Here is a 130,915-nt window from a genome sequence, read left to right on the forward strand (position 1 = left end):
TTAAATCTCCATTCACTCCTACCTGCGTGTGAGCACCTGCATACAAGCTATTACCAGTGCAACTTCAACCAATTACTTATCGATCTCAAGTTTTCTTATTGTCCTCTTCACCACCTCCCTACGGACTCTGTCAAAGGCCTTCTGGAAATCAACAAAAACAAAGGACAAATCCATTTTCTTTCCTATATATTTTTGCTGAAGCTGTCGAACAATGAATATGACTTTAGTGGTCCCTTTTCATGGCAAAATCCAAACTGCATCCCATCAATATGCACTTTTTGTCTACATACTTTCTAGAACTATCTCCACTACCTTCATTATCTGGTCCAAAAGTTATATGCCTCTTTCTGAGGCATCATCCTTCCCCTTACACACATTTACAATCACACTCTTCAGCCAATCATCTGGGACAACACTCTAATATATCATCGTATTTATTCTGTAACTAACCTCACTCCTATACCTCCTTGGGACTTGAGCATTTCAGTTGTCAACCCAGACAAACCAGCCGCCTTCTCCACCTGCATCCTTCCTATTGCCCAGCTCACAGTCGTTGCATCAATCAATTAATGGCCAAGGGCCAAACACTTGATGTGCTGACTCCAAACCTTCCCTATTCCAGTCCAACTCCTCACTGAACAACCGGTTATAATTCTTTCTCCAGGCATCTTTATTATCCCCACTGTTCACCATTACCTTTCATAATTTTTCACACACTGCATACCTATGATATCTCTGTTTTCCCTCTTCATCTGATTTGCCACCTTAAACAAAATGCACTTCCTTCCCACACGACTTATGTTGTCCAGTTAAAGTCTCCGAGACTCAGATTTTTTTTTAAATATATTTTCTAGCCCTAAACTTGGCAACCAAGTATTGCTTTTTGTTACCATCCCTTTTCCATTCCCAGAAAAGCCTTCTTTTCTCCTTAACTACAGCTTCTACACCCTCATCCCACCACCAAGTTACATTATGCCTTGAGGGGGGAGGGCTTGTCCATCTTCACACTGAAGCAGTGTCTCTTGGAATAACTTTCAATAAGTAGGTACAGTTTTTTCCATTGTTACATGCTAGCTGCAGAGAACAGTGCTATTCTTGCCAATGCTGACCTATAACACATATAGTCTTTGAAGTTTTCTTATTAAGGCTAAAAAACAGACTGTTAAATCACAAATAAACATAAACTATGGCTGTGAACACCATGAGAGTGAAATATGATCTCTAATTAAAGATACTGACGAACCGGTATATGTTATTGAATATATTATTCATAGTCCATGTGAGTGATTTTTGATATTAACTGTCATGGCTAGTCATTATATCACTGAGACAGAACCACAGAATGAACATAGGTGAAATTATATCATGACAGACGGGGAAATATAGCAGATATATTTTTTTTTATCAGACTTCAAGGCCAAACAAATTTACACCAATGTTGTAGTTGTAACTATGTGTTGTAGACATGTGGTGAAACATCTCGTTCAGTAGTTGAGCAATCACCTCGCCAGGTGGTGGTGCCACAGGGCTGAAAACTGGTAAATGTTTCATTGGTTTTCAGAAAGGGTAGGAAAGTTTTAACAGAAAAGTGTAAACCAGGTAGTTTCACTTTAGTTGTATGAAAATGCTCAGTCAGTTATTGAGAGATAGAAGGATGTTACACCTTGAATCCCTGAGACTAATTAAGAGTAACCAACATTGCCTCTGAAGGGGAAATAACGTTGAGTGATCTGCTTGAACGTCTCGTGTTCATAACGACTTTTACTTAAGTTTCCAAGTTATTTGCCAAGGTATTAAAAAAATAACCGGCTGAGGAAGGAGTTTCGAAACTACCGGTAAATTACATAACTGGAATAACAAACTGGCTACCAGAGAGGATACTGAAAAGCGGTAGATGTTTTATTTTCTCATTGGATGATCTTCAGCAGTGGAATTCCATAGGTCTCAGCCTTTAATTATATTGTATATTATTTGAATTGGGGAAGTGAGATGGGCATAAGGTTAAGCAATACGGTATCTAAATTTGATATTATGGTTAAGTGGAAATGCAGTCTTCTAAAATGACGGCATATTAACCCTCTGCCTGCTGGCAGACTTTGGACCCTCATGGTGCCGTTGTGTCGGCCAATTTTCATCTTTTTTTTTTTTTTTTTGCTAGATAGGTTAGAAATGATGTGAAAACATAGAGAACAACCATAAAAGTTCTCACAGAAATCACTTAGGTCGATTTTGAGGTTGATTCTCCCTGAGCAGGCGGCTGAAAACTTCGGAGTAATGCCTGCAGACTTCACCGCCCGCAGCAGGCACAGAGCGAGAGGAGGCAGAAGCTCTGCATTTTCTTCATTGGTAATTATGCTATTCGAGCCATGGACACTCTTGTTGGGTATACAGATGATATAGGAAGTGTCCCTGGGCATAGTTATGTACGATGACGCATTATGACAAGTGAGTGACTAAGTTGGATTGTCCATAATATAATGTTCGTAATAGTTCTTGTTTTACGTTTCTGAGGCAGGAAGTCTGTGTCCACACGTATTATACTGTAAATTATATTTGTTTTCCACATAACTTGTAATTCTTTTCATAGTGTATGCATTCTTGGTGTTTTTCTCGTACACTCAACACACTGCCATTCTCTTTTCTCGCATGGCAAGACATTCATGCTGTGTCCTTCACTTAGTATATTTTTTCTCTCACAACACCCACACACACACACACACACACACACACATAACTTATTTTACTTCACTTACTATTATAATATCAATAACACTAGTTTCTTAGCATATTACACTTAATTATGAGGTAATTATCATTACATATTATTTACAGTTATATACATTTTACTTGCATCTATCATTGCACACACCACATGGTTCAGAAGTGGAGTAGGGTGTGGTATTCTCTGAACCAGGGTGTAAGGCACAGCCCCACATACTACTCCACACACTGATAATGCATATCCTTTCACTGTTTTCTGGACCGTATTGTGTTGTGTTGGCACACATGACACCTGAGTTGGGGATTAATCTTCGCATCTGGCACCGTCACTACTACTCTGGGAAATGACGTTTGGTGAGGTGAAGGGGATTTTCCCCATCAACTGAATGTTTTCTTGGGGCATGATCACGGCCATGGGTGCCAGCTCCCTTATGAAGTCCTCAAAAGTGTCGCTGGATTCTGTGGTGTGGGCGTGGAGGAGGTGAGCATTCAAAACTTTTACATCCAGCAGGTGAAAGAAGAGTGTCTTGTACTGCTTTACTGTGGGCGTGGCACACTCGATGCTTGATATCATTGCATCTAACTGGTCTACCTGACGCATACTGATATTGTAATCAGTCACAGCCTCAGACTCCAGATATGCACAAGTTTTTCACTGTGGTAATAAATGGTTTTGGTAATATGCATCGGGGGGGATGAACTGTTGAAAGGAGGTTTACCTCGCGGTTGTGGTGCTAGGTAGTGGCGAGGATGTTATTAGCTTGATAAAACACTGCCTCCTTCCCTTCCAGTTTCCTGCCCACCTGTACCATGTGCTGCTTGGTTTTCTTCACTGTACTGCAGATGCCAGTCTCTTGCTGCTGCAAATATCGAGCAAGAAAAGGGCTCGTGTACCAGTTGTTCAGGTACAGGATGTGCCCATGATGAAGGTATGGCTGCATTATTGTTTTCACAGCCGCACCAGACAAAATGATAGTCCTATCCTCTGTAATTTCTGCCTGTGCACCGGTGTACAGGACTATGTCCTGCACATACTTGGTCCTGCAGTCAAACATGACGAAAATTTTTAACTCAAAGTGGTGTCTTCTGCTTGGGATATATTGCCTGAAGGCAAGTTCCCCCCTCCATAACACGAGACTCTCGTCTATGACCGGGTCTCTGTAAGGAGAGAGAGAGGATGAGAATCATGCCCTCTTGTGATCAAACACTAGGCGAATTCAGCACATCCTGTCGGTGTTGCTTACTTTGCTGGGGTCCTCATTGTCATAAAAATGGAGCCGGCTGAGAATGTACTGGAATCTGTTTCTCCCCATAACTCTTCCAAAGAAAGCTGTTGACATAAGGGGGTCCACAGTCCAGTATGAAGGAAACTGATTCTTTTTTATCAGCCCCATCAATAGAACTAATGCCAAGAACAGGTACATCTCGTCGACAGATATGTTGACATCAAACAGTCGGCTATGGGGTGTTTGTGGGGCTGTGCCATGGCGGAATGCTGCATACGTGTTTGAAAGTATGCAGATTCTGAGAATCAACTCACTTAATGAAGTTTCTGAAGAAATCTTTCCTCCTAGATGATTGATTCAACTAGGGAACAGTACAGTCTGTCATGTCCCCATGAGTAAACGGTTGGTGAATGGGAACAAAATTGCTCCCATCCTCCCACTCCCACGACACGTCTTCTGCTTTGCCATCTCCACCATCACCACCACCGTCCCTGTCGTCAGGATGGAGAGGAAAACTCAAGGTCACCTGGGGGATATTTCCCTCCTCCTCACCTTCCTCCTGCCTATCACCTTTTTTCCCTATACCTTTCCCTTTTCCTTTCCCTTTCCCCTTTCCTTTCATCCCCACACTACCACTAAGGGAGGAGGAAGCACTAAAATGAGATGGGGAATTTCCATGGGGAAGGTCACGTGTGTTGGAGATGCTGGGCTGAGGTGACTCAGGCCTTTGTGAGATCAGTGGCAGTGCGCTCCTCCTTGTCGCACGTGAGTAAAACAATGCACTACTCACCTTGTATTTTTTAGTTTGTAAATCGTCCCTGGCCTTCGTCCCTTTATTGGGGGTGGCCTACCCAATTCGGTGAGTGTAATAAGCACTAGGTTCCTCCTGATACTCTTCCACACTAGAGGAATCGTATACGATCAAGGGCAATGGGGGGAGGAGGGAAGGGATGGTGGTGGAAGGGCTGCCTAGGAGGACAACAACGTCACCTTCATATATTTCGCCTTCCTGGGGAATAGTACTTCTTCATCACTGCTTGATTCTGAGTCTGGCAAAATGTAATCCCTGTCAGCCACATCGTCATCTAATGGGGAATCACTTTCCCCATCATAAGGCACCTCAAGGAGAGAGTCAATTTTGTGCTGGGCTACGCTGCACCATTATCCTCACTCATTCACTGTCAAAATCAGATTGACTTGGAGCGCTCCCACACGGGCCCAGGTGTGTGGTGATGACTCATACCTGGCAGGTGAGGCCTAGAGAGGTGCAGGAATATCTCCGATGATTTTTTGGCATGTAATCTGAATGTTTGAATATTGACAAATATATCAAATCAAGGACGTAAATGTACGTTGATGGCACTGTCCGCACATATAGGGGCCGACATACATGTATGTCGTTGGCATGGAGCTGGTTAATAATAAATTAAAAATATAACAAATGAGTGGTCTTCCAAGTAGCAACCACTTTTTGTCTTGAGTTATAAATGTTACTTGCTGGAAGTCTTAAAAATATTTCTGAATATGCGAAGATGATAAAAAAAACAACATAAAAATGTGCATTGCGTCCCACAACAGGAGACAATGAAACCAAGAGGCTCAAAATAAACACTCATAATACCACAGTTATCCCTAAGAAATGTACCTGTACTAATACCATAGCTAGCTCTAAAACTGTTTTCTTAACACTTTTCCTTAGACATCATCATCATCATCTCTCTGGGGTCAAGCTGCGCCTTGCCTACTGATAGTGAGTTATAGACTGGGAAACACACACACACACACACACACACACACACACACACACACACACACACACACACACACACACACACACAACACATCTCAAATACGATGAGGTTCTTGTTTCAGAAAACAAAATGCTCATACACTGGTAAAGAAATAGTTTTACCTCTGTACAGTAGGTTAATCAGACAAGTTTTATAGTTCACAAATATTAGCTGATTTGCACTATTCAGAATTTGTTCAAGGACAGATTACTCAATTAATCTATCTATTCTATCTATATACCTAGGCTGCTTCCCCCAAGGAAAGGGAGGTAGCCGAGACAGGACGACACACTCCCCATTTACTCATCCATTCACACACATTCATTCGCATCTTAGCCCCAAAGGGGAGAACGGACAGATCCTCACCCCACCACACCGCACAAGGGTCAACTGCACAATGCAATCAGTGACAACCGCAGCAGGGCCCGACAGCAGAGCTGGTTTACCCCTGCCACATCATAACAGACCCATCCCCTTACCCGCACCTGACCTGACTAGCTGATCAGACCAAATGCGGGAGAATATCCTCTCAGAGCTGCGTCATCACTTATTCATTCACAATTTCTCTCCATTTATTTCTGTCACGCACCATCATTGAAAACTTAAAACTATGAAAAATGGCTAAGGGAATTGAAATTATCTTTCTTTTAGAAAGTGGGGTAAGAGATAAACTGATGTGTTTCAAAATTGTAAAAGGATTTAACAATGGTGAAAGGTAAATATTGCCGCCAATATCTCCTGAGCATCCCACGGCAGGTAATGGCCTAAAAGTTAGATAATAATACACTCATCTCTGCTACTGATATTAGTCTATTAAAAGGCAGGTCAATCTGTTTAAAGGCAGGATAATTAACCGGTTGTATGCTGGTGCCATTGTATATCTTTTTCACAACTGTCTTAATGTACATGCTGAACTTCAGTAAGATTAACCAGAATAATGTAATGAAGGCTACATGAACCACATTATTTGTGATTTAATTTACTAAAGAAAAAAAAATTAGAAGCATCAGAATCTAAATACACAATTAAGGCATACACATTGTATAAAGTTACCTGAATGTTAAGACAGCAGGAAAATAATTATAATTTTTTGCTTTGCCTCTGCTATGAAAGTTTTCTCGGCTATTTTCTCCCTGTATCGTTAATGGCTAGGCTATTTATGGTGAATGAAGAGTCTTCATGCTGTTAAATTTACTATGTGTCTTTTAGTTCTGTTTATATTATTAATGTTGGACCACCACATAGAACTATAAGGTGTGTGTGGCCTAAGTGCCTATTTATCTTAAAGTAGTTACTAACATTCCACACAGAGCACAAAACTATCTAAAATTATTGTGCTTTGGGTTGGCACAGGACGGTGACCTGATGTTCCTGCTTCTTTTTGTAACACTGTTTACAGAACGTGCACTATTTGCAGTAGCCTAATGTAAATAATTGCTTTTAGTTTCAATACTTTTATTATCAGTCACTAGATTCTTATGCCGCCCAGCACGACTTCTGTAATTCTTGTTAACCATATCCAGATGCGACTGAGGAGGAAGGACTAGTAATCGAAGTTCTGAATGCGATACTTGGAGCTGCAAAGGAACAGGATTATTCCACTGTCTTTATGACAGAGAATTACTCGGTACGAATTTTCTTATTATACTGTAGGTACATTTGATAATGGTCTACTCTACTTTAATGCTTCAATACGAATTTGCAGTCCATTATAATATAAGCTGGAGGATGAGAATTTGCTTTGTTCTAATAAATTACAGTTCAGTGGTGTAAGTGAGGTGGCAGCGCCATGGGGTGTAGCTGTGTTCAAAGTGGCGGCGAGCTGTCAGGACGCTAACGTGACGCACGCACAGCTCACTCAAGTAGTTGGCCAGGCGGGCTTTGTAAGTTAACGTTTAACGTTCACATTTTACTGCTGAGGAGGGTGGACCATTCTTCCGTCATCAAAACTCGCTGCAGATTTGGAATCAGATCCTAGACTTCACAAATGACAGTGAATGACAAAAAAAAAAAAAAAAAAAATGAAGCATTAACACAAAGAACTTTCTATTAACGTTGCTTTGTCACCTGTGTTCATTTGCGCAAAGCAATACCGACGTCTTTAAGAAGGGAGTCCACAATGGTGGAATGAGGGGGGAACAAAATTTACCCAAGAAGAGAGGAGGCGGAATAAACAGACCCACCGGCCATTCCCAGAGGCTTCCCTGCATCCACTCTTTCAATAGCATTTTGGCCGAGACCAGACCACTTTCTAAGTTAAATGTATCGATAGGTTTAACAGAGAATAACCACCACAAGACATCATTCAGTACACTAATACACTTCCTTAAACAAGTATTAGAAGGAGTTACTGGTAACATCCAACAAAGCCCCTTCTGACCCACTGATTTCACTGGCACTGACAACATGGTGTCTCATGAGGGGGACAAAGCAGCCAACCCTCTTTTCACCGCCAAAGACCCCACTGCACTCCCCACTGCCTAGACTGACCAGCCAGACTCCACACCCTCGAAATCATTAGTACATTACAGCACTGTCTGGCAAACCTCATCAAGACTCCAGCATCCAGATAACAGTTGCCTTTGTCACAGCCACAGTGCCTCCTGGGACAGCAGTGGATGATGACGAAAAATTGCAAGAGTGTATCGCTGAGTCAACTCAGAAGACGTACGGGTAAACTAGCCAAGCCGTGGGTTAACTTGCTACTATCTTTTATTGGGAGTGAATGCTAGAGATCGAGCAGCATGGAAAGCAGCCATTAGTTATCCAAAGCCGATGCTTACAAGCGTGTTGGAGCCATAATGAACGAACGAGTGAATGAACTGGGAATAGCATAAGAACAGACATGAAACTGACATGCCACATCCGTCGTGATGGCATTTTATACTGTATCTGTTTGGTAACTAATGATAGTTTATCTTTCATATATGAATGTATATGTACATATGTATTGTATATATACAAATAAGGCTAGATTATAATATCATCCTATTCTTCCAGATAGGTCACCCTTATGTAAATTTGTGCTTAATCCAACGATTTGTGTTTATTCTTTTAGTATTTTAGCAAGAGTTAAATGGCATTTCTTAAGGCACACAAAAGCCGCCTTTACATCAATGCTTGACCATTCCAATTCTATTTACGTCCTCGATCACATACTGTAAGAGGTCCTGTTCTCATTCAGTTACTTGAAGTTAAAAGTGTCATCAACAAGTGGAGATATAATTATAAGGACCCTATTTATCATCTCAGCTAAAAACTGTCCTTAATAGCTGATATTTCTTCTCAGTTGTTGATTCATGGACAACTACCTCCCTCAGAGAGTTTACTCTGTCCATGGATACTCATACCTGGTTTTGTGAATGCCAGAGTTGCCCAGTCATCCCTTCACCACCTGTCAGATTATATTATTGCAACACCATCACATCATACATTCCAAATGTCCTTGAAATTTTAATGTTTTCATTTTTCCTTTTGTTATTTTCTCAGTTGTTTCCCACTTTACTCAACTGGGCTGGATCTTTGTTTGGCAATGTATCCTGATCATAGATTTCTGACGTTTTTCATGCAGAGCTGGACTTTGACGTCAGTATTCATACATTAAAGACTCATTCTTGTAAAATAATGCTCTCTCTCTCTCTCTTTCTCTCTCTCTCTCTCTGCGACTGTGAGTAAATATATATCTGTACACTCACTTGCATATGAATATGTCGTCCTTTTGCAGATAAGGAAAACGTTAAGATCCATAATGGTGGTGGTGGTGAGTGATGACCCAGCCTTCCTTGCCGCCTTCGCCAAGTGGTCTCTCAAGGGCCGCCTCCAGGTGTGGTCGACGAGGTTCCTTGTCCTCACCCGCCTCCCTCTCAACCGCCTCCAACACTTGCGCAGCACCCTGGCAAAGACCAACTCCATGCTTATCATCATAAACCATGAACCTTCTCCGAAGTAAGTCTATTGTAGTACGTACTATTTTGCGTGTTATACTTCTGCATGGTTCTCAAACTGCTGATCATTAATTGCAGCAGGCTCAGAAATGAATGAATATTGTAGCAGGGTGCATTATATATGACTTGATAAGAGCTCTGCCCATGTTACCACCTTGGGTCACAAGCACAACAATCAAATATAAGTGATTTATTGGCTATCATGTTAAGATGTGTGCTGTAGGTTAGCCAGTAAAGTGCAGGTCAATAATTAGGGTTGAAAAGCAGGTGAGTTAGCCTAGTTAGATGGAAAGGTGTGGGTGATATTGCATGAGTGTGGTGGTGGTGTTAGAGGGACACGAGTATGCCCTTTAAAGACGGGAATGATGTGAAGATATAGACTAATGTTTTAAATGTTAACGTTAAGTTTTCTCTTACGCCGTCGATGTTAAGAGTGGTTTTTGAGTAGGAAACTTGAAGCCATCTGACGATGAGATCTCAACACCCGCGTAGCTGGAAAGATTTTCCTCGGCACATAAATTAGCACTTCCATTTCTGATTTGTCGCAAATTCAGGATGTAAAACACAACAAAGCCAGCCAGCCAACCTCACTACTGAAAACATTACCTCTCCGATCTCTTCGCGGGTGGTAAGTGAGCGGAGTGGTAATGTTTTCACTTCAGCTGTAAGGTTGGTTGACTGGCTTTCTGTGTGGGTAAATAAGATATCCTATGAACGGCTTGAGTTGTCAAAGTGAAACTTTCAGGGTATCAAGATATGGCCAAACTCTTGGACGAGTCGGAAAATGGGCACTTGGGATCAAGGTGAAGGTCACCAAAGGTCAACTAGTTGACATTTGGCTAATTTTTGGTGACCTTGACCTTGACCCCGTGTGCCCATTTTCGATCTCGCCCAAGATTTTGGCCATACCTTGATACCCTGAATGTTTCATGTTCGTAACTCAAGCCGTTCATGAGATATCTATCCACACAGAAACAAAGCCAGTCACTCAACCTCACAAGAAAACATTACCACTCCGCTCGCTGTGCAACGCGGGTGGTAAAAAGTGGCATGAATGGAGAGGATTATGCATGACAAGCTGGGATGACGGTGTTGGTGAAACAGGGTGGAGCACACTAACAACAAAAATTAAGCACACATAGCTTCCATGTACCTCATGTCTTAAGACGCATGTGACAGATCTTGATAAATGATTGCACCAAACATCAAAACCTGTATCAGGAAACAAAAAAAGTGAGCATGATTAAAGACAATAATGTATGACATCAAGGATCCACTGAATTATATCTTATATTTCTTGAATGCACTTAACTGTGGACCTAGAGGAAATAGCCACTTTTTACTTGGGGAAAGGCCTAATTTTGTGAGTGTTTGAATATTCTCTCACTTAACCGTACAGCCACATAAGGCAATCGATCTTTCTGTGGGACAAGAGTAGGCAAAAACACAGGCCAAGGAAAGATCCGTTTCTTTACGTATATATAGTGTAGAATACACATGATGAATAATTGTGATGCTTTTGAAACTTGTGGACTATGAGAGTTAACACGAGGAGAATTAAATAGTCTCCGGTGTTAAGACGATTTGGAAAAGGTGCAAGAAGGAGCTCTGCCAAGTGGGTTATTCTTTGAGTGATACTAAAAAGTTCCTAGGCTAGTCCGAGAAGTTGTGTACTACATCACTAGGCATTCCGATGTTAACCTTTTGAATCCCGTAACGTATTATACTGTAGTATTATATTCACACCACCTACAGAAGGTAGTTTAGGAGATTCACATCAGATTGGAGGGCTTATTAACATAAAGAAAATTACCACTGGGCTTTCCATAATTAACCTCTTAAATCCCTTGACGTATTATAGTAGTACACTCACACTACCGCCAGATGGTAACTTAAGAGATACACATCATACTGGAGGGCCTCCAAACATGAAGAAAATCGTCTGATTACAGGAAAAACCCAGTACAAAAAACCCTACAGCATCATTTGGATTAACTGTTCATTATTGCCTACATTCCTTTTCTGATATCTGTGTGCTCAGTATACTAAAAGGACACCTTGAATGGGATGGAAGAAAATAATAAGATAGATTCGATATGCATAAAGGATAAAGTCTTCGGTTCACCCTTTAACTGCAAATTGTCAGAGGATTTAACAATACTCAGGGAAAAGATATACACATCCAAAATGTAAAAAACTATCAAGATTCTTTTGCTAAAGCATAAAAATATATATATCAAAGCTGCAAATAGCTTTTGCTTCTCTTGGGCCAGACACCTTAATCTCGCAAGGGATGAACAGAAACAAATCACCTCCACTTCACCTTTTCATTTGCCGTTTAGCTGCCATCCCTCTAATTCACACACCCCTCTCATATAACTATCCATTCCATCCTCTCCCCCCTTCCAGCTAAGAAGACAAAGTTCTGTTCAGCTTACAGAACCTCACCACAGCCAAAGAATTAATTATTTGTATTTACTTTCGAAGGTGCAGCGTGTTGGTGGAGTTGCCCTACAGCTCGGGAGACTCACAGCCACAGAAGGTTGCCTGGTGGACTCCCTCACGTGGTCTGGCTCCCACCTTCCTCCTCCCACTTTTTCCTGACAAGTTTTACAGGTAAGCGTACTGATTGCGTTCTCTTCATTACTAGGCTTTTTACCTAAATTAGAGAAGAAACTAACGTCAGCCGATTTCAGCAACAACCTTAACCTTTTCAGTACACTGAAGTTTATATTTTATTATACTTTCAAGCAAACTTATTCACCTTAGGGGATCCACTTTGGTGTTAAGAGGTCTGTGAAAAAAGCCATAACTGACCCTTCTATGAGGAACTCAACAAATTTCTCCAGAACAGGATAAATATGCATGGGGATGAGTAAGTGAATAACATAACATAAAACTGGAGGCAAAACTACCATGGACTTGTATAGCGGATAACTGTGAAAAAGGCGCCAATATAAAGAATAAAAGTCGATAATATCATATGATAAGTGGATAAGACACTAAAAACACTAAACAGTAAATCTAACTAAGGATTTTGGGTGCCTCCACAAAGAAGAACGTTCCTCCTCCCACAGCACATCCATCATCTTCAAGCACCTACGAACTGACGGTACAATCCCTCACCAACTGTGTGCTTTGAGCCACCTGGAGATGTCACGAATTCCCGAGATTGTGTATTTATACCAATTCGTGACATTGAACGTTGGTGGGAAGCCACGAACTCTAGTGGAAGACCCACTGTGTATCACTCAGTTTAACCATCCTTGTATGCACTTTGATCGGGATGGTTTTTCAGAATATTCGTCACTGAAGCAAAAGTGACTGTTCTTATGCACGATATTAGTGCTTTGCTGAGTGATTTTATTGCGTGTGTGTATCATTCGCCCTGCCTCTGTGACCATTGAAGTTGGGCCATGCCCACTTCCGGTGAACATGCCTATGTCTTGCGCCCTTGTACCCAGCTTGATTACATCAGTTGGTGTCAGACAGTCACAGGAGTAAGGTGTTGTCTTGCGCAGTGCTGAGATCGAGGTCCCTCGTCGTAGCACCTACAGTCTTCAGCAGTTCAACGATTCCCTGTATCTCCCGACCGAGCTGGTGATCGACTGCAGAAACCTTAGCAGTAAATTGCAGCACCTTAGCAGAGACGCTCAGCCTCTTTGCAGCTAGCTCCGTTTCCTCCACTGACTAGTATTTCCGTTCTTTTTCCTAGGCTTAAGATTAATTAGCTATTTGAATGTGAGTGAATGAGTGTGTTTCCTTTGATATGTGAATTCATTTTGAGATTCTTGTAACGTAAATTTTGGTTGTAATTAATAAATTTGATTGGCTCAATTGGATACATTTATGTGAAGCTACAGAATGTGGTGATTTTTTTTTTTTTGGCATATCCAATAGAGCCAGGATTCCTGGGGCTTGAATGATGAGTGAATGGAAGCGTGGCCCTTTGGACTGGGCAAGTTCGGACTGTCCCGACATTGCTACTCCTCACCCTGCCCTTGGGTGGGAAAGGAGGTCCGGATGATGATGATGATTATGATGATGATGATGATGATTAATAAATTTACAGTTCCTTCCTTTGAGCTTAGTGTGAATGTAGAGTCGTGTTTGATTTCTCCACATTGTGCTTTCTTTAATTTGCTCATCCCCGTTTGCACAAATTTCTTATATTAATCAAAACTGGTATTTAGGCTAGTTCTTTGGTATTAATTTTTAAATCCATTGTGCCAACTAGGAGTTAAGCACCAGGAAGCACTTGTCTCGATTATTATTATTATTATTGACTGTCAAGGGGGCAAGGATCACACTTTCTAAGGGGCCAACAGAATCAACATTTCAGCATTCGTGAGTAGTTAGTCTCTGCTGTGTACCGTTGACAAAGTTTATAAAATTTTTGTCTTTAGAGAATTGGCGAAGTTAGCCAACATAAAGTAATCTTACTAGATTTCACAGGTCAGTTCCTCGTGCCAACTGATAATACTGTATATTAGCATTTTCTTCTTTATTCCACCCCCCCCCCGACATCTGGCTTCCTCACCAGGATATTTTTTTTTATGCTAGGAAGAAGGAACCAAAGGCCATGAGCCCACAATAACTGTTATTACCAACAGAAAAACAAATACAAGAGAGAGCCAAATTCAGCATCCGATAACTTCGAGGTGCCTGAACACAATGCATTTGAAAGACTGGAGATCGTAGGAAGCAGGAAATACAGATAGAGGGCGACCGAAAAGGAACGGGCCGGGCGTGGAAGGTTGAGCGTTAACCACCTCGATGCCTCTCCAGTTCCAGAGTTGACGTGTTGCATAAATGAAGGACTGGGAGTAACGGTTAACCCTTGCATTAGAGAATTGGACAGAAAAGAGATGAGAGTTTGCTGCTAGACGGGTGCTATGCGCCCGTCATTGACGTGGAAGAATGTAAACAGACAGTTCAGAGGAGCAGTGACCATTGAAGTAGCGTTAGAAAAGAGATAAAGATGCAACAGTGCAACAAAGAGACAGAGGTTGAAGGGGGCCAGTAAGAGGAGGAGAGTTAATGAGATGAAAAGCCTTTGACTCCACTGTATGTGGGGAACCTTCCCACACATGCGAGTTGTACTCTAAACAGGGGCGGATAAAACCCGTGTACAGAGTCAACAATTGTGCAGGGGTAAAGAAGGAACGGAGTCGGTTTAGTACACCTAATCTCTTTGAAGCAGATTTTATAAGAGATGTAATATGATCTTTCCAAGATAAGTCCAAAGTGAATGAAACCCCAAGCATGTTCAAGGATGATGCAGGATTAAGCTGAATATTATTAAATATTAGTGGGTACACCTGTTGAAGCTTTTGTTGGGTTAACAGGCATAATAACTGAGTCTTTGATGCATTAAAACAACAAGAATTTTTTACCCCACTTAGAGATATGAGCCAAGTCAGACATTAGGTGTGCCATAGCCTCATCCCTTGTTTGTTGAAGTAAGTGTTGAGATGAACATTGCAGAAACCGATTGGAAAGGTGAAGAGTGGAATCATCAGCGTACGAGTGGAGAGGGCTAAATGTACAGCTTAGAAGGTCACTGATGAATAAAAGGAAGAGAGTTGGTGATAGGACAGAGCCCTCAGGAACACCACTGTTGATAGATTTAGGAGAAAAACGACGGCCGTCTAAGCGGCTATAGAACGACCAGAAAGGAAGCTATGGATGAAGGCACAGATAGAAGGATAGAAACCAAAAGAGGGCAGTTTGGAAATTAAGGATTTATGCCAGACTCGATCAAAAGCCTTTGAGATGTCAAGTGCAATGACAAAGCTTTCGCCAAAGTCCCGAAAGGAGGATGACCAGGTGTTTGAAAGGTAGGTGAGCATATCGCCAGTGGAGCGTCCCTGACGGAAACCATACTGACGATCAGAAACGTTTTGATGGGAAAGCTGCTTTAAAATTTTTCTATTAAGAAATGACTCAAAAATTTTTGAGATACAGGATGTTTAAGCAATTGGACGATAGTTAGAGGGCTGGGAATGGTCACCCTTCTTTGGGACTGGCTGAATGAGAGGAAACTTCCAGCAAGAAGGAAAGGTTCAAGTTGATAGACAAAGGCGAAAGAGTTTGCCTAGGCAGGGTGTAAGCACAGAAGCACAGTTCTTGAAAACAACAGGAGGGACTCCATCAGGCCCATATGCCTTGTTAGTATTGAGGCCTGTGATGGCAGAAAATACATCTGCTGAAGATATCTTAATATCAGCCATGAGGAAGTCTGAAGGGGGAAGTGATGGAGGAATAGCACCGGAATCGTGAAAGGTGGAATTGGAGGAGAAAGTCTGAGCAAAGAGCTCTGCTCTATCAGTAGAAGAAATAGTTACAGAACTATCAGAGTAGAAAAGAGGAGGGAAGAATGATGAGGTAAAGTTGTTAGAAAGGTTTTTGGCGAGGTGCCAGGAGAGGGAAGAATTCGAGTTGGGGAGCTGAGAACATTTAGTACGGATGAAATTATTTTTAGCAGAGTGAAGAACAGACTTATCACGATTCCAGGCAGAAATGTAAAAATGATGTGATTCAGGGGTGGGTTGGCTCTGGTACCTTTTATGAGTATAGGCCCTCTCCTTGTTGCAGGCAGCATTAGAACAAGCGTGATTAAACCAGGGCTTTCTTGCATTAGTCAAAGGATACGAGAAAGGAATGTATGCTTCAATGCCAGAGAGAATAACCTCCGCCATACGCAAGGCATGCTCAGATGGAAACAATAATCATTCCAGGGAAAATCAAAGACGTACTGCCTGAGGGCCTCCCAATCCGCAGCTCCAAAGTGCCACAGACGACGTTTCTTTGGAGGGTCCACAGGCCTAATGGAGTGATAGGACTGGTTAAGGTGATAAGGTTGTGATCAGAGGAGCCCAACGGAGAGAAAAGATTAACAGTGTAAGCAGAAGGAATAGTTGTAAGGAAGAGGTCAAGTATGGTGGAGCTCTCTCCAAGGCGGCCAGGGATAGATACGGGTAAGATGCTGTACAAACTGCTCTAGGTCATTAAGGATAGAAAGATGTAGGCTTGTTCACCAGGTGGATCAGTGAAAGGAGAGGAGAGCCAAAGATGGTGGTGAACATTGAAATCTCCTAGAATGGAGATTTCAGAGAAAGGAGGAATGGATGGAATGTGTTCCATTGTAAAAGTAAGATAGTCGAAGAATTTTTGATAGTCAGTAGAATTAAGGGATAAATAACAGCGCAGATATATTTAGTCAGAGAATGACAGGAAAGCCGAAGCCAGAATGTAGAGAATTCAGAAGAACCAAGTTCAGGAAGACGAGAGCAAGGTTAGTCGTTGCGTATATATACACAACAGCCACCTTTGGCTTTGAAACGAGTATAGAGAAAGTAGGAGGATACAGAGAAGGGTTTACTGTCAGTTGCCTCAGACAGCTGAGTCTCAGAAAAAGAAGGTGAGGTTTAGAGGAGGAGAGGTGGTGCTCAATGGAGTGAAAGTTAGAGGAAAAGCCACAAATGTTACAGAATTGAAGAAGAATTGAGCCAGACAGTGGTTCCAGGCAGCTCAAATCATCACCGGGAGAGGGGCGGAAAATGGGGGCATTTATGGTCCCCTCCCCTGGGGACTCCGAGGCTGTGTGTTATGTAGCCCTGTTTTTTTTTTTTTGAAAAGGGAGTGTAGTGTGTACTGTGCATGTAGTTTTGTGTAAATAGAGAAACTTGTACTGGAGAGCATGCTAAGCTGGACAGCTTATGTTAAATCCCTTGCTAAAAATGCTTCTAAAAAACTGGGACTTATGTACAGAGTTCGTGAGTTCTTCACTGACGAGCTGATGGCCACAATATACGAAAGTCATGTGCGTTCTCAGATCGAATACCGTTCACCACTGTGGAGTGGATGTGGAGCGGTTGCATTGAGGCAGTTGGACAAAATTCAAATTAAAGCCATTAAATTAATCAATAATCCTGCCACATCGCACGACCTTCCTTCGTTATCAGTACTTAGAGATGTTGCTTCTTTAGCACTATTTATCGATATTTTTACCGTAAGTGCTCTAACGAACTGGCTTCAATTGTGCCTCCCCTTCACGTTTTCTCCCGAAATATTCGGGCAGCTGGCAGCGCCCATGAACTCACACTTTCTCCCCAACAATGCAGAAGCACTGCTTATCAAAATTCATTTATCCCCAGAACTACTACTCTCTGGAATTCACTTCCTGAGAGCTGCTTCCCACATACATTTAATCCTTTCGATTTTAAATCCAATTGTTATAAGTATTTTAGATATGGAGGATGCCTTTAGGCACATGGACTTATTTTTTTTCCTTTGTTTTTTCTTCCTCCATTCATTATAAAAAAAAAAAAAATGCTGGCCTATTCTTTGTGTTACTGGGACACTGAAAAAGTTCAGCAAAGGGAGATGGTCAGGAACTAGTCCTGAGGGCTGATGAAACGGGAGCTCCAGCTCTCCCTGTCATCAGCTTTCCATCCACCTTGGGAGTACTGCCCTGCTCGACTGGTGCTACAGTCTACTCCTAGCTTTAAAGTTATTAATAAATTAATAAACTCACTCACTCTTAGCTAGGTATTAGGTATCATTAAAGTTTATAGGCACTGCCTTATTGGTGGTTATTGATTCAGTTCCATTTTTTAAATTTCTTTCTTTACCAGTTTAACTAGATAAAACTGGTCACCACCAGCCTGTGCCTATATTCTTTACTTTCGATTATTAGCATTCCTCTGCGAAACAGCAGTCAGTACGTCAGTCTTTAGTCAACTCAGTCTTGGTTGAATTAACATCATGGCTACAAGTTTATATATACAGGAAGCCAAGGATATGGGGCTTACTAATCCCCAGGAAATTAAAGAGTATGTGCTCTCACAGTGCACTTATGAACAGCAACGTGAGAGTGGTGCCCGTGAAAAGAGTAAAATTCAATGCAAGGAATGCGAGAGAGAACGTGAACAAGAGCGAGAACGTGAACACAAGCGTGCCGAGCGCGAGGCACATGAGAAACATGAGTTTGAGGTGTTGAAGCTCAAGCGAGACTCCTTGGCTTAAGGCACATCTGGTGCAGCTGACCCGAGCTCCACGAGTGCTATCCCAGCACATGTTCTGACAATCCTGCATCTCAAGCTTCCTTCATACAGGGAAGGCAAGTGAACCGAGCCATTCATAGCTCATTTCGAGGACATGGCACAGCTGTACCAGCTGGATAAGGCAGCTAAGCAGCTCCAGTTTCTTAGCTTGTTTGAGGGCCCTGCCCTCGATGTTCTCCACAAAATTCACAGAGACAATCTCACCTATGAGATGATGAAGGCCACACTCATCAAAGCGTAAGGTTTCGTGGCTGACGACTGCTGTTCAGTTCCTCGACCATCTCACTGCCTGCTTAGACGAGTGGATAGAGAAAGATGAGATCCCTCGCACATGAGAGGGGACAATCGACCTTATGCTGCACACACAGCTAGAAAAATCTTGGCCTGCTGAGCTTATGGCTCATCTTAAGATTTGTCAGGTAATGGATGCCAGCCAAATGGTGGAAAAGGCTGATGCATTCTTCACTGCGTATGGGTACCAAATTCGTAAGCAACAGTCCTGGAACAGGAAGGATACTGCCCAGTCTGGGAAGCCATCTCAGACTGAACCCCAGCATCAAGGCCGTTCTCAAAATAATGGCCATGGTCCAGACAAATTGCTGAAGAAGGACCAAGGGCAGAATTTTCAGCAACCTGCTTGGAAGCGGAACAACAAATACCCTAACCAGCAGCAGTATCACCCAGCAATCGACAGCTGGGACAATCCATTTCAGCACCAGCCACAGTGTATCGGAGGCAGGAGGCAAATGCAGCCTTCATTCCCTGACAAGCACACATTGGTGTCGTCCCTAGCAGAACAGGTCCTCCTTCACAAGGAACTAGTCCTCCTCAGACAGTGAGCCCTTCTCCACAGGTAGTCAGCGCTCCAGTTCCCCAGATGGTGAGTATGACCCCTCAGGCATCTAGTCCTCAGGCCCTCACATTCCCAGAGTTGTGCGCTATGTAGCCGGATCAGTGGCTGGCTGCTTCTTCCACAGGCCCTCCCACAGGTAAAAGTGCCTTCCTTGTTCACCCAGGGTTTGTGGGTGGCGTTTCTGTAAAGGTCTTGGGAGTTGCTCTGTCAGGCACTGTCTAGTTTGGCCTGAAGAGTACACAGGTAGACAGATCCAGGCTTAGCTTATTGATGGATCAGTGAGATCATTCCCTGAGGCACGTATCTAGGTGACATCTCCTTTTTACACTTGTTCGACAGATGCAGTTGTCATGCCAGAACCTTTGTTTGACCTTATTATAGGTAACATACCAGGTGCCAGGTATAGTTGTACCATAGTGTCACTACTCACACTTCGGCTGCAGTAACACGAGCCATGGCCAAGGCTACGAACCGTGTCACCCCGGTGACCTTTGCATCGTTGCAGTATTTGATTTGTAGTCAAGATGTCGTCAAAGAACAACAGTCTGACCCGACACTTGCTGCTGTATGGAAGAAGCAAAAGGGTAAAATAATTAAGTATTCACGGGGAGGTCAAGCCAGTTTCCTTTATAAACAAGGACGGCTGTACCGTTAGTAACAAACACCTCAGGATGATGTTCGACTGCAGTTTGTCGTTCCCGCAAAGTATCACCAAGCAGTATTAGAATGGGTCATTGTTCAGCAGCAGGAGGTCACATGGGCAAAAAAAAAAAAAAAAAAAAAAAACAAGGCCTTATCCATGCTTATTCTGGCCAGGAATGGGACAGGAAATAGATAGGCTTGTGCGTTCCTGCAATGTGTGTCGACATACCACCGATCAGGGACATGACCTTCCTGCGCCATTTGAATCCATGCCTATAACCTCTGAGTCATATGAGAGAGAGCGCAATGATGATGTGGTTACAGACCTGATGTCTCGCCCGTTGGCCCCACAGGACACATTATGTCCTGGGCCTGTATATATATATATGTACCATAGATTAAGGGGGAAGTTCAAGAACCCTGCAGAGGCATTCCGAGGCTGTGTCTGAATTACCTTGTGGTGTGTCTCGAGCTGTGGGCCTTTCTGAGGATTCCTGGAGAGTACAGATTATCCACATGAGTGATCACACCCATGATGGATATTAAAATGTGACCTGCCTGAGTTTGCGTAGGGATAGAGATATAGGTTTAACCAGTAAACTGGCTGTTCTGAGAGAGATATGCAATCAAAGGACTAGCACGTTTCCTGGTTAATCATGTAGGTTTAACCAGTAAACTGCCTGTTCTGAGAGATTTATGCAATCAAAGGACTAGCATGTTTCCTGGTTAATAATATAGGTTTAACCAGTAAACTGCCTGTTCTGAGAGATTTATGCAATCCAAGGACTAGCATGTTTCCTAGTTAATAATGTAGATTTAACCAGTAAATTGTCTGTTCTGAGAGATTTATGCAATCCAAAGACTAGCATGTTTCCTGGATAATAATGTAGGTTTAACCAGTAAACTACAAGGGTCCTGAGAGATTTGAGCAATCCTAGGACTATGTTTCCTGGTTCATAATGTACCCAATAAGAGAATAATGGCGCACCTTTTGTAGCATATGGACTGACTACTAGGCAGAGAGAAATTTTAATTTAATACAAATTGTTTGTCACATTGACACTATTGATACTCCACCTTGATTGATTTTGCAGGTACAGTTGGCGGGTATAGCAGTTTTGCCGTGTAGATCAACTGATCGTCTGCCGCATGCTGCCACCTCTTCTTCTCTGCCCTCGTTGTCTCCGTTTACTATTAATTTGTTTATATCATTCTACACGTTGGTATAGTTACACTACAATTGTCACATCTACACCGTGTATTACATACAAAACGCTATATAACAATTAGTTAATGTAAATGTAGCGAACTTTGGCTCAGTTTGACCTGAGTACAGGCATGGGGCGATTACAGGGTATTGTAATCGATTACGAGTAGTTTGCAAACTTCAGATTACGATTACGATTATGATTACAGTAAGAGTAATTGATTACGATTACAATTACATAAGCAGTAATCATGATTACAATCATTATTACATGTACTGTTATGCACTATATAATTATGATCACGTTTCTTTTATGTTTGACACTGATTAAGTAAATAGCTGAAGTTAGTTTTTAAAAGCAAAAACATCGTCCAGTAATATAAAACTGATATTTTCTAGGGATATATATCTTATATGCGAATCATTTTAATAAGAATTGTCCGTAAGGAAGAACATAGAGTTAAGCTCAGCAGAACCTATGGCGACTATTACTCTGGATAACAATATACTGTACAACGCTGTGTCCAGTAAGTTGTTCCTTTATTTTTTCCCAATTTGCAATCCAAATGTGTTTTAATAATTCAAGCACCGAGACTTCTTCACTTCTCCGTAAATTTTTGTTGTAATTAATAAATTTAGAGTTCCTTTCTCTGAGCTTAATGTAAATGTAGAATCGTGTTTGACTTCTCCACATTGTGCTCTAATTTGCTCATCCCAGTTTGCAAAAATTTCTTATATTAATCACAACTGGTATTTAGGCCTGTTCTTTAGTATTAATTCTTTAATCCGTTGTGCCAACCAGGAGTTAAGCACCAGCAAGAACTTGTCTCGATTATTATTATTATTATTGATTGTCAAGGGGGAAAGGATCATACTTTCTCTGAGGCCATCAGTATCAATAATTCAGCATTCGTGAGTAGTTAGTCTCTGCTGTGTACTGTTGACAAAGTTTATAAAATTCTTGTCTTTAGAGAATCGGCAAAGTAAGCCAGTATAAAGTGAAATTTACTAGAATTCACAAGTCAGTTCCTTGTTTCAACTGATATAAATACTGTATATTAGCATTTTATTCTTTATTCCACCCTCCTCCCTGGCAAGATGGCAAGAAAAAATACAATAGACGTCATCATTTTGAACGTGTTATAACGAAGTGGCCAGGAGGTTTAGTAACATAAACTTAAAATCATTAAGGAATGACCATTATATATACTTATGTCACAAAAGACGTATTGCTTCAGCTTAGCAGACTTTTTATTCTTTAAGACCTTTAAGATGTCTTGGTACTATGTTCAACAAACTGGAAGACAAAGTGGTGGAAAAGACGGGATAACGAAGAACTCTTGCGTATAATAATATAAATCCAATTATGAAGAATTTTTTTGCGCAGCCAGAGGTCAGTAGTTCAGATTATATATGTGAGGAATTAGTAAGGGATTCGAAGGGAAATATTAGGACATAAAAACAAACTTCCTTAATAACTCCTGTAACCGATTAGCATAAATCTGAGACATAATTATCAAACTGGTGACAGGATTTTAATGGTAGATAAGGACTTGGTGACATTTGGTTGGACATGACAAATACTGATCCTTTTCCTTAATGTCCCTTGCACAGTCAAACCTTAATTCTAACTCTTCCCCTTCAGATTCGCAACGGGTCCATGTCTGCTGGTGGCTATGGTTCCAGCGTCGGTGTTCAAAACAAAGGTGGTTGATGACCCTGAGGCACCTGGGAGGAAGCGAGTCATCATGTTGAGTCCCAGAGTCACGATGCTGGAAACTGTTTCAGAGGCTATGAACTTCACGTAGGAGATTTGACATGTAATCAAGTGCGTGTGAGCAAGTGTTTAGTGTGATGGTGACCATGCTGTGAGTATGAGTGTATGAGCGTGAGTGTGGGTGTGATCACATGAGTGGAGTTGAGAGTTGAGCTTCGTGGAGGGCGGATGTGTGTTGTGGTGCTCCGCGGAATGGCTTGTAGGAATGCTTACACCTTCAGTGTGAAGTAATACCATTGGAAGTCTGTGATTGGATTTACACCATGGATAAATTACTGGCATCTAAAACGGTAAAACCAGATAATCAGGATAATCAGAGTTGCGGTAAATGTTCTTTGGAAATAGATTCATTGGCCATAAAGTGTGAACATGCAAACGATTCACTCATGTTTCCTGCTCATTGCTGCCTCCGTATGTAGCAGTCAAGTACGGTATGTCATTTCCAGAGTGCAGTATTTTTGTGAGAAAAGTGTTGAGTCAAGTGTTGACAACTATAGTGACCTGATTGGTTGGGTCAAGAACCTGTGGCAGACCACTGACTGACTGAGGGAAACAAGTGACGTCACCACCCAGAGTGACTGTCAGACTAGCGCTGGCAGCGAGGCCCAAGCGGATGCGCACGATAATGGTTCAAAACAGCTGGCCATGGTTATGGATGCCGTGAATGAAATCTGACAGAAGCTAAATCTAATTGCACCTGCCACTGAGTCAGTTAATTCGCAGAAGTGTCTGTATGCTGATATTGTCCACTCTTCTGCACCCGACACCATGCAACAAGTCATTGTGAAACCTAAAGATCCCAGCCAACAACCAAAAAAATCTGCCATCTCTGCAGCTTTGAAAACAGTTCCAATTACAAAGATGTCTGGCAATAGTTCTGATCATTTGAAAATCACTCTACCGCACTTGAAAGCAAAATCCGCTGCATTGGAAGCTCTTAGTACTTCTCAAGATGTCGCTTCATGCCATGAAGTATCACCGGTGAGTAAAATTCTACCGAAAATTACGATTTGTTCGGTCTCATCTGATATTGAAGATAAGGGTATCAAGCAATGTGTAATGTATAAAAACCCCATCGTCTCAGAGCTTATTTCTGCTGGAGAAAAGTCCGAAGTGCTGCTTTCCAAACCATCTAGAGACGGAGATGGACACAAATTGGTTATAGTACATATTACTCCACTTGTTCATGATGTGATAATGCAGACGTCAGCCCTCTACATTGAAACTATGCAATGCCGGGTATATGACCGATACTGGGTCAATAGATGTGGCCACTGCCAGCGCTTTGGACATGTCGCAGCAGTCTGTCACATGCCTGAACCTAGGTGTGGACACTGTGCAGGTACCCATCAGTCATCGTCCTGCCCAGATAGTACTGTTGAGAAATGTTGCAACTGCTTTGCATTATCTCGCACTGATGTGAGTCATAAGGCTTTTAGTACAAAATGTCCCATATTCATTTCAGCTAAGGAACCTATCATAAGGAACACAATGACAGTGTCTGACATAAACCCAAAAAAACTAAATAGAGCTCATATTGATGACGATACTGCTACCGCATGCGATGACAACGGCTCCCTAATGTCGCCGACGGTGATTACAATGACTTGAATGAATCCGAAATTGTACCAGTATTCGATGGTACTGTTTGGCAACATTGCTGGACTCATAACCCATCATGACAAGGCAAAACTCAAGATCCTGAATGAAGAAACTTCTACAGAAAATGCCATTTTGATAGCACTGATGGAATCTCATCTTACCGAATTCCATTTGGACTCAGAGACTCAGCTAAATGGATATACGTGTTATCACACTGATGAAACACAGGGTAGAAGAAAGGGAGGTGTAATTACTTATGTACAAAACATATTTTCAGCATCTGTGGAAGTACTGGCAGCCGGCTCAAACTCATATACAGACTACCATATGCTCTACTTTAAACGATTGGGTCTTGTAGTAATAACGCTATACAGACCACCTGAATGTCCGAGCAACCTATTCATCACATCGTTAGAAGAAATCAAGAATAAGTTGGATACAATAAGTACTTGTTTGCCGAATATAATTTTCACCGGGGATTTTAATTTTCCAACAGTGGATTGGAACTCTGAAAGTGTCATTGGTGGAGGGGCTGCATATCGATTACAAGCCGAATCACCTATACAGTTTGCCAGGAACTTCTGTCTGTAGCAGTTCATTAAAGTACCTACACGGGAAGAAAACATCTTAGACCTCTTCACAAATAATGAGGACATAGTGCTGGAGTATGATGTAACTACCTGGAAGGCCAGCGACCATCGTCTGATCACTGTTAAAACTTCGATAATGAAATATCCGGTTGACAAATCATCAACAGATAGGCAAAGTACTGGTTTCAATGCGCTGAATTTATTCAGCTCTCAGACAAACTGGCCTGCCATTAAAAATGAGCTGAGTCAAGTATGTTGGCATCCATTTGATGGCGATTCCCAACCTGTGGCATTTTATGAGGAGACACTGTGAGTTTCCTTTAACATGTGTGCACGCCACTCACCTAGAAGATGTCTATATACGAAAATCAGTGATATTCCTAGAGATCGACGAATACTAATGAGGACACTTGCTTCAGTATGGAAGAAGTTAAAAACGACGAAAACAGAAAACAATAAACGACTCATAGAAACCAGGCTGGAGAGGATAGACCAGGAACAGAAGGATTCTGTACTCCGACAAACAGCAGTTGGCCAAAATGACTGCAGGTGAGGCAATTAAAACTAATCCGAAATAATTTTATACTTATGTGAAGAGCCAAGCTAAGTTAAAAACTGACGTCATGGCGTTTACTAGTGCAGATGGCAACCTAGAAAGCGAACCGTACATACTGTGTGGGCTCTTCAGTCAACAGTCTGCAAGGGTATGCAGCACACCGATTAGAGCAAAGACTATTGATGATCCAGAATCATTTTTCACTTGTGCCACGCTAGACCATCGAAAATTACGTGACATGCAGTTTATGGAACTTGATATTTTAGCTGCAATTTGGACCATTCGACCCACTGTGGTCTCAGGGCCTGATGAGTTTCCAGCAATTCTTTTGAAAAACTGTGGAAGTGACTTGGCCACTCCACTGCAGATGCTATTTAATAAAGCTTTCCAAACGGGAACTATACCTGAACTTATGAAGAAAACCAGGATCACGCCTATATATATATATATAAGTAAGGTCTACGTTTGGATCCATCTAACTATAGACCTGTTGCGCTTACGTCTCATATAACGAAAATTATGGAGAAAATTATCGTGAAAACTATTACTTCCTACTTGGAGACGAACCATTTAATGAATCCAGGGCAACACGGTTTCCGTGCAGGTCGCTCCTGTCTCTCGCAACTCATCGAACATCATGGAAACTTAATGGCATCGTTAGAAAAGGGATGTAATGTTGACGTAGTGTATTTAGGTTTTGAAAAAGCATTCGATAAGGTTGATCATGGTGTTCTTTTGCACAAAGTAAGGAGCCTCGGAGTCACGAATGGATACACTCGTTTCCTACGAACTGAACTCAGGTTGTGGCTGTCAAAGGTGCTGCTTCTCAGGTAACTGAAGTTGTGAATGGTGTGCCTCAGGAGTCCGTGTTGGGTCCCTTGTTGTTCATGATACACATTGCAGACATCGGCAGTTCGGTTACCCACTCCAGTGTAAGATCATTTGTGGACGACACCAGAATACGGTGCGAGATAACAGATATCAACAGTACAGTGAAATTGCGAGACGATCTCAGTGCCATCTATGCATGGGCAGAAGAGAATAACATGAGTTTCGTTGACAGTAAGTTTGAACTATTACGTTACGGAAACAGTGAGGCAATCAAGAATCAAACCACCTATAAAACACTCAGTTGGGCAGCTACTGAAGAGAAGAAAGTGGTCAGGGATCTCGGAGTTGCCATAACCAGTGATGCAGTGTTTGGGACACACATTGGACAGATGGTGAAATAATGCAGAATGTAGATGGGATGGATTTTACATACATTCACTTGCCAGGATGAATTAACGATGCGTTCACTTTACTGCTCACTGCTTGAATATTGCTGCCAGTTGTGGCATCCATGGAAGCTGAGTGAATCGAAAGCGCTGGAATGTGTACAAAGAACTTTTACGAGTAAAATATACTTTGTGAGAAGTTTCAATTATTGGGATCGACTACAGAAATTGCACTTGTATTCTCTCGAAAGAAGACGTGAAAAGGTATATTATAATTTATACATGGAAAATTATCAATGAGCTTGTACCAAATGTGAACCCAGAGGGTGCTGTCGGCATCACTACCAGGAACAATCCACGTTTGGGTATCATGTGCATGCCACCAAAAGTGAATATCCGTGCAGGCCGATTAACAACTATTCGGCATCACAGCCTGTCAGTGATGGGACCCAGACTTGACAATTGTTTGCCAAGATACCTATGTAATTTGAAAGGCGTCAGCACGGAAATTTTCAATAATCGTCTTGATACATTCTTAAAGACTGTTCTTGATGAACCAAGCTTGGACCACTACAGTGCGGCTGCTGAGAGCAACTGAGTAGACGCTCAGTTGCGCTACCTGAAAATCAACGGGAGGACTATACCGGAGGAGGAGGCAACACCTTGTCCTAGGAGCCTGTAGCTCCTGATCAACCTTCAGGAATTTCATGTGTGTGTGTGTGTGTGTGTGTGTTAAAGTAATGGAATGAATCAGTTATCTCTTTCCTATAGAAATACGTATTTCTTATAGATGATTGTACATGAAAACACCCTCATATCAGCAGGTCGAACTGTTTCAGAAACCTTTAACTTCAACAAAGAATATTAGTGTCATTCATTTTGTGTTCACATTGTGTGTGTGTGTGTGTGTGTGTGTGTGTGTGTGTGTGTGTGTGTGTGTGTGTCTTTAACGTTGACATGGAATCATGTTAAAAAATCATCATCATGATCATTATCATTCTGACCGTAAATGCAGCCAAAGAGGTGAGGTGAAATAGTATTCAGAAACTATTAAACAGTTACCAAAAAAGAACTGTCAAATAAAATGGGCAGTGAAATGAAATATACAAATACTGACATATTCAAACATTTGAATAAAAAATGCATATTTGTTTTTGAAATTTTATTTGTAAACGAGTTTCAGATACATCTGTAAAATAAGCATTATCATGACAACCAAATTGAAAATGTGATGCCACACATTTGGCAAGTGTTTCTTCTTACATACTTCCTCCATCCAATTTGATCCTTTGTCATTTTCTTAGTTTTTTTCAGCTTCCATACATCGTTTTCTTGCTTGGACACCCGCACCCTCTATATTGCTCGAAACACTGAAACAAACATTTATCTACATGCCAGAATCTTGACGCCGAACATTCTGCAAACATGTCCGTAGCAATGTACTGTGACAAATTTCGTGGCAACAGAGTCAGCATGTTCGAAGCTGACATGCTGTTCACAAAGACACATGTCTGTAGCAGTGCTTCCATTATATCGCCGGGAGAAATTCTTTTGCTTCCTGCTACGATTGTGATTTGTCAACAGAAAGCAAAACGTCTTGGCTGATGTTAAGTATGCCCATCATGAAGTGGTAGAAATGGGCAGACACAGTGTAATCAATGATATAATGCATGACAGGTAAGTGACAGTGGGTTATTTAGGATTTTATTTTACGGAAGTTCAGCCTATACTGTAGTACGTGGATTATTTTTGTCCTGCAAGAAACTCTGGGTTTTGAAGCAGACCATGAGCCTCTGTATACGTCGTCCGCACCCTGCATTATTCTCTTTCTCTCTCTCTCTCTCTCTCTCTCTCTCTCTCTCCGCATTTCACTGGAACTGTCCGATCAAAGTATCGCTATTCTTCATGACATTGGCACGATCCACCCACAGTGTCACTGATGGCGGTCCATGTGTCTAATTTCTTAATCTCGTGTTTGGTTTCTGAGTCTGTCAGATCTCAGAACACACGATGAACCTGATAAAGTTTTATTCATCATAACACTTGGTCCTCGGCCCACTTCATGATGCTGAGGCAATCCCCACTCACCATCTGTGGAACTGAGTTAACTATCTAGCCAGCTACATTCATGCCCAGTGCAGAAAGCGTCCATGCCAGGGCTACCAACATGATTCTACACGACGTTATGAACAGGTCCATAAAAATGGTGCTTCAAACATGCATGCGAACTTAATCAAGACAATGTTTCGTACATGTTCAAAGCACATGTGTCAAGCACGGGTATCTGGGCACACATTTACCATAATTGACCTTCATGGTGTTCACCCCTCCTATGACCTTATTATATGAGTGAATGGTGAGTGCCTCTACTAATGTGCAAGGAGACTATTGTGTAAGAAATCTGATGTCAAACTCAGAATCATGAATTGCGAATCAGTGTCCTTATTGTTTAACATTAACGTGTGGGCACACACACACACACACACACACACACACACACACACACACACACACACACACACACACACACACATGGACTTGCAGGTGCGTCTGCACTGTCATTATTGTTATCTATCTATGTCTACAGTATCTCTATTTATCTATATCTATATCTGTATCTATCTATTTATATCTATATCTGTCTATCTATCTATCTATCTATATAACCAGCCAACTGGTTTCCTGTACCCAGGAAACCATTTACTACGCTGGGTGGTAGCCATATAACCGGGGTTTCTGGCAGGGTTAAGTGTACGCCAGATTCCCCTATCCAAAATCACTTAATCATGGCAATCATTTCAGTGAGACTCGGAGGGCCCAACATCTGCCCAGGACCCCAACAAAATGGGCAGATTCGCATGGCCATGTGGACTGTGGGAGGTGTAAATGAGGAGAGCAAGAGGGTGGAAGTGGTGAATGTGTTCAAGAGTGCAAGATATGCCGTGATGGCGTTGTGTGAAACAAGGATGAAAGGGTGTGAAGTGGAGGAGTAGGAGGGTGTGAAATGTGTAAGATCAGGAATGTATGGGCGAGGAAGATGCAAGGAAGGAGTTGCTTTGTTGATGAATGAGGTGTGGCAGAGTGGAATGAGAGACTACAAATGTGTCAGCTCGAGGTGTATGTATGTCAAGTTCAAGTCTGAGAAAGTGAAAGTGGCAGTGATTGTAGCATATGCACCATGTGAGGACAGGAGTGAGAAAGACAGGTTTTGGGATGAGCTGGGTGAAGTAGTGGGAGAAAAGCCCAGGAGCTATAAAGTGATCATGATGGGAGATATGAATGGAAGAGTAGGCACTGGTCCCAAGGATAGGTTGTTATGGAGTACCAGGAGAAAATGATAATGGGAAGCGACTAAAGGATATGTGTCAGGAGAGGAGGTTGTGCATTTGTAACTCGTATTTCAAACACAAAGATGCACATAAATATGCATGGTATAGAGGGAACAGTTATCATGTTGATAGAAGCCTGATTGACTACGTGCTCATAGAGAGGTCGATGATGGGAATGGTTGCTGATACGAAGGCCGTGAGAGGACGATGTGGAGGTCTGTCAGATCATATGATTGTGGTATGCAAGATCAAGCTGAAAGGAGTGAGATGGGTCAGGAGAGAGAGGAGCAGTCAGGGAGAATGACTGAAAGTTGAGTAGCTGAGGATCAAAGATGATTACAGGACCAAAGTAGAGGAGGAGTTTGAATCGTGAACTGGAATGAAATGGATCTGGACAGCCTGTGGAATGTATACAGGTGTTAGGATTGCTTAGTTAGGAATGCTAAAGCGGTGTGTGGTGTAGCAAGAGTAACAACAAAGAAGAAAGGTACGGCATGGTGGCATGAGGAGGTTAAGAGAGTTGTGAAGGAAAAGAGGAAGAAGTGGCTACAGTGGTTACAGGACAGGGGTTCAGTTGAAATAAGAACTTAATATACTGAGAGCAAGAAGCACGTAAAGAGACTGGTGAAGAGGAAAAAGAAGGAGGTAAATGATGATCTAGGAAGAACAATGAATGCGAAAGAAAAATGAATGCAAACTATTCTGAAAATAAGAAGTTATTCTGGAAAGAGGCGTGGAAATGTACAAGTGAAAGTAGAAAGAAATGTGATGGTGTGAAGGATGTAGGTGGTTGGATACTAACCCATGGGAATGAGGTAAGGACCAGATGGAAAGAATATTTTGAAAGCGTAAAGAATGGGAATAAAGAGAGCAGAGCCGCCACGAACATGATTGGTTTTGGGGGTGTGCAGAGAAGGAATGCAGTGCCAGGAGACGTGACACTCTTACAGGTGAAGAATGCTGTGAAGTGGCTGAAAAATGGGAAAGCAACTGGGGTTGATGAGGTATATGCAGAGATGCATAAGTGTAGTGGAAAGAGTGGAATGAAGTGGTTGTTGGAGATATGTAAAAAGGCATGGATGAGTGAAACTGTGCATGCAGAGTGGAAAAAGGCTGTGACTGTACCCCTGTACAAAAATTAAGGTCAGCGATGTGAGTGCAAGAATTATCATGGCATAAGTTTACTGAGTGTGGTAGGGAAGGTATATGGAAGAATTATTATACGGAAAGTAAGAGCGATATCAGAAGTCCTAGTGAGTGATGAACAGGGTGGCTTTAGGAGTGGCAGAGGAAATGTGGATCAAATATTTGCAGTGAGACATATAGCAAAGAACGCTTGTGAGGAGGACCATAAGGCGTTTATGGCATTCATGGATCTGGAAAAAGCATACGGCAAAGTGGACAGAGAACGATTGCGGAAAGATTTGCGCATGTACGATGTAGATGGTAAGCTGCTAGGTGCCATGAAGAGTTGTTATGATGGTAGTGAAGCATGTGTATGGGTTAATGGGCATATAAGTGAATGGTTCACGATTGGTGTGGGCGTGCAACAATGTTGTATGATGTCCCAATGGGTGGGGTGATGAGAGAAGTAAAAACACGAGTACTGGAGAGAGGGATGGCGTTGGCAATGAAAGGTGATGGATGGAATACCTCAAATATGTTGTATGCTGATGATGCAGTACTGCTTGCAAGTACCGGACAAGAACTTTGTAGGCTAGTGCAGTTTTGCTGATGTCTATGAGCATCGTGCCTTGAGATTAAATGTAGAAAAGAGTAAAGTGATGGTTACTGAGAGAGAAGGTGCCTCCCAGTGCGATGTTACAGTGAATGAAGAGAGACTGGAATTGGTGAGAGAGTTCAAATACCTGTGTTCAGTGACAGAAAAGAGAGGATAATGTGCAAAAGAAGTTGAAAGTAGAGTGACACAAAGAAGAGAAGTAGCTGGTGCAATGAAGGCCTTGATAAGAAACAGAGGCTCGAGTGTTGCAGCTGCACGAAGTTTACATGAGGGAATGTTAGTGCCAACTTAAAAATATGGATGTGCGACTACGGTGTGGCATGAACACGAAAATTCAAAGAGTAAGAGCAGTGGAGATGGGACTGCTGAGGAGTGTATGTGGAGTACAGAGGGTGGATAGAATACGAAATAATGTGATTCGTGAAAGATGTGGAGTGAAGAAGTCAGTGGACACCAAAATCGAAGAGAGTGTACTGAGATGGTATGCCACGTGGAGAGAGTGGATAACAATAGAGTGGTGAAAAAAGATATATCCGAGCGAATTTGAAGGAGGGAGGAGGCGAAGTAGGCCAAGGAGAAGGTGGAGAGATATGGTGGATGAGTGTGTGAGGAAGAGAGGTTTGAGAGTCGGTGAGGCATGGGAACTGACAAGAGATCGAGCTGGCTGGATGAATGTTGTGAGGAGAAGTGCATGACCAGGGATTTGGCACCCTTTTTTAAAGTGGCAACGTTCGGATCGACTCAATTGGATACGGTTATGTGAAGCTACGGAACGTGGTGAATGTTTTTTGGTGTATCCGATAGAGCCAGGATTTCGGGGGCTTGAATGATGAGTGAATGGAAGCGTAGCTTATTGGACTGGGCAAATTTGGGCTGCCTGGACATTGCTACTCCTCACTCTGCCCTAGGGTGGGAAAGGGGGTCCAGATGATTTTATATATATATATATATATATATATATATATATATATATATATATATATATATATATATATATATATATATATATATATATATATGTAATTAGTTATATATGTAAAACTATGAAATTAAAGTATTAATGGGGATAGATTCGTTCCCTGTCACAAACTTTTCAGATACGACTATGTGACCCCCGCTGACAAAGCGTGGGGAGTGGAACAGCCTGATGGGTCCTGGACTGGCATGATCGGAATGTCGATGCGGGAAGTAGGTCCTTTTACGTTCTTGTATCATTATGTGTCGGATGTGTATTAAAATACTTTATTTTCTTTGCATTTTGCCTTTTAATCATCTCACTAAAGATCAGCTTGAGTAAACTGGTATTAGAGATGCATATACAGGCTGAAAGATGGATAGATATTTTAAACGACCAGGCACAAAACGGACAAAAAGTCGTCAGATACTGATGTAAAGAAAAGTAGGTATGAATGTTATGTGTGACTGAGGTACTTGACAGTATTGTACTTCAGATACTAATTAACTCTTCATTCCAGGAAGTGGACATCAGCCTTGGCCTCTTCCTCATCACTGCCGCGAGAGCCAAGGTAGTGGACTTCACCTTCCCCGTCGACATCATGTACAACAGAATGATCGTGGGTCGTGGCAAGCCTGAGGTGAACCCCTGGAGCTTCCTACTACCCCTGGGTCCTCGTGTTTGGGCAGCGCTTCTGATGGCTTTGGTGGGGGTCCTTGCAGTAATGACAATATTTCCCTCCTGTTTACAAACCCAGACTCGTCATTGTACAGGGCTAATGGTGAAGGCATCGAGCTGCGTTCGAGTGCTGTTACAACAAGGTAAGACCTTCAGCTTGAACTATGTTATGGTGGAAGTCGTCACTTTTAGGGTAGTATTGCCATCCTACCACCATATGTGATTGTACAGTTATACTGAACTATTGATCAAGGTATCTGGTTACATTCGCTCTGTCTCTTATAGCAAAGTCTTAACAACAATATCTCTTTACTTCCACTATTGCATCAGGGTGTGCCACTTCCGTGTATTAGTTATAACATCTGATTCCCTGCATTATGTTTTGTTTTCATATTACATGGTGGCAGGGATAAGAACAGTTATCATGAATAACTATAATAATTTACACACACACACACACACACACACACACACACACACATATATATATATATATATATATATATATATATATATATATATATATATATATATATATATATATATATATATATATATATATGCAGTAGTGAATTATTATAAACAAATTCTACCTCTATATTATATTACCAAGAATGAGAAAAAACCCACATGAAAACGCACTCGGGATGGTTTCGTAGGTAATATTGGGAGCTATTATTCACACTGTATAGAGTCCTGAGATCAAAATTACAAAGAAACTGCTCGGTATGCTGCAAAGTACCTTAATGAGTTGCAAGGGAGTCTTGATTTATGGTTACTAATCAGCAATGTAGCGGTGGCTCAATTGGTAGAGAGTGGCTTGCAGTCCTAACGGACCCGGGTTCAAATCCCCGCTGGGGCAGGGAACAGTTTAAGGATTTGAATTTCATTAAATCAGGCTTTACTGATCTACCAGGAGACCCGCCGACATGTCGTAAAAATACCCCCGCTAATACCAATGCACCAGTCCTGTATGAGACAGCCCTAGCATGTATTCAATATGGACGGTGGGTGTTAGCGCCGAAGTGGTGATATGTAGAGGTGTACGGTATGTAGGAGGACTGCTGGGCCTTGATAGCAGGCTGTGAAGCCTATGCCCAGAGTCGGACACATAAAAAAAAAAAATAAATGGTGACAAAGTTTGTAGTAAAATATCCATTAAAAAATGTCCAACTGCATTTCCGAAGCAGAGATATAACTTGCTTAAATATTAATGACATATCACGTTGGTTTGTCTGATGCTAACTGTTAATTATTGAAGTACATCATATTGAATATCTGCCCATATACCTAAGCTGCTTCCCCCAAAGACAGGACGACACACTTCCAATTTACTCATCCACACACACACATTCATTCGCATCTTAGCCCCAAGGGAAGAAAGGACAGAGCCTCACCGCACCACACTGTACGAGGATCAACTCCTCAGTGCAATCAGCGACATCAGCACAGGGCCCGACAGCAGAGCTGGTTTACCCCTGCCACATCATGATGGACCCATCCCCTTACTTGCACCTGACCTGATTAGCTGATCAGACCAAATTTGGGAGAATATCCCCTCAGGGATGCATCATCATTAATTCGTTCACAATTTCTCTCCAGTCATTTCTATCACGCCCAGCCACACTTCCTTGCTCAACAGACATCCCTCTCACATCCAACACTCTCTTCACGCTGTCAATCACTCCTATTCGTGGTCTTCGTTTCAGCCTTACATCTCACATTCGAGCCAGTGATCTTTTTCACCAATCGCTCATCATCCCTTCTCTCCGTATGCCCAAACCATCGGAACACTTTCTGCTCATCTCGGTCAACAATCTCCTTAACAACTCCAGTTCTCCTTCGCACTTCATCATTGCTCACTCAATTCATGTGCGTCACTGCACACATACTCCTCAGACACCTCATCTCCATTACATCCAAACTTTTCCTCTCTGCTACACTCACATTCCATGTTTCAGCCTCATATAACGCAGTCGGTACCACAACATCCTCATACAACCTTCTCGTTACATCCATTCTAAGCAAACGACATCTAAACAGTTTTTTCATTTCTCCCAGCACCTTTCCTACTTCATTCATTCTGAACTTCGTTTCTGCACGTATTCCTCCATCCACAGCAACATGTGACTCTAAATACTTAAAACACTCTACCTCCACAAGCAACTCACCATTCAAAACTATATTCATCCCCTTCATACACTTCATCATTTTACTCTTATTCTCATTTACTCTCACTTTCCATCTTTCACACACCCTTCCAAACTCCTGTACCAGCTGTCTCAATCTCTCCTCTGAATCAGCCACCAGTGTAGTATCATCCGCAAACAGCAGCTGATTCAGATTCCTCTCTCGACCGTCATCATTCATCAGACTCAAACCTCCACCTAACACTCTTGCATTCACCTCCCTCACAAGACCATCCATGTAAATAGTAAAGAACCAAGGCGACATCACACATCCCTGCCGCAGCTTCACTCTCACGGGAAACCAGTCACTCACAGTATTTCCGACTCATACACACACTCTACTATTTACATAAAAACTTTTCACCCCTTTTGGCAAACTTACCATCAAGTCTTTACTATCTTAAAACAGTCCATAAAGCCTCCCTATTAATTCAATCAAGCGCTTTCTCTATATCCATGAATGCCCAAAACACATCTTTACCTTTCGCTAAATACTTTTCACACATATGTCTCAGAGCAAGCACCTGATCCACGCATCCTCTCCCTCTCCTAAAGCCACACTGCTCCTCACCAATCACACCCCTGTACCCTCTCTAACTCTCTTAATTAACACTCTACCAAACACCTTCCCTACGACACTCAACAGACTTATACCCCTAAAGCTAGTACATTCATACTTATCACCATTACCTTAATACAACGCAACCACATAAGCATTTGCCCACTCAATTGGTACCATACCTCTCACAAAACACACATTCAACAATCTTACCAACCACTCAACAATAGTCGCTCCACCACCTTTCAGGCATTCCACAGCACACCCATCCATACCTGCAGCTTTCCCTGTTTTCGTGGCCTTTACTTCCTGCTGCACTTCCTCCATCGTGATCAAAGAATGATTCAGCTCTTCCAACACATTTATCCCTTGACTATACATACAAATATTACTATTCTTTATTAGGTTCTTTATTTACTATTCATGACAAACTCCAGCTCTTTAAGGAAAGATGCTGCCGAAGACCATATTGGAAGGGTACATGAAAGCAAAGGAATAGTTTAGTGCATGTATTGGGCAAAAATAATCCTATTAAGTATGAGTACAAACACAGTACGGTATGAAAACTCGATACCACATGAGAGAACTATCAGAGTGAAGTAAGAACTCAGTAATACCTTAATTTGGAATAATTTCATATGCGATTTCAGATGTCAGCCATGTCAGGATATGGTGGATATGGGAGCATGTGGTGTTGGGTGTATGGATGTTGACAACTATGGTGCTGACACGTAGCTATACAGGCAACCTGGTGTCCCTCCTGGCCGTCAGACACATCCCAATGCCCATACAGTCTCTCAGGGACGTGGTCGATAATCCTATTACATTTTTAGTGCAAAAGGGAACTAGTCATGCTCACACTATTCAGGTTAGTACTTATCCCATGAAGGCTTGTATAGTAGCACATAACGTCATTGGACACTGATGTATTTCTTGGCTCTCTCAGTCGACGGACCTGTTATGATTAAGGCCAGACTCGGACATATTCTGAGCTAAATTGTCTGATCATGCAGGCTAAGAGGAACATAGGAAATTAAACATACTCCGCATCAGTGGGTCATGTTCTTTGCAAGCCGTTCCTCAATAGCAGACTTACTGCAGGCGAGAATGAGAGACCATATGCCAACCACAGTCTATATAATATACCGTCATCTCACGCTTGGTTCAAAATTTGGAGCACCCCGCACATGACGTCACAGGATCCCCCAGCCGTCAATTGGCTCAGGTCAGCGGTAGGGAGCAGATGTGTCTCCCCTCAGTCTCTTCTCACTCGTGCGGGAAGCTCAGATGTGCAGAATTTGAGAACATACCATTTTAAATATGGATTAATTTCTGAAGTTAAAGTGGTCAAAATTAGATTTAAAAGTTCACCCCTATCAAAGAAAATTAAAGATTATAAAGTTTTAAAACATGATGAGTGACGTTTGAAGAAAATTATCCAGCCACGGTGTACACCTACGTCCCCATGTTGCTCTATAATGCAAGCCTGCATTTACTTCAAACGTCACTCATCGTCTTACAAAACTTTATAATCAACGTTATTTTTCTTTGACAACGGTTGACTTTTAAAGCTAACTTTGACCTCTTTAGCTTCGGAAATTATTCCACATTTAAACTAGCTGCTTATATTGCAAGATATTTACAAATATATATATATATATATATATATATATATATATATATATATATATATGTATGTGTGTGTGTGTGTGTGTGTGTGTGTGTGTGTGTGTGTGTGTGTGTGTGTGTGTGTTAAATTAAGAAGAACTGTAGATTTACCACGCTTGTTAGTGCTTCATTAACCATTGAGCAGCCTTAATTCAAACGTTTCATGGCTCCAGCCAGCAGAGCTGAGTGAACAGGGTATATTTGTCACACTTTACTTCTAGTTTTCTCTCTATGAGAGGCCTTGTGACGTCATCCTCCTGCCCGTGAGACGACTGTATTTTACTTAGACTGTGATGCCAACAGTGTGAAAAGATTATACGGATTATTCTTCCAGTTTTAATATAAACTTACACAGTTAAGGAATTTATGTCACAGTATGTCTGGTTCTGGGGTAATTGTAGAAAGGCTACATAAATCGCACTTTAAGACGTTCATTCCGTTACTTCCAGACTGTCACGATTGGTGCTATCCAACGAAATAAATACACGATCGTGCACTTTATGTTAAAATATGACCAGTTCTATCCTAGTATAGATGAGCCCTATAAATACAGCCATTAAGACAGTCATTTCGCTACTTTCAGACGGCTAAGAGCGGCGTTTTCCGGGAAATAAATAGTCTGCAGAAGGAAGGAAGATTTCAAACCATCGCCGCCTCTGAGCTGGCGGAGAACCTGGATGTCAAAGTGAGGAGGGGGGACCACACCTTAATAAACTTGGAGGACGTGACCAAGATGATGATGGCACAGGACTTTTCAGTGACAGGTGGGTTACAGAGAGAGAGAGAGAGAGAGAGAGAGAGAGAGAGAGAGAGAGAGAGAGAGAGAGAGAGAGAGAGAGAGTGTGTGTTTTCATCATTAATTTGCCCTTACATTAACATATCTGTATGAGGTGATGGGAGTGTCATGTAACTCAGAACACCCATTCAATGAACTAAGGATTCATCTACACTACAAAAAATGGCTCAGTAGTATCAAGAACAAATGACAAAAAAGGTAATCTTTATCCTATTGCCGTAGAATAAAACATTTGCATTTTCTTTTTTTTTTTTTTAATTATATTTTGGTAGACGTACGACAATTTTCTGGTTTACCTTGACCTGGAAGTATACGTGTGATCCTTGTTATTAATGATTAATAATATGAAACCCATAGTAAAGAAACTGCAGTCAGCATTATTCCGAGACAGTGTTTGGTAGTTTCAGCGTCAGTCCGCCTTGTATTTTGTTGACCATGAATCTATTTTATATCGTCCAGTATTTTACGATAATTTTACTTCATATATCGTCAGATCACTGACAGATATACCGGAAAGGTCGTATAGCGTTTCATGGCACTAATTTTGGCTGTATCTGACTATTTTCTTGGTGTCAACAGGAAAGTGTGACTTCTATCTAGCACGTGAGAAGTTTCTGAACTCTATGACTGCCATGGCTGGGCCTAAGGACAGCCCACTCATCAACGCTGTCAGCCGCAGGTCAGCTATCATACATCAGTTTTAATCCGCTTGATCTAGTAAGTTACTCATGAGGTGATTAGGATCATTCGGCTTTATTAATATTGATGTTTAAAATGTTTATCTGGATGAATAGGTTATCAGGTTACTATTCTGTTTTTACCTTAACTTGGCCTAAAATTGCCATCTCTGCATTTTGAATACGGAATTGTAATTGTTGCGTATCACTAGAATGGGGCTAGTTAAGAAGGTGTAGTTATGCGAACAAAGCTACAAAAGGTCGATTGATTGATTAATTGAATATAATTAAAATCTGGCAGCGCTACTGCCAGGGTCATATGCCGCCGGACAACAAGGTAAAAGACGCCGCAAATAAAAAGTACATTTTCAAAATAAGGTTAATACCAGTTAGTTGGAATAAAACACTGAATATAACAAAAGTGTGAAAGACGAATTACTTATAAAAGTGGAAGAAGGCCCGCCTCCTGAAGAAAATTAAAAACATAAGTAAAATCGCCGGAGGCTCCACCAAGCATCGAGGACAGACAGTAGGCACCATCTGCCCCTCATGCCTAAGGAGGAGTCTCTGACGTAGGTCCCCCAGACTTGGGCACCCGACCAGCAAGTAACTGGCAGTAAGGGGAACAAGGCAATCATCGCAGTACAGTTGAGTCCAGCCACTCATCAGGAACCCATGTGTAAGCTTAGAGTGTCCTATGTGAAGCCTGGCAAAAGCCACCTCCTATCCCCGAGGCATGGAGGGAAGAACCACTGGCACAACCACACTCTGAAAGATTTCTTTTAACTTATTATGAGCAACACCATCCCACTGTCTCTGCCTGCACATACGAAACGCGTACCGCAGGTAAGGTGTTCCATCAGCAGCAGGAAGCGGTTAGTCAGTTGGGGGCTATTATGAAGACGCAGCTTTAGCTAATGTGTCTGCCCTCTCAATTCCCACCACACCAATATGTGAGGGAACCCAACAGAAGTCCACATGACGGCCACGACGGCCAAGAAGAAAAAGCCACTCTAAAATTCATAAAACCAGTGGATGGGATGTATTAAAAGACTCCAGTGCAGAGATAGCAGTATGGGGGTCACTATCAATCACAAAAACAGATTAGGGGAGAGTAAAAATGATTTTGAGAGCACATAAAATCGCAATCAGTTCTGCCAAATACACTGAAGTAATATCAGGAAGGCTACCTCCCCTGCTACTGTAAAGGAAGGAGAGACAACACCAAAGCCTACGCCAGTATCACTCTTAGACTTGTCAGTATAGAGGGGGACAGAACCCTCATGAGTCAAGGCATGTTCTAAAAAGAGAGATAGGGACACCTGAGAGGAAAGTAAGCCCTTTTTTCCAAGAATGGACCTGCAGAATGTCACACGAGGTAGTAGGCAAAAACCCATCCTCGGGGTCCAGTGGGGACAAACTGCCAGTCTCAGAACAGAGAGGGCTAACATAACAGACCAGACCCTGTAACTAATGGGCTTCGGGAAACTAAGACAGGTGTCATAAACATAAGAATGGGAATCCTGAGAGATGATGGAACAAGAAATTGAGTCTGGAATGCGGTAAAGACAGTACCAACACCTCATCATCAGTGACTGTGTAGGATGTGCAAACTACGTCAGAGCTTGGAAGTCAAGCTGACCGAGGCTACAAATAAAATTAACCCGCCGCGTGCTGGCTATTTTTAGCCCTATGGGTTGCCCCAGTGCTGGCCATTTTTCAACCTTTTTTGTCTTTGGATAAAATGATAGATTTTGATGTGGAAACAACGAATTTCGCCATTAAAATGATCACCGAGGCTCGGAAATGGGTTTTATTGAGTCCTGCATATTCGCATAAAGGTATAGCCGCTCTCTCACACTCACCACATACGAGAGAGAAAGCCGTTTGCTATGTAATGTATACTCAGGTATTTATGTTGAGAAGGTATAGCAATGTTCAGTACCCTTTTCTGATAGCTTATTACTTCAGCATCTATCACAGTTTGCTTGTCTTTCTCACTGTGAATGCGTTATCTTACACTTACTTGAAGATAGGTACAACCTGACTTCATTATGTACAATCCGGGCACTTAAAAGAAGTACAACTTGACTTCACTATATAATCCTTACACTTACAAGAAAATATTTACACCTACATTTAACTGAAAATTTTTACAAAATGCCTTCACTATGTACAGCACTGGGTGAGGCACACAGGCAGAGTGAGGCAGAGCGAGCGTGAGGGGTGGAGCGAGTGTATGGCCTTGACACCATCGGAGATGGTAGAGGAAGAGTTACCATACATGCCTGCCAATTTTTACTTGCGGATCTTGAAAAATGCGGTCACAGTGAATTTTTATATTTTAAACTGTTTTAAAACAGCTCTGGCACTGGCTGCGGAATTATGTCAGACTGTTTTAAAACAGCACTGGCACGGGGCGGGTTAACAGCCTGACCCGAAAAGTTGATGTTCTGGAGGAATTCATTTCGAATAATGTCGGACACACTGCAGAGGATAATGTCACTGCTAGGCTAACTGAAGTCCAGGTTGACCATCCTCCTCCCACTGTAGTTACTTCTCCCCCCACTGTACAGAATGAGTTCCAGCCAGTGAGGAATGGTGCAAGGCTTACAAGGAAAAGGAGCATCATTCCAGTAACAACATATAACAAGTTTTAGGTTCTCGCAGAAGTAGAGGAAGAGCCCCACGAGGCACGGGTTGTGGGGGACTCCATCTTCCGTGGTCAGTGTTTGAATTTTGCGACAGTTCATCCTCTAAACGAAAGCATTTTTGTATTCCAGGTGCAGGAGTAGACGACGTAATGGAGGCTGTGGATGATGTTTTAACAATGCGGAAAATGACAGCCTAGTTATCATTCATACAGGTACAAATGATGTCGTACGGCCCCGATCGGAGGAGCTGATAGAGAAGTACCGGAGGATGACTCGACACTGCAAGGAGAAAACTAACAACATCTTAATTTCAGGAATACTCCCAAGGATTGGTACAAGGAATGCCTTCTTCAGTAAAGCATTTAGTATAAATAATAGGGTCAGGTCACACTGCGTGCAGGAAGGAGTTGAGTTCATCGACACATGGAACCAGTTTTAGGAGCAGCGTACACTATTTGCGAATGACGGACTACACTTGAATGCCATTGGTTCTGCCTGTCTCGGTTGTTTGCTTAGTGATGCCATAAGTTTTTTCTGGAGAAAAAACAAGCATAAAGGGAAGCAAACGTAGATGTCATACGATCCGATGAATCAATAAGTAATGGAAGCTTGACACATCGAAAAGGAAAACACATTAAAGCTCTTCTTGTAAATGCAGGTGTCTACGTAATAAATTTTCTGATTTAGAGGCCCTTGTCTTTACTGAAGATTATGACATAATTGGTATAACAGAATCGTGGCTAAATACTGAGCAAATAGATTGTCTAGCAGAGTTTAATTTACCAGGCTATCACATTTTCAGTAGTGAAAGGAAGAATCGAGCAGGGGGTGGTGTGTTGTTATATATTAAATTAGGATATTATCCAGTCGTAATTACCAAACCATGTCTCGAAAACATTGACACTATTATATATTCAACTTAGAAATGAATCTTCTAATAAAATCACACTTGGGTTAATTTATCGTCAACCCGTTCAGCCACTCGACATCGATAATGAAATATACAGTCAAAGTGCTGAAACATCCTGTATGCAAAGCACTGTAAAATTTGGTGATTTTAATTTACCAGTTCGAAAATGGGGAGAAGCACTATCCTCACACACAGGGTTAGACCTATATACAAACGTGCAGGAAAGTTCTTTGTATCAATTTGTAAATTATCCGAGACGTGGAGCTAACATCCTAGATCTTGTCTCAGCCACATCAGAAAATGCAGTGAGTAATGTTCTTGTAGGAGAAGAATTTAGTACAAGTGATCATCGCACAGTTACATTTAACATTAAAATCAGTGAAGACAGTGTCAGGGCCAGTTGCGAGAAAGTGCCTGACTTTAAGAGGACAAAATTCAAGAAATTAAAGTCAGTTGTTGGTGCAGGTAACTGGCATCCTATTGCCGAAACTTTGGATATCAGTGATGCGTGGAATTATTTTACAGAAACTCTCAACAGTGCTGTCAGGTTATGTATCCAATGCGCAACAGAATGCCTGCCAAAAATTCTAAGCCTAAATGGTGGAACTCCTACATTAAACATTGTCTGGAAGCAAAAAATTTTTCATATAAAAATTATAATACCAGAAAGAGTCAAAGTGATAAAAAATACGATGCCTTTCGACGGAAAGCCAAAAAATTTATTAAACGCAGTAAGAAAAACCTTGAGGCACATGTTGCAATTATCAATAAATCAAATCCCAAAGAATTTTTCAGTTACATAAGAAGCAGATAGGTAATAACTCCGACAAGCAGTCCTTTAATCACAGATGACGAAGAGTACACTGATGATGAAACTATGATGGCAAAAATTCTTAATACTTTCTTTGCGTCAGTACCATCATCCACTCACTTGATGTAGTGCTGCCTACTCCTTCCTTAGCCTTTATCTTTCTTTTTCTGTGCCTGCCCTCCTCTCTTCCTATTTCTCCCATATTTCATGTCACTTCTTATTGCTTTTCTTTCCTTTACAGGTGACTTTACATTAAGTGACAAGCCAAATGGTTTCCTGTAAGCCAAGAAACCATTTACAACGCTGGGTGGTAACCATATAACCAAACCATACGTGCTCCCTACGTGTCAACAAGTGGGTTAGTGGAGGGTTAGTGCCCCTCCCCGTAAAACAACTAACTCAAAGTCAAATGGCCACCCCTTACGGGATTATGGCATCTGGCAATAGATAGATAGAAACATACGATCTCTACTGTTTCCCCCAATTCTATAGAAGAGGACAACATAATCACTGACATTACAGTTTGTGATCGAGACGTCCTACTTGCAATTAGCAAATTAAAAGAGATTACAACAACGGGACCGGACAAATTATCTCCACGTGTTTTGAAGGAACTACAGAATGAAATATCAAAGCCCTTATCTGAACTGTTTAACTTATCACTTAAGAGCAGTAAAGTGCCACATGAACGGAAACTTGCTAACGTAACCCCAATATTAAAAAAAGGCAACAATGCACAACCAGAAAACTATCGCCCAATTAGTTTAACGTCGGTGATTTGCAAATTGCTTGAAACTATTATCAGACAAGTTTGTGAAACACTTAGAATCAAACAATCTCATCAAAGATTCTCAACATGGTTTTTGTAATAATCACTCTTGCCTCACGAATCTGTTGGACTTTTTCAATGATATACTGAGCATGTGTGACGACACTAAATCAGTTGATGTTGTTTACCTTGATTTTCAAAAGGCTTTTGACAAGGTTCCACACAAAAGACTCCTTCAAAAGCTAATGACACATGGTTTCAGTGGCAGTGTTCTCGAGTGGGTAGAAGATTGACTCACCGGATGAAAGCAAAGAGTTGTAATAAACGGAAAAGAGTCAGATTGGATAAACGTTACAAGTGGAGAGCCGCAGGGTTCAGTGTTAGGTCCTATTCTTTTCTTAATATATATATATATATATATATATATATATATATATATATATATATATATATATATATATATATATATATATATATATATTGATGAAGGATTATGTTGTAAAAGTTCAAAATTTGCTGACGATACTAAAATAGGTAACAGAGCAGATACAGCACTGCAAAGACAGGCAATTCAGAGGATCTTGATCAACTGTTTAACTGGGCCAAAGTTTGGTGAAAGGATTTCTATATTAACTCGTTAACTGCGCATTCCGTTTTTTTGGAGGTGTCTGTGGTGCGCAGACATAGGGGTAAAATGAAATTTCCCGAAGGCCAAATTTTGTCTTAGGAATTGAGAGAACACATGCAAAAGTATATAGTAACGAAATATTAGCTCAGTATTTACCTTGGTAAAGCCATGGTTGAACATCAAAGTGTCTGATTCCCTATTGGAATGTATTGTTTTCGTTTTGTTTTTCAGTTTCGGTTTCGGTTTTGAAGGCTCAAACATGTTTGCATGGGTCGGCCTTGGTCACCATGGCATTATATTCGAAATTCACTGCGCAGCCAGGGCTGTACTGAGCAGTCACACTCGGAACAGCCCAGGCTGTATAGAGCAGTTAACGGGTTAATAAATGCAAAGTGCTAAACATTGGCAGTAAAAATGTAAGAGCTAGTTATAGCATGAATAATGTCATACTTGATAGGGTAAACCATGAAAATGACTCAGGAGTTATAGTAACAAACGATCTGAAACCAAGCAAACAATGCACAGAAGCTGTGAGAAAAGCCAATAAATAGATTGGATTTGTAGGTAGAGGATGTGAATATAAATCCGATAATATTGTCCTCACTTTGTATAACTCCTTAGTAAGCCCGCACTTGGAGTATTGCGTTCAGTTTTGGTCACTGTATTATAAAAAGGATATGGAAAAGCTTGAAAGAGTGCAACGAATGATGACAAAGATGATACCTAGATTGAGAAATAAACCATACGAGGAACGTTTAGAAGCCTGAATTTATTTACCATAACTAAACGGAAGTTATGAGGAGATCTAATTCAAGTATTTAAAATATTCAAAGGACATGATAACATGGCTGTAGATAAATACTTCACAGTTGATCACCCGAAATATACTAGAGGCAATGGGTATAAAATAATTGGCAAATGATTCCAGTCACATGAAGCTAAGCATTTCTTCTTCAAGAGAGTTGTAAATATATGGAGTAAATTGCCCTCCAATGTAGTAAATTCTAATACAGTACTGACCTTTAAAGGTCGCCTCGATAAGTATTTGTTGGCTAACCCCCAGCTTCATATGTTTATTCCTGAATCAAACACTTGCGTATGTATGATTTATTTTATTTTTCTCGAACCTGGATCAACTTATTGAATGCAAATATAGTATATGCACAGACTAGGATAAGCACAGATAGCCCTGAGTTAACGGTCACTACTCATACTTTCGACCTGTGATGGGCTGTGGATCACTGAGGGTCCCTGTTAGTTAAGTGACCACCATCGGGATTTTTTTTAATGCACCAGGGGTCACTGCTTCAGGAGGTGACTTGTGTGCTTGTCCCGCATGGGAAAGCTCCTAGTCTCAGTGGAATGAAAGGAGCTGGGGCCTGATTGGCTGCTGCCTACCTTAATAGCGCCAGGCAAGGCTACCGCACTACCCCTGAATGTCCACACTGTGCACTGTGCAATGTCCACGCTGTGTCTGCAGACGCCCCGTTAACTCAACGTACCCGTATATGTTGTCATGCGATTATTATTCAATTATTCATTTTACTTTACTGCTTTCTCTTTCAGGTTATTCATACTGGTAGCTTACAGATAAGGTATTATAGAAAGTAATTTTTCCTTTTCAGTCTTTCCTATGAAATTTCCATGTCAGTTTTTCCATGCTGCATGGTGGTTTATCTCACTTTTTCTTACCAGTTTTAACTGGAGGGTTTGGAGGTGGGGGGAGCCTTCTTGTTTTATTATCCCTATCCTTCAGCATGTAGAGTTAGATCTCATAGTCATAGTCTACTCTGTAACAAACAGCCTCGAAAGGGCCATAATGTCTGTTGCTGTTTGCTTTCCATTGTACTCCTTTGTACTGGCGATGTAAATCCAAAGGGAGGACACCACATCCATCAACAAACTCGAAATCGAGGATGACCGGTATTCCCCAGTTGCTAGACGTACATCAGCTTGATGCACAGAAATTAACAACCAGAGCCGGGCATCTGTTGCAGAGGAGTAGACCTCACTCCCATATTCAAGTTTAGGAAGAATAAGAGACCTATGAAAGAGGAGGAGGGTTTGGTGGTCAGCACCCCAAAAGGTATGAGCCTAAACCCTCAAAAGACTCAAAGCATTAAGACAAGCTGCCTTAATAAAGCGAATATGAGGAACCCAGGTTAGTCGTATAACAATATTAGACCCAGAAACAGCATCTCATCCACACAGGATATTCTCCAACCATACCATTCCCCGAAGACGACAAAAATGTATAGCCACTGTCTTTGTTAAAGAAAAATGGAAGCCGTGAGACTGCCTAGTCAGAAATTCTATTTAGATCCAGCTGGAACTTCCGCTCCATCAGAGACAATCGAGATGCAGTGAAGGAAATTGAGAGGTCATCGATGTATAGTGAGCATCGTACATCATCAGGACGTACACTGATTACGCTGTTGAAGGCCACAGCAAAAAAAGAGTAACACCCCCTTGTGGTACGCCATCTTCTAATGCACGGGCATTAGAAAGCACTCCTCCCACTCAGACCCATAAAAAACGGTTAGATAAAACCTGCTGAATAAAATCAGGCAAGTGCCCATGAGAACCAAATTCATAAAGAGAAAGTAAAATGCCATGACGCCAGGCAGTGTCATATGCCTCCTCCAGATCGAAGAAGACTGTGACCTGTTGTTGGTTAGTGGAGAAAGACTGACAGAGAGAAGATTCCAAGGACAGTAGTGCATCGGGGGTAGATCACATTTTTCGAAAACCATACTGGCCAGGGGATAAGAAGTCACCTGTCTCCAAAAACCACGCAAGCCTAACACTGACCATGTTTTCCAGAACTTTACATACACAAGAGGTCAGAGAAGTAGGCCAATAATTCGTTGCCTGTAAGTGGTCCTTACCTAGTTTGGGCATAGGAATAACTACAGCAACACGCCAACAAGCCGGAAACTCACCAAAAAAACAGATCTTATTAAACAATGAAAGCAAAAACGAAAGTGACTCATCAGACAGGTGACGTAAAAAGGTAAAAGTAATATAATCTTAGCCAAGAGAGAAATCATGGAACCGCAACAGAGCCACCCGGAGTTCAGATATAGAAAAGGGATCATTGTAAGACTCCCCCCAAGAAGAGGCAAAACTGAGAACACGAGACTTTAGGCACCTATGGTGTCAAGCTAAAGGTGTATCTACATCCTTCTGTGACACACTGGCAAAATTATGAACATGCAACTCTACAACACTGAAAGGATCAGCCACAGTTTCACCTGCTATACATAAAACAGGAGTGGAGGAAATAGTAAATTTTCCTGAAATTTTCCTTACACAGTTCCAAATTTTAGTGAGGGAACTCCTCGAATTGATGGAGGAAACATAACCCTTGCAGGAAAAATGCCTGGCCTCCTTTAAAACCTGCATCATATGAGCTCATGCCCTTCGACACGTCATCAAATACTGGGGATCCCCATGGTGATCATGAAGTCGAGAGTATGCGACCCTTTTGTCTCTCACTGTGGAACTGCACTAGAGTTCCACCAAGGAGCTGCATGATTAGGAAATTGATCCCTCATTCTTGGAATAGATAAGACGGTTGTGGAGTGCAACACGTCAGTGAAATAAGACACCGTCTCAGTAAGACAGCCAAACTCACTGACATTGTGCAATGGAACTTAATTCCTTGAAAAGTGGCCAGTCAGCCTTGTCCAGAAGCCACCGAGGAAGATGTGTCTGAGGTCCACCTGCACTAGCAGGTAAGAGTAACGGAAAATGGTCATTGCCATACTGGTCTGGCAACACATCCCAGGTAAAGTCTAAAAAAGTATCAGCTGAACATAAGGAAAAATCAATGGCAGTATAAGTTTCAGTCTGGCTATGAAAATAAATCATCCTATTGGAGTGTAAAATGCCCAACTCCTCATCTTCCCCTAAAGAAGCCAGCAAAACACCCCGATGGTTGGCCTCACCGTTACCCCATAGTGGATGGTGACCATTCATATCTCCTAGTAACAGAAAGGGAGAAGGAAGGCCATGAATGAGGCATTCCAGATCTGCCCTTTCAACAGAAACACTAGGAGGAAGATAAAAACTCCAAACTGTATACTGCCGACGTAAAAACATACGAGCAGCAACAGCCTGCAGGGCAGTGGAGATGTCCAGATGACTGTATGGAATATTCTGGTGAAGGAAGATACCAGCACCTCCATTATGACCTTGGTCCAGCACAGGATCAGAATAAAAGGCCTGATAGCCAGAGGACTGGAAGGATGAGGATCACCCACCATGGTCTCCTGGATGCACATGCATAAAGAAGTGAAGAAGTGAATGAAGAAACAAGATGACACAGTTCCTCATAGCTAGCACATACACCCCATCAAGTTCCATTGGATGACAGAACCCACAGTGAAGGGATGAAAATGATTAAGTGCAGGACTGTACACCTCCTGACAAGCAAGCGGGTCTGGATTTATGCTTAGGAATGCCCTTGGAAAGAGACTGCCCAGCACCAGGAACCCGCACCCTATTTCGAACATCCTTGGGCAGACATGAGGACGTGGAAGAGGAAAATTTTACAACACTCTCTCTCTGGAGTGAAATAACACTTGGCTTGGAAATTGACTTGGAGGCCACCTTGGGTGATGTAGGATGGCCAGTGCCAACATCAGAGTCTCCAGAAGTGGAAGGAGTGTCTACAGGATTAGAGTTCTGTGAGGAAGTCATTGTATGTTTCAGAACTGAAGCACCAACGATGTGTCCAACACTATCCTCAGGTGGGGGCCAGACAGCAGACAAACTATCAGCTGCAGCTTCCACCTGGCTAAACCGCTCAGGAACTGCAGCAGAAGGAACAGGAGAGAGGTCGACACAAGGTTCGACAACGGAGACCGAATCATCAGGTGCAGCTTCCACCTGGCTAGACCCCTCAGCAACTGCAGCAGAAGGAACAGGAGAGAGGTCGACAGAAGGTTTGACAATGGAGACCGAATCATCAGGTGCGACTTCCACTTGGCTAGACCCCTCAGCCTCCGAGGCAGAGGGAACAGGAGAGAGGTCGACATAAGGTTCGACAACTGAGACCTTAAGAGGCCGGGCTTCAGGCTCAGAGGACTCTCAGAAGAACCACGATGACATTAGCCAGGTGCAGATGCAGCCCAGGGCACCCTGGACAAGACAGGAGAAGGAGTCACAGCAACTTGTACATCTGCCACCACCACAGAAGTGCACAAACCATCAGCCACAGAAATAGGGGCAGAAACAACCAGTGTAGAGGATGGGCGAACATCAGTCTCACAAAGAGTACTACTCTTGGGGACAGCAACCTGCAAATTGCTAGTCTAAGGAGTGGGCACTGGAATGGGGTGAGGCAGCCTCTGAGACACAGGGCAGTGCACCAACATTCCAGAAAGGAAAGCAGCATAAGTACCTCTGGGCTGGAAAAAGCAAGTCTGGGCTCTCTTCTTAGCTTCAGTGAATGAAACCTTCTCAGTTGTTTGAATAGACAAAATCTCCTTTTCCAGGCAGCAGCGAGGGCCGTTTTTAGAATTTGCAGCGTGAGGACCCCCGCAATGATAGCATTTAAGGGGGTCTGGACAATCACTGGTATGACTTGGTCTGCCACAGGTGACACATGCACTAGGAAGGCCAGCCTCTGCACGGCGGCAGAAACAGCTAACATGGCCATAACCCTGACAACAGAAACACCGCTTTGGGATTGGCACATGTGGCTTCACTGGAACAGACACCAAACGAGTTCCACTGATGCAGGCAAAGTTAACCCATCAAAGGTCAGAAACAAGGTTGGAGTAGGGGTCAGGATACCCTCTATTCTCTTCTGTAGACGCTCAGCTTTGACCATACCAAACTATTGCAGTTCCTCCAACAACCGTGCCTCTGAATATCAGAGTAGATCATGGAAAAATATGACTTCCTTACATCTCTTAAATGTAGAATAGGGGATACTTTTTTTCTTCTTTTTATGTGTCCGACTCTGGGCAAAGGCTTCAGGGCCTATATCTCGGGGACAGTAGCCCATTCCAAGGCCCAGTAGTCCTCCTACACCTGCACATTCACCACTTCTGTGCTAACACCCACCGTCCATATTGAATACATGCTAGGGCTGTCTCATACAGGACTGGTGTATTGGTATTAGCGGGGGTATTTTTATGACGTGTCGGCGGGTCATCTGGTAGATCAGGAAAGTCTGCTTTCTGTGAAATTCAAATCCTCAAACTGTCCTCTGCCTCAGTCGAGATTCGAACCTAGGTCCATCAGGACTGCAGGTCGCCTCTCTACCGATTCAGCCACCGCCTCCTCCAGACTGATTAACCTGCCCCATCCCGACGTTTTCTGGGCAGTGGTACGCCCCAGTCCCGACATTTTTGGACCTTTTTTTTTTTTTTTGCTCAAACATCCGCTTTTGGCGAGAAACATTGAAAATTCATAGAGAAATTGCTCACCTGAGGTTTAAAATACTCGATATAGGTAAGAGTACTTCCTTACCTGACTGGGTTTTCTAACAGGCTGGCACCAAAGAAAACGAGTTCTATGGGAGGGTAACTATTTTATCCACTCATAAACAGTATTTATTTATTTACTTGGTACGAATTTATATGTAGTACAAGAGTATATTGGTTTTCAAACAGTAATATAGGCATTATAAGCATTGTTTCACTCACTAACTCATCACCATTCATGACCTTTTTTTTCCCACATTACCTGATCATCAATTCTGACTGTTTCTTCCTCTAATGCTATGTAAACTTTGTCCTCCACATTGTCATCGATTGGGGAATCACTCTGGCCCTGAATGTCTTTATTGGCCAGGTCACTGGTAACAGGTGAATTGCCGAGACAATGGCGTGCAGGGGGAGGGAGAGGTTATGCGGTGTAAGGCATTGTCCCTGCTTGGCATCTTGTAGAGGAATAGAGGAAGGTGTCCTGTGTATACGTGCCAAAAATCACTAGCGAAATCACTCGCGAAAATTGAAAATTGTGCAAATTAGGGACCTTGCAATGTTGCCGCGTTAATTCACATCGCCGGGACATGAGTGCACATCATGTGCGGACGTTAATTCACGTCGCCGGGACGGCACGGTTTAATAGAGGGAAGAGAGTCATCGGGACCAGAGACGGACGTCAGAGTCATTAGGCGGGAGCTTTCTTCTCAGGAAGACCCCTCAACCAGGATGCTTCCATCCCTTTGTTGAGATGTTAGGTTCCCTCCCACATTCCTCATTTCTTCATTTCAGCAACATTCGCAGCCTTTCCTCTAACTTTTGCTCTGTTGAGCATCACCTCTCCTTCTTTTCCTAACTGAGACTCAGCTCTCTGAGGCAACTGACAACAAATTCTTCTCTGTATCCTCCTACTTACTCTATACTCATTTCAAAGCCAAAGGTGGCTGTTGTGTTTATATAAGCAACGACTTATCTTGCTCTTGTGTTCCTGAACTTGATTCTTCTCAATTCTCTACACTCTGGCTTCGACTTTCCTGTCATTCTCTGACTGAATATATCTGCACTGTTTACTTATCCCCTAACTCAACTGACTGAAAAATTCTTCGACCATCTTACTACTGCGATGGAACACATTCTATCTCCTTTCTCTGAAATCTCCATTCTAGGAGATTTCAGTGTTCACCACCACCTTTGGCTCTCCTCTCTTTTCACTGATCCACCTGGTGAACAAGCCTACATCTTTTCTGTCCTTAATGACCTAAAGCAGCTTGTGCAGCACCCTACCCGTATCCCTAACCACTTGGAGAGAGCTCCAACATACTTGATCTCTTCCTTACAACTAATCCTTCTGCCTACACTGTTAATCTTTCCTCTTTGTTGGGGTCCTCCGAACACAACCTTATTACCTTAACCTGTCCTATCGTTCTGGTACAGCCTGTGGCCCCTCCAAAGAAACATCGACTGTGGCACTTTGAAGCTGCAGATTGGGAGGCCCTCAGCGTATTTCTTCTCTGGAATGATTATTGCTTTCATGGCTGGGAGCCATCTGAGTTTGCCTTGCACATTACTGAGGTTATTCTCTTGGGTATGGAAGCATACATTCCCTTCTAACATCCTTTGACTAATGCAAGAAAGCCTTGGTTGAATCGCGCTTGTTCTAATGCTGTCCACAACAAAGAGAGGGCCTATAAAAGGTACCAGAGCAAACCCACCCCTGAATCACATCTTTTTTATATTTATGCCCAGAATCATGCTGTCTGTTCTTCGCTCTGCTAAAATTAATTTCATTCGTACTAAATGTTCTCAACTCTCCAAATCGAATTTTTCCCACTGCTTCTGACACCTTGCCAAAATCTTTTCTGACAACTTTACCTCATCATCCTTCCATCCTCCTTTCTACTCTGATGGTTCTACAACAATTTCTTGTACTGATATAAGTAGATGTCTTTGCTCAGACTTTCTCCTCCAGTTCCACCTTAGACGATTCTGGTGCTGTTCCTCCATCATTTCCTCACTGTGACATCCTCATGGCTGACATGAAAATTTCTTCAGCTGATGTATATTCTGCCGACACAGGCCTCATTACTAACAAGGCATATGGGCCTGATGGAGTCCCTCCTGTTGTCCTCAAGAACTGTTGCTCTGTGCTTACACCCTGCCTTGGTAAACTCTTTCGCCTTTGTCTATAAAACTTGTACCTTTCCTTCTTGCTGGAAGTTTGCTCATTTAGCCAGTCCCAAAGAAGGGTGACAATTCCCAACCCTGTAAGTATCGTCCAATTGTTTTAACATCCTGTCTCAAAAGTTTTCGAGTCAATTCTTAATAGAAAAATTTATAGCCACACCATTCTTTCTGATCGTCATTATGGGTTCCGTCAGGGACGCTCCACTGGCGATCTTCTCACCTACCTTTCAGACTCCTGGTCATCCTTCTTTCGGGACTTTGGCGAAAGCTTTACCATTACATTTAACATCTCAAAGCTTTCTATCGAGTCTGTCATAACACTGCCCTCTTACGGTTTCTATCCTTCTGTCTGTGCCTTCGTCTACAGCTTCCTTTCTGGTCGTTCTATAGCCGCTGTTGTAGACAGCCCTCTTTCTTCTCCAAGATCTATCAACAGTGATGTTCTTCAGAGCTCTGTCCTATCAGCAACTCTCATCCTTTTATTCATCAATGACCTTCTAAGCTGTACATCTAACCCTGTCCATTCGTGCGCTGATGCCTCCACCCTTCACCTTTCCATTCTGTTCCCGCAACGTCCATCTCAGCAGTGCTATGGCACACTGAATGTTTGACTTGGCTCATATCTCTGACTGGGGTAAAAGTAATCTTGTTGTTTTTAATGCACCAAAGACTCACTTCTTACACCTACTGTATCAACCCAACAAAATCTTCCACAGGAGTACCCACTAATGTTTAATATTCAACTTAATCCTGCATCATCTTTGAAAATGCTTGGGGTTTCATTCACTCAGGATGCATCTTGGAAAAATCATTTTATATCTCTTGTAAAATCTGCTTCAAAGTGATTAGGTGTGCTAAGCCGACTCCATTCCTTCTGTACCCTTGCACAGTTGTTTACTTTATGCACGGGTTTTATTCACCCCTATGGAGAGTACAACTCTCATGTGTGGGGTGGCTCCCCACATACAACTCTTCTGAATAGGATGGAGTCAAAGGCTTTTCGTCTCATTAACTCTCCTCCTCTTACTGGCTCCCTTCAACCTCTGTCTCTTTGCTGCACTGTTGCATCTTTATATCTTTTCTATCGCTACTTCAATGGTCACTGCTCCTCTGAACCCCGTCAGTCCAGTGATGTATGTCCCATGCTCCTCATGGGGAAACACAGGATTAGATGATGATGATGATGAAAGTATATTCAGTCAAGGACTGTCCCCTAGCCGAGGAAGAATTATTCAAGATTGTATCTAACCTATCCTGTTTGAAAAGCCTCCCACCGGCGCTCCCCTGTCCTAGGTACTTCTGTCACCCAACCGGTCCGACAGAAGCTATGCCGGCAAAAGACACAACCCTGCGGGTGGGGCAGCCTTCATCAGGTTCGGGGTGGGACTGAGCCAGATTCAGTCCCAGACAACACTGCGCATTCCTCCACCTCTACAACGGCATGTAGCACCTGTCTAGCAGCAAACTCTCATCTCTTTTCTCTCCAACTCTCTAATGCAAGAATTAACCTTTACTCCTAGTCCTTCATTTATGCAACAGGTCAACTCTGGAACTGTCTCCCTCTGTCTGTATTTCCTGCTAGCTATGATCTCCAGTCTTTCAAACGCAGTGTGTCCAGGCATCTCGAAATGATCGGATCTTGAATTTGTCTCTTTCCTGTATATTGTTTTTCTCTTGGAATGCACAGTTCGTGGGCTTGTAGCCTTTGGTTCCTTCTTCCTAGCATTAAAGAAATGTAGACATTACGATACGGTGCAGATGAAAAATATCAATATCTAGGACTGACTTTCAAGCATAGAATTCCAATATAATATATTTTACATTTGCTGCAGGCATAGACTCGTTTAGGTCAAGCCTCAGAGCCCCACCAACCTGACACGACCGCCTCCCAGTCCCATCTGACAGCTGGGGCAGAGAAGAATAACTGCCAGGGACCTGGAAAGGCACCAGAGTTGCAATAGGTGAGGTGGAGTCCAATGAATGCTGCATCGTCAACATGAGTTTTGTTTTTATTAAAAGAAATCCATTTATACAACAACATAAACTTTATTCCCCCCACCCTTCCATCCGCCATGGAGCCCAACAATGGGAGGTCATATGCCAAGGACAATACAACTGGTATCCCCAGAGGTAGTGGGAAAGGATATGCAGGTAACCACTGGGGAACCCGAACAAGGGTAACTCCATGACAACAGGAGTCACCGGGCCCCCCAGTGCCCATTTGACCCTAGCCAATGCATGACCAGCCGATTGACCTAGTTGGGCCCAGCCAGGCAGCCCGTCTAGCCAGAAGAAGGGACCAAAGAGGTATATTGCTAGCTCCAGGGCACAGTGTGCAGCATCACTCAACCCCCAAGACTCCCGTATCCCAGCATTACGGGACGCCACGCACGGCAAATACGTCTCAGCCTAGATGGCAAATGGGCAGGGACTGACATCACTTGCAGGCCTCCTCCACAAGTGATGTACGGGATGCTTCGTCCACGAGGCCGACAAATACCGATCCGTACAAAGGTAGGCAGGCCTCCCAAGTAAGTGGCACTGCCAGCCACTCTTAAAGCCCCACCTCCACGTAAAGGTGACTCCCCCTCAGTGGGGTACAAAAAGTCGGAGATTTGGGCCAAGTTAAGGTGAAAAGTTTATCTTAACATATTCATAATCACCTGTTTCCAGGATCATAACGGTGAGAGAAGCAGGTATCTACGACCACTGGATCAGAAGCTACACCCCCAACATGACCACCTGCCTCAACCCACCCACAACCATGGCCGTCAGATCCTCACTCAGCCTCTCCAGTATATGGGTAACTTACTCACTGTGCTTTCGTGAGCCATACTTTCTGCTCATCCGCCCATCTATCTATCTATCTGTCGTCCCATCCATCCATCCACCCACGTATCCATCCATCAACGTATCCATCTCTCTCTCTCTCTCTCTCTCTCTCTCTCTCTCTCTCTCCATATACGTTGTAATAAGTGATCCGGTAATACATGTACTAAATATGTTGCAGTTTCCTAAAAGTATATTCTCTCACATTGCAGGGAACACTGGTGGTTTACGTGGTTGGCCTGGCGATTAGTTTGCACGTGTTCTGCTTGGAGCTCGTCTACTCACACCTCCGGTAATGTGTCCGTGATGAAGGATGTGAGGCTGTTGGAGTGGCAGAGTCGAATCAGTTAACCACCGGCGTTTGGGGTTTCACATTGCAAGTTACTGACCAGGTTATGTACTAGACATTTTGCAGACCCAGTTACTAATATTGCTAGTTCGAGTTTATAAATAAAAAGAAAAAACTTATTTCTTCGGGTCAAGCATCATTTTTATTTCATTTTTGCTGTTAAAGAAACTTTCACTGGGAGAGGAGGAGGATCTGGAATTGGACTGGATACATTCTGAAACTCTTCTGAGCTGATGGAAACCGTCTAGAAATGACGAAAACAAAATAGGAAAGATATCAATGCATTTAATCAATTTATATTTCATTCTTGCTGCAGACGATTTATTCACCTTACAACAAGCTTTTCGAAATGAAGTGGGTTACATATGAACTACATTTACCACTTTATCTTCGCCACGTCTCCCTGAAGCTGAATTATCTTCTAGTGATAGCAGAAATAAAACAGAATAAAATGTCACTGGACTGAAAGAGTTAAAACATTAATGGATGTTGATTGTAACGTATTTGGTACACGAAATGTTGTAGATTCCAAGGTAAATAAAATCGTGTAAAAATAACAAACATTTAATGAAAGACTCCATAATAAAGAGAGAAGAGAAGGATACTTTAGATTCTCTACAATTCCTTCCAAACGAGAACTGTCATAAACTTTACAAAGGAGACTTGTCAGAGCAAGCATCTATCTATCTATATGTCTGTCTATCGATCTATCTGTCTATTGCCAGACTCCTCAATCCCGTAAGGGGTCACCACAACAAATCACCTCCAAGCCTCCTTGTCCTCTACCATCGGACTGTCTTCCCTGCAGCTCATAATCCCTTCTCTCATATATCTCTACACTCCATTCCCCCATCTCATCCCTGTTCTCCCCCTCCTCCTCTTCCAAACCACCTCACTCGGAAAGACTCTTCTAGTCAGTTTCCCATTGATCATTCTCTCCACGTAGACATAGGATACAGTGAAAAATACCGGTATGTTAGTGTATTTCCTAAATAACTCAAGGTATTTTCCTCTTCAACAAGAAAAGCCTTTGCTATCTGCATGGAAGCGCCCCGAGAGGAAAAGAATAAACTGTGGAAGGTAATAGCATGCTGAAGACCCAAGCACTCTCTAACCCTTACCTGCTTTGCTCTGGCGAAAAATAAAGTTGTACTGTAACTAATTTTGTATGTTTTCAATGATTTTGTATGTTTTCTTACGTTGATTTATTGTACATACCGTAATTATTTCTATGTTCAAAATGTTGAAACACACACACACACACACACACACACACACACACACACACACACACACACACACACACACACACACACACACACACACACACACACAAAACACACACACAAATACGAACATTTGTAATATACAGTACTATACCCGGACTACCAGAGAGGATAGTTTACATTAGTCGTCGAATTACGGAACACAAATATCAAGGCAAACAGCCTTAGCAAGACCACTTCTTCAAACAAAAACAGGGACTCTCAATATAAGCACCTCACCAAATATCAGTTTGTTTATGAAGGAGTCTAGCAAAGATTTAAGGTTTTTGTACATTCAGTAAACATTGCAAAACCGAATACACGGCGTGATCCCACTTTTTTCCTAAGCTATTCACTATGTCTTTAATTCATATTAAAGTTAAGTTAATCATGATACATGAAGTTAATATTACTAACTGACTATACGTTATGGAGGCCAATTTGATACATGGATTATTTGAATTGATAAGGAAAGAGTATTTGTGTTAGTTTAAAGGTCGTTTAATAAGTCAAGAGACATCATAACTCCTCTTCCTAAGCGATTTATTTTACTTATTACACCGCAAAAAATCTAGTCTGTGCCGTTTATATCGCTTTCAAAACCGACATGCTTTCCATCAACGACGTACAGGATTATGCTGAGGTTTGAGGTGAGGAACAAATCGCTATGAGAAATGAACTACTGAGCCAACAGGGTAACCTGGGCCCATATTCTCGTCAGGTAAGGAGGCTTGGTAACACCTCTACCTTAACTATTCATTTTTGGATATGGCTGGTTAATATCCTTTTGTACGCAGTTTATGCACAGTATGGCGATATTAGAAGGATGTATGTGACACAGAATAGGGCTTTAAAGTGTAATAGGCAAAATAAATTGCTTAGGAAGAGGTGTTAGGAAGCTTCCCTACCCGGCGAGAGTTCTGCCCTAGATGACATTGTTGGTTTCATAATAAGTTATACTCAGCGATTTGTTCCGCACCTTACACCCCATTATCCTCTTGTACGTCACTGATGCATAGTATATCAATATAAAAACCATGTAAAAGCAATTGATGTAATTTTTTTCTTTTAAGGTATGATTTTTAGGAAAAGGAACAATTTTGCAATATACATTGATCCATTGTTGACTGCTGCGTGTTGGCTGTGTGGTAGGGGAGTGTGGGTGTGCTGACACAGATAAATAATGAGCCTCTGGCCTGTCCCCCTCACTGGCCGCCTAACCCTGCGCGGCCGACTGCCTCACCCGCCGCTGCCTGACCATCACCTCTCTGCTAGTAAGTCTTGAGAGTGTGGCGCCGTGCTGGTGTGGCTGACGGTGTTTGTGTGGTGGTGATGGCGTGGCTGACGGTGTTAGTGTGGTGGTGGTATGGCTGACGGTGTTAGTGTGGTGGTGGTGTGGCTGACGATGTTAGTGTGGTGGTGGTGTGGCTGACGGTGTTAGTGTGGTGGTGGTGTGGCTGACGGTGTTAGTGTAGTGGTGGTGTAGCTGACTGTGTTAGTGTAGTGGTGGTGTAGCTGACGGTGTTAGTGTAGTGGTGGTGTAGCTGACGGTGTTAGTGTGGTGGTGGTGTGGCTGACGGTGTTAGTATGGTGCTGGTGTCGCTGACGGTGTTAGTGTAGTGGTGGTGTCGCTGACGGTGTTAGTGTGGTGGTGGTGTAGCTGACTGTGTTAGTGTAGTGGTGGTGTGGCTGACGGTGTTAGTGTAGTGGTGGTGTAGCTGACTGTGTTAGTGTAGTGGTGGTGTGGCTGACGGTGTTAGTGTAGTGGTGGTGTAGCTGACGGTGTTAGTGTGGTGGTGGTGTGGCTGACGGTGTTAGTATGGTGCTGGTGTCGCTGACGGTGTTAGTGTAGTGGTGGTGTGGCTGACTGTTAGTGTGGTGGTGGTGTGGCTTTAGTATGAAAAAGCTTTTATATAATACAGATATGGCTTGGAGTATCTGAGGAATACCTAAGTTATGAATTACGTTTGTTGTCAAGATACATTATTTAGCATAAGCACCTGAATCGCATTTTAATGTTATTTGTTCTTGTTATTAATTTTTCATATACTAATAGCTGCGTATTAATACAAGTATCAGAAGAGAGAAATTTATTCCTTAGAACAAACAAATGTTTCAGGTTCAAAGCTCACTGACAATAGCTTAGAGAACAGTCAATATACACTCTTTACTCTAACTCAGATTTTCGTACTTTTGCAGTTCAATTCACGTAACCCAGAAGCAGAAAAAGACAATATTACTGCTCTACGTTCTTTTCAAAGCACTTCTTTTTGACTCACGCCGATTTCTTGTGTTCATCTCTTACTACGTCTCAGCAGTCAGGATGGAGAGAGGGCAATTTTGGACCAAATTTGAAAAACAAGGGAATAGTCAATAAATGTATTAGTAATCAATATCGATAGATGTATAGTGCCTCACAAAAAGTGTAAGAACATTTGGAACTTCTTCTAGGGCTGCTTTTGAGTAATAAACTCAAGTAGCACATGATGGTCTACTTATAAGGAGAGATGCTTTTACTGGTGGCATTATGGAAGAATTATGGGAGACATTTCTTAGCCTGAATCATTACAATAATACCGAATTATCATGAACACTGTGGTGAATGGTGGTTGTGATATCAGAACCATACTCAGTTGCAGGAATGATGTCCCAGGTTCGACTCCCGGAGAACCACGATACTTTTAGACAGGGTCGCCTTTATTCTAAACCGTTGTATCTATAACTGAATTAGAGACTTTGATGTCAACGGCCGAGTGTGTGTCTTAATGTGGGGAAAGGCTTTGGTGCTTTCCTTGTCAGTCTTGCTTATATGGTTGTGATAATGACTGATGCACAAAATACTGCACAGGCATATAAGTGCGCGTCCACACGTGCCCTCGAATATATGTTGGCAACACAGCTGCCAACATGTTTGGGTACATGTATCCAACAGTATTTGGACAGATGTGTGCAAAAATGTTTCAGTGCAGCTTCGAACACTGGCAGCAGAGGTGATGGGATAAGTGTGTCCATACCAGGCCGCTGAAACTTCATCATGATGTTGCCAACATGATCAGGACGCTGCTGTTCCCAACATGTTTGCAGCGTGTTCATTACTGTGTTCCTTACATGTTGCCGACGCTTGTTCGAGCACACGTTTGGACGCGCACTAAGGGTAACAAACCTAGTTCTTCCCTCGACCTAATCATTCTTTCCTTCATTCTTGGCTTCTGGGGCTATCGTTCTCAGAATCAATAACGGTGGTGTAGTCGGGAGTAAACCTGGGTTCGTATTCTCGACGGGTAAGGAAGCTCCCAAGTACCTCTTCCTTTGTGATTTATTTTTGGTTATGGCTGGTTAGTATCCTTTGGTACGATATTTATGGAGAGTATGGCGATAATCGAAATATTCATCGCTTAGTTAAAGATGTTAAAATGCTTCCTCAATCCTGTAAGAATATGGGCCATGATCGAAACACAATGGTCCCCTGTAAGATTTCGCGGTTTACCGCGAGACCAGTGGGCAGGCTATCCTTACCCTAGGCTGTTCGCACTTAGAATTGAGAAGAGACACGAATTTGTATCATAGTCTGAGGGAATAGTTTTTTAGTGTTTTCCTTCCCACACACGTTAGTATGTAACTGTGTGTGAATGCAACTTAACCACGAAATGCTGTCAACATAAGTGGAGTTAAGGTCTGACATTCGTCCATTCTCTTGAAATTCACTTCCTATCCAACTAAGTCTTCTTCTAACCCCGGCTTTCCTTCCGACTTAGGGCAAACCTGGCAATAATTTTGGTGAATGTTTCCTCCACAGTAACATTCTCTTCCTCAGGGTCTTTTTACCTTACCCTGTTAGAACCTAGAATTAAGAACGGGATCTAGTTTTTATACCAGTGTTCTACCAGTGAAGAAAGATATGTTTTTTCTGGTGATTTCCTTGCCATTTAGACAGTAACATTAATCAGTTACGAAATTACAGTTCTTGTTGTCCTAATGCGTGAACTGGATAATTATGAGGAATATTTTTGCCCATAAGGCAATCAGTAACTGTAGCTCCCTAATACTGATGTCGGATTCATGCTCATATAGCAATTAACACTCAGAAATAGTTGTTACAACCTCGAAGTGGATGCGTGTTTCTTTCGTTCTACATCGGCTTTAAGGTTGGAAACTTACTCCCCGACTGTCGTTAAACGTGTGTAGAGGTATTTTGTGTTTTCATATGCTTGTATACATTCACACTCTATTGTTTCATACTGATGACACACACACACACACACACACACACACACACACACACACACACACACACACACACACACACACACACACCGCCATTCCAAAGTATCAGTTTCCAGATGAATGATTCTCACTACAGACTCAAAGTCTTTTTTTCTCAATTGGCCAGCTTTGGAATTAGAAACTTTTGGCTACATACCTCCCTTCGACTACGTTTCGTCCTGAAGTAAAGCTCATGTGACCTGTTACAGTACCATTAGAGTTCACTCAGAACTGACCGATGAAAACCGGCTTATGCTTGATAGGTTACACTTTCCACCGGATACCCTGATATATTATACATCTGCTAATTAGTTTTACGTACGAATCATCTATTCAATAATAATTTCGAGTGAACGTGCTTTGGTTTACACAGAGGAGGATGGTACACCGCCGCAGCCATAGAAAAACTGTGATTGCTGAACGAGAGATGTTTATATTGTTGTGGCTGAGCGGGCTGTCATTCCGAATGATAGGGAAGAGGATGAGAACAAGCGCCACCACTGTGCGGAGGTGGGTGAGGCACTGGCAGTCGGAAGGGGACTTGCAATCTTCACTGGCAAAGAAGTTAAACAACACGTCTTCTACTCAGTATCATTATCAGTCTCCAGCAACACCATATTATTCTGTAATATGAATATCGAAGGACATGCGTTTGCTTTATGTTTCTGTGTAAAAGCAAATGCTTCTAGTATTTGTGCTTACAATAACAAACACCATAGGATTGATATGAGGTTATGTTAGGTTTGAAGTTTCAACACACACACACACACACACACACACACACACACACACACACACACACACACACACACACGTCAGGACACTAAAATATCATAATACACTACATAATACCTAGTGCCATATATGCTGTTAATATGTAATATACAGGTTTGAAGAAAGCTGTACCTAAGCTCGAGAGAGCTGGAGGAAACAGCAGTGTAGATTCTAGCTAGGGAATTTCGCACACAGCACAGTTTGACGCCTAATGAAAACTCCACAGGTGTGGAAATCACCACACTTGCCCACTCACATGACCCAACCAGTCATATACAGGGGAAATTGGAGAGTCAGGGCAGAAGGGGTTAGGACGTGATAGGAGAGAGAACAGGAACGGTGGAGCAGGCAGGAGTAGAGGGCACAGAGTTAGCTAGCATAAACCGATTTCACCTGACTACTGCTCTTGTCAAAACAATTTCTTCTTGAGAATAAAACTGCAATCAACCACAGACTCATCTTTATCTTTATCCTGCCATCGACGACAAGGCCAACTTTAAAATTCTCTCCTCTTACAACCCCTACAATCTAACATTTTTAAAATGCCTCGGCAATGGCTACGAGAATTTCTTTTTAAGTTTATTTACTTCTTAAAGGTATCCCTGCCTTATTGTTGAGGGTCTAAGTGAGCTGATCCTCTTGTTATGTTGATGAGAATCCATGGTATACTGTAAGTCCCCTCATCGTTGTCTACCGAAAAAAAATCTATTAATTAGCTAATCCAGTCATGCTGAGGTCGATGATAGAGCTGATGCGCATTATAAACAGGCACTTGGAGAATAATAACTTTGCCCGTTGTTTCACTTATAGAAGGAGTTTAAATCAATACCTAGGTCATGTAAATGCTGTATTGTGGCATTTGTAGTCATAGTTGCACCTATTTTTTTGTGTGTGTGTGATCTTAATTTTTTCTGTATCAATTTCTTCAAGTTTATTTTCATAATTTGTGTTCAGTGTTTCGGTGATGTCCGAGGTTACATAATTGCTGGCTAAATTCCTTGAGACCCTTTTTAACTGATCAACATGCATTTGCTTTTCTTTCCCACTTGACTGACTTAATTATTTAGCTTAATTACTACCTTATTGGCTTTTCTCATAATTACTCTGAGCCTTCAAATTTTCGGTGATAGTTAATGTCTCTAGTGTGGATGATGCCTCAGACAAAATCTCCTATGCTGATAGTTGGTTCTCTTGCCTTTTTATTAAATGACTCCATCATTTCTTCCTTGGACAACGATAATTGTTTCACCATTTTGTGTATCTATTGAAATTCACGCAAACAGACTTTAGGATAATCGTCATAATTGTATACAGGCAACGTTTCACCTTCCAGAATCTCGTATGACAACTTTTTGTCTGTCCCGTAGGTAATGAAATGGGGTGTGTCTCCTACAGACTTGTGTTAAGAAGCGGGATTTGCCAGTTATGTGCTCGAGAAACTTGTTTACCGTAGCTTCGGTACAGGTCAGAGATGCCAGCCTGCCTGCTGTTTGTAAGCATAGTTATTTCGTAAGTTATGCATTAATTTTTTTTTCTCATTTTCTTTATGTTTTATTTGTGTGATTGTTAAATTATCTACTTGAAATTAGGTTTGAATTGTAAATAACTTATAGTGTTATGTAATGTAAAAAAAACTTGCATGTTTTGGTTGTCTCCGAATTGATAACTGTTGTTGTTAGTGGCAGGTACACGTTTTAGAATGTTGGAGAAGCAAGGAAGGTTATATTAGGTTGGAGAAGAGACTAGTTCAAGTTTAGTCAGTTTTCAGTTCAGTTTGAGTGTAGTGCAGTGTCAGGGCAGTGAAGTTTGTATATATTCGGTACTTGTGAAAACAGTGAAGTGTTGTCAAGCATTAAATGTAATAGCAGTGAAGTGTTGTCAAGCATTAAGCGTAATAACGGTGAAGTGTTGTCAAGCATTAAGTGTAATAGCAGTTAGTAAAGTTTGAATAGCTCCATTGCTTGTGAGAACAGCGAAATGAAGTTGGAAAGCATTAAGTGGAATTTTTTGGAAAATAAGGACAGTGAACTTTAAGAAGCCAGCGTTTATTTTCGCCTCAGCTAAACTTATGTGCTGTACACCGAAAGGCTGACCATAGGAAGAACAACTAACTGAGCAACGTCCTTCCTGTACTGTACTATTGCCGTTGGAGCCTGTGGCAGTGTGAGGTCATGGACGTAACACTGGTGTCATGAGTGGGATTAAGTGCTGCAGTGAGTCAAACCTTCGACATGGAAGCAGGTGTGCAGACAAGGTCTCGAGCTGGGCAGGAGGAGGAAATTTCCTTAGCGACAATTCTGAAGCTAGTACAAGCACAAAGTGCCCAACTACAGGCACAGAAGGAAGAACAGAAAGAGCTCAGAAACGAACTCAAAGGAAAATTACAGGCACAACATGAAGAACAAAAATTACAATTACAAGCACAAAGTGTCAAATTACAAGCACGAAGTGTCCAGCTACAAGCACAAAATGATGGACAGATAGAACTCCAAGCACAATTACAGGCCCAGATTGAAGAACAGAAAGAGCTCAGGAACGAAATCAAAGAACAATTACAAGTACAGAGGGAACAGCTTCAATAGGCATTACAGGAGCAACAGAGGGAATTACAACTAAGGATGCAAGGACAGCTAGATGCTTTTGTGAAGGAAATGAATGAAGAACAGGAACAATTGAAGAAGGAAGTATACGCTAAGCTACGGCAGCAGAAGTATGAGGTAAACAATAATGTGATGGAGTGTAAACAGCATGCAGACAAGCGACTAAAGATTAGTGAGGGAATAGTGGCAGACTGGAGACAGCTTGTTGATAACCAGATGTGAAGACAATTAGTGAGAAAATGGAGGCTGTAGAGAAATACTGCACCGCTGAGCCTCAGGTTAGTGTACAGGGAGCATATGAAAGGATGGACAGCATATGATGAATCTTGACGGATCCCAAGCATCTAAAGGTTGCATTACAGGATTGAATAATCAGAATGCAGGAGATTTAAATCCTGGCCTTAATTATGATGCATTCTTGGGGGAAATGAGGGGAGAACAGCAACAGCTTAACCCCTACACCGCGGGCTTGTTTACCAATTACTTGCGTGTCCCGCGGGGTTATTTGGGCTCCGAGAGACTCTCAAAAAATATTTGCTAAAAATCAGTTATTAGTCCTAGAATAATAAAATTACATATGCTTATAGCACATACCTTCAGCTTTCTCCTGGAATGATTGTTGAGCCTTCGTCAGTTTCCGTAGGACTTGTGGAGACCTCTGAAGTAGGGTAACTAAGTCTCCACTTTACACTTCCCGACAACCCGTTATATGATTACCACAGCCAGATACAAACACTATAAACACTATTCTACCATTTTCAAGTAGTTTGGGATCCATACTAAAAAAAAAAACAGTGTGAAAGCAATGGAAATTACGAGCGCGTCTGATCGCCGCACTTGCGCTAGTTCGCTCTAGGCACTCTGTCATTTATTATTCATAAAACCCCTCACACTTTATATTTCTATTACTATATCACACTTATATATATCTGGAGTCTTTCATTCAGTCGTATTATTTTATTGTCACTGAAGTCATTCTATTTTTCAGTCAGTAAAATACGTAGAGAGCCACGGATTCACTCTCACTGTTATAACATAAATTATTTGTACTCATATTCTTATATTACTAATTACTTACATTACTATTTACATTTTCTATTCTATTTTCAATATTTACCCTTCTATTTTACTTACAATATGTTATTCACTGTCACTTTCAGTAAGATGAAACTATAGTACACTGTTCAATCATATGAACTGAACATCCATTGCTTTCACCTGCTATTTACACATTATTTACACATTATTTCCAAATAATTCTGCTTCCACACTTGCACTGTTAGAACTGCTTCTGGCTGTGATAATCGAAGAAGCAGGTTACACAGAGGGGAACCTGGCATTCAGCGCACTGCCAAGAGGTGCGTTTATGCTCAGGTGTGCGGCGTGTGGTATGCGCACATACCTGACACCTGCGAATCGCAGCCTTCCTTTTCCCTGTGGCAGGCATTAGCTCAAGTCTGTGCCGCTCCATATACGCCCTCTGCTCAAGTCGGTCGGGAAGTGTAACTGGATGGAGCCTTGGAGTTGCTGCTTGCACCTTACCATATTTTTCCAGCAGCTGCTGGACACAAGTCCTGGCGAACAACCTCAGGGAGAAGGACTTGGGTGGCTTTACCTTCATCTTGTACAGGATGAAGGCGTTCAGCATCGTCATATCTATGAGATGCAGAAAAACTTTCCTGTACCACCTAGTATTCTTCCTGAGGCAGTCGATCTCACCAATCATCATGTCGGACTTGTCCACCAGCCGCATGTTTATATTATAGTCCAACACAGCATCAGGTTTCATCACAGGTTCGCCTGTCCTACGGTCGACCTTCCCACTGTCTCTCATCTCCCCCTTATGTACGGTGGTGAGCAAGTGCACGACTCTCTTGTCATGCCACCGTATTGCCAGCATCTTCTCAGACTTGCGTAGGTGCACGTCTCCTCGCTGCGAGTTTCCTGCCTCTGGGAATTTGGGGAAGTTGGCACGATTACTTTTGACAGTGCCGCAGGAGCCAATGCCGTGCTCAGAAAGGTATTTGGCAAGTTTCGGTGCTGTATAGTAGTTGTCTGTATACAGCACATGATTCCCACCAAAATACTTTTCTAGGAGCACTTTCACTACACAGCCTGAGAAGCCAAGGGGGTGTTTTATCGAGATCGACAGTGCTGGCTGAATATATGACGAAGTCAAGGATGTACCCGTCTTACAGTCGCACAGTACAAAGAACTTAATTCCAAAGCGATGGCGTTTGCTTGGAATGTACTGGACAAACCGAAGACGTCCTCTGAACAGAACCAAGGACTCATCAATGACAACCTTCTGAAATGGGTGGAAGAATGACATGAACTTATCCTTCATTCTGTTCAGAATCTCCCGGATCTTCCAGAGTGGGTCGGTTTGGGAAGGTACATCATTATCGGCAAAGTGCAGGTTTCCCATGATGTTCCGGAAGCGATCTCTGGCCATGTACTTGTTGAAGGTCGGTGAGGGTAGTAAGGGGTCCATGGACCAGTATTCTTCCAACTCATGCTTCTTGGAGTGTGGCATAAGAAGCATGAGGGCAAAGAACACATACAGCTCCTGCACTCCCAGCATGGTCCACTGTTGCATCTTGGCTGCACCTGTACCACTAGCAGCACGTTGTGATTCGAACCTGTTAGTCTCATCACATATGTGCTGCATGACTTCGTCATCTAGGAAGGCCAAAAGGTAGTCGACACACTCAGCATTTTCGTCCATAGTGAAGGCAGGCTGAACTCCTGACGAGCTCTCATCGAAAACCAGGTTTTCGGGGACAAAATCTGACCCTTCCGTCCACGCGAAGGCGTCCAGGATTCCCTGGCGTGGCGGTGGAGGGATGGTGGTGGTGGTGGTGGTGGAGGTTGGCTGAGAGGGAGGCTTATCACGGTCAAGGTCACTCGCACTGACCCTAGGTTGCCGTACAGCACTAGCAGCCCTTACCCTACTAGCTACACTACTTCTCACTCTCTTAGATCTACCTCTACCTCTACGGCCGGCCTTCACTGTTGATGCTGGTGGTGACTCCGACGACGAAGACTCCGGAGATAACTCAGCCGACGATGATGACGAGATGAGTAAAGCGGGGCTTGGGGAACGGGGAGGTGAATGATCTCGTGACTCATGGCGGGCTGGGTCACGTGGGGGCATTGTTCTGGGGCTAACACGCCGCCTTTTCACTCCCTTCCCAAATTCTTTTCCTTCCTGCACTAAAGGCTCCTTTCCCTTGGAGCTACACACAGATTCACTGGTAGGAGCACTTGTTGTCGCTGTTTCTGGCGCGATAAGTTCACCCGGCTCATCACACGATTCACCGGAATCGTCAAAATTGCTGTCCATTATTATCATCGACAATTCAGCAAGTTCTCGTGCCACTGCAGAGTCACTGAGGCCTTTCCTGCTTGCCTCAACACTTTTCTTGGGGGTAGAGGTCACGGGGCCCTTTGCAATGGGCGCAGAAGCGGCAGGAATGGCGGGGCGCGAGTGCGACATGTTGTCTCTGCAGTGGAGGACAAGGAACTAAATGCCGCGGCTTATCTGAGAAGGGAAGGGTTGACAATGACACTTTAGGCTGACTGCTGCTAACTTACAGGCTAATTTTTTATAGGTAGAAAATCTCGGCAATAAATAAAGAAATAGGTACTTCCAGGTGAATGTAAATGTCAATTAGGATTCTCCCTTCCTTTCTGATATATATTTTTATTACAGACATCGATTACAAGGCATAAATCAAAGGGGAAATTACCGTGGTAATGTAGCGAATGAATGCACGTGAGGTTTTGTCAGGTGATAATTGGGCAATTTCAGGAGTATAACACTATCACTTACCTGTTTTTTTTTTGGTATATATTATTGGGTAAAAATATTGGGCATAGGGCTTATTTCAATGGATGAAATCTGTGGAAAAAGAAGAGGGAAATTTCCGTAGCGCAGCGCGGCGTGAGAGGTGAGAGGAGAGGGTAATGGAGGGCAAGTAGGGAGGGGAGTCAAGAAGGGGGTAAATTATCTGAGAAGGGAAGGGTTGACAATGACACTTTAGGCTTACTGCTGCTAACTTACATGCTAATTTTTTATAGGTAGAAAATCTCGGCAATAAATATAGAAATAGGTAGTTCCAGGTGACTGTAAATGTCAATTAGGATTCTCCCTTCCTTTCTGATATATATTTTTATTACAGACATCGATTACAAGGCATAAATCAAAGGGGAAATTACCGTGGTAATGTAGCGAATGAATGCACGTGAGGTGTTGTCAGGTGATAATTAGGCAATTTCTGGAGTATAACACTATCACTTACCTGTTTTTTTTTGGTATATATTATTGGGTAAAAATATAGGGCATAGGCCTTATTTCAATGGTTGAAATCTGTGGAAAGAGAAGGGGGAAATTTCCGTAGCGCAGCGCGGCGTGGGAGGTGAGAGGAGAGGGTAATGGAGGGCAGGTAGGGAGGGGAGTCAGGAAGGGGTTAAAATAGCTAAAATGTCAACAATGGATGGGAGTACAGATGAGATTTGGAGTGCTGACTAGTGTTGGACATTGGCAGTACTGATATATGATACAAGCCACCACTTGAGAGCCCGGGATAATTCAAAATAACACAGAATCACAAAAGTGACGCCCCGCGGTATGATCCATTGTAGCCGAGCGTCACGAAAGTGACGCCCCGCGGTTAAGGGGTTAAGGAGGAAGTAGATGCCAAGCTTGAGGAGCAGAGGTATGAGATGGTAATGCAGCTTCCTACTGGTCTCAAGGGTGTTGCAGTGGAGATTCCGTGCCTGATGTCAGTAGAGGAGAGGATGCAGATGGTGGATGCAGATTCGCAACTAGTGCTAGGGTGGCTGCAGCAGAGTACAGTGCGACCATCATGGGAATAAGTTTCCAGGTTAAGCCCTGCAACCAAGAGCTACTGGAGTCAGCGCGACCTTCTTCGTTTGAACAACGGACTACTGGCACGTCAATGGGAGACGCCCGATGGCCTCAGCAAATATTGGCAACTGGTAGTTCCAGAGAAGATGAGGTCTGAGGTCTTGGATGAGTCCCATAACCAGATCACTAGTGGTCTTCTTGATCCCCAATAACTCGCAGCATTCACGGAACACAGCAGACTCAAAGTTTCTACCCTGGTCTGAATGTAGCTCTTGTGGCATCCCAAAATGACAGAAAAACTTACCAACCGACACCCGAGCAACAGTCACAGCCTCTTGATCAGGGATGGCATAGGCATCTGGCCACTTTGTGAAGTAGTCCATGGTGACACATATATGCCGGTTTCCTCTTTCAGTCAGTGGCAAAGGTCCAGCAATGTCCGCCGCGACTCTTTCCACTGGTGCACCCACTTGGTACAGCTGAAGAGGGGCGCAACCACGTTTCTTGAGTCCCTTTTTGGCACAGCATACATCACAGGCCCAACACCACTCTTCAACACCCTAACACATGCCAATCCAGTAGAACCTGTGTCGCAGCCAGCTTAGAGTTGTCTTCACTCCCAGGTGCCCACTAGTGATCTGGTTATGGGACTCATCCAAGACCTCAGACCTCATCTTCTCTGGAACTACCAGTTGCCAATATTTGCTGAGGCCATCGGGTGTCTCCCACTGACGTGCCAGTAGTCCGTTGTTCAAACGAAGAAGGTCGCACTGACTCCAGTAGCTCTTGGTTGCAGGGCTTAACCTGGAAACTTATTCCCATGATGGTCGCACTGTACTCTGCTGCAGCCACCCTAGCACTAGTTGCGAATCTGCATCCCCCATCTGCATCCTCTCCTCTACTGACATCAGGCACGGAATCTCCACTGCAACACCCTTGAGACCAGTAGGAAGCTGCATTACCATCTCATACCTCTGCTCCTCAAGCTTGGCATCTACTTCCTCCTTAAGCTGTTGCTATTCTCCCCTCATTTCCCCCAAGAATGCATCATAATTAAGGCCAGGATTTAAATCTCCTGCATTCTGATTATTCAATCCTGTAATGCAACCTTTAGATGTTTGGGATCCGTCAAGATTCATCATATGCTGTCCATCCTTTCATATGCTCCCTGTACACTAACCTGAGGCTCAGCGGTGCAGTATTTCTCTACAGCCTCCATTTTCTCACTAATTGTCTTCACATCTGGTTATCAACAAGCTGTCTCCAGTCTGCCACTATTCCCTCACTAATCTTTAGTCGCTTGTCTGCATTCTGTTTACACTCCATCACATTATTGTTTACCTCATACTTCTGCTGCCGTAGCTTAGCGTATACTTCCTTCTTCAATTGTTCCTGTTCTTCATTCATTTCCTTCACAAAAGCATCTAGCTGTCCTTGCATCCTTAGTTGTAATTCCCTCTGTTGTCTCTTTTAATGCTAGTAAAACTAAATATATACAGTTAACTAATAGACAGATATTGCCAGATTCGTACATTACCTTCAGTGCTACTAATATTCCCATCTCCAAAAGTATTGAAATTCTTGGCGTCTCACTTAAAAGTGCCCTCAGCTGGACCTGTCATGTCAGATCACTTGCTAAAACTGCCTCAAAGAAACTTGGATTATTGTACAGAGTCATGTTAGCAGTTAGCTATAATTTATAAGAGTCATGTGCGCTCTCAGCTTGAATGTTGCTCACCCTTGTGGAATGGTTGTGGAGAGGTTGCATTAAGACAACTAGACAAAATTCAGAACAAAGCTGTTAGAATCATTAACAACCCTGTCATTACATATAAACTGCCTCCCCTGCAAGTAAAAAGGAATGTTGCCTCCCTTGCATTATTATACAGATATTTTTTTGGCAAATGCTCAGACGAAGTTGCGTCCATGGTGCCACCTCTCCATGCCTTCCCTCGTGCTACATGGGCATGTGGTAGCGCTCATGACTGGCATGTCACTCAGCCAGATTGCAGAACTTCTGCCTATCAGAATTCTTTCATTCCCCGAACTGCATCTCTCTGTAACTCGCTTCCCCAGAGTTGTTTCCCTCCAAATTTCAACCCACAACTGTTCAAGTCTAACTGTTACAGATATTTTATGAACAGAGGACACCAGTAATCTGGTGTATGGATTACTTTTTTTTTACTCATTTGTTTTTCCTTCCTCAGTTCTGTTATTCAAATATATATATATATATATATATATATATATATATATATATATATATATATATATATATTGTTACATAGCCTATGATTTCATCATCCTTTGTGTAATTCTAACGTACAGTGTGCTGCCTGTTTGATCACGAGTGTGTTCTGCCTCAGTCCCCCCCTTCTACCGTTATAGTAGAGTAAGTCGTCCTTTCTGTTGTTCAGAGCGGGATTGTCAACTCTTTGTCCCCATGGCTTCATTTGCGCGTCCTTCTTACAAGTTGTATCAAGCTCTGCTGGCCCCTATATAATGAGCTCAGTCTCTGCATCATTGCCACTTAGATCTGCTCCTCATTTTGTTCACATCTCTGTCCTCCCCTGTACAGTTATTGTTGTGAGTGCTCAGGAAGTCTCCAGCCATCTAACTGCTGTGTAATTTGAGTATGAGTGTTATTACATTTTGTTCTTGTACTGTATAACATAAGGTGTTAATTTGTAGGCCTAGTGAGGTTTTTGTGCTTAGTGTAAAGTTTTACTATCAGCCATCATTAATAATATTTTGTATCTGTAATAATTTATCTTGCATTAACTGAGCATTACCCAGTGTATGTTCATTTTAACAGGGCTGACTTAGATAAATTTACTCCTCCTAATTTCGTGTTAATAGAGGTTATTACAGTTAACCATATATTTAACCTGTTTTTTGCCATTACATTATCCTTATGAGTCCTGAATGTTTTGTTGTTAGTTTGAGCATTAAACTTTAACTTGTAATTTTACCTAACTCTTTTGTTTTGAACCTGGAACTTTACGGGACAGTAGTGATTTTTAGTATTCTCACTTAAAGTGTACATTATCTTTCGCTGTTCCATAACATAAATTTGGCGACCTCTTATCAGGATATTCAGGATATTATCATAAGGATATTGCTCGATATTTTGTGACTGATTTATTCATGATGTCTACTATTACTACGCTTGATGAAGCCAAAGATTTTTTGTCAAATGTGCAAACAGTGTTGGATGTAGAAAACAGAACAAAGAATGAACTTAAGCTTGTTGCTCAACAATTGGGAATTGCTGTTTGCTCTCATCATTCTAAAGATCAAATTGTTGACATGATTAATGAAAGCTGTTTAATGTAACTCCTCCAAATGAGCAAACGCAGATTGAATTAGCTAAGTTACAGCTAGCCCTGCAGGAGTCTCGTGCTAAGGAGGCGGAGGCTCGTATTCAGGAGGCACAGATATATGCACAAGTTGAACTTGCCAGGATTCAGGCAGACCATGAGTATCGCATGAAACAAGGTGGAACTGGATCATCTAGCTCTGATGATTTTGATGTGGCTAAAAATGTTAAACTTGTCCCTCCTTTTAATGAATCTGATTTAACAAAGTATTTTCAGTTGTTTGAGAGGGTAGCTACAGGTTTTAATTGGCCCAAAAGGTATTGGCTAGTACTCCTTCAAATTGTTCTCACCGGTAAAGCTCAAGTAACTTATGCATCTTTGCCTCAGGATCAATCTGATAATTATGATGTAGTTAAGAGCTTGATTCTTAAGGCCTCTGAGCTTGTTCCTGAAGCCTATAGAGTAAAATTTAGGACAACTTATAAGCAAGATAAGCAATCCCATGTTGAGTATGCAAAAATCAAAGAAGATCTGTTAGAGCAGTGGTTAAATTCTAAGAATGTGGATTCTGATTTTGGTAAATTTAAGCAGATGATTTTGCTGGAGGACTTCAAGAGGTGTATTTATAAAGATGTAAGCCTATATCTTGATGAGAAAAGAATAGATAATTTGTCTGATGCTGCAGTTTTAGCTGATGAATATGTTCTCACTCACAAGAGATATTCTAAAGAAAAAGGGAAAGCTGAGAGTAAGTACGTTGCCTCTACTCAGAGTACAGGTAACAGGAAAGAGAATAAAGATGATGTTTCTCAGGAAGTAAATACCAGCTTCACCTCTAGATTTCAGAAAAGTAAATGTACTTATTGTAGTAAGCTTGGTCATACTACGGAGAGATGTTTCAGGAGACAGCCTGGTGTGAACAAAAAGGAGTCTTTAAATATTCAGTTAATTGGTCTAGTGTCCACTCTTGAGAGTTCCCAGAATTCTTTAACTGAGTTAACTGAACCTGCTTTGAGGGGTAACTTAAATTCTCATGATGGAGCTCCTCTTTTGAGCAGTAACGTGGGTGACACTCTCAAGAGTTCATGTGCTAATTTCCTGTCTGATGGTTTTGTCAGTCCTCTGGACAGTAATGACAGGAAATCAGTTAAAATATATCGTGATACAGGTGCTTACCAATCCCTTATGCTGACCAGTGTTCTAGGCTCTAATGTTAATTCCTCTGATGAAACTGTAATCTTACAAGGTGTAGGGAATAATTACTTCTCTGTCCCTCTGTGCAGAGTGAATTTAGAGTCTGGTTTTGTTAATAGTTCCGTTATGGTTGGGTTGGGTGAGACACTCCCAATGTCAGGTGTAACTTTCTTACTTGGAAATGATATTGGTGGAAGTCAAGTGTGTCCAGCTCCTCAGATGTCTAGTGAACCAGTTGCTGCGACCCGGGATTGTGATGTCCCTGATGTGTTCCCTGCATGTGCTGTCACTAGGGCTAAGTCTAAAGTTACTGGTGATTTAGAGGATAATGATGATGATGATGTTATCCTAGCTGACACTTTTCTTGCTAATTTGGACCACTCACCAGATGAGGCAGTACCTCGTAGTGTTGATAATTTGTCTCGTCAAGAGTTGGTTGAGTTGCAGGTTGCTGACCCCGAGTTGAAAGGTCTAGCTAGCTCTGCTTGCAGTGAGGAAGAGTCAGCCGGTGCTTCTACTTGTTATTATATAAAGTCAGGAGTGCTTATGAGGAAGTGGAGACCCCCAACAGCATCAGCCGACTGTGAATGGGAGGTTGTACATCAAGTTGTCATCCCTCGTGTTTGTAGGCAGGATATCATTAGAGTGGCTCATGATTCCAGTTTGGCAGGACACCTTGGAGTGAGGAAGACTGTGGCACGCATTTTGAAACACTTCTACTGGCCAGGTATCTTCAGGGATGTTTCCTGGTATTGTAAGTCTTGTCACACCTGTCAAGTTGTGGGGAAGTGTAATCAGACCGAAAAGGTTGCACCTCTAGTTCCCATTCCTCCTTTTGAGGCGCCTTTCACCCGTGTGTTGGTGGACATTGTGGGCCCTCTTCCTAAGACTTCTTCAGGATTTTCTTATGTGTTGACCCTGATTGATATGGCTACTCGTTATCCTGAAGCCATTCCACTTAGAAATATCTCAGCAAAGAACGTGGTTAAGGAAATGCTAGGGTTCTTCACAAAGTTTGGTCTGCCCAAGGAGGTACAGTCAGACCGGGGAAGTAATTTCATGTCAAATGTTTTCAAGCAGTCTCTGAAAGAGTTGGGCATCACCCAGATCATGTCTTCAGCTTACCATCCCCAGACTCAAGGAGCGTTGGAGAGATATCATCAAACACTCAAATCGATGCTCAAGAAATACTGTTTGGAACATCAGAAAGACTGCAAGAGAATCTCCAAATGAATCATTGGGCTTCTCACCTTTTGAACTACTGTTTGGCCATGAAGTAAGAGGACCCCTTAAGCTACTCAAGGAATGCTGGCTGTCGGAGGAAGATGACGTCAACCTGCTGGAGTATGTGATGAAGTTCAAAGAACGGCTGTCCACTGCTTTACAGCTAGCGAGAGAGATTTTGGAGCTGCTCAGGAGAAGATGAAGACTTGGTATGATAAGAAGTCCAGGTTACGCCACTTTCAGCCAGGAGATCAGGTTTTGATTCTGCTACCGGTGCATGGGCAACCTCTTCAAGCCAAGTTTAGTGGTCCTTATCTCGTGGAGAAGAAACTCAGTGATGTCAACTATGTCATCGCCACACCAGATCGTAGAAAGAGCAAGCAACTATGTCACATCAACATGCAAAAGTTATTTCACAGGCGGGACGAAAATAATCCAGTCTGCACTGCAGCTGTTCCACCCGAGTCTGCAAGTGAAGCTCTTCCATGTAGTATGAGCCTGAGTGATAGTTTGGGGAAGAATCCTGATATCATGAATGATCTCCAGACTAAGCTTTCTCATCTACCTCCTGAGGAAAGGCAGGAGTTTTCGGCATTACTGCAGGAGTACCCACAAGTGTTCCGTGCCACTCCAGGAAGAACCACTGTGTTGATGCATGATGTCGATGTTGGAGACGCAAAGCCAATTAAACTGCCTCCTTACCGTGTGAACCCAGTGAAAGTTCCTCTCATCGAGAAGGAGCTTGGCTACCTGTTGGACCACAAGATGATTGAGCCCTGTCAGAGCTAGTGGAGTTCTCCTGTCACTCTAGTCCCTAAGCCAGGTGGGTCACAGCGGCTTTGCATCGACTACAGACATGTTAATCAGATAACCAAAACAGACACTTACCCTCTCCCTCGCGTGGAAGATTGCATAGACAAGATCGGAAAGGCTAGGTACATAAGTAAGTTTGATTTGTTAAAGGGATACTGGCAAGTACCTATGACTGGACGTGCTAGGGAGATCTCATGTTTTGTAACACTAGGAAAGAAAATGTTATTGCAGATTGCTTATCTAGACTTTAGACAGATTGTTTTAGAGTAATAAGAAATTTCCTTTGTAAATTTCTTTTTCTTTGTGGGGAGGTGTTACATAGCCTATGATTTCATCATCCTTTGTGTAATTCTAACGTACAGTGTGCTGCCTGTTTGATCACGAGCGTGTTCTGCCTCAGTCCCCCCCTTCTACCGTTATAGTAGAGTAAGTCGTCCTTTCTGTTGTTCAGAGCGGGATTGTCAACTCTTTGTCCCCATGGCTTCATTTGCGCGTCCTTCTTACAAGTTGTATCAAGCTCTGCTGGCCCCTATATAATGAGCTCAGTCTCTGCATCATTGCCACTTAGATCTGCTCCTCATTTTGTTCACATCTCTGTCCTCCCCTGTACAGTTATTGTTGTGAGTGCTTAGGAAGTCTCCAGCCATCTAACTGCTGTGTAATTTGAGTATGAGTGTTACTACATTTTGTTCTTGTACTGTATAACATAAGGTGATGATTTGTAGGCCTAGTGAGGTTTTTGTGCTTAGTGTAAAGTTTTACTATCAGCCATCATTAATAATATTTTGTATCTGTAATAATTTATCTTGCATTAACTGAGCATTACCCAGTGTATTTTCATTTTAACAGGGCTGACTTAGATAAATTTACTCATGCTAATTTCGTGTTAATAGAGGCTATTGCAGTTAACGATATATTTAACCTGTTTTTTGCCATTACATTATCCTTATGAGTCCTGAATGTTTTGTTGTTAGTTTGAGCATTAAACTTTAACTTATAATTTTACCTAACTCTTTTGTTTTGAACCTGGAACTTTACGGGACAGTAGTGATTTTTAGTATTCTCACTTAAAGTGTACATTATCTTTCGCTGTTCCGTAACAATATATATATATATATATATATATATATATATATATATATATATATATATATATATATATATATATATCCTTTGGCGGAGAATTTATTGAAAGCATGTATTATGTGGATGTTTGAGACACGGTGTAGATAGAATATTGTGTGTGTGTGTGTGTGTGTGTGTGTGTGTGTGTGTGTGTGTGTGTGTGTGTGTGTGTGTGTGTGTGTGTGTGTGTGTGTGTGTGTGTGTGTGTGTGTGTGTGTGTTTTGGATCTGGGAAAGGTAGACATAGAATGACTTGGTAAATAAAGTGGATGATTCTGATGGTGTCTCTCACATAATAAATCAGTCAAATCTGCAGTTGTCTTCATTCTCCAGTTCCCAATCCCTATGAACTCATGACTTTTCAGCTCAGTATTTCCAGGACTCGATCTGAACGAAGTTTTAATTCTGGCTTTTTTAAAATCAGTATTCTATGAAGGGAAAGGTTTTGCAGGCTCTCAGTTTTTTATTTTTAACTACTAAAATACAGTAACTAATATATACGTGGAGTACAAAGTAGGTATTTATATATTTAATTGCTCATATGACTACTTTTTAAGCTGCGTAAGTGGATGGTTTATTAAGTGAAAATTTCCTTTCTTAAGGATCTCCAGCAATTCATTCACGCTTTGGTGATCTTTTCAGTTTGCTCTAACTAATGTCTGATACTATTCGTTAAAAAGATAATGAAGGTAGAGTCTAATCCGTATATTTTGGAGGGTTTCTACAGATCTAACAATAACAACAATAAAAAAAAAAAATAGCAATAATAAGTCCTTGTAGCGAGAACATTAACCTTTTTGGAGTCTCATGTTCATTTTTTTTTTCCAGACATCAGTATGCAAATGCAGAGGATCGTGGCAAAAGCAGTTGCTCTTTGGCTTCTTTTTGTTATGGCGGCGTTAAAGACTGTGAATGGTGATCGGCTGTGTCCAGGTTAGCATAAGTACACATTCCAGAACATGAGACAATTTTTTTTCTAATCCTTTACGATATAACTATACCCGTAAAAATCTACTTCATTTTCGGCTAAACTGTCATGCACGGTAATGCATATAACATGACATTTAAAATCTGTGTATTTTATTTTCGGCTACATTCACAGGCACAGCACTGAATATTGCATGACAATTTTGCATCAAGGTCTTGTTTTGAAAGCCGTGAATAGTTTAACTGGAAAACGGTACCAACATATTTGCATTGTTATATGATGATGATACAAAAGTTTCTGCTTGATTTTATCCCTTATCAAGTTTCTCTAACTATCAGTACCAAACTACATGCACAGTACACACTACATTTCCTTTTCCAAAATTCAAAAACAAATCTATCATGGCTTCACAACACATAGCCTCGGAGTCCCCAGGGATGGGGGGACCATAAATGCCCCCACCTTCCTCCCCTCTCCCGGTAACGACTCAAGCTGCCTGGAACCACTGTCTGACTCACTTCTTCAGTTCTGCAATATTCGCGACATTTCCTCTAACTTTCGCTCTGTTGAGCACCACGTCTCCTCCTATAAACCTCACCTTCGTTTCCTGACTGAGACTCAGCTGTCTGAGGCAACCGACAGCGAACCCTTTTCTGTATCCTCCTACTTTCTCTTTACTCATTTCAGAGCCAGAGGTGGCTGCTGTGTATATATACGCAACGACTTATCTTGCTCTCGTGTTCCTGAACTCGATTCTTCTGAATTCTCTGCACTCTGGCTTCGGCTTTCCAGTCATTCTCTAAATAAATTTATCTGTGCTGTTTACTTATCCCCTAATTCTACTGATTATCAAAAATTCTTCAACTATCTTACTTCTACGATGGAACACATTCTATCCATTTCTTCTTTCTCTGAAATCTCCATTCTAGGAGATTTCAATGTTAACCACCACCTTTGGCTCTCCTCTCCTTTCACTGATCCACCAAGTGAACATGCCTACATCCTTTCCATCCTCAATGGCCTAGAGCAGCTTGTACAGCACCCTACCCGTATCCCTGACCGCCTTGGAGAGAGCTCCAACATACTTGACCTCTTCCTTACAACTAATCTTTCTGCTTACACTGTTGATCTTTTCTCTTCGTTCGGCTCCTCCAATCACAACCTTATTACCTTTACTTGTCCTTTCGCGCCAGTATGGCCTGTGGACCCTCCAAAGAAACGTCGTCTGTGGCACTACAGACAGTACTTGTTTTGTTTTCCCTGGAATGATTATTGCTTCCATGGCCGGAAGCCATCTGACTGTGCCTTGCACATTACGGAGGTTATTCTCACGGGCATGAAAGCATACATTCCTTTCTCATATCCTTTGACTAATGCAAGAAAGCCTTGGTTTAATCACGCTTGTTCTAATGCTGTCCGCAAAAAGGAGAGAGCCTATAAAAGGTACAGGAACCAACCCACCCCTGAATCACATCCTTTTTATGTTTCTGCACGGAATCGTGCTAAGTCTGTTCTTCGTTCTGCTAATAATAATTTCATCCACATTAAATGCTCTCAACTCTCCAAATTGAATTCTTCCCGCTCCTTCTGGCACCTTGCCAAAAACCTTTCTAACAACTTTACCTCATCATCCTTCCCTCCTCTTTTCTACTCTGATGGTTCCTTAGCTATTTCTTCTACTGATAAAGCAGATCTCATCACTCAGACTTTCTCCTCCAATTCCACCTTAGATGATTCCGGTGTTGTTCCTCCATCACTTCCCCCTACTGACTTCCTCATGGCTGACATAAAAATTTCTTCAGCTGATGTATTTTCTGCCATCACAGGCCTCAATACTGACAAGGCATATGAGCCTCATGGAGTCCCTCCTGTTGTCCTCAAGAACTGTGCTTCTGTGCTTACACCCTGCCTAGGCAAACTCTTTCGTCTTTGTCTACCAACTTGTACCTTTCATTCTTGCTGAAAGTTTGCTCTTATTCAGCCAGTCCCAAAGATGGGTGACCATTCCCAACCCTCTAACTATCGTCCAATTGTTTTAACATCCTGTATCTCAAAAGTTTTTGAGTCAATTCTTAATAGAAAAAATTTAAAGCATCTTTCCTATCATAGCCTTCCTTCTGATCGTCAGTATGGGTTCCGTCAGGGACGCTTCACTGGCAATCATCTCACCTACCTTTCAGACTCCTGGTCATCCTCCTTTCGGGACGTTGGCGAAAGCTTTGCCATTGCACTTGGCATCTCAAAGGCTTTCGATCGAGTCTGGCATAAATCTTTAATTTCTAAACTGCACTCTTATGGTTGCTATCCTTCTATCTGTGCCTTCATCTATAGCTTCCTTTCTGGTCGTTCTATAGCCGCTGTTGTAGACGGCCATCGTTCTTCTCCTGCATCTATCAACAGTGGTGTTCCTCAGGACTCTGTCCTATCACCAACTATCTTCCTCTTATTCATCAATGACCTTCTGTGCTGTACATATAACCCTATCCACTCGTATGCTGATGACTCCATCCTTCACCTTTCCATTCAGTTCCCACAACGTCCATCTCAGCAGTTACTTCAACAAACAAGGGATGAGGCTACGGCACACCTAATGTCTGACTTGGCTCATATTTCTTAGGGTAAAATTTATCTTGTTTTTAATGCATCAAAGACTTAGTTCTCAACCTGACAAATTCTTCCACGGGAGTACCCACTAATATTTAATAATATTCAACTTAATCCTGCATCATCCTTGAACATCCTTGGGGTTTCATTCACTCTGTACTTGTCTTGGAAAGATCATACTACTACATCTCTTGTAAATTCTGCTTCCAAGAGATTAGGTGTGCTAAGCCAACTCCGTTCCTTCTTTACCCCTGTACAATTGTTGACTCTATACACGGGTATTATCCTCCCCTGTGTAGAGTACAACTCTCATGTGTGGGGAGGTTCCCCACATACAGCTCTTCTCAGTAGGGTGGAGTCAAAGGCTTTTCATCTCATTAACTCTTCTCCTCTTACTGGCTTCCTTCAACCTCTGTCTCTTTGCCGCACTGTTGCCTCTTTATCTCTCTTCTATCGCTACTTCAATGATCACTGCTCCTCTGAACTGTCTGCCTGCATTCGTCCACCTCTACGACAGCGCATAGCACCTGTCTAGCAGCAAACTCTCATCACTTTTCTGTCCAACTCTCTAATACAAGAGTTAACCGTTACTCCCAGTCCTTCATTTATGCAACAGGGCAACTCTGGAACTGTCTCCCTCTGTCTGTATTTCCTACTTCCTATGACCTCCATTCTTTAAAACGTGACGTGTCCAGGAATCTTGAAATGAACGGAAGTTGATTTTGGCTCTCTTTCGTGTTGTTTTTGTTTTCTTTCTTGGAATGAACTGTTTGCGGGCTCCTGGCCTTTGGTTCCCTCTTCCTTGCATATATATATATATATATATATATATATATATATATATATATATATATATATATATATAAAGAGGGACACGGATGGTTTGGAACTGTTAATCACTGTTTGAGAAATTTTTCATCTTGAATCCTAAGGTAATACTCGTTTCGTTTTGCTTAGTTTATAAAGCCTCCAACATGCATGCATCGGGCTCGGTCACCTACTGGCGGCTCTCCATGCTACATAATCTCTGGCAGCCTCCCTATTCGGTCCCTTATCCTTTAGATCACACTCAGTGACTTAATCCTAGGTATTTTTTCAGTCTACCCTTCACAACCCTACCTCTAACATTAACTCTTCTAACTTTCTGCACCCAATTGTCATCCCCCATCCTCTCCACATGCCCAAACCATCTCAATCTACGTCTCCTCATCACAACATCAATAAACTCCAGTCCCATCCTTCCTCTTAATTTTTCCACCGCAAACCTAGTCCCCCCCCTCCAGGCCTCACATCCAAGGACTTACACATCTATCTGTCTATCTACTGCCAGACGCCTCAATCCCGTTTGGGGTGGCCACAAACAAATCGCCTCCAAGTCGCCCTGTCCCCCGCCATTTCACTGCCCTGTTCCCAACTCACACACCCCTCTCTCATATACCTCTCCACCCCATCCCTCCATCTCATCCTCGTCCTCCCCCTCCCTCTTCCCCCCTCCACCTCACTCACACACACTCTCTTCGTCAGTCTTTCACCCTCCATCCTCTCCACATGGCCAAACCACCTCAGTGTGTTCCTCATAACGCTTCCTATCACATCCACCTAATTAACCACTGTCATTTCTGTACGTTTGAGCCTGGGAATATCCTCCTCCTTTCCTGCCCAGGTCTCACTATCATAGAGCTTTACACTCCTGACACATGCCGCAAACAAATATCCTTTAGCACGGCCGGTGAGCCCTCTCACTGTCAGGAGAGGCAACAGCTCCCTGAACTTTTTCCATCCACTCCTCGCTCTAACCATAGAGCTAGATCCAGCCCCACCTGCAGCACATGTCTCCCAAATAACTAAACTCTTCCACACACATGAGAAACTTACGAGCAAAAACAATCCCTTCGCACTTCACAATCTCTACATGCTCTCCTGACACACCACACACAAGACATCAGGATTATCTCGCAGTCTACCACTAATACCACTACATCTCTTATGCACCCACTTATCACTAGCACTGCACAAGATGGAATTACTTCCCACGCCCTTGTGGCAAACCGCACATGGCCACTCTCCCTCTTATTTGACAGTACTACCATCATACCTAGATACCATCACCTTTATCACCTCCTCCAACTTTGTTGGAGGAGATTATTTATTCGCCTATGTTTGTCTGTCTCTTTGTCCGTCTGTTTCTCCAGATGATATCCCCAAAAGCTCTCATTGAATTTCAATTTAATTTTGTGGAAGGATGGACCATGGTCCAAGAAGAAAGTAATTAAATTTTGGGGCGGATCCGGATCTGGATGTTGAGTATCTCGAACAATATCTCCAAAAGTTCTCAATGAATTTCAGTTAAATTTTGTGGAAGGGTGGGCCATAGACAAATAAAGAATTTGTTAAACTTGGGGGCAGATTCAGATCCTTTTTAATGACAATGACATTGGTGGAGATATACCCTCTCTGAGTGCTTTCTAGTTTTATCTACATTTACTCTCAAGCCCATGTGCCCCATACCATCTCTCCACTTCATAAATCTTTCCTCTGCCTCCCTTTCATTCTCTTCAGTCAACACCAAATCATCGGCATACAACTTCTCCCACGGGAGTCCATTTCTGAAGTCACGTGAAACGGCTTCTAGCACTATGATAAACAACAACGGGCTCAAGACTGACCCCTGAAGCACACTAACATTGATGGAAAACTCATCACTCAAATTTCCATTCACTCATACCTGGGTGCGAGCACCCACAAACAAACTACAGAATTACCACTCTAACCAGCTGCTCATCGATTAAGAGCTTTCTCATTGCCCACTTCACCACCTCCCTACGGACTTTGTCAAAGGCCTTCTCGAAATCAACAAAAAACAAAGTACTGACCCCCTTTCTTTCCCATATATTTTTCCTGAAGCTGTCGAACAATGAATATGGCATCAGTGTTCCCTTTTCATGTCATAAATCCAAACTGCATGTCATCAATATTCACTCTTCCACTTACCATGCTTTCTAGAACTCTTTCCATTACCTTCATTATCTGGTCCAAAAGTTTTATGTCACTATAATTTAATCTTTCAAGGGCATCACCCTTCCCCCTGTATACCATCACTCTCATCAGCCAGTCATCTGGAACAACACACCAATATATAATTGTATTTATCAAGACTGGAACTAACCTCACCCCTGTAACACCTGAGGCCGTCAGCATTTCAGTAGACAACCGAGACACACCTGCCGCCTACCCCATCTGCATCCTTCCCATTGCCCTGCTCACAGTAGCGGCATCAATCAATCAATGGCCAAGGGCCAAACACTTGATCTGCTGACTCTAAACCTTCCCTGTTCCAGTCAAACTCGTCATTAAACAACCGTTTATAGTGCTCTCTCCAGGAACCTTTATTACCTCCACTATTTCACCATTCTTTCCTTCATCATTCTTCAAACCCTGCTTACCTATGATAGACTTGTTTCTCCTCTTCATGTGATATGCCACCTCAAATATCATACTTTTCCTTTCTACACTAATTAGGTTATCTGGTAAAGGTCTGTATGACTCAGATTTTACCATATATTCCTCATTTTTAGCCCTACACTATGCAGCCAAGTATTCCTGTAAGTTACCATCCCTTTTCCATTCCCGAAAAAGCCTTCTTTTCTCCTTAACTGCAGCTTCTACACACTCACCCAGCCAAGTTATATTATGTATTGGGGGGGGGGGCACTTGTCCATCCACACACTTAAGCAGTATCTCTCAGAATAACTCTCAAAAAGTGAGTATAATTTTGTCCATCGTACAATACTGGATGCAGAGAACAATGTTGTTCTTGCCAGTGCCGACCTATAACGCGTATAGTCTTTGAAGTTTTCTTATTAAGGCTTAATAACAAAAAGTTAAGTCACAAATAAACATAAACTACGACTGTTAACACCATAAGAATGATATGTGACCTCTAATTAAAGACACTGACGAACCGGTATATATTACTGAATATATTATTCATAGTCTGCGTGGGTTATTTTGGATATTATTAACTGTCACGGCGAGTGATTATATCATTGAGACAGAACCACTGAATGAACGCAGGTGGAAATTAAATAATGACAGACGAGAAAATATAGCATATTTTTGAAATTAAACTTCAGGTCCAAACAAATTTACACCAAGTTTGCAACAAGTTGTTGTGCACATGTAGTGAAAAATCTCGTTCAGAAGCTGAGCAGTCACATGACCAAGTTGTGCCACAGGACTGAAAACTGGTATATGTTTCACCAATTTTCAGAAGGGTAGGAGAGCGCAAACCAGGCAGTTTCACGTCACTTGTATGAAAAATGCTCAGTCCATTGTTGAGAGATACAAGGATGTTACACCAAGAATCCCTAAGACTAATTAAGGGTCGCCAACATGGCCTCAGAAGGAGAAATAATGTCTGCGTGATCTGCTTGAATATCTCGTGTTCATAATTACTAATATTTAATTATCAGATAAGACATAACTGGTTAACAAACTGGATAACAAAGAGACTGAAAAACCTTTGATGTTTTACCTTCCCCGTGGATAACCTTCAGTAGTTGGGTTCCATGGGGCTCAGCCTTCTATTGTATATCATTTGTATAGAGGAAGTGATATAGGCTTAGGGTTAAGCAATACAGTATCCAAATTTGCATATTATGATAAACTGGAAATGCAGTCTTCCCTAAAATAACTGCATTTTAATAAAATAATAAATAAATGAATGAATAAATAAAATAAACTTAGTGGTCTTCTAAATAGCAACCAATATTTAACTTGAGTGTCAAATGTCGCATGCTGGAAGTTTTAAAACTATTCCAGAAAATGCGATGATGATAAAAACAATAACTGTGCATCCCCAGCCACAGCAGGAGACAATGAAGCCAAGACGCTCACAGTAAACGCACATAATACCACAGTTATCCCTAAGAAACGGATCTGTATTAATACAATACTTAGCACTAAGACTGTTTTCTGTAACACTTTTCGTTTGACATCATCGTCATCATCATCATCATCTCTCTGGGGCCAAACTGTGCCATGCCCACCGATAGTGAGCTACACACACACACACACACACACACACACACACACACACACACACACACACACACACACACACTTCGTCAAAGACTACGAGATTCATGTTTCAGAAAAATAATATGCTCATATATCGGCAAAGAGGCCGTTTTACTTTTATATAGAAGGTTAATCAGACAAGTTTTAGAATTCGCAATTAATAACTGAATTGGTCTATTCAGTATTTGTTCAAAGACAGGTTACTCAGTTAATTCGTTATTAAAAACTAAAAACTATGAAGAATGGCTAAGGAAACTAGTATTATCATTCATTTAGAAAGTGAGGTAAGAGGTAAACTGATTTGTTTCAAAACTATAAAAAGATTCAACAATGTTGAAATAGGAATATTGTCCCCAGTGTGTGCTGAGCGTCCCGCTGTAGGTAATGGAAGAAACTTCTGTATTACTTATATTAATCAATTTGAAGGCAGGTTAATTAACCGTTTGTATGCTTGTGCCTGTGTATATCTTTTTCATCACTACCTTAAAGTAAAAGTTGTATTTCAGTAAGATTAAGCAGAATAATGTAATGAAGAAATGCTATATTAACTACATTATTTCCGTGTAAATTTACTAAAGAAAATAAAAGAAGCACCAGAAAATAAATACACATTTAAGGCATGCTCTTTGTATAAAATTCTCTGAATTGTAAGACAGCAGGAAAATACTTATAATTTTTGTTTCGCCTTTGCTATGCAAGATTCCTTGGGTATTCTCTCCATGACTAATGGCTAGGGGATTTATGGGGAACGAAGATTTTTCATGCTCTTTGGTTTACTCAGTGTCTTTTAGTTCTGTAACTAATATACTTCCTGGACCACTACACTGAACTATAAGGTCTGTGTGGCCTATGTGCCTAATTATCTTAAGGTAATTACTAACAATCCACACTGAGTACAAAACTGTTTAAAATTGTTGTGCTTTGGGTTGGCACGGGTTGCTGACCTGATGTTCCTGCTTCTTTGTTAGCGCTGTTTGCAGAATGTGCAGTGTTTGCTGTTGCCTAATGTAAATAATTGCCTTTATTTTCATTGCTTTTATTTCCAATTACTAGATTCTTCTGCCTTCCAGTACCACTTCTGTAATTCTTGTTAGCCATATCCAGATGCTACCGAGGAGGAAGGACTAGTAATCGAAGTTCTGAATGCGATACTTGAAGCAGCAAAGGAACGGGATCATTGCACTGTCTTTATGACGGAGAATTACTCGGTACGAATTTTCTTATTATACTTAAGGTGCATTTGATAATGGTCTACTGTACTTTAATGCTTTAATACAAAATTGCAATCCATTATGATATGAGCTGGAGGATGAGAAATTGCTGTGTTCTAATAATTTACAGTTCGGTGGTGTAAGTGAGGTGGCAGCGCCATGGGGTGTGGGTGTATTCAAAGTGGCGGCGAGAGGTCAGGACGCCAACATGACGCGCACACAGCTTTCCCAAGTGATTAGTCAGGCGGGCTTTGTAAGTTAACGTTCACATTTTTATTCTCAGGAGAGTAGGACACTCTTCCGTCATCAGTAAGGAAAATCAAAGCTCGTTGGAGATTTGGAGTTAGATATAAGATTTCACAAATGACTGTGAATGATAAGAAATCGAATCATTGACACACAGAACTTTCTTTTAATGCTGCTTTGTCACCTGGATTAACTTGCGCAAAGCAATACCGACGTCTGTGAGATGGGAGTTCTCGAATCTGAAAGGGAGGAGGGAGGGAACAAAAGTATCCCAAGAAGAAACGGGAGGCACAATAAAAACAGACCCACCGTCCACTCTCAGAGGCTTCCTGCTTCTGCTCTTCCAGTAGCACTTTGGCCGGCACCAAATCACTTTCTGCGTTAACTGCATGGATATGTTTAACTGAGCTCTCTGAGAATGACAATCACAAGACATCATTCAGTACACTAACACACCTCCTGAATGAGTTGTTAGAAGGAGTTGCTGGTAACACCAAACGGAGCCCCTTCAGGCCCACTGACTTCACTGGCATTGACAGCATGGTGCCTCATGAGGGGGATAAGGCAGCTGACCCCCTTTTCACCGCCAAAGACCCCACAGCACTACCCACTGCCTAGACTGACCAGCCAGACTCCTCACCCTCGAAATCACTATTACATTACAGCACTGTCTGGCAAACCTCATCAAGACTCCAGCATCCAGATAATAGTTGCCTTTGTCATAGCCACAATGGCTCCCTGGGATACCAATGGATGATGATGAAAAATTCTAAGAATGTATCCCCGAGTCAATTTAGATGTGTACTTACAGGCAAACTAGCCAGGCCGTGGGTTAACTTGCTGCTGTCAACTTTTATTGGGAATGACTGCTGGAGATCGAGCAGCATGGAGAGCCGCCATTAGGAGACCAAGGCCGAAGCAAGCAAGCGTGTTGGAGCGTTAATAAACAAACGAGTGAATGAACTGGGAGTAGCTTAAGAGCAAACATAAGACTGAATTACAGTATACTGTAACTGTTTGGGAACTAATGGCGGTTTATCTTTGATAGATGAATGTATATGTATGTACTGTATACATACAAATAAGGCAATATGATAATGTCATACTGTTCTTCCAACTAGGTCAGCTCTGTTCAAAGTTGTGCTTAAATTATAAATGTCTATGTACATTGCTTAAGGTTTTCAGAAAGTGTCCAATGGCATTTCCTTAGGCACACAAAGGCGCCCCTTGCATCAGTGCTTGACTGTTCCAGGTCTGTTTGCGTCCTCGATCACATACTGTAAGAGGTCCAGTTCTCATTCGGTCACTTCGAGTTATTAGTGTCATCAACAAGTGCAGATATAATTATAAGGACCTTATTTATCATCTGAGGCTTAACACTCTCCATAATACCTGATATTTCATCTCAGTTGTTGATTCATAGAGAACTACCTCCTTCAGAGAGTTTACTCTGTCCATGGATACTCATACCTGGTTTTGTGAATGCCAGAGCTGCCCAGTCATCCCTTCACCATCTGTCAGGTTATAATATTGCAACACCATCACATCATACATTTCAAATATCCTTGAAATTTTTATGTTTTTATATTTCCTTTTGTTATTCGTTCAGATGTTTCCCATTTGACACAACTGTTTGGGCTGGATCGTCGTTCGGCAATGTATCCTGATCATAGATTTCTGACATTTTTTCTGCACAACTGGACTTTGACGTCAGTATTCATGCATTAATAGACTCATGCTTGTAAAACAATGCTCTCTCTCTCTCTCTCTCTCTTTGCGACTGTGTGTAAATATATATCTGCACACACACTTGCATATGATTATGTCGTCCTTTTGCAGATAAGGAAAACCTCAAGATCCATGACGGTGGTGGTGGTGAGTGACGACCCAGCCTTTCTTGCCGCCTTCGCCGAGTGGTCTTCCAAGGGCCGCCTCCAAGTGTGGTCAACAAGGTTCCTTGTCCTCACCCGCCTTCCTCTCACCCGCCTCTCACATTTGCGCGGCACCCTGGGAAAGACCAACTCCATGCTTATCATTATAACCCATGAACCCTCTCTGAGGTAAGTCCTTTGTCGTACATACTATTTTGCCTGTATTAATTATGCACAGTCTGAAAATGATGTTCATTAACTGTAGCAGGCTTAATGAATGAATGTTGTTGCAAAAAGCATTATATAGTAACTTGATAAGTGCTCTACCAGTGTTATCATCTTGTGTCACAAGCACAACAATTAAATACAAGTGATTTATTGGTTATCATGTGAAGATGTGTGTTGTAGGTTAGCCAGTAAAGTGCAAGTCAATGATTAGGGATGAAAAGTGGGTGAGTTGGATGGAACGGTGTGGGTGATATAGCATGAGTGTGGTGGAGGTGGTTAAAGTGGCACGAGAATGCCCTTTAAAGACGGGAATGATACGAGGATATACACTAATGTTGGGAATGTTAAAGTTAAGTTTTCTCTTACACCGTCGATGTTACGAATGGTGTTTGAGTAGGAAACTTGAAGCCATCCAGTGATGGGATCTCACCACCCACGTAGCCAGAAAGATTTTTCCTCGGGACATAATTTTGCACCTACATTTTCTGATTTGACGCAAAATCAGGATGTAAAAGACACACAAACAAAGCCAGCCAGCCAACCTCACAAAGAGCAACATTAGCACTCCCCTCGCTTCGCAACGCGGGTGGGAAAAAGTGGCATGAGTGGAAAAGATTAAGCCCGACGAGCTGGTATGACGGTGTTGGAGAAACAGGGTGGAGCACACTAACAACAAAAATTAAGCACAAGTAGCTTCCATATACCTCATGTCTTAAGACACAGGTGACAAATCATGGTGAACGAATGCACCAACCATCACAACCTGTGTCTGGAAACGAAAAGACTGAACATGATTAAAAACAAAGAACGACATCAGTGATCCAGTGAGTTATTTCTTATATTTCGCAAATGCACTTAACTGTAAGCCTAGAGAAGACAGCAACTTTTTATTAAGGAAAAACCCTAATTTAGTGAGTGTTTGAATATTCTCTCAATCGTATAGCCACATAAGCCAATCGATCTCTCTGTGGGACAAGAGTAGGCAATTACACATGTAAAGGGAAAATCCGCTACTTTACATGTAAACGATGTAGAATACACATGATCATTAATTGTGATGCTTGTGAACCTTGTGGCCTATGATAATTAACACGAGGAGAGTTAAATAGTCTCCGATGCTAAGACGATTTTGAAAAGGTGCAAGAAGGAGCGTTGCAAAGTGGGTTATTCTTTGAGTGATAATATATTCCTAGGCTAGGCTAAGAAGTTATGGACTACATCACGGGGCATTTCGATGTTAACCTCTTGAAGTCCATGACGTATTATAGTAGAATATTCCCACCACATACAGACGGTACATTAGGCGGTACATAACAGATTGGAGGGCTTCCTAATAGGAAGAAAACTGTCACTGTCCATTCAGTTATTAATCTCTTGTATCCCGTGACGAATTATAGTAGTATACTCACACTGCTGCTAGACGATAACTTAGGAGATACATATCATATGGGAGGTCTTCCTGACATGAAGAAAAACGTCAGATTATTGGCGCCAGAGCTTCGTATGGATTAACTGTTCATTATTGTCTATGTTCCTTTTCTGGTATCTGTCCACTCAGTACATTAAATGGGCCTCATGAATGGGAGGAAGGAATATAATAAATTAGATTCCATATGCATAATGGATAAAGTCTTCAGTTCACTCTTTAACTGCAATGTCAGACGATTAAATAATACTCAAGGAAAAGATATACACATCAGAAACGTAAAAAAAAACTATCAAGATTAATGTCTGGTAAAGCATCGGAAGTATATAAATTTTTGAGGCTTTTACTTCTCTATTGCCAGAAACCTTAATCTCGCAAGGGATGGACATAAGCAAATCACCTCCACGTTGCCTTTTCCTCTGCTGTTTGGCTGCCATCCCTCAAATTCCCACCCCCATCGCTTATATCTCTTCACTCCACCCCCCACCCCCACCCTTCAGCTAAGACAAAGTTCTGTTCAGCTTATGGAACCTCACCACAGCCAGAGAATTAATTATTTGTATGTGCTTTTGAAGGTGCAGCGTGTTGGTGGAGTTGCCCTACAACTCGGGAGACTCACAGCCACAGAAAGTTGCCTGGTGGACTCCATCACGTGGTCTGGCTCCCACCTTCCTCCTCCCACTTTTTCCCGACAAGTTTTACACGTAAGAGTGCTAGGCTTTTACCTAAATTGGAGAAGAAACTAACATCAGCTGATTATAGTAACACACTTAATCTTTTAAATACATTCAAGTCTTTATTTTTCATACCTTGAGGCAAATATATTCAGCTTAGGGCTCCACTTTTCTGTTAAGTGGCAGTTGAAAAAGCTATAACTGACCCTTATACGAGGAACCCAATAAATTTCTCCAAAACAGGATGAAAACACATGGAGATGAGAGAGTGTATAAATTAAACAAAAACTGTCAGGGTCTTGTGTAGCGGATAACTATGAATAGGCGACAATATAAAGAATAAAAGTCGACAATATCATATGATAAAAGGGTAAAAGTAAGACATTAAACCCACTTCATATTAAATCTTACTAAGGAATTTGAGTGCCTCCACATAGAAGAAAGGTCTCCCTCCCATAGCATAGGCATTATCCTCAAGCGCTTACGAAAGACAGTACAATCCCTCACCAACTCCGTGCTTTGAGTCGTTTGGTGATGACAAGAAAAAATACAAATAAACATCGGCAAGAAAAAATACACACTAACGTCATCATTATGAACGTGTTACAACGAAGTGGCCAGGAAGTTTAGTCAGATAAACTTAAAAATCACTGTAATGACCATTACACATACTCATGTCACTAAAGATGTATTAAGCTTAGCAGACTTCTTCTTCTTTAAGGTCTCTGAGATATGTTTCTACGTTTAACAAACTGGAAGACAAAGTCGCGGAAAAGATGGAGTAGGGAGTGTGATGATATAAACTCAATTATGAAGAAATTATTTGATCAGCCGGAGGACAGTAGTACAGATATGTATGTGAATAATTGGTAAGGAATTCTAGGGGAATATTAGGATTATAAACACTGACTTCCTTAACTCATGCAACCAATAGGCATAAATTTGAGACATGTTGATCAAACTGGTGACAGGATTTTAAAGGTGGATAAGGACCTGGCAACATTTGGTTAGACATGTCAAATACTGATATTTTTTCTTAATGTCCCTTGCGCACTCGAGCCACAAATCTAAGTCTTCCCCTTCAGATTGGCAACGGGTCCGCATTTGCTGGTGGCTGTCGTTCGACTGTCGGTGTTCAACAAAACAAAGGTGGTCGACGACCCTGACGCGCCTGGGGGGAAGCGGGTCATCATCTTGAGCCCCAGAGCCACAATGCTCGAAACGGTTTCAGACGCAATGAACTTCACGTAGGAGATCTGACATGCAATCAAGTGCGTGTGAGCGGGTGTGAGTGCAATGGTGACGTGTGTGTGTGTGTGTGTGTGTGTGTGTGTGTGTGTGTGTGTGTGTGTGTGTGTGTGTGTGTGTGTGTGTGTGTGTGTGTGTGTGTGTGTGTGTGTGTGTGTGTGTGTGTGTGTGTGTGTGTGTGTGTGTGTGTGTGTGTGTGTGTGTGTGTGTGTGTGTGTGTGTGTGTGTGTGTGTGTGTGTGTGTGTGTGTGTGTGTGTGTGTGTGTGTGTGTGTGTGTGTGTGTGTGTGTGTGTGTGTGTGTGTGTGTGTGTGTGTGTGTGTGTGTGTGTGTGTGTGTGTGTGTGTGTGTGTGTGTGTGTGTGTGTGTGTGTGTGTGTGTGTGTGTGTGTGTGTGTGTGTGTGTGTGTGTGTGTGTGTGTGTGTGTGTGTGTGTGTGTGTGTGTGTGTGTGTGTGTGTGTGTGTGTGCGTGCGTGCGCGCGCGTGCGTGTTTGTGTTAAATTAATGGCATGAATCCATTATTTCTCTCCTGTAGAAATACGTAAATATTATGGATGGTTGTACTGTACATGAAATTACCCTTATATCAGCACGTCGAACTGTTTCAGAGATCTTTAACTTCAACAAATAAATCTAATATGTCTTTCATTTTGCGTTCACCAGGTTTGTTAAAAAATTTTGACATGGAATCAGGTAAAGAAAAAATCAACATCATGCTCATTATCAATTTGACCGTAATTCCCACGAAAGAGTTGATGTGAAATAGTATTCTGAAAGTATTTAACAGAAACCACAAAAGCAGAACTATCAAATAACATGGACAGTGAAATGTTAAACACCAGTATTGACATATTCAGACCTTAGAATGAAAATAAAAAAAATGTTTTTTTCAATTTTTATTTGGAAACGAGCTCCAGGTACATCTGTGAAATAATCATTCCCATGACAACCCTATTGAAAATATGATGCCTCATCTCTGGCAAGTGTTTCTTCTTATATACTTCCTCCATCCAATTTGATCCTTTGTCGGTTTCATAGTTTTTTCGTTTCCATATATCGTTTTCTTGCTTGGACACTCGCTGCTGTATAAATTGGTCGAAACGCTGAAACAAACATTTATCTGCATGCCAGAATCTTGATGCCGGTACGGCACGTGTCTCTAGCAGTGCTTCCCTGTTACTGGCAGGAGAAATTTTATTGTTTGCTGCGGCTGCCACGATGGTTCATCATGGACAGGAAACAAAACTTCTGGGCCGATATTAAGTATGCCAATCGTGAAGTGGTAGAAGTGGGTACAGACATCGTGTAATCAGTGATATAATACATGACAATACTGGAATTATGCTGCACATGTAAATGCCAGTGGGTTATTCAGGATTTTTTTAAACTGAAGTTCAGCATCTAATGTAGTGCGTGGTTTATTTTCATCGAGCAGGAAACTCTGGTTTTGGGGGCAAACCATGAGCCTCTATATACGTCATCTGCATCCTGCCATGATTTTCTGTTTATTTTCTCTTTCATCGGAACTTTCCAATCAAAATATCGATCTTCTTCATGTCACTGGCACGATCCACCCACAGTATGTCACTGATTTCGTTCCATGTGTCTAGTTTCTTAATCTCGCGTTTGTATTCTAAGTCTGTCTGATCTCAGAAATCACGATGAGCCTGATAAAGTTTTATTAATCATAACACTTGGTCCTTGGCCCACTTCATGATGCTGAGGCAATCCCCACTCACCATCTGTTGTAGTCAGTTAACTGTCTAGTCAGCTACATTCATGCCCAGTGCGGGAAGCGTGCACGCAAGGGCTACCACAACATGATTCTACATGACGTTATGAACAGGTCCATGAAAATGGTGCTTCAAACATGCATGCGAAATTAATCAAGACAGTGTTTCGTACATGTTCCATTTTCCATGGAATGATTATTGCTTCCATGGCCGTGAGCCACCTGAGTGTGCCTTGCACATTACGGAGGTTATTCTCGCGGGCATGGAAGCATACATTCCTTTCTCATATCTTTTGACTAATGCAAGAAAGCCTGGTTTAATCACATTTGTTCTAATGCTGTCCGCAACAAGGAGAGGGCCTATAAAAGGTACCAGAGCCATCCCACCCCTGAATCACATATTTTTTTATGTTTCTGCCTGGAATCATGCTAAGTCTGTTCTTTGTTCTGCTAAAAACAATTTCATCCCTACTTAGTGCTCTCAACTCTCCAAATCAAATCCTTCCCGCTCCTTCTGGCACCTTGCCAAAATCCTTTCTAACAACTTTACCTCATCAACCTTCCCTCCTCTTTTCTACTCTGATGGTTCTGTAGCTATTTCTACTACCGATAAAGACGATCTCTTCGCTCAGACTTTCTCCTCCATTTCCACCTTAAACGATTCTGGTGCTGTTCCTCCTTCACTTTCCCCCTCTGACTTCCTCATGGCTGACAAAAAATTTCTTCAGCTGATGTATTTTCTGCCATCACAGGCCTCAATACTGACAAGGCATATGAGCCTCATGGAGTCCTTCCTGTTGTCCTCAAGAACTGTGCTTTTGTGCTTACACCCTACCTAGGTAAACTCTTTTGCCTTAGTCTCTCAACTTGTATCTTTCAATCTTGCTGGAAGTTTGCTCTCATTCAGCCAGTCCAAAGAAGGGTGACCATTCCCAACCCTCTAATTATCGTCCAGTTGCTTTAACATCCTGTATCTCAAAAGTTTTCGAGTTAATTATTAACAGAAAAATTTTAAAGCGCCTTTCCTATCACAACCTTCTTTCTGATCGCCAATTTGGGTTCTGTCAGAGATGCTCCACTGGCGATCTTCTTATCTACCTTTCAGACCCCTGATAATCCTTCTTTCGAGACTTTGGCAAAAGCTTTGCCATTGCACTTGACATCTCAAATGCTTTCGATCGAGTTTGGCACAAATCTTTAATTTCCATATTGCCCTCTTATGGTTTCTATCCTTCTATCTGTGCCTTCAGCTATAGCTTCCTTTCTGGTCATTTTATAGCCGCTGTTAGAGACAGCCATCGTTCTTCTCCTAGATCTATCAACAGTGGTGTTCCTCAGGCCTCTGTCCTATCACCAACTCACTTCCTCTTATTCATCAATGACCTTCTAAGCTGTACATCTAATCCTATCCGCTCATATGCTTATGAGTCCATGTCGCGAATTCACGCGATTGTGTATTTATACAAATTCGTGACATCGTACTTTGGTGAGAAAACCACGAACTCTACTGGAATTCCCACTGGGCATCACTCTGTTCAACCGTCCTTGTGTGCACTTCGATCAGGATGGTTTTCAGGAACATTTGTTGCTGTTTCATAAGTGACCATTCTTATGCACAACATTAATGCTTTCACCGAGTGATTTTACTGCTTGTGTATATCATTCGCCCTCTCTCCATTGACCATTGAAGTTAGGCCACGCCTACTTCTGGCAAACACGGCCATCTCTTACCTCTCTTCCCACTTTGAACTTAGTCAGTTTTGGACCGCCTCGAGGGTAGGATCGTTTGTGCCCAGCCTTGAGAGCAGCGTCTCCATTGTACAGCAATTTCATGGATCTCCACCTAGACGGTGATAGGCCAAATGGACTTGCAGCAAATAGCAGCGCTTGGTGTTCATCACGCAGACACCCAGTCTTTCATAGCTTCAGCTCCATTCCCTCCACTGACCAGTATTTCCATTTGTTTTTCTAGGCTTAAGTCTGATTAGCTTTTGAATGAGCGAGTGAGTGTATTTCCTTTGTTATTTGAGTTCATGAGTCCCTCTGTGACCGTGAATTCTCCTTTTGAATTCATTTTTGAGATTCATATAACAAAAAATTTATTTTATTGTAATCAATAAATTTACAGTTCTTTTTTTTTTTTTAGCTTAATGTAATTAGAATCATGTTTTATTTCTCCACATTAAGCTTACTTTAGTTACCGCTCCTAGTTTGCACAAACTCTTTACATTATTCGTAACTGGTACTTACGCCAGTTCTTTTGTATCAAACTTAAATCTGTTGTGCCAGCTAGGAGTTAAGCACCGGCAAGAACCTGTCCATCATTATTAGTATTAGTTATTGATTGTCAGGGGTGGAGTCACTGTCTCAAGAGGTTAACAGTAATAACAATCAGCATTCGTGAGCAGTTTGTCTCTGCTGTGTACTGTTGAGAACGTTTATAAAATTCTCGTCCTTAGAGAATTGGCGAAGTTAGCCGTCATAAAGTAAAACTTACTACTTCATTTTTACAAGTCAATTCCTTGTCTCTACTTTCAAGTACTATTTAGCATATTTTATTCTTAAATTCACATCCCCCCTGTGACATCTGGCGACCTCATTCCAGAATATTAACTCCTAGCTCTGAAGTTATTAATGAAATAATACTCACTCACATCTAGGTATTTGTTATCATTAAAGTCTATAGGCACTATCTTACTGGTGGTTATTGATTTATCTCTATTAATGTTATGTAACAGTTTCCCAGTCAGTTGCAATTTTTTCCTTTCTTATTTTCTTTATCAGTTTAACTACATTAAACTGGTCACCACCAACCTGTGCCTATTTTCTTTACTTTTGATTATTAGTATTTCTCTGCGGAACAGCAGTCAGTGCTCGGTCTTTAGTCTACTCAGCCTTAACCAGCCGTGTCCCGTTGATGTATATGTCCACACGTTTTGTCACTGTCAGTCCAGTTGACGTATATAAATGCGCATCAATTGCAAGGTCCCTAATTTGCACAATTTTAAATTTTCGTGCGTGATTTTTGGTACATATACACTGGACACCCTCCTCTACAAGATGCCAGACAGGGACAATTCCTTAGCCAGCATGACCTCCCCCCTCACGCCATTGTCTTGGCAATTCACCGGTTACCAGTGACCTGGCCAGTAAAGACATGTCGTGCCACGGTACGAAATTCAGGGCCAGGGTGATTCCCCAATCGATGACAATGTGGAGGACAAAGTTTACGTAACATCAGAGGAAGAAACTGTCAGAAATGATGACCAGGTAATGTCACCAAAAAAGGTCAGGTATGTTGATGTGTTTGGTGAGTGAAACAAGCTTATATTGCCTATATTACTGTGTGAAAACCAATATACTCTCGTACTACATATAAATTCATACCAAATAAATGAATAAATATCGTTTATGAGTGGTGTGGAATAGTTACCATCCCATAGAACTCGTGTTCTTTGGAGCAAGCCTGATAGAAAACCCAGTAAGGTAAGGGGTACTGATACCTGTATCGAGTATTTTAAACCTCAGGTGAGCGATTTCTCTATGAATTTTTGATGTTTCTCACCAAAAGCGGAGGTCTGAGACAAAGAATTTTTTTTCCAAATTTGGTCGGGATTGGGAGGAGTCAGTGGTGGAAAATCGGTCGGGATGGGGCAGGTTAATTGAGTTAGCATCATGGCTACTAATATATACAGTATGCACTGGAAGCCAAAGATATGGGGCTTACCGATCCCCAAGAAATAAAAGAATATGTGCTCTCACGGTTTAGTTACGAACAGCAGCGTGAGAGTGATGCCCGTGAAGAGCACAGAATTCAGCGCAAGGAACGTGAGACAGAACGTGAACACGAGCGAAAACAATGCGAACAATGCGAGAGAGAGCATGAATATGAGTAGGAACAATGCACGAGAGAATGTGAACACGAGCGTGCCAAGTGTGAGGCACGTGAGAAACATGAACTTGAGATGCTGAAGCTCAAGCGAGACTCCTTGGCTTCAGACACATCTGGTGCAGTTAACCCAAGCTCCACGAGCACTCTCCCTACACATGTTCTGGAAACCCCACGCCTCAAGCTTCCTTCATACAAGGAATGCGAGCAAATCAAGCCATTCATAGCTCATTTTGAAGACATGGTGCAGCTGTACCAGCTGGACGAGGCAGCTAAGCGGCTCCAGTTTTTAAGCTTGTTTGAGGGACCTGCCCTCGATATTTTCCACAGAATTCGTGGAAACAGTCTCACATATGAGATGATGAAGGCCACACTCATCACAGTTGACGAAGTCAGGAGTCAGTTTATTGAGGGCGCGTCTACAAGAAAAGGAGACTGCTGTTCAGTTCCTTGATCGGCTTACTGCTTACTTAGATGAGTGGATGGAGAAAGATGAAACCCCTCACAAGTGAGAGGGGATAACTGACCTTATGCTGTGCATGCAGCTAGAAAAGTCGTGGCCTGTTGAACTTATGGCTCAGCTTAAGATCTGCTAGGTAAGGGATGCCAGCCAAATGGTGGAGAAGGCTGATGCATTCTTCACTGCGTACGGGTACCAAACTCGCAAGCAACACACCTGGAACAGGAAAGCTGACAAATTAGGGAAACCATCTCATACTGAACCCCAGCATCAAGGCCGTTTTCAGAATAATGGCCAAGGTCCAAACAAACTGCAGAAGAAGGACAAACCACGTAACCCTCAGTCAGGACAATCGACTTTAGTGTATCGGAGGCAGGATGCAAATGCGGCCTTCATTCCATGACAAGCACACAGTGGTGCCATCCCTAGCAGCACAGGTACTTCCCCACAGTTCACTATCCCCCAGCGACAGTGAACCCTCCACATGTGGTCAATGCTCCATCTCCCCAGACGGTGAGCATGACCCCTCAGGCATCTAGTTCTAAGGGCACCATGCTTGCCTCATCGTTCATTCAGCAGCCTTATCAATGGCTGGCTGCTTCCTCCACAGGCCCTTCCACAGGTAACAGTGTCTTCCTTGTTCAGCCAGGGTTTGTGGAAGGTGCTCCTGTAAAGGTCCTGAGAGACAATGGTTCCTCAGGTTGCTATGTCAGGCAGAGTCTAGTTCAGCCTGAGGAGTACACAGGTTGACAGATCCATGCCCATCTTATTGATGGATCAGTGAGATTGTTCCCTGAGGCACTTATCCAGGTGGCATCTCCATTTTACACTGGTACGACACTTGCAGTTGTCATGCCAGAACCTTCGTTTGACCTAATAATAGGCAACGTACCAGGTGCCAAATATAGTTGCACTGTAGATGACGCTACTCAGACTTCGGCTGCAGTAACACAAGCCATGGCCAAGGCTCCGAACTGTGTCACTCCAGTGACCATTGCATTGCCGCAAGATCTGATTTGTAGCCAAGATGTTGTTCAAGAATAACATTCTGACCTGACACTTGCTGCTGTGCAGAAGAAGCAAAAGGGTAAAGTGATTAAGTATACACGGGGAGGTCAAGCCTGGTTCCTTCATAAACAAGGATGGCTATACCGTGAGTCACGAACACCCAAGGGCGAGATTCGATTTCAGTTTGTCGTTCCCGCTAAGTATCGCCAAGCAGTGTTAGAGTGGGGTCATTGTTCAGCATCAGGATGTCACATAGGCAAAAGGAAAACCCAGGGCTGTAGCCGTGCTGACTTTTTCTGGCCAGGAATGGGACAAGAAATAGATATAGGTTTGTGCATTCCTGCAATGTGTATCAACGTACCACCAGTCAGGGATGTGTCCTTCCTGTGCAGGTTGAATCCACACCCATAATCTCTGAGTCAGCTGAGAGAGAGGGCAGCGGTAATGTGGGTGCAGACCTGACGTCTCGCCCATTGGCCCCACAGGAAACATTATGTCCAGGGCCTGTACATACATATGTACCATAGGTTAAGGGGAAAGTACGAGACCCCCGTTGGGGCAATCCGAGGCTGTGTTTGAATTATCTTGTGGTGTCTCGAGCTGTGGGCCTCTCTGAGGATTCCTGGAGAATGTACATTATCCACATGAGTGTTCACACCACATCGGGTGTTAGAATGTGACCTGCCCGAGATTGCGTAGGGATTCTCAGCTTGCTGATATTAATCGTAAGTGTAGAGTTAGGCTTAACCAGTAAACTGCCTGTTCTGAGAGATTTGAAGAAGCCAAGGACTACGTTTCCTGGTTAATAATATGTCCATTAAGAAAATAATGGCATACCTTTTGTTGCATAAGTACTGACTACTATGCAGAGAAATTGTAATTTAATTAAAATTGTTTGTCGCATTGACACTTGATGCTCCACCTTGATTGATTTTGCAGGTACAGCTGGCGGATGTAGCAGTTTTGTTGTGCAGATCAGCTGGTCATCTCTGCTGCATGCTGCTGCCTCTTCTCTTTTGCCTCTTCATCTCTATTTACTATTAATTTGTGTCATATCATTTTACACATAGGTACAGTTACACCACAACTGTCACAACTACACCGTGTATTACATATACAGTGCTACATAACAATTAGTTGTTAATGTAACTGTAGCGAACTTTTCGCTCAGTTTGACCTGAGCACAGGACTTTTCGCTGTCGTCACAGAGTTTTTTCCTCAAGCTTGCTTCTATTAACATAAATACGAGTTTTTTTTTGCTCATTTGCGACTGTGATTTTCTCCTGTAGCAGGATAGTACACACACCACAGTGTGAATCTTGTGTGAATGAGTTAGGATTTATATGTATGTATATATTGAAAAAAAATTTCCAAGAAAAATTTGATTTTGAGGGGACATAAATGTCACGAATTCGTGCGAGTGTACTTATACAGATTCGTGACATTATACTTTGGCGAGGAAACCACTAACTCTAGTGGAATTCCCACTGGGCATCACTGAGTCGAATCGTCCTTGTATGAACTTCGATCGGGATGGTTTTCAGAACATTTGTCACTGTTTCATAAGTGACCATTCTTATGCACAACATTAGTGCTTTTACTGAGTGATTTTATTGCTTGTGTATATCGTTCGCACTCTCCCCGTTGACCGTTGGAGTTAGGCCACACCTACTTCCGGCAAACATGGGCATCTCTCTTACCCCTTCCAAATTTGAAGTTAGTTTTGGACCACCTCGAGGGTAGGATCATTTGTGCCCAGCGTAGAGAGCAGCATCTCCGTTGTACAACGATTTCCTAGATCTCCACCTAGACGGTGATCGGAAAAGTGGGCTTGCAGCGAATAGCAGTGCTTGATGTTCATCATGCAGATGCCCAGTCTTTTGTAACTTCAGCTCCATTCCCTCCACTGACCAGTATTTCCGTTCATTTTTCTAGGCTTAATTCTGATTAGCTTTTGAATGAGTGAGTGAATGTATTTCCCTTGTTATTGGAATGCATGAGCTCCTCTGTAACCGTGAAATCCCCTTTTGAATTCATATTTGAGCTTCATATAATGTAAATTTAGTTTATTGTAATCAATAAATTTACAGTTCTTTTCTTTGAGCTTAATGTAATTAGAATCATGTTTTATTTCTCCACATTAAGCTTACTTTAGTTTGCCGCTCCTAGTTTGCACAAACTCCTTACATTGTTTATAACTGGTATTTAGGCCAGTTCTTTTGTATTAAACTTAAGTCCCTTGTGCCAGCCAGGAGTTAAGCATCGGCAAGAACATGTCCATTATTATTAATATTAGTTATTGATTGTAAGGAGTGGAGTCACTTTCTCAATAGGCTAACAGTACTAACAATCAGCTCTCGTGAGTTTATCAGTCTCTGCTGTGTACTGTTGAGAACGTTTATAAAATTCTCGTCCTTAGAGAATCGGCAAAGTAAGCCGGCATAACGTAAAACTTACTACTTGATTTTCACAAGTCAATTCCTTGTCTCTACTTTTGAGCATTATTTAATGTTTTTCATTCTTAAATTTACATCTCTTCGTGACACTCCACCCTTCACCTTTCTATTCGGTTCCCGCAACGTCCATCTCAGCAGTTACTTCAACAAACAAGAGATGAGGCTATGCCACACTTAATGTCTGACTTGGCTCGTATCTCTGTGTGGGGTAAAAATTATCTTGATTTTAATGCATCAAAGTCCTTACACCTATCAACCTGACAAAGTCTTCCACGGGAGTACCCACTAATGTTTAATAATATTCAGCTTAATCCTGCATCATCCTTGAAATTGCTGGGGGTTTCATTTACTCGGGACTTGTCTTGGAAAGATCATATTACATCTCTTGTAAAATCTACTTCCAAGAGATTTGGTGTGCTAGGCCAACTCCGTTCCTTCTTTACCCCTACACAGTGTTTGAATTTATACACAGGCTTTATCCGCGCCTGTGTGGAGTACAACTCTCATGTGTGGGGAGGTTCCCCACATACAGCTCTTATCAATAGGGTGGAGTCAAAGGCTTTTCGTCTCATTAACTCTCCTCCTCTTACTGGCTTCCTTCAACCTCTGTCTCTTTGCCACACTGTTGCATCTTTATCTCTTTCCTATTGCTATTTCAATGGTCACTGCTCTGTAACTTGCAATACCTTGGTAATAGAAACTCCGTGTACAAACAGCTAGATAAGGAGTTTATTACAAGCTCACAGTAAAATAGTCTGCCCTTCTCGGCTGCCTGATATCAACTGATGCAATAACGCCGTCTTCAGGCGTGGGAAAGCATGCTGACCTAGCAAATTTAGTGGGGGCATGTATGCATTGGGGGGGAACATATATACATCGGGGGTAGACATATTGTGGAGGGGGTACAGCTCCTCTGAACTGTCTGCTTGCATCCCTCCACCTTTACGACAGGTGTGTAGCACCCGTCTAGCAGGAAACTTTCATCCCTTTTCTGTCCAACTCTGTAATGCAAGAGTTAAGCATTATTCCCAGTACTTCATTTATGCAACAGGTCAACTCTGGAACTATCTCCCTCTATCTGTAGTACCTACTTCCTATGATCTCCAGTTTTTCATATGCAGTGTGTCCAGGCATTTCGAAATGAACAGATCTTGAATTTGGCTCTCTTTTGTATTGTTTTTGTTTTTTCTTGGAAGGAAGGGTTTGCGGGCTCCTGACCTTTAGTTCCTTCTTTCTTGCATAAAAGAAAAATATGTCGAGCACGGGTATCAGGTCACATATTAACCACGTTCATTGACCTTGATGTTACCTGCTTCTTGTAGTAAATCATGTGCGTGAATTGTGAGCGCCCCTACCTATTGCATAAGTGGCTATTGTACGAGGAAAACTGGTGTCAAATTCAATATCATGAATTGCCCATCAGTGTCCCTACTGTCTAACACTAGCACACGCACACACACACACACACACACACACACACACACACACACACACACACGTCTACACTGTCATTATTGATCTGTATCTATATCCACACAGTATATATATATATATATATATATATATATATATATATATATATATATATATATATATATATATTAAAAGCTTGATTTAATGAACGCGGGATAAATCGGAAGCTTGGGAGAACAGAACAGCTTTTTTCCGTAAGGTACTGGCAACATACTGGAAGTTTCCCATTGTCGCGAGGCGTCGGGTTTCTGTAACGGAAACAAACCGGTTTGTCCGCGGCTGTGGAAAAATCGTGTTCAGGGCATATCCCCCCATTCTGAGGTGAGTTTTTTACTGTTTTATTAAATTATTATTACTGTATTATTATTATTATTATTATTCTGGGTTCTGACTGCTCTGTGTGGACCATTATTACTAGCAAAGGCAGCATGTCTGTCTGTAGCAAAAGAAGCTATTAAGTAGCAACTGTGTGCTTCAGGTCACGATTAAGGGAAGAAATATCGGAAAAGCGCAAATTCCGGAAAATTCCGTTCCATCTGTGGTTTTGGAATGGAAATTTGAAAAATCGAAATATTTGATAAAACAGCATACGGGTTAGCTGAATTATTCCGTTATATCAAGCTTTTAATATATATATATATATATATATATATATATATATATATATATATATATATATATATATATATATATTTAATAGATAGATAGATAGATACAAAGATAGATAGATAGATAGATAGACAAATAGATGAATAGATATAGATAAATAGATAGACAGAGATAGATAGATAGATAGATCTATCCGACTATCAATCAATCTATCTAAATTTCTGTCTATCTATCTATCTATCTATATAGATAGATATAGATCTATATTTTTATCTATCTATCTATCTATCTACATATATATATATATATAGATAGATTCAGATATATATAGATGTAGATATATATAGATATAGATATATAGATATAGATATATGTATAGAGATATAGATATAAATGTAGAGATATATATAGATATAGATAGACAGATAGATAGAAAGATATAGATATAGATATCTCTCTATAGATATAAATATATATAGATACAGATAGGAATATATAGATATAGATGTAAATAGATATATATGTATAGATATAGATAAAGATAGATAGATCGATAGATAGATAGATATATATATATATATATATAGATAGATAGATAGATAGATAGATAGATAAATAGATATAATAGAGAGAGATCTATATCTATCTATCTATCTATCTACCTCTATCTATCTATCTATATAAAGATAGATAGATAAATAGATAGATACAGATATAGATATAGGTTTATATAGATATAGATATATATAGATATATATATATATATATATAGAGAGAGAGAGAGAGGGAGAGAGAGAGAGAGTTATAGATAGATAGACAGATAGACAGATTGATAGATAAATAAATAAATATATATATATATATATATATATATATATATATATATATATATATATATATATATATATATATATATATGGATAGATAGATAGATAGATAGATATACTGTACATATATGTATATATATATATATATACATAAATTTATATATATATAAATATATATCTATATACATATATATTTATATACATAGAGCTATCTATCTATCTATCTATATATTTATCTATATATCTATATCTATATCTATCTATCTATCTATATATTTATCTATATATCTATATCTATATCTATCTATCTATCTATGTATTTATCTATCTATCTATCTATAACTATCTACATATCTATATCTATCTATCTATCTATCTATCCTGGTGTACAGGAAACCATTTGGCTTGTCACTCAGTGTTGAGTCACCCACATGCAGAAGGAAGAGGAAAGAATAAAGGAAAGAAAGACACAAGAGGGAGTGTAAAGTCACCCGCAGGCAGAAGAAAGAGGAAAGATATGAAGGAAAGAAAGACAGAAGAGGATGGGAGGAAAGAAGGATGAAGGAGAGGAAAGGGCAGACACTCGAGAGCAACACTACATCAAGTGAGTGGATGGTGAGCGCCCCCACCTACCACACTTATATATATATATATATATATATATGGAGCCTCTGTGGTACAGTGGTAGAGTGTGCGTTTCGTTCACGGGTGAGCCAGGGTTCGCACCCCGCCAGGGTAATAAACTCTGGAAGTGTTCACCCGGCCACGTACTGCATTGGCGGACACAAGGGGTGCTGTGCTTCAACCAGTGTCGCTTACATAAAGTATGCTTGCACCCAGTCGGCTTGCACGGGCCGATTACACTTGGTTCACAGACTACACACACATCCAAAGCCACTCCAACACTACAGTTACACTTACAAGCACTTCTTACCCTACATACAATCTCTACCAGACAGCCTAAGCCACTTGGTAGAGATACATTGGCTGTATCGTCCCGACTTCGGTCGGGGTGGGCCGGTCCTGCAGTGGATACTCAAACGGCTGATGATATATATATATATATATATATATATATATATATATATATATATATATATATATATATATATATATAGATGGATAAATAGATATTGATAGATAGATAGATAATATATGTATATTTATTCGTCTATCAATCTGTCTATCTCTATATATACATATATTTTTTATCTATGTATCTCTCTCTCTCTCTCTCTCTCTCTCTCTCTCTCTCTCTCTCTCTCTCTATATATATATATATATATATATATATATATATATATATATATTAATTTATTTATCTTTCTATCTATCTATCTATGTATCTGTCTATATATATATATATATATATATATATATATATATATATATCATCATCATCATCATCATCATCATCATCATCATCATCATCATCCGGACCTCCTTTCCCACCCAGGGGCAGGGTGAGGAGTAGCAATGTTCAGACAGCCCAAATTTGCCCAATCCAATGGGCCACGCTTTCATTCACTCATCATTCATGCCCCCGGAAGGTTGGCTCTATCGGATACGCCAAAAACATTCACCAAGTTCTGTACCTTTACTTATTTGTATCCGACTGAGCCAGTCCGGTCACTGCCACATTAAAAGGGGGTGCCAAAATCCCTGATCATGCACTTCTCACAACATTCACCCAGCCAGCTCGATCTCTTGTCAGTTCTATAGCGTCATCGGCCTCCAAACCTCTCTTCCTCATCCACTCATCCACCATATCTCTCTACCTTCTCCTTGGCCTACCTCACCTCCTCCCTCCTTCAAATTCGCTCAGATATACCTTTTTCACCACTATGTTGTTATCCATGCTCTCCACATGACCATACCATCTCAGTTCACTCTCCTCGATTCTGGTGTCCACCGACTTCCTCACTCCACATCTTTTACGAATCACATTATTTCATATTATATCCACCCTGTGTACTCCACATACATTCCTGAGCAGTCCCATCTCCACTGCTCTTACTCTTGACTTTTCATTTTCATGCCACACCATAGTCTCACATCCATATGCTAAAGTTGGCACTAACACTCCTTCATGTAAGCCTCGTGCAGCTGCAACACTCAAGCCTCTGTCACTCTGCTCAGTTGCATATCCAGGATTTTTGCCAGGGGGGGGGGGCAAACACTCAGAATATTTTCCCAAAATATCTGTCAGCACACTGGCGTGAGTGTCCCTAACACATACACTTTCCCACATTCGTGAAACTATCGCTTTATTCTGTTTTCCTTCGCGGCTTTCTATTTCTCTCTCTCTCTCTCTCTCTCTCTCTCTCTCTCTCTCTCTCTCTCCACTTAGCACATAAGTGCAAATGATAATTCGCTGCCGCTCCCACCCCCAGCCTGGAATTCTGTTTTGTACTACTGCTGTGGTGGAAGGCAATAGAAATTCTGTTTTCCACTACTTATTCTTTTAGTTTGATTCTCATTGGCTCAGGCATCAGGGGTGGTGCATACATCAAGACTGACCTAAATAAATACATCTGGTGGGATTAACCTCTCTTAATCCTTGACTCAGGTGACTACTACACCTTTCCCGCTCTGTATGGAATGATTTCCATATCACCTGAACCGTACTGTACTGTACAGAAAGGACTTCTCCATTAAGGAATAAAAAAAAAAAAAACGGCGTAAAGCTATTAATCCTAAATATTTTCACCTAGAAAAGTGAGGGGGACAAAAGATACTGTCCCCCAGGCTCCAGAAAGTGAGGGGAGGAGGAGACACGTCCCCCTGTCCCTCACCCAAACAAGGCCCTTGCCACACATATTTATTTCTGCTTACCTTCTAAAATGTAGTCTGAGGTGATCAAAATGGCTTCATGCAGTCTTCAAAAATTCTGCTTGTTTCAACTGTTTGTAACAATAATTGTGCAGTGTTTGTTTGCAACTGGCTGCAGGGTGAGAGGATATGGCTGCTGGGTGACAGGGTGTGGCTGAAGGGACAGGAAGGTCATTTTTACACCTCATTAGGATTCAAGTGCAAAACATCATTAGAGCTCTAATATTAACCACATAATTTAAGGTGACAGGTGACATTGTTAAGTTATAACTGGTCATTTTTTCTCAAGGGTTTTATAATATTTAGTTTAGCTTTCAATTTCAAAGGAAATTATTGCTCTCAAATAAATATTTTCGGAAATAGATAATATTGTTTAATATACAAGTAGTAAAATTTGGAAAACTGTATTGTCATACAAGAACTATGCCAAAAATCCCTTTTAGCATTTCCCCCAAATTTTCCCGGGGGAAAAAACTGTCCCCCCTGCCCTCCCAGTGGCTATGTGTATGACTCTACTTTCAACTCCTTTTGCACATTTTCCGCTCTTTCTATCACTGTACTCATGTATTTGAACTCTCTCACCAATTCCAGTCTCTCTCCATTCACTGTAACATCACCGTCTCTCTCAGTAACCATCACTTTACTCTTTTCTACATTTACTCTCAAGGCACGACGCTCACACACATCAGCAAAAAAGTATGATATTAATGTGCTAGTGGTGTTTCATTCGTTTCTTGTCACTTACTATGCAGATATGACTATGTGACCCCCGCTGACAGAGCGTGGGGATTGGAACAGCCTGACGGGTCCTGGACTGGCATGATCGGAATGACAATGCGACAAGTAGGTCCATTTACGGCCTTGCATCATTATGTATCGGATGTGGATTATATTAATTTTTCGTAATATTTTGCCATTTACTCAGTTCATTGAAGATCAGCTTGACTAACTGGTATTAGAGATGCATACCCAGGCTGATAGATGGATAGATAGAAAGATACACAGATAAAACGACCAGGCACAAAACAGACAAAAAGCCAGAGACTGATATAAAGAAAGGTAGATAGGAAGATATGTGTGATTGAGGTACCTGACAGTATTGCACTTCAGATACTAATTAACTCATTCCAGGAAGTGGACATCAGCCTTGGCCTCTTCGACATCACTGCCGCGAGAGCCAAGGTAGTGGACTTCACTTTCCCCGTCGACATCATGTACAACAGAATGCTCGTGGGTCGTGGCAAGCCTGAGGTGAACCCCTGGAGCTTCCTACTACCCCTGAGTCCTCATGTCTGGGCAGCGCTCCTGATGGCTTTGGTGGGGGTCCTTGCAGTTATGACGATATTTCCCTCCTGTTTACAAACCCAGGCTCATCATTATACAGGGCTAATGGTGAAGGCATCCAGCTGCATTCGAGTGCTGTTACAACAAGGTTAGACCTTCAACTTGTCCTATATCTTAAGGTGGAAGTCGTCACTTTTAGGGAAGCATAGCCACCCTCCCACCATGTGTGGTCATACAGTTAAATTAGATTATTGATCAAGGCATCTAGTTACATTTGCTCGGTCTCCTGCAGCAAAGTCTTAACAGCAACATCTCATTACTTGCACTATTGCATCAAGGTGTACCACTTCTGTGTCTTAATAACATATCTTTCCCAGCCTTTTGTTACCTAGCACGGACAGAGTCCGACAGGTATTGTTTTTGGTCGTTTCGTTTTTCTTTTTCTTCTTTTTTTTTTTAGCAGTGTTACGGAAAAAAGGCTGAATTAAATTACTGTACATGAAACTTTCAGGATATGTGGGCACTTGTCCCAGAAGAAAGCTTTTAAATTTTGGAGGTAATTAAGTGACCCTGAAAGGTCAAAATCAAGGCGACGAATTTTCAAGGGACTATAACTTGAAAACGTTTGAAGTTAGAGGTATTTTACTATTATGAACATACACGATCTCATAATATTGGCTTTCATTTGGTACCAAGATCTTTGACCTTGAATGACCCTGAAAGGTCATGGATATTCAAGTCATGGACCCAAGGTCACGGATATTCAGGGGGCTCTAACTCGAAACTGGTTGAAGGTAGAGAGATATTTACCATTATCAACATACAGGAAATCCCATATGGGTTTGTAACTGGACCCCTTGACCTTTGACCGTCAGTGATCATGAAAGGTTAGTCAAAGTCATGGATAATCAGGGGCTGTAACTTGAAACTCGTTGAAGATAGAGATATTTACTAAGTTATAGGAAGTCTCAAATGGGCTTTCACTTAACACCATGACCTTTGACCTCGAGTGAACTTGAAAGGTGAAATGCAAGATCATGGATTTTCAGACAGCGTAACTTGAAAACATTTGCGCCCTTACCTTAGACTTTATTTGTGCACTGACACTAAATTGCAGAAACGAGTCAGTATTTTACTGCAATAAAATAACTGATGTTAGCCGATGTTTGTTGTGCCTAGCACCACTTGTTTTGATATCACGTGGTGCCAGGGATAAGAACAGTTATCATGAATAACTATAAAAAATTACATATAAATGTATGCAGTATTAAATTATTATAAAAAATTATTTCCACCACCAAATTATACTACTGAAAATGAAATTCCTCATGAAAAGGCTCTCGGGATGGCTTCGTAGGTAATACTGGGAGCATGTATGGAGTCCAGAGATCAAAACTACAAAGAAACTGCCCTGTGTGCTGCAAAGTACCTTAATAAGTTGCAAGCCAGCATTGGTTTATGGTTACTACCCAGCAATGTAGCGGTACAAAACTGGTGACAAAATCTGTAGTAAAATATCCACAAGAAAAAATATCGAATTGCGCTTCCAAACCTGAAATATCATTCACTTAAATAATAATGATGTATCACGGTTTGTTTGAAGCCGATTTTTAACTGTTGATCTACATCACAATGTATATACATACAAATATTACCAATTTGTATTAGGTTCTTTATTTACCATTCATGACCAACCGCAGCACTCGAAGGAAAGTTGTCTCTGAAGGCCATGTAGGATGGGAAACTGGGAGCATATATGGGGGAAAATTAATCCAGTTATATATGATTGCAAACACAATAAGGAAACACGATACCACTTGAAAGAACTATCAGAGTGAAGTAATAACTCAGTATCACGTTAATGTCGAATAATTTCATGTGCATGTTTCAGATGTCAGTCCTGTCAGGACATGGTGGGTATGGGAGCGTGTGGTGTTGGGTGTGTGGATGCTGACAACTATGGTGCTGACACGTAGCTATGCAGGCAACCTGGTGTCCCTCCTGGCCGTCAGACACATCCCAATGCCAATACAGTCTCTCAGGGACGTGGTCGATTATCCTATTACATTTTTAGTGCAAAAGGGAACTGTTCAGTTATACACTATTCAGGTTAGTATTTATCCCATGAAGGCTCGTATAGAACCACATAAGGTCATTCGACATAGATGTATTTCTTGGCTCTTTCAATCAACGAGCGTACTGTGATTAAGGCCAGACTCGGACATATTCTGAGGTAAATTGTCTGATCATGCAGGTCAAGATAAACGTTGGAAACTAAACATACTCTATAACAGGTCATGATCTGGGCAAGCCGTTTCTCAATACCAACCTTACTGCAGGGGACAATGAAAAGCCATATGCCAATGCCGAAAACAGACTATAAGGGTTATTCATCCAGTTCTGATATAAACTTGCACGGGCGAGGACTTTATCACAGTATGTCTGATTCTAAGGTAACTGTAGAAAGGCTGTATAAATCACACATCCAGACGGTTAAGGTTGGTGCTTTCCTCGCCATACATAAACAATCGAGCACTTTACAATATGTCCAGTTCTAGCCTAGCATAGATGGGCCTTATAAGTACAGCCATAAAGACAATCATTTTGCTAATTTCAGATGGCTGAGAGTGGCGTTTTCCGCGACATATATAATCTGCAGAAGGAAGGCAGATTTCAAACCTTCACCGCCTCTGAGCTGGCGGAGAACCTGGATGTCAAAGTTAGGAGGGGGGATCACACCCTAATAAACGTGGAAGAGGTGATCAAGATGAAGATGGCACAAGACTTTTCAGTGACAGGTAGGTTAGAGAGAGAGAGAGAGAGAGAGAGAGAGAGAGAGAGAGAGAGAGAGAGAGAGAGAGAGAGAGAGAGAGAGAGAGAGAGAGAATTGTGTGTGTGTGTGTGTGTGTGTGTGTGTGTGTGTGTGTGTGTGTGTGTGTGTGTGTGTGATATCTATGAGGTGATGGGAGTGTCATGTACACCTGAAAGCACTAATCTCACCCTCCTCCATTAGTCAGAGTCACAGCCAGTGAGAGACCAGGTGATCGAACACGTCACATCCACCACCTTTCCCCCAACTGCAGTGTAAGCGTTGTTTGATAGATGTGGAACGGGCAATGCTGGTAATGTTACAGTGTGTCATGATCGATTTTATAGTCAATCAGAACCAGTAGGAGCGAGTACGAGGTGCTATCCAAAAGTTTCAGTAAGTTGAATACTGTAGGAAAATAAGTTACCTTACCTCCTAGTTCTCACTGTCGCCTTCAAAGTAGTCCCCTTGGGCCTGTATACAGTGGTCTCAGCATTTTTTCCACGAGTCCATGCATCCCTGGAAGGCTTCAGGTATGATGGTCTTGAGCGCCGCCTGTGATTCTGTCTGGATCTCCTCAATCGAGTCAAACTGACGCCCTTTCAGTCGTAATTTCAACTTGGGAAACAGGAAAAAGTCGCAGGGGACAAGATCAGCTGAATAGAGTGGGTGGGGAATGACTACCGTGTTAGTGGAAGCCAGGAACTGCCGGACAACAGCTGATGTGTGGGTGGGGGCGTTGTCATGATGCAGGAACCAGTCCTTGTTCTTCCACTGTTCTGGACTTTTGCGATGGATGTTCTCAGACACTGCAAAACTTCACAGCAAAACTTTCTGCTGACAGATTGACCAGGTGGGACGAATTCCTTGTGAACAACTCCTTGAATATAGAAGAAAACCATCAACATCTACTTGATATTGCTGAGAACTTGACACGCTTTTTTCAGCCTCAGTGAATTGGGAGACTTCCATTGCGATGACTGCTGCTTTGTCTCCAGGTCATAACCATAAACTCACGATTCATCATCAGTTATGACCTTGGAGATGAAGGTGGCATCATCTCTGACCTGATTCTTGAGCTCCCTGCGTACCGCAACGCAATGTACCTTTTGCTCATCACTCAGCAGTCTTGGGACAAATTTTGCAGTGATGCGTCCCATGCCCAACACATCCGACAAAATGCATTGCACGCTCCCGTACGACAATCCAACGATACCACAAACATTATGGATAGTTCGTCTACTATCTGCAAGGATAGCCAGATGAATATTTCTGACGTTTTTTGGAGTTGTTGCCATTGACGGTCATCCAGAATGGTCATTGTCTTCGACAGACAGTCGTCCTTCATTGAACTGCTTGTACCAGAAAAATGTTCTGCTTTGAAACATGGCATTGTCACCAAAGGCTTATTGAAGTAACTGGTGAGATTCTGCAGCCATCCTGTTGATCTTGAAGCAGAACTTGATGCAGGTTCTTTATTCCATGAGGTCCGCCATTGCAAAACAGCCAAACCACCTACACACCATGTTACAATAGTAAACGCAGCTCAACAATACATCCACTCACACACACGGCCGGGACCACACTGACGCACAAGGGGTGCTGCTGACTCCTCCTAGCGGCAAAAGGCAAAACTGCAAACGGTTGGCTCCCTCTGTTCAAATTATTGGAACTTTTGGGTAACACCTCGTATATAAATGTGTTTAATGTGTAATACTGTGCTTTTATCCACAACATATGAGAAAAGCGCGAAAATGAAAGAATACTTATGATGTATTATGTGTTATTGTCTATAGACTTACACACTATGTAATGATGTAACAAATAAGTATAGTATAGTGAACAGCAGCTGATGAAAGATATAATTTCTTTTCTCATACATTCTCGTTCCCACCTCTCTGCGTTGATGTCTCCACCAAAAGCCTCTCATACCCTCTCGTCCCCCACTCCCACCCATTGTTAACCAACATAAACAAAGATAGTGATGAAAAGATCCGTCAGGTATTGATCATATTATATTATCATACACCTCTGTATTCAGCACTGACCAATAAATAACACAATACTCAGGTATACCGGCCAACCACTTCATCCTGTTGTAAGCTGTTACGTAACAGAATGCACTGTGTTACAAAGACATACATTTGTTTATCTCTAATACAAGTTGTGTGGTTTTGGACGTCCATTAATTCATTTGAACGTAGCAATTTAAGCATTACATTATAAACACGTAAGGTTTATGTTCCTGTTACTATTGGATGAATGAAACGAATTAGGGATCAACTCTGACGAACTACAAACTATCTCCTTCATCGAAAATATTCCGACCTCTTGACACAACAGTGACACAATGTCATTATGTATACGACTGAATGTTGGTCAGTCGTATACATAATGATATTGTGTCACTGTTTTGTCAAGAGGCCTAAATATTTGCGCGAAGCAGAGAGTCTGCGGTTCGTCAGATTTGATCCCTGATAGGTTTCATTCATCCAATAATAACAGGAACATAAACCTTACATGTTTATAATGTATTCCTTAAATTCCTACGTTCACATGAATTAATGGACGTCCAGAACCACACAACCTGTATTAACGATAAACAAACGTATGTCTTTGTAACACAAGGTCCAACTTGCAGTGTGTATGTCACGTAACAGCTTACAACAGGATGAAATAGTTGGCAGGTATACAGGAGTATCGTATGTTATTTATTGGTCAGTGCTGAATACAGAGGTGTATGATAATATAATATGATCAATACATGACGGATCTTTTCATCACTATATAGAATGTAAGTATATATAGACAATAACACATAATACATAGTAGGTCTTCTTTCATTTTCATGCCTTCTCATATGTTGTGGATAACAGCACAGTATTAGACATTAAACACTTTTATATACATACCCCTACCGGTTCTGACTGACTATAAAAACGATCATAACACATTGTAACATAACCAGCTTTGGCCGTTCCACATCTATCCGATAACGCTTACACCGGTTAGGGGAGGGGCGGTGGATGTGGGGTGATTGATCGCCTGGTCGCTCACTGGCCGCGACTCCGGCTACAAGGGGGGAGAGATTAGTTCTTTCGGGTGTACCTCAGAACACCCCCGTAATGATCTAGGGACCCAAATAAGCTGCAAAAAATGGCTCAGCGGTATCAAGAACAAATGACAAAAAAGGTTATCTGTATGCAATTGCCATAGAATAGAAGCTTTGGATTTTCTTTTTTTATTATATTTTGGGAGACGTAAGACAATTTTCAGGTTGACCTTGACCTGGAAATATACTTGTCCTCCTTTGTTATTTACAATTAAGAAAATGGAACCATAATAAAAGAACTGTAGTCAGCATTATTCCGAGACAATGTTTGGTAGTTTCGGCGTCAGTTCGGTTTGTATATTGTTGACCAGGATTACATTAGACATCATCCAGTATTTTACGGTAATTTTACTTCATATGTCGTAAGACCACTGACATATACCGGAAAGGTCATATAGCGTTTCATGGCATTAACTTTCCCTATAGTTAACCATTTTCTTTTTGTCAACAGGAAAGTGTGACTTCTATCTAGCACGTGAGGAGTTCCTAACCTCGATGGCTGCCATGGCGGGGCCCAAGGACAGCCCACTCATCAACGCTGTCAGCCGCAGGTCAGCTATCATACATCAGTTTTATCTGCTTGATCTGGTAAGTTACTCCTGAGGTGATGAAAATAATTCGCCTATATCAAGATTAATATTTAAAAAGTATATTTGGATGAATATGTTATCATTTAGCTATTCTGTTTTACCTTAACTTCTCCCAAATTGCCAACTTTGCATTTTGAAAGCAAAATTGTAATAGTTGCTTATCATTAGAATTGTGTTAGTCATGAAGAAGTAATTACGTGAACAAAGCTAAAGAAGGTCGAAAATCTAGACCATGTTAGGGTGAAAAGTTTATCGTAACATATTCATAATCACGTGTTTCCAGGATCATATCGGTGATAGAAGCAGGTATCTACAACCACTGGCTCAACAGTTACACCCCCAACATGACCACCTGCCTCAACCCACCCACAACCATGGCCGTCAGATCCCCACTCAGCCTCTCCAATATATGGGTAACTTCCTCACTGTGCTTTCGTAGGCCATACTTTGTACTTATCCGTCCAACTATCTATCTATCTGTCGTTCCATCCATCTATCCACCCACGTATCCATCCATCAGCGTATGCATCTCTCTCTCTCTCTCTCTCTCTCTCTCTCTCTCTCTATTTATATACGTTGTATTAAGTGAACCGGTAATACATGTACTAAATATGTTGCAGTTTCCTAAAAATATATTCTCTCACATTGCAGGGAACACTGGTGGTTTACGTGGCTGGCCTGGCAATTAGTTTTCACGTGTTCTGGCTCGAGCTCGTCTACTCACACCTCCGGTAATGTGTCCGTGATGAAGGATGTGAGGCTGTTGGAGTGGCAGAGCCGAATCAGTTAATTTTCGGCGTTTGGGGTTTCACATTGCAAGTTACTGACCAAGTTGTATACTAGATATTTTGCAGACTAAATTACTAATGTTGTGAGAGAGTTTAAAAAAAAAAAAATGAAAGCAAGACTTCACTGCCATCAGCTTAAGCGTCATTTCTATTTCATTGTTGCTATTAGAGACACTTTTATTCAGAGGGGAGGAGGATCTGGAATTGTATTGGATACATTCTGAAAGTCTTCTAAGCTGAAGGAAACCTAGAAATGGAAAAGACAAAATAGGAAAGATGTCAACGTATTTAACCAATTTATATTTCATACTTGCTGCATACGATTTATTCACCTTACAACAAGCTTTTCGAAATGAAGCAGGTTTGATATGACCTTCATTAACCACTGTATCTTCGCCACGTCTCCCGGAAGGTGAATTAAATTGTCTAGTTGTAGAAGGAATATAACAGAACAAAATGTCACTGGACTGATGGGGTTGAACAGCTAATGATTGTTGTTTATCACCTCTGTAGTACACAAAATGCTGTATATTCTATGTGAATAAAATCGTACAAGAATATAAAAACTTTAAAAAATATTCCTTAATAAAGAAAAAGATAACTGAGATTCTTTATAATCCCTTCCATAAGAGAACTGTCTTAAAATTACAAAACAGACTTGACTGAGCAAGGATCTATCTATCTATCTATGTCTCTCTATCCATCTATCTATCTACCTACCAATTGCTAGACGCCTCACTCCAATAAGGGGACGTGACGACAGACAATTTTCCTGTCCTCTGGCATCCTGCTGTTCTACCCCCAGCTCATAACCGCTTCTCAAATATATCTCTACACTCCATTCCCCCAACTCATCCTTGTTCTCCCCCTTCTCCTCTCCCAAACCACCTCACTTGCATACACTCTTCTAGTCAGTCTCTCATTCATCATTCTCTCCACATAGACAAAGGATACAGTGAAAAATACCGGTATGTTGGTGTATTTCCTAATAAACTCAAAGTAATTTCCTCTCCAACAAGGAAAGCCTTTACTATGCTGCATGGAAGCGTCTGCAGAGGGAAAGAATAAACTGTGACAGGTAATAGCATGCTGAAGACCCAAGCACTCTAGTACCCTTACTTGCTTTGCTCTGGCGAAAAAGTTGTACTGTAACTACTTTTGTATGTTTTCAATGATTTTGTATGTTTTCTTGCGTTGATTCATTGTACAGTCAGGGAAAGTTCTGCATTACCCACCTCTCGAAGCACTGGTGTGAGATGGGTGAATGTGAAGCGGCAACAAGACCTCATGTGTCTGGTAACTATTAGTGTGAAGGAGGGGGAGGCGGGGGATTGGGAACACAGATGGTTTGGTGATAGGTTAGGAATCACGTGTAAGTCTGCAATGTATGACTTTGACGGTGTGTTTGAGTTAATTTATTAACGATAGATAACAGTATGATGCTGGCATTATATTTAAAGAATTACGTAGATGTCAACAGTTAGTATTGTCAGAAGAGTTACGGAAGTTTGCTGAGTTCGGACTGAGGTTTGAATGCTTTCATTCCCTATAGACTTTAACATGAGACGTTTCCCCATGAGATACTCGTAACGATAAAACAGATATTTATATTTTGTGTTGACTCGAAAACAAAGACACTATATATATATATATATATATATATATATATATATATATATATATATATATATATATATATATATACCGAATATAACGAATAAGGTGGCACAAAAACTACATCTCACCAGAAACTATGTGGCAGGGATGTGAAATTATTTGCCACAATCCTCCCAACCAAACATGAGTTCTATTGCAAATGATTTGACTGGCGTTCCTGTTGGATCATCGTCTACTAAAAGTCCAACCGCACTGCCTCCTGTGCTTACGGGCAGTGAGCCACCGAAAGTGAGTCGGCACTGTGTTGGAAAATTAGACTCCTTGATGTTAAACAAACTGAAATCGATGAAGATCTATGCATACAATGTAAGAAGCCTCGCAGAAGATCACCAACTTGATAACCTGATGACTGAACTGGAAAACATTAGTTGGGATATTGTAGGTTTGAGTGAGATCTGCAGAAAAGAAGAAAAAGTAATTCATCTCGAAGACAGCAAGCACCTATTTTACTACAGAGGAAAGAAAAATGAAAGAGTTTGTGGTGTAGGATTTCTAATTAACAGAAATCTTGCAGACATCATTGTTAAATTCAGCAGTGTATCTGACAGAACAGCATTTGTTGTCATTAGACTATGCAAAAAATATACCATTAAAGTGATACAAGTATATGCACCAACTTCTCAAAGTCCAGATGAAGAAATAGAAACATTCTATGATGACATCTCCCAGATTATGGAAGAAGAAAAGACAACATATAGGCTACTATACTCATGGGAGACTTCAATGCAAAAGTTGGGAAGTCGAAAAATGGAGAAACAAGTATGGGAAAATTTGGAGTGGGAGAAAGGAATGAAAGAGGAGAGATGCTGGTAAATTCTGCTGAAATGTTTAACATGAGAATAATGAACACATTCTTCCACAAAAGAACAGGAAGAAAGTGGACCTGGAGAAGCCCAAATGGAGAAACAAAGAATGATATCGAGTTCATTATAGCAGATAAGAATAACACGATCACAAATGTCACAGTTATCAACAAAGTAGATATAGGTAGTGATCATAGAATGGTGGGTTGCACAGATAGATTCAATTTCAGAAATGAAAGAAGGAAGATGATTAAAGATAAAAAGATATGCCCAATAATAGTAAACGAAAACAAAGCAGCCATTCAGTTGGAAATAAGGAACAGATTTCAGGCTATAAGTAATGCTGAATGTGACACTGACGAGCTGAATGACAGACTAACAAAAGTGCTAAGAGAATCAGCAGAGGTGGTAGGAAAACCTAATACAACCAAAGCCAAGAAGTATTCAGAAAAGACACTCGAGCTCATGAAAAAACGAAAGGAAATGAAAGTAAAGACAAAGAAAGACGAAATAGAACGAGCAGAATTAAACAAGCTTATCAACAAAAGACAAAGAGAAGAAAAAAGAAAGAGAAACATGGATCAGATCAAAGAAACCATCAAAAATGGAAAAAGTCTGAAACAGGTCCGAAGCAAAATGGCACTAGGAAAGCAACAAATGACATCACTGAAAGAAAAAAACCGTGAAGTCATTAAATGCAGAGATAAGATGGTGAAGAGAGTTGAAGAATTTTACAAAGAACTGTATGCATCAAAGACAGTAGTACCAATAGCTAGCTTTTCAGTTGAAACAAGTGAAATACCTGAGGTAACACCAGACGAAGTAAATATTTGTCTTAAAAATATGGAAAGAGGGAAGGCTTCGGGAGAAGATGGAATAGTAACAGATTTACTTTTGGAAGCCAGAGTAGAAGTACAAAATAGGCTTGCTCACTTATTTACCCACTGCATAAAACAGAAGAAAATTCCCAAAACATGGTGTAATGCAATAGTTATTCTACTCGACAAAAAAGGTGACTCAAAAAATCTTAGTAACTATCGACCCATTAGCTTATTATCAGTCATTTACAAACACTTCACTAAAGTCCTTACGAACAGAATAACAACAATTTTGGAGGAAAACGAACCCCGTGAACGGGTAGGATTCCGATGCGGGTATTTGACCATTGATCAACTACATACAATGAACCAACTAATTGAGAAAACTATAGAATATAATGAACCACCGTGCTTAGGTTCTGTTGATTACAAAAAGGCTTTCGACTCAGCAGAGCACATAGCAATTATAAATTCATTGCGAGAACAAGGAGTGAATGAGAACATCGTAAACCTGCTCGAAAACATATATAAAGAGGGAACTGCTACAGTTAAATTACTTAAGGACTCAGAAAAAATTAAGACTGAAAAGGGCGTGTGTCAGGGAGATACAATTTCACCAAAATTATTTACAGCATGCCTAGAAAGTATTTTCAGAAAGTTAGACTGGGAAAAAAAGGAGTGAACATTGATGGAGAAAAGCTAAACCATTTAAGATTTGCAGATGACATTGTCCTAATCTCAGAAACAGCGGAGGCATTGCAAGAAATGTTAAATGTCCTGAACAGAGAGAGTCTGAAAGTAGGACTGAAGAAGAACGGAAGTAAAACTAAAGAAATGTTTAATCCACAAACACCAAAGAGCGTCATCAGAATAAGTGATGAAATTCTTGAAGAAGTTGAGGAGTACAACTACTTGGGACAAGTACTAAAATTAACGAAAGATCATGATAGTGGAATAAAATGACGCATTACAATTGGATGGAAAGCTTTCGGTAAACATAGAGACATTATGAAAAGTAGCTTGCCAGTTTGTATGAAACGAAAGGTATATAACGAATGCATAATTCCAGCTATGACGTATGGTTGTGAGACTTGGAAACTGACAAAATCAATGGAAAATAAACTAATCCGTTCTCAGAGAGCAATGGAAAGGTCAATGTTGGGAATATCTTTAAGAGACAGGAAAAGATCAACTTGGGTGAGAGAGCAGACTAAAGTCAAAGATATTGTGGGGGTTATAAAGGAACAGAAATGGAGGTGGGCAGGTCATATAGCAAGAATAAGGGATAACCGATGGAGCAAGAGGCTTACTGAGTGGACACCAAGAGAATGTAAGCGTAGCAGAAAAAGGCCAGACAGGAGATGGAGAGATGAGATAGAGAAATTTGCAGGGAAAACGTGGCAAAGATTGGCCCAATCAAGGAATTCGTGGAAAAGGGTGGGGGAGGCCTTTGTTCAGCAGTGGACTAGTTATGGCTGATGATGATGATATATATATATATATATATACAGTATATGTGTGTGTGTGTGTGTGTGTGTGTGTGTGTGTGTGTGTGTGTGTGTGTGTGTGTGTGTGTGTGTGTACATTCTTGTAAATTTATTTAATTATTTATCCTCTGTCATATCACTGCACACATCCGCCTGCAAACATTTTCAGTGTTAGTCTGGTAATTATTGATCTCGAACCAGAGTCTACAGTAGGTTAGTATGCAATTATAATAAAAAAAAATCTATATGAGTAATTAACAGACTTTTCGTTTTCCTTTAGACAGAACAACATGGAAAGTCTTACATATATGATCAGTCTCTGTAACTATCATTCCTGTTGAACACTGCGAAACGAGGGCAATGAAGCATACCTTTGACAGTAAACATGTATTATATAATCGTGCAGTAATGTAGAGAGACTCAGAGAACAGTGTGATACCATACAAACAACATACCACTTTGGACTTTGAGAATATGTCGGACGCATTATCATTGGCTGTTGATACTGTGATGTGAGCAACTCTCCAAACCCTTCTACCCCCGGCCACCCTCTCTCCCATTCACAGTTACCAGACATGTGGTGTCTGGCTGCTGCCTCGTGACTCTTCGTACCACCAATCCTCCGAATAGTGGGTAATGTGGAACTCTCCCTGACTGTACATACCGTCATTTTTTCTGATTAATATGTTCAAAATGTTGAAACACACACACACACACACACACACACACACACACACACAATTATGAACATTTGTAATATACTATACTCAGCCTACCAGAGAGATTATTTTACATTGGTCTTAAAGTTATGGAACACAAATATCGAGGCAAAGAGTCTTAGCTAGATGACTTCTTCAAAAAAATAAATAAAAAAATGGAACTTCAAATATACGCTTCGCATCAAGCATCAGTTTGTTTATAGAGAACTCTAGCAAAGATTTAAGCTTTCTGTATATTCAGTAAATCAGTAAACATTGCCAAACCGAAGCCATGGCTTGATCCTGTTGTTATCCTAGGTTATTTATTATAATCTTGAAGTCATACAAATATTAAGTTAATCATTATACATGAAAGTAATATTACTAACTCCCTGCATTTTATGGAGGCCAATTTAGTACATGGCTCGTCTGAATTAATAGGGAAAGAGTATTTATGTTGGTGCTTAACCCCTAGGCACCGGTCTACGTCATATGACATGTACGTTGGTAGAGGCCTACAGTCCACGTCATATGACGTTTTATTTTTTCGCGGGCATGTTTGAACTTCGTAGCGCGCCATATGGACTCAGAGTATTGTCTCAGCGTGGCTGGTGTGCAGGGTCACATTGGCTGGCCCGGGGAGGGGCCGGGGGTGTGTTTGGGAGAGGGGTGGGAGTGCAGCCCAGCAGTGAGGAGGGCTGTGGTGAAGGATGGTGGGAAGCTGGCATAGGGAGAGTGTGGCCTTGAAACCAGCTAATACTGGTTCGGGGTAGGGGTAGAGGTCAGGAGGGGGTGGGGTGGGGTTGGGTGCGGTGGTGGGGAGGGTTACTAGGGAACCCTGAGGGGTGTGGGAGAGAGTGTATGGGTGCCTCAGTGCACTTGTACTGATTATAGGGGGTATCACACTGTCAAGATGTACTAAAAATGGTGAAATAATGTGTAAGTAGAGTGTAAATACTTGTGAATACCTAAATAGACATAAGTTTGATACAAAATAAGTGTCATGGAAAACATAAAAAAAAAAGATCTTTATTAGTTTTTTTTTTTTTTTTTTTGCTATTTTACTTGTAATATTGTGTTCATACGGCATTGTGAATTAGTGACAGAAACTAAGACACACTCAACACTTATTTTGGTGCGAGATAATCTTCTCTTCTCCCTCCACCACCACCGCCAACACACCACCACGACCTTGAACACATTGAGCTCAGCCGCCATGCACCAGGTCCCTCACACCACACCTCCACCTCCAAATCACCAAGAGAGCAAGTACAGACTTTTTATGTGTTCTTTGTCAATTGCGATTGATTTGTAATGAAATAAAAACATATTTTGGGGAAAATAAATTTTCCTGAAAATTCCCCGGTTCTGGCATCCCCCAGGGGTTAAGTTACTGCGGGCTCATGGCCTTTGGTTCCTTCTTCCTCGCATTAAGGAAAAAAAAAAAAAAGTATCGTGTAGTAAGTCAAGAGGCATGGTAATGCCTCTTTCTAAGTGATTTATTTTACTTATTACACCCAAAAAGTCTTGCCTGTGCCATTCATATCGTTTTGTAACTCGACGTGCATTCCATCAATGCCATACAGGATTATGCTGAGGTGTAAGGTGCGGAACAAGTCGCTGTGTAAAAGTAACTACTGAGCCAACAGGTTCACCTGGACCCATTATCTCATCAGGTAAGGAGGCTCAGTAGCACCTCTTCCTTAGCTATTCATTTTTAGATATGACTGGTTAGTATCCTTTTGTACACAGTTTATGCAGATTATGGCGATATTAGATGGATTTATGTAACACAGAGTAGGGCGTTAACTCCTAACTGCTAGGGGTTCCCAGGCGTCGCCCACTTCTCCCTATGGGGGATTTCCGAGATTTTGGAAGAAATACCCTTATTTCAAACTCTAATATCTGCTAAACTATAATAGCCAGAGAAGAAATTAAAAACAAAAAAAGACTCACTAACTCTTCCTCTTTCCAATGAAGGTATACCGAGGTCTCTAGGTGGTCCCGTCGATGAGTAAAGATGAGTTGAAGGCGAGTCATTTTTCACATTTTGCTGGGCGGCTCCGACCTCGCACCACTGGCCATAGCCATGGCCTCGATGGCTAGCATTGGCAGCACTGACTGGAGTGGTGATTATAACACTGCCCATGCAACCTTAGAAGGAATGTGCAAAATCACACTCGTTTCCAAGCTTCTTATTCATCGTCCTAAGGATGAGTCATCACCCTGTCCATGTGGCTCCCCCAAAGTTTTACCGCCCATTCCATAGTGCCACTATTCCCCGTAGGTGTGTGGGAAAGGAAATATCTTTGTTTTTCTGTACTCACTTCTTCCATAAATTATAATATTTTCCCTTTACTAAGACACTTAGAATTGTACTTGACATCACGATTATGGGTAATTGCACTTTGACAAGTAAATACCGTGGCTGTTTCATGCATTATCGTTGAGTATGAGGTAATTACTTGTACTATAATTCACACTCCTTTGTACTAATCAGTGTTATCGTGAAAATCATGTAAATGTTTTACACAACATACATTATTTGTACTTCACATCACAAGTACACTGATGCTCATATTCGGCACAATTCCCCTGAGTATTGAGTGAAAAGATTTAGTGATAGCCAAGCAGGTAAATTACTTTCTGGCCCACTCACAAGTGGCTTTCTTTCAGGCAGCAGGTAGGCTAACTCAAGGTATTTCAAATAATTTTCATACCAATATCCAATAAACTGTATCACTTTGTGCACTGCACTTGTAAAACTTATTATAAAACACTTATATCATAGCACTTACTATAAATCACCTACAATACATTTCACTCATTTATGAAAATACACAAACTTGTGCATACCTGTACAATACCTACTCTTTCCCACACACCTGCTCACTATTCACGCTCGGACTGATACTCTGAGAAACATTTTGGGCATAGTGGGGCCTTGCACTCTGCACATTGGTGTGAGGCTCTTTTTTGTGCTGGGGGACGGCATTTGGCTGTGTGAGAGAGACATGGAACTGCCAGTATGCCAAACGACCTGCTGTGGTTCTCCCGATCTCCACCAGCTTGTGCTGCAGGAAATACTCAGCACAGCTGAGCCTGTCCACTGTAGCCACTGTCTCCTGCCAAGCACCTGTCACCTGAGCATTGAATATCCTCAAGGGGATTGCCAGCTCTCTCACAAACTCTCGTAGAGAGAGAGGTTTCCTGACGAGCTCCTTGAACAATATGAAACTTTTCAGGAAGGCGATATCAAGAAGGTGTAGGAACACCTTCTTGTACCACTTGCAATACTTACGTAGGCAATCGACCTCACCAATTTGCATGTCCAAATTATCAACTAGCAGCATGTTGATAATGTAATCGTTGACTGCATCTGACTTTATCACGGGTTTCCTGGTCCTGTAGTCTGTTTTCCCAGTTGTCTCCAACACACCCTTATGTACTGTAGACATGTTAACTTGTCTCTTGTCATGCCAGAGAAGGGCTAACATGTTGCCACATTTCTTAGTCAGAAGAGCTCCTGTCTCAGTATTTGCCAGAAATACTGGGAAATTCTTTCTGCCGGCCCTAATAGTTCCACAGGACCCAGTAACATGGTCAAGCAATTACTGGGTACTTGGTCTACGTCATGGCAGGGTAATAATCATCAATATAGAGAATGTGGTGCCTGTTGAAATACCTTTCCATCAGCACTTTCACTACCGATACAGAGAACCCATCAGGATCATCACTAGGTATATCAACATCTGTTGCCGAATAAACTATCGCATCCAGCACAAATCCTGTTTTACAGTTGCAAAAACACAAAGAATTTGAGGCCAAATCAGTGACACTCTGATGGCACATACTGAATAAATGCCAGCCTGCCCCTGAGTAACACCAGGGGCTCGTCAATACCCACTATCTGGAATGGACGAAAAACCTGGAAAATGACTCCTTGAGCATTGTAAGGATTGGTCTTATTTTCCATAACCTGTCGTTCAGTGCAGGCCCGTAATTTCAGTTGAAGTGAAGGAACCTCAGGATGGCCAGGTACCTATCATGGGCCATATACTTGCCAAAGACAGGTGTGCCCACAAGCTCATCCACCGACCGATAGTCATGGAGCACATGCTTTCTAATGTGTGCCATCAACATGGCCAGGGAGTGCCACACAAACATCTATACCACATATATTAATGTGCATCTCTGTGTTTGAAATAAGAATTACAAACGCACAACATCCTCTCCTGACACATATCCTTTATTCGATTCCCATTATCATTTTCTCCTGGTACTCCATAACAACCCATTATGTCATATATATATATATATATATATATATATATATATATATATATATATATATATATATATATATATATATATTACGTTGCCAAGATACACATTTCCACTATAATGCGTATTTAAAATAAAATTTTAGCAATTGTTTCCAGTTCGCTCCATCATCCCAGGGACCTTTGCTCTAAATTTTGATTTTTCGTTCATCACGTTTGAAATGTCAAGGATTTAAAGATGTGCATATAAGAAATATCAGACCATATTAATTTTGAGTCAGGAAAAAAAAAAAAATACTTTGCATGTCTATCCCATAGGAATGTAAATGGGTGGTATGAGTTGAAGAAATAAACTATTCGAGCTTAGTCTTGCAAAAAATCTTGATATTCAGGTACATTAATGAAGGCTGTAAATAATTACACATATTAGTAATTCATTTTAAAAAATGGCGTAATGAACTCACGCACGTTACATTATATATATATATATATATATATATATATATATATATATATATATATATATATATATATATATGGATATAAAGTCCTGTCAAGTAATCGAAAACAGGCAATGACTGTGTATATTTCAGCATACATTGTGAAACTTAATATTCGCCTTATCAACCTACCTACCTATTTATCTATCTATAAAATCTGTGTATCCGTATCTATTAATTAATATATCCGTATTTGCATAATTTTGTTTTAAATAAAAAAAATATCATTATACATTTTTCAGTATGAAATATATCTGTGTTCTGTAATATAATATATAATACACTATGCATCATACAGTGATATACCCAAAAATACATAACTACATAATGATTGTGTTATTTCGTATAATACAATGTGTAATATGCAATACAACAGATTAATATAAACTATACAAAATATGAAACATATAATAAACTGAATAAATAGTATGTATAATTCATACTTTACATTACAGTATATGCAAATTATGTATTTTTTAATTATTTATATACTGTACACGTAACTGTACTGTATATATATATATTACAGTATGTATATTATGAATTATAAAATGCATATATTCAGCATAATATGTAAAAATGTGTTAAAAATATTATATGCATAATTCGTTATGTAAAATGTGTATTATATATGCAATACACATAATATATACATATATATTATATATTATAAAATGTATATATTTAAAGTACTGTGTAAGAATGTTTAAAATATATGTATGTCATTATATATAATGTGTTTTACATAGTACACACACATAATATATATACGAGTATATATATACAGTATATATAGAGAGAGGGAGAGAGAGAGAGGGGGGGGGGTGCTTATGTTAACGACTGAGTTTAGTTCACCTTGGAGAGCCCTTAGGAGCTAATGGGATAATGATGGCTATAATACTTCCAGATCAAAGTGCCTTCATCGAATAACATAGAGATAGTAAGGGGAGCAAAATACGGTGTCCCTGGGTTGAAGTTGTGAAAAACTGTGGTGGAAATCTCGACAAGAAACACCAAGAATAATTTGATATAACTACGGCTGTGTCTCTCACGTCACGAGGGGAAATCACAGAGGCAGGGAAGAATCAGCATCATGAAAAAGTGGCTACTGAACATGTACAAAATAAAAATTGGTTCACAGTGTCACATATAATTCTCTCTCTCTCTCTCTCTCTCTCTCTCTCTCTCTCTCCAACCTTTTTTCTTTCTCTCTTTTCTCTCTTCGCTAATCATCTGGAAGGGAAAAAAACAAGAACTCGGGAGAATCAATAGGATGAAAGTCTTCCTAATGGATGTATACAGAGGAAAAATGGGTTAACACTGTCTCGAGAAATTGTCTCTTTCTCCTCAAAAACCCTCTATTTCCCCGCCTGAACTTTTAGATAAGGAAGGGGAAACACAGAAATATGGGAGAATCAAAGGGATGAAATTAGGGGTAATCACTATGTACGATTGAGAAATTGGTTCACACTGTCACACAAAAGTTTTGCTTCGGGACAAGGCGTGGTGAAAATTACGGGATAGGTCTCTCTCTCTCTCTCTCTCTCTCTCTCTCTCTCTCCTTCGAAGTATGAATGTTCATGTTATATAAGAGTAAAAAAAAAAACACACACCCAAAAAAAACACGACTTACAGGAAAGATGCTAAGCAAAGAGCCTGAATATCCTAATATTTCTTAACAGAAAACATTGTATTTAAAAGATTTCAAGTCGGTATCAGCTAACAGTGATAGTAACCATTAATGTGCAGTCACCAAAATTAATCTTTTACTACAAGGGTTCTTAGTTAACCTCTGGATACCAATGGACCTCCTTTTTAGCTCGTGTTTGTTGGCAGTAGATAACTTCATTCAAAACAGTCCGTTCGTACTGAAGTAATCTCTTACGGCTTTTTGTAATCCCTCCAGTTCTAAAAGTCTATGTTGAAGTAAAGACAACTAAGAGAGAACAAAAAGTATTATAAGAACGTCCTCGTGCTCCAAAGTTTATTCTACGGAGATTTATGTTACCCAGAAAAAATAGTATATAATATATCAGCTCTTTCAGGACTCGAACTGAGACTTTCTGAACACTTCACAAGAAGTGTCACCTAAAAAACGAAGTAGTTTGTCAGTAGCAGAAATCAAAAGATCTTCAGCACTAATAAAATATGAAGAGTACATCCTACGACGACCAAGTATTCTTTCAACATTTTCCACTCCTACTTCTTGACTTGTTAACTATTGTCTTTACAGGAAATGTGAATTATATTTTCTTAACCAGTTAAGTACGATTACGTCTCCTATTTTTTTTCTAGCTTCCTTAATACTACAGTATATTTTTACGGAAACCTCTCCACTAATCGCCAGTACATTCCTCCACTATGAAAGGTCTCTCTCAAAGCTGAATAAAATCGTCTACCGGTCAGAAGAATATAATAATGTAATGAAAACTTAGATGGAGTTTGGTATTCCTATCA

The 130,915-nt window shown here is 41.4% G+C and overlaps 1 protein-coding gene across 1 annotated transcript; it reads left to right on the plus strand.

Moving 5' to 3' along the window:
- The first annotated feature begins 56,266 nt into the window (after nt 1-56,266).
- On the plus strand, nt 56,267-118,139 carry LOC145397259 (putative glutamate receptor). The gene is made up of 13 exons (XM_080270457.1): nt 56,267-56,358; nt 56,855-56,984; nt 88,762-88,884; nt 90,717-90,937; nt 92,978-93,106; nt 94,162-94,323; nt 110,362-110,452; nt 110,741-111,041; nt 112,785-113,002; nt 113,511-113,691; nt 117,266-117,365; nt 117,688-117,817; nt 118,056-118,139. Exons 1-13 carry the CDS (start codon nt 56,267-56,269, stop codon nt 118,137-118,139), a joined length of 1,962 nt encoding a protein of 653 aa, XP_080126583.1.
- Nucleotides 118,140-130,915: the final 12,776 nt, after the last annotated feature.

This window comes from Coenobita brevimanus, chromosome 40, assembly GCF_032717465.1.
Source record: "Coenobita brevimanus isolate Jiangsu-jjx chromosome 40, ASM3271746v2, whole genome shotgun sequence".
Lineage (NCBI taxonomy): Eukaryota > Metazoa > Arthropoda > Malacostraca > Decapoda > Coenobitidae > Coenobita > Coenobita brevimanus.

What these genes read in the sequence shown, in the direction of transcription:
- LOC145397259 (XM_080270457.1), top strand. Translation starts at nt 56,267, where the DNA reads ATGGGAGGTCATATGCCAAGGACAATACAACTGGTATCCCCAGAGGTA. An exon ending in TGATTAGTCAGGCGGGCTTT is followed by an intron (nt 88,885 to 90,716) that starts GTAAGTTAACGT and finishes GTCCTTTTGCAG; the next exon opens with ATAAGGAAAACCTCAAGATC. An exon ending in TCGAGTGCTGTTACAACAAG is followed by an intron (nt 111,042 to 112,784) that starts GTTAGACCTTCA and finishes TGCATGTTTCAG; the next exon opens with ATGTCAGTCCTGTCAGGACA.